Here is a 143048-nt window from a genome sequence, read left to right as displayed (position 1 = left end):
GCTAATTCTGCTTCCCATAAAAAAAACCTATCTGTTTCCACCAAAAAAGCTTTCAGGGGATCGTTTGCAACAGTTTTGCACCATTTTTGAGTGAATTGCAGAACGTCAGATTTTTGCTGAAATTGTGACCGCGCGGCTTAGGGATTTTTTCAAAAAAAGTTGTTCAGACGTCGAGGGCTAATTCTGTTTCCCATAAAAAAAACCTATCTGTTTCCACCGAAAAAGCTTTCAGGGGATCGTTTGCAACAGTTTGGGAACATTTTTGAGTGAATTGCAGAACGTCAGATTTTTGCTGAAATTGTGACCGCGCGGCTTAGGGATTTTTTCAAAAAAAGTTGTTCAGACGTCGAGGGCTAATTCTGTTTCCCATAAAAAAACCCTATCTGTTTCCACCGAAAAAGCTTTCAGGGGATCGTTTGCAACAGTTTGGGAACATTTTTGAGTGAATTGCAGAACGTCAGATTTTTGCTGAAATTGTGACCGCGCGGCTTAGGGATTTTTTTTAAAAAAGTTGTTCAGACGTCGAGGGCTAATTCTGTTTCCCATAAAAAAAACCTATCTGTTTCCACCGAAAAAGCTTTCAGGGGATCGTTTGCAACAGTTTGGGAAGATTTTTGAGTGAATTGCAGAACGTCAGATTTTTGCTGAAATTGTGACCGCGCGGCTTAGGGATTTTTTCAAAAAAAGTTGTTCAGACGTCGAGGGCTAATTCTGCTTCCCATGATACAAACCCATCTCTTTCCACCGAAAAAGCTTTCAGGGGATCTTTTTCAACAGTTTGGGAACATTTTTGAGTGAATTAAAGAACGTCAGATTTTTGCTGAAATTCTGACCGCGCGGCTTAGGGATTTTTTCAAAAAAAGTTGTTCAGACGTCGAGGGCTAATTCTGTTTCCCATAAAAAAAACCTATCTGTTTCCACTGAAAAAGCTTTCAGGGGATCGTTTGAAACAGTTTGGGAACATTTTTGAGTGAATTGCAGAACGTCAGATTTTTGCTGAAATTGTGACCGCGCGGCTTAGGGATTTTTTCAAAAAAAGTTGTTCAGACGTCGAGGGTTAATTCTGTTTCCCATGATTCAATCCCATCTGTTTCCACCGAAAAAGCTTTCAGGGGATCGTTTGCAACAGTTTGGGAACATTTTTGAGTGAATTGCAGAACGTCAGATTTTTGCTGAAATTGTGACCGCGCGGCTTAGGGATTTTTTCAAAAAAAGTTGTTCAGACGTCGAGGGCTAATTCTGTTTCCCATGATTCAATCCCATCTGTTTCCACCGAAAAAGTTTTCAGGGGATCGTTTGCAACAGTTTGGGAACATTTTTGAGTGAATTGCAGAACCTCAGATATTTGCTGAAATTGTGACCGCGCGGCTTAGGGATTTTTTTCAAAAAAAGTTGTTCAGACGTTGAGGGCTTATTCTGCTTCCCATGATACAAACCCATCTGTTTCCACCGAAAAAGCTTTCAGGGGATCGTTTTCAACAGTTTGGGAACATTTTTGTATGAATTGCAGAACGTCAGATTTTTGCTGAAATTGTGACCGCGCGGTTTAGGGATTTTTTCAAAAAAAGATTTTTCAGACGTCGAGGGCTAATTCTGTTTCCCATAAAAAAAACCTATCTGTTTCCACCGAAAAAGCTTTCAGGGGATCGTTTGCAACAGTTTGGGAACATTTTTGAGTGAATTGCAGAACGTCAGATTTTTGCTGAAATTGTGACCGGGCGGTTTAGGGATTTTTTCAAAAAAAGTTGTTCAGACGTCGAGGGCTAATTCTGCTTCCCATGATACAAACCCATCTGTTTCCACCGAAAAAGCTTTCAGGGGATCGTTTTCAACAGTTTGGGAACATTTTTGAGTGAATTGCAGAACGTCAGATTTTTGCTGAAATTGTGACCGCGCGGCTTAGGGATTTTTTCAAAAAAAGTTGTTCAGACGTCGAGGGCTAATTCTGTTTCCCATAAAAAAAACCTATCTGTTTCCACCGAAAAAGCTTTCAGGGGATCGTTTGCAACAGTTTGGGAACATTTTTGAGTGAATTGCAGAACGTCAGATTTTTGCTGAAATTGTGACCGGGCGGTTTAGGGATTTTTTCAAAAAAAGTTGTTCAGACGTCGAGGGCTAATTCTGCTTCCCATGATACAAACCCATCTGTTTCCACCGAAAAAGCTTTCAGGGGATCGTTTTCAACAGTTTGGGAACATTTTTGAGTGAATTGCAGAACGTCAGATTTTTGCTGAAATTGTGACCGCGCGGCTTAGGGATTTTTTCAAAAAAAGTTGTTCAGACGTCGAGGGCTAATTCTGTTTCCCATAAAAAAAACCTATCTGTTTCCACCGAAAAAGCTTTCAGGGGATCGTTTGCAACAGTTTGGGAACATTTTTGAGTGAATTGCAGAACGTCAGATTTTTGCTGAAATTGTGACCGGGCGGTTTAGGGATTTTTTCAAAAAAAGTTGTTCAGACGTCGAGGGCTAATTCTGCTTCCCATGATACAAACCCATCTGTTTCCACCGAAAAAGCTTTCAGGGGATCGTTTTCAACAGTTTGGGAACATTTTTGAGTGAATTGCAGAACGTCAGATTTTTGCTGAAATTGTGACCGCGCGGCTTAGGGATTTTTTCAAAAAAAGTTGTTCAGACGTCGAGGGCTAATTCTGCTTCCCATGATACAAACCCATCTGTTTCCACCGAAAAAGCTTTCAGGGGATCGTTTGCAACAGTTTGGGAAAATTTTTTAGTGAATTGCTGAACGTCAGATTTTTGCTGAAATTGTGACCGCACGGCTTAGGGATTTTTTCAAAAAAAGTTTTTCAGACGTCGAGGGCTAATTCTGTTTCCCATAAAAAAAACCTATCTGTTTCCACCGAAAAAGCTTTCAGGGGATCGTTTGCAACAGTTTGGGAACATTTTTGAGTGAATTGCAGAACGTCAGATTTTTGCTGAAATTGTGACCGCGCGGCTTAGGGATTTTTTCAAAAAAAGTTGTTCAGACGTTGAGGGCTTATTCTGCTTCCCATGATACAAACCCATCTGTTTCCACCGAAAAAGCTTTCAGGGGATCGTTTGCAACAGTTTGGGAACATTTTTGAGTGAATTGCAGAACGTCAGATTTTTGCTGAAATTGTGACCGCGCGGCTTAGGGATTTTTTCAAAAAAAGTTGTTCAGACGTCGAGGGCTAATTCTGTTTCCCATGATTCAATCCCATCTGTTTCCACCGAAAAAGTTTTCAGGGGATCGTTTGCAACAGTTTGGGAACATTTTTGAGTGAATTGCAGAACCTCAGATATTTGCTGAAATTGTGACCGCGCGGCTTAGGGATTTTTTTCAAAAAAAGTTGTTCAGACGTTGAGGGCTTATTCTGCTTCCCATGATACAAACCCATCTGTTTCCACCGAAAAAGCTTTCAGGGGATCGTTTTCAACAGTTTGGGAACATTTTTGAGTGAATTGCAGAACGTCAGATTTTTGCTGAAATTGTGACCGCGCGGTTTAGGGAATTTTTCAAAAAAAGTTGTTCAGACGTCGAGGGCTAATTCTGCTTCCCATGATACAAACCCATCTGTTTCCACCGAAAAAGCTTTCAGGGGATCGTTTTCAACAGTTTGGGAACATTTTTGAGTGAATTGCAGAACGTCAGATTTTTGCTGAAATTGTGACCGCGCGGTTTAGGGAATTTTTCAAAAAAAGTTGTTCAGACGTCGAGGGCTAATTCTGCTTCCCATGATACAAACCCATCTGTTTCCACCGAAAAAGCTTTCAGGGGATCGTTTGCAACAGTTTGGGAACATTTTTGAGTGAATTGCAGAACGTCAGATTTTTGCTGAAATTGTGACCGCGCGGCTTAGGGATTTTTTCAAAAAAAGTTGTTCAGACGTCGAGGGCTAATTCTGTTTCCCATAAAAAAAACCTATCTGTTTCCACCGAAAAAGCTTTCAGGGGATCGTTTGCAACAGTTTGGGAAAATTTTTGAGTGAATTGCAGAACGTCAGATTTTTGCTGAAATTGTGACCGCGCGGCTTTGGGATTTTTTCAAAAAAAGTTGTTCAGACGTCGAGGGCTAATTCTGTTTCCCATAAAAAAATCCTATCTGTTTCCACCGAAAAAGCTTTCAGGGGATCGTTTGAAACAGTTTGGGAACATTTTTGAGTGAATTGCAGAACGTCAGATTTTTGCTGAAATTGTGACCGCGCGGCTTAGGGATTTTTTCAAAAAAAGTTGTTCAGACGTTGAGGACTTATTCTGCTTCCCATGATACAAACCCATCTGTTTCCACCGAAAAAGCTTTCAGGGGATCGTTTGCAACAGGTTGGGAACATTTTTGAGTGAATTGCAGAACGTCAGAATTTTGCTGAAATTGTGACCGCGCGGCTTAGGGATTTTTTCAAAAAAAGTTGTTCAGACGTCGAGGGTTAATTCTGTTTCCCATGATTCAATCCTATCTGTTTCCACCGAAAAAGCTTTCAGGGGATCGTTTGCAACAGTTTGGGAACATTTTTGAGTGAATTGCAGAACGTCACATTTTTGCTGAAATTGTGACCGCGCGGCTTAGGGATTTTTTCAAAAAAAGTTGTTCAGACGTCGAGGGCTAATTCTGTTTCCCATGATTCAATCCCATCTGTTTCCACCGAAAAAGCTTTCAGGGGATCGTTTGCAACAGTTTGGGAACATTTTTGAGTGAATTGCAAAACGTCAGATATTTGCTGAAATTGTGACCGCGCGGCTTAGGGATTTTTTTCAAAAAACGTTGTTCAGACGTCGAGGGCTAATTCTGTTTCCCATGATTCAATCACATCTGTTTCCACCGAAAAAGCTTTCAGGGGATCGTTTGCAACAGTTTGGGAACATTTTTGAGTGAATTGCAGAATGTCAGATTTTTGCTGAAATTGTGACCGCGCGGATTAGGGATTTTTTCAAAAAAAGTTGTTCAGACGTCGAGGGCTAATTCTGTTTCCCATTTAAAAAACCTATCTGTTTCCACCGAAAAAGCTTTCAGGGGATCGTTTGCAACAGTTTGGGAACATTTTTGAGTGAATTGCAGAACGTCAGATTTTTGCTGAAATTGTGACCGCGCGGCTTAGAGATTTTTTCAAAAAAAGTTGTTCAGACGTTGAGGGCTTATTCTGCTTCCCATGATACAAACCCATCTGTTTCCACCGAAAAAGCTTTCAGGGAATCGTTTGCAACAGTTTGGGAACATTTTTGAGTGAATTGCAGAACATCAGAATTTTGCTGAAATTGTGACCGCGCGGCTTAGGGATTTTTTCAAAAAAAGTTGTTCAGACGTCGAGGGCTAATTCTGTTTCCCATAAAAAAAACCTATCTGTTTCCACCGAAAAAGCTTTCAGGGGATCGTTTGCAACAGTTTGGGAACATTTTTGAGTGAATTGCAGAACGTCAGATTTTTGCTGAAATTGTAACCGCGTGGCTTAGGGATTTCTTCAAAAAAAGTTGTTCAGACGTCGAGGGCTAATTTTGTTTCCCATAAAAAAAACCTATCTGTTTCCACCAAAAAAGCTTTCAGGGGATCGTTTGCAACAGTTTTGCACCATTTCTGAGTGAATTGCGGAACGTCAGATTTTTGCTGAAATTGTGAACGCGCGGCTTAGGGATTTTTTCAAAAAAAGTTGTTCAGACGTCGAGGGCTAATTCTGCTTCCCATGATACAAACCCATCTGTTTCCACCGAAAAAGCTTTCAGGGGATCGTTTGCAACAGTTTGGGAACATTTTTGAGTGAATTGCAGAACGTCAGATTTTTGCTGAAATTGTGACCGCGCGGCTTAGGGATTTTTTCAAAAAAAGTTGTTCAGACGTTGAGGGCTTATTCTGCTTCCCATGATACAAACCCATCTGTTTCCACCGAAAAAGCTTTCAGGGGATCGTTTGCAACAGTTTGGGAACATTTTAGAGTGAATTGCAGAACGTCAGATTTTTGCTGAAATTGTGACCGCGCGGCTTAGGGATTTTTTCAAAAAAAGTTGTTCAGACGTCGAGGGCTAATTCTGTTTCCCATAAAAAAAAGCTATCTGTTTCCACCGAAAAAGCTTTCAGGGGATCGTTTGCAACAGTTTGGGAACATTTTTGAGTGAATTGCAGAACGTCACATTTTTGCTGAAATTGTGACCGCGCGGCTTAGGGATTTTTTCAAAAAAAGTTGTTCAGACGTCGAGGGCTAATTCTGTTTCCCATAAAAAAAAGCTATCTGTTTCCACCGAAAAAGCTTTCAGGGGATCGTTTGCAACAGTTTGGGAAAATTTTTGAGTGAATTGCAGAACGTCAGATTTTTGCTGAAATTGTGACCGCGCGGCTTTGGGATTTTTTCAAAAAAAGTTGTTCAGACGTCGAGGGCTAATTCTGTTTCCCATAAAAAAATCCTATCTGTTTCCACCGAAAAAGCTTTCAGGGGATCGTTTGCAACAGTTTGGGAACATTTTTGAGTGAATTGCAGAACGTCAGATTTTTGCTGAAATTGTGACCGCGCGGCTTAGGGATTTTTTCAAAAAAAGTTGTTCAGACGTTGAGGACTTATTCTGCTTCCCATGATACAAACCCATCTGTTTCCACCGAAAAAGCTTTCAGGGGATCGTTTGCAACAGGTTGGGAACATTTTTGAGTGAATTGCAGAACGTCAGAATTTTGCTGAAATTGTGACCGCGCGGCTTAGGGATTTTTTCAAAAAAAGTTGTTCAGACGTCGAGGGTTAATTCTGTTTCCCATGATTCAATCCTATCTGTTTCCACCGAAAAAGCTTTCAGGGGATCGTTTGCAACAGTTTGGGAACATTTTTGAGTGAATTGCAGAACGTCACATTTTTGCTGAAATTGTGACCGCGCGGCTTAGGGATTTTTTCAAAAAAAGTTGTTCAGACGTCGAGGGCTAATTCTGTTTCCCATGATTCAATCCCATCTGTTTCCACCGAAAAAGCTTTCAGGGGATCGTTTGCAACAGTTTGGGAACATTTTTGAGTGAATTGCAAAACGTCAGATATTTGCTGAAATTGTGACCGCGCGGCTTAGGGATTTTTTTCAAAAAACGTTGTTCAGACGTCGAGGGCTAATTCTGTTTCCCATGATTCAATCACATCTGTTTCCACCGAAAAAGCTTTCAGGGGATCGTTTGCAACAGTTTGGGAACATTTTTGAGTGAATTGCAGAATGTCAGATTTTTGCTGAAATTGTGACCGCGCGGATTAGGGATTTTTTCAAAAAAAGTTGTTCAGACGTCGAGGGCTAATTCTGTTTCCCATTTAAAAAACCTATCTGTTTCCACCGAAAAAGCTTTCAGGGGATCGTTTGCAACAGTTTGGGAACATTTTTGAGTGAATTGCAGAACGTCAGATTTTTGCTGAAATTGTGACCGCGCGGCTTAGAGATTTTTTCAAAAAAAGTTGTTCAGACGTTGAGGGCTTATTCTGCTTCCCATGATACAAACCCATCTGTTTCCACCGAAAAAGCTTTCAGGGAATCGTTTGCAACAGTTTGGGAACATTTTTGAGTGAATTGCAGAACATCAGAATTTTGCTGAAATTGTGACCGCGCGGCTTAGGGATTTTTTCAAAAAAAGTTGTTCAGACGTCGAGGGCTAATTCTGTTTCCCATAAAAAAAACCTATCTGTTTCCACCGAAAAAGCTTTCAGGGGATCGTTTGCAACAGTTTGGGAACATTTTTGAGTGAATTGCAGAACGTCAGATTTTTGCTGAAATTGTAACCGCGTGGCTTAGGGATTTCTTCAAAAAAAGTTGTTCAGACGTCGAGGGCTAATTTTGTTTCCCATAAAAAAAACCTATCTGTTTCCACCAAAAAAGCTTTCAGGGGATCGTTTGCAACAGTTTTGCACCATTTCTGAGTGAATTGCGGAACGTCAGATTTTTGCTGAAATTGTGAACGCGCGGCTTAGGGATTTTTTCAAAAAAAGTTGTTCAGACGTCGAGGGCTAATTCTGCTTCCCATGATACAAACCCATCTGTTTCCACCGAAAAAGCTTTCAGGGGATCGTTTGCAACAGTTTGGGAACATTTTTGAGTGAATTGCAGAACGTCAGATTTTTGCTGAAATTGTGACCGTGTGGTTTAGGGATTTTTTCAAATAAAGTTTTTCAGACGTCGAGGGCTAATTCTGTTTCCCATAAAAAAAACCTATCTGTTTCCACCGAAAAAGCTTTCAGGGGATCGTTTTCAACAGTTTGGGAACATTTTTGAGTGAATTGCAGAACGTCAGATTTTTGCTGAAATTGTGACCGCGCGGTTTAGGGATTTTTTCAAAAAAAGTTGTTCAGACGTCGAGGGCTAATTCTGCTTCCCATAAAAAAAACCTATCTGTTTCCACCAAAAAAGCTTTCAGGGGATCGTTTGCAACAGTTTTGCACCATTTTTGAGTGAATTGCAGAACGTCAGATTTTTGCTGAAATTGTGACCGCGCGGCTTAGGGATTTTTTCAAAAAAAGTTGTTCAGACGTCGAGGGCTAATTCTGTTTCCCATAAAAAAAACCTATCTGTTTCCACCGAAAAAGCTTTCAGGGGATCGTTTGCAACAGTTTGGGAACATTTTTGAGTGAATTGCAGAACGTCAGATTTTTGCTGAAATTGTAACCGCGTGGCTTAGGGATTTCTTCAAAAAAAGTTGTTCAGACGTCGAGGGCTAATTTTGTTTCCCATAAAAAAAACCTATCTGTTTCCACCAAAAAAGCTTTCAGGGGATCGTTTGCAACAGTTTTGCACCATTTCTGAGTGAATTGCGGAACGTCAGATTTTTGCTGAAATTGTGAACGCGCGGCTTAGGGATTTTTTCAAAAAAAGTTGTTCAGACGTCGAGGGCTAATTCTGCTTCCCATGATACAAACCCATCTGTTTCCACCGAAAAAGCTTTCAGGGGATCGTTTGCAACAGTTTGGGAACATTTTTGAGTGAATTGCAGAACGTCAGATTTTTGCTGAAATTGTGACCGCGCGGCTTAGGGATTTTTTCAAAAAAAGTTGTTCAGACGTTGAGGGCTTATTCTGCTTCCCATGATACAAACCCATCTGTTTCCACCGAAAAAGCTTTCAGGGGATCGTTTGCAACAGTTTGGGAACATTTTAGAGTGAATTGCAGAACGTCAGATTTTTGCTGAAATTGTGACCGCGCGGCTTAGGGATTTTTTCAAAAAAAGTTGTTCAGACGTCGAGGGCTAATTCTGTTTCCCATAAAAAAAAGCTATCTGTTTCCACCGAAAAAGCTTTCAGGGGATCGTTTGCAACAGTTTGGGAACATTTTTGAGTGAATTGCAGAACGTCACATTTTTGCTGAAATTGTGACCGCGCGGCTTAGGGATTTTTTCAAAAAAAGTTGTTCAGACGTCGAGGGCTAATTCTGTTTCCCATAAAAAAAAGCTATCTGTTTCCACCGAAAAAGCTTTCAGGGGATCGTTTGCAACAGTTTGGGAAAATTTTTGAGTGAATTGCAGAACGTCAGATTTTTGCTGAAATTGTGACCGCGCGGCTTTGGGATTTTTTCAAAAAAAGTTGTTCAGACGTCGAGGGCTAATTCTGTTTCCCATAAAAAAATCCTATCTGTTTCCACCGAAAAAGCTTTCAGGGGATCGTTTGCAACAGTTTGGGAACATTTTTGAGTGAATTGCAGAACGTCAGATTTTTGCTGAAATTGTGACCGCGCGGCTTAGGGATTTTTTCAAAAAAAGTTGTTCAGACGTTGAGGACTTATTCTGCTTCCCATGATACAAACCCATCTGTTTCCACCGAAAAAGCTTTCAGGGGATCGTTTGCAACAGGTTGGGAACATTTTTGAGTGAATTGCAGAACGTCAGAATTTTGCTGAAATTGTGACCGCGCGGCTTAGGGATTTTTTCAAAAAAAGTTGTTCAGACGTCGAGGGTTAATTCTGTTTCCCATGATTCAATCCTATCTGTTTCCACCGAAAAAGCTTTCAGGGGATCGTTTGCAACAGTTTGGGAACATTTTTGAGTGAATTGCAGAACGTCACATTTTTGCTGAAATTGTGACCGCGCGGCTTAGGGATTTTTTCAAAAAAAGTTGTTCAGACGTCGAGGGCTAATTCTGTTTCCCATGATTCAATCCCATCTGTTTCCACCGAAAAAGCTTTCAGGGGATCGTTTGCAACAGTTTGGGAACATTTTTGAGTGAATTGCAAAACGTCAGATATTTGCTGAAATTGTGACCGCGCGGCTTAGGGATTTTTTTCAAAAAACGTTGTTCAGACGTCGAGGGCTAATTCTGTTTCCCATGATTCAATCACATCTGTTTCCACCGAAAAAGCTTTCAGGGGATCGTTTGCAACAGTTTGGGAACATTTTTGAGTGAATTGCAGAATGTCAGATTTTTGCTGAAATTGTGACCGCGCGGATTAGGGATTTTTTCAAAAAAAGTTGTTCAGACGTCGAGGGCTAATTCTGTTTCCCATTTAAAAAACCTATCTGTTTCCACCGAAAAAGCTTTCAGGGGATCGTTTGCAACAGTTTGGGAACATTTTTGAGTGAATTGCAGAACGTCAGATTTTTGCTGAAATTGTGACCGCGCGGCTTAGAGATTTTTTCAAAAAAAGTTGTTCAGACGTTGAGGGCTTATTCTGCTTCCCATGATACAAACCCATCTGTTTCCACCGAAAAAGCTTTCAGGGAATCGTTTGCAACAGTTTGGGAACATTTTTGAGTGAATTGCAGAACATCAGAATTTTGCTGAAATTGTGACCGCGCGGCTTAGGGATTTTTTCAAAAAAAGTTGTTCAGACGTCGAGGGCTAATTCTGTTTCCCATAAAAAAAACCTATCTGTTTCCACCGAAAAAGCTTTCAGGGGATCGTTTGCAACAGTTTGGGAACATTTTTGAGTGAATTGCAGAACGTCAGATTTTTGCTGAAATTGTAACCGCGTGGCTTAGGGATTTCTTCAAAAAAAGTTGTTCAGACGTCGAGGGCTAATTTTGTTTCCCATAAAAAAAACCTATCTGTTTCCACCAAAAAAGCTTTCAGGGGATCGTTTGCAACAGTTTTGCACCATTTCTGAGTGAATTGCGGAACGTCAGATTTTTGCTGAAATTGTGAACGCGCGGCTTAGGGATTTTTTCAAAAAAAGTTGTTCAGACGTCGAGGGCTAATTCTGCTTCCCATGATACAAACCCATCTGTTTCCACCGAAAAAGCTTTCAGGGGATCGTTTGCAACAGTTTGGGAACATTTTTGAGTGAATTGCAGAACGTCAGATTTTTGCTGAAATTGTGACCGTGTGGTTTAGGGATTTTTTCAAATAAAGTTTTTCAGACGTCGAGGGCTAATTCTGTTTCCCATAAAAAAAACCTATCTGTTTCCACCGAAAAAGCTTTCAGGGGATCGTTTTCAACAGTTTGGGAACATTTTTGAGTGAATTGCAGAACGTCAGATTTTTGCTGAAATTGTGACCGCGCGGTTTAGGGATTTTTTCAAAAAAAGTTGTTCAGACGTCGAGGGCTAATTCTGCTTCCCATAAAAAAAACCTATCTGTTTCCACCAAAAAAGCTTTCAGGGGATCGTTTGCAACAGTTTTGCACCATTTTTGAGTGAATTGCAGAACGTCAGATTTTTGCTGAAATTGTGACCGCGCGGCTTAGGGATTTTTTCAAAAAAAGTTGTTCAGACGTCGAGGGCTAATTCTGTTTCCCATAAAAAAAACCTATCTGTTTCCACCGAAAAAGCTTTCAGGGGATCGTTTGCAACAGTTTGGGAACATTTTTGAGTGAATTGCAGAACGTCAGATTTTTGCTGAAATTGTGACCGCGCGGCTTAGGGATTTTTTCAAAAAAAGTTGTTCAGACGTCGAGGGCTAATTCTGTTTCCCATAAAAAAACCCTATCTGTTTCCACCGAAAAAGCTTTCAGGGGATCGTTTGCAACAGTTTGGGAACATTTTTGAGTGAATTGCAGAACGTCAGATTTTTGCTGAAATTGTGACCGCGCGGCTTAGGGATTTTTTTTAAAAAAGTTGTTCAGACGTCGAGGGCTAATTCTGTTTCCCATAAAAAAAACCTATCTGTTTCCACCGAAAAAGCTTTCAGGGGATCGTTTGCAACAGTTTGGGAAGATTTTTGAGTGAATTGCAGAACGTCAGATTTTTGCTGAAATTGTGACCGCGCGGCTTAGGGATTTTTTCAAAAAAAGTTGTTCAGACGTCGAGGGTTAATTCTGTTTCCCATGATTCAATCCCATCTGTTTCCACCGAAAAAGCTTTCAGGGGATCGTTTGCAACAGTTTGGGAACATTTTTGAGTGAATTGCAGAACGTCAGATTTTTGCTGAAATTGTGACCGCGCGGCTTAGGGATTTTTTCAAAAAAAGTTGTTCAGACGTCGAGGGCTAATTCTGTTTCCCATGATTCAATCCCATCTGTTTCCACCGAAAAAGTTTTCAGGGGATCGTTTGCAACAGTTTGGGAACATTTTTGAGTGAATTGCAGAACCTCAGATATTTGCTGAAATTGTGACCGCGCGGCTTAGGGATTTTTTTCAAAAAAAGTTGTTCAGACGTTGAGGGCTTATTCTGCTTCCCATGATACAAACCCATCTGTTTCCACCGAAAAAGCTTTCAGGGGATCGTTTTCAACAGTTTGGGAACATTTTTGTATGAATTGCAGAACGTCAGATTTTTGCTGAAATTGTGACCGCGCGGTTTAGGGATTTTTTCAAAAAAAGATTTTTCAGACGTCGAGGGCTAATTCTGTTTCCCATAAAAAAAACCTATCTGTTTCCACCGAAAAAGCTTTCAGGGGATCGTTTGCAACAGTTTGGGAACATTTTTGAGTGAATTGCAGAACGTCAGATTTTTGCTGAAATTGTGACCGGGCGGTTTAGGGATTTTTTCAAAAAAAGTTGTTCAGACGTCGAGGGCTAATTCTGCTTCCCATGATACAAACCCATCTGTTTCCACCGAAAAAGCTTTCAGGGGATCGTTTTCAACAGTTTGGGAACATTTTTGAGTGAATTGCAGAACGTCAGATTTTTGCTGAAATTGTGACCGCGCGGCTTAGGGATTTTTTCAAAAAAAGTTGTTCAGACGTCGAGGGCTAATTCTGTTTCCCATAAAAAAAACCTATCTGTTTCCACCGAAAAAGCTTTCAGGGGATCGTTTGCAACAGTTTGGGAACATTTTTGAGTGAATTGCAGAACGTCAGATTTTTGCTGAAATTGTGACCGGGCGGTTTAGGGATTTTTTCAAAAAAAGTTGTTCAGACGTCGAGGGCTAATTCTGCTTCCCATGATACAAACCCATCTGTTTCCACCGAAAAAGCTTTCAGGGGATCGTTTTCAACAGTTTGGGAACATTTTTGAGTGAATTGCAGAACGTCAGATTTTTGCTGAAATTGTGACCGCGCGGCTTAGGGATTTTTTCAAAAAAAGTTGTTCAGACGTCGAGGGCTAATTCTGTTTCCCATAAAAAAAACCTATCTGTTTCCACCGAAAAAGCTTTCAGGGGATCGTTTGCAACAGTTTGGGAACATTTTTGAGTGAATTGCAGAACGTCAGATTTTTGCTGAAATTGTGACCGGGCGGTTTAGGGATTTTTTCAAAAAAAGTTGTTCAGACGTCGAGGGCTAATTCTGCTTCCCATGATACAAACCCATCTGTTTCCACCGAAAAAGCTTTCAGGGGATCGTTTTCAACAGTTTGGGAACATTTTTGAGTGAATTGCAGAACGTCAGATTTTTGCTGAAATTGTGACCGCGCGGCTTAGGGATTTTTTCAAAAAAAGTTGTTCAGACGTCGAGGGCTAATTCTGCTTCCCATGATACAAACCCATCTGTTTCCACCGAAAAAGCTTTCAGGGGATCGTTTGCAACAGTTTGGGAAAATTTTTTAGTGAATTGCTGAACGTCAGATTTTTGCTGAAATTGTGACCGCACGGCTTAGGGATTTTTTCAAAAAAAGTTTTTCAGACGTCGAGGGCTAATTCTGTTTCCCATAAAAAAAACCTATCTGTTTCCACCGAAAAAGCTTTCAGGGGATCGTTTGCAACAGTTTGGGAACATTTTTGAGTGAATTGCAGAACGTCAGATTTTTGCTGAAATTGTGACCGCGCGGCTTAGGGATTTTTTCAAAAAAAGTTGTTCAGACGTTGAGGGCTTATTCTGCTTCCCATGATACAAACCCATCTGTTTCCACCGAAAAAGCTTTCAGGGGATCGTTTGCAACAGTTTGGGAACATTTTTGAGTGAATTGCAGAACGTCAGATTTTTGCTGAAATTGTGACCGCGCGGCTTAGGGATTTTTTCAAAAAAAGTTGTTCAGACGTCGAGGGCTAATTCTGTTTCCCATGATTCAATCCCATCTGTTTCCACCGAAAAAGTTTTCAGGGGATCGTTTGCAACAGTTTGGGAACATTTTTGAGTGAATTGCAGAACCTCAGATATTTGCTGAAATTGTGACCGCGCGGCTTAGGGATTTTTTTCAAAAAAAGTTGTTCAGACGTTGAGGGCTTATTCTGCTTCCCATGATACAAACCCATCTGTTTCCACCGAAAAAGCTTTCAGGGGATCGTTTTCAACAGTTTGGGAACATTTTTGTATGAATTGCAGAACGTCAGATTTTTGCTGAAATTGTGACCGCGCGGTTTAGGGATTTTTTCAAAAAAAGATTTTTCAGACGTCGAGGGCTAATTCTGTTTCCCATAAAAAAAACCTATCTGTTTCCACCGAAAAAGCTTTCAGGGGATCGTTTGCAACAGTTTGGGAACATTTTTGAGTGAATTGCAGAACGTCAGATTTTTGCTGAAATTGTGACCGGGCGGTTTAGGGATTTTTTCAAAAAAAGTTGTTCAGACGTCGAGGGCTAATTCTGCTTCCCATGATACAAACCCATCTGTTTCCACCGAAAAAGCTTTCAGGGGATCGTTTTCAACAGTTTGGGAACATTTTTGAGTGAATTGCAGAACGTCAGATTTTTGCTGAAATTGTGACCGCGCGGCTTAGGGATTTTTTCAAAAAAAGTTGTTCAGACGTCGAGGGCTAATTCTGTTTCCCATAAAAAAAACCTATCTGTTTCCACCGAAAAAGCTTTCAGGGGATCGTTTGCAACAGTTTGGGAACATTTTTGAGTGAATTGCAGAACGTCAGATTTTTGCTGAAATTGTGACCGCGCGGTTTAGGGATTTTTTCAAAAAAAGTTGTTCAGACGTCGAGGGCTAATTCTGCTTCCCATGATACAAACCCATCTGTTTCCACCGAAAAAGCTTTCAGGGGATCGTTTTCAACAGTTTGGGAACATTTTTGAGTGAATTGCAGAACGTCAGATTTTTGCTGAAATTGTGACCGCGCGGCTTAGGGATTTTTTCAAAAAAAGTTGTTCAGACGTCGAGGGCTAATTCTGCTTCCCATGATACAAACCCATCTGTTTCCACCGAAAAAGCTTTCAGGGGATCGTTTGCAACAGTTTGGGAAAATTTTTTAGTGAATTGCTGAACGTCAGATTTTTGCTGAAATTGTGACCGCGCGGCTTAGGGATTTTTTCAAAAAAAGTTTTTCAGACGTCGAGGGCTAATTCTGTTTCCCATAAAAAAAACCTATCTGTTTCCACCGAAAAAGCTTTCAGGGGATCGTTTGCAACAGTTTGGGAACATTTTTGAGTGAATTGCAGAACGTCAGATTTTTGCTGAAATTGTGACCGCGCGGCTTAGGGATTTTTTCAAAAAAAGTTGTTCAGACGTTGAGGGCTTATTCTGCTTCCCATGATACAAACCCATCTGTTTCCACCGAAAAAGCTTTCCGGGGATCGTTTGCAACAGTTTGGGAACATTTTAGAGTGAATTGCAGAACGTCAGAATTTTGCTGAAATTGTGACCGCGCGGCTTAGGGATTTTTTCAAAAAAAGTTGTTCAGACGTCGAGGGCTAATTCTGTTTCCCATAAAAAAAACCTATCTGTTTCCACCGAAAAAGCTTTCAGGGGATCGTTTGCAACAGTTTGGGAACATTTTTGAGTGAATTGCAGAACGTCAGATTTTTGCTGAAATTGTGACCGCGCGGTTTAGGGATTTTTTCAAAAAAAGTTGTTCAGACGTCGAGGGCTAATTCTGCTTCCCATGATACAAACCCATCTGTTTCCACCGAAAAAGCTTTCAGGGGATCGTTTGCAACAGTTTGGGAACATTTTTGAGTGAAGTAAAGAACGTCAGATTTTTGCTGAAATTCTGACCGCGCGGCTTAGGGATTTTTTCAAAAAAAGTTGTTCAGACGTCGAGGGCTAATTCTGTTTCCCATAAAAAAAACCTATCTGTTTCCACCGAAAAAGCTTTCAGGGGATCGTTTGCAACAGTTTGGGAAAAATTTTGAGTGAATTGCAGAACGTCAGATTTTTGCTGAAATTGTGACCGCGTGGCTTAGGGATTTTTTCAAAAAAAGTTGTTCAGACGTCGAGGGTTAATTCTGTTTCCCATGATTCAATCCCATCTGTTTCCACCGAAAAAGCTTTCAGGGGATCGTTTGCAACAGTTTGGGAACATTTTTGAGTGAATTGCAGAACGTCAGATTTTTGCTGAAATTGTGACCGCGCGGCTTAGGGATTTTTTCAAAAAAAGTTGTTCAGACGTCGAGGGCTAATTCTGTTTCCCATGATTCAATCCCATCTGTTTCCACCGAAAAAGCTTTCAGGGGATCGTTTGCAACAGTTTGGGAACATTTTTGAGTGAATTGCAGAACGTCAGATATTTGCTGAAATTGTGACCGCGCGGCTTAGGGATTTTTTTCAAAAAAAGTTGTTCAGACGTCGAGGGCTAATTCTGTTTCCCATGATTCAATCCCATCTGCTTCCACCGAAAAAGCTTTCAGGGGATCGTTTGCAACAGTTTGGGAACATTTTTGAGTGAATTGCAGAACGTCAGATTTTTGCTGAAATTGTGACCGCGCCGCTTAGGGATTTTTTCAAAAAAAGTTGTTCAGACGTCGAGGGCTAATTCTGCTTCCCATGATACAAACCCATCTGTTTCCACCGAAAAAGCTTTCAGGGGATCGTTTGCAACAGTTTGGGAACATTTTTGAGTGAATTGCAGAACGTCAGATTTTTGCTGAAATTGTGACCGCGCGGCTTAGAGATTTTTTCAAAAAAAGTTGTTCAGACGTCGAGGGCTAATTCTGCTTCCAATGATACAAACCCATCTGTTTCCACCGAAAAAGCTTTCAGGGGATCGTTTTCAACAGTTTGGGAACATTTTTGAGTGAATTGCAGAACGTCAGATTTTTGCTGAAATTGTGACCGCGCGGCTTTGGGATTTTTTCAAAAAAAGTTGTTCAGACGTCGAGGGCTAATTCTGTTTCCCATAAAAAAAACCTATCTGTTTCCACCGAAAAAGCTTTCAGGGGATCGTTTGCAACAGTTTGGGAACATTTTTGAGTGAATTGCAGAACGTCAGATTTTTGCTGAAATTGTGACCGCGCGGTTTAGGGATTTTTTCAAAAAAAGTTGTTCAGACGTCGAGGGCTAATTCTGCTTCCCATGATACAAACCCATCTGTTTCCACCGAAAAAGCTTTCAGGGGATCGTTTGCAACAGTTTGGGAACATTTTTGAGTGAATTGCAGAACGTCAGATTTTTGCTGAAATTGTGACCGCGCGGCTTAGGGATTTTTTCAAAAAAAGTTGTTCAGACGTCGAGGCCTAATTCTGTTTCCCATAAAAAAAACCTATCTGTTTCCACCGAAAAAGCTTTCAGGGGATCGTTTGCAACAGTTTGGGAACATTTTTGAGTGAATTGCAGAACGTCAGATTTTTGCTGAAATTGTGACCGCGCGGCTTAGGGATTTTTTTTAAAAAAGTTGTTCAGACGTCGAGGGCTAATTCTGTTTCCCATAAAAAAAACCTATCTGTTTCCACCGAAAAAGCTTTCAGGGGATCGTTTGCAACAGTTTGGGAACATTTTTGAGTGAATTGCAGAACGTCAGATTTTTGCTGAAATTGTGACCGCGCGGCTTAGGGATTTTTTCAAAAAAAGTTGTTCAGACGTCGAGGGCTAATTCTGCTTCCCATGATACAAACCCATCTCTTTCCACCGAAAAAGCTTTCAGGGGATCTTTTTCAACAGTTTGGGAACATTTTTGAGTGAATTAAAGAACGTCAGATTTTTGCTGAAATTCTGACCGCGCGGCTTACGGATTTTTTCAAAAAAAGTTGTTCAGACGTCGAGGGCTAATTCTGTTTCCCATAAAAAAAACCTATCTGTTTCCACTGAAAAAGCTTTCAGGGGATCGTTTGAAACAGTTTGGGAACATTTTTGAGTGAATTGCAGAACGTCAGATTTTTGCTGAAATTGTGACCGCGCGGCTTAGGGATTTTTTCAAAAAAAGTTGTTCAGACGTCGAGGGTTAATTCTGTTTCCCATGATTCAATCCCATCTGTTTCCACCGAAAAAGCTTTCAGTGGATCGTTTGCAACAGTTTGGGAACATTTTTGAGTGAATTGCAGAACGTCAGATTTTTGCTGAAATTGTGACCGCGCGGCTTAGGGATTTTTTCAAAAAAAGTTGTTCAGACGTCGAGGGCTAATTCTGTTTCCCATGATTCAATCCCATCTGTTTCCACCGAAAAAGCTTTCAGGGGATCGTTTGCAACAGTTTGGGAACATTTTTGAGTGAATTGCAGAACGTCAGATTTTTGCTGAAATTGTGACCGCGCGGTTTAGGGATTTTTTCAAAAAAAGTTGTTCAGACGTCGAGGGCTAATTCTGCTTCCCATGATACAAACCCATCTGTTTCCACCGAAAAAGCTTTCAGGGGATCGTTTGCAACAGTTTGGGAACATTTTTGAGTGAAGTAAAGAACGTCAGATTTTTGCTGAAATTCTGACCGCGCGGCTTAGGGATTTTTTCAAAAAAAGTTGTTCAGACGTCGAGGGCTAATTCTGTTTCCCATAAAAAAAACCTATCTGTTTCCACCGAAAAAGCTTTCAGGGGATCGTTTGCAACAGTTTGGGAAAAATTTTGAGTGAATTGCAGAACGTCAGATTTTTGCTGAAATTGTGACCGCGTGGCTTAGGGATTTTTTCAAAAAAAGTTGTTCAGACGTCGAGGGTTAATTCTGTTTCCCATGATTCAATCCCATCTGTTTCCACCGAAAAAGCTTTCAGGGGATCGTTTGCAACAGTTTGGGAACATTTTTGAGTGAATTGCAGAACGTCAGATTTTTGCTGAAATTGTGACCGCGCGGCTTAGGGATTTTTTCAAAAAAAGTTGTTCAGACGTCGAGGGCTAATTCTGTTTCCCATGATTCAATCCCATCTGTTTCCACCGAAAAAGCTTTCAGGGGATCGTTTGCAACAGTTTGGGAACATTTTTGAGTGAATTGCAGAACGTCAGATATTTGCTGAAATTGTGACCGCGCGGCTTAGGGATTTTTTTCAAAAAAAGTTGTTCAGACGTCGAGGGCTAATTCTGTTTCCCATGATTCAATCCCATCTGCTTCCACCGAAAAAGCTTTCAGGGGATCGTTTGCAACAGTTTGGGAACATTTTTGAGTGAATTGCAGAACGTCAGATTTTTGCTGAAATTGTGACCGCGCCGCTTAGGGATTTTTTCAAAAAAAGTTGTTCAGACGTCGAGGGCTAATTCTGCTTCCCATGATACAAACCCATCTGTTTCCACCGAAAAAGCTTTCAGGGGATCGTTTGCAACAGTTTGGGAACATTTTTGAGTGAATTGCAGAACGTCAGAATTTTGCTGAAATTGTGACCGCGCGGCTTAGAGATTTTTTCAAAAAAAGTTGTTCAGACGTCGAGGGCTAATTCTGCTTCCAATGATACAAACCCATCTGTTTCCACCGAAAAAGCTTTCAGGGGATCGTTTTCAACAGTTTGGGAACATTTTTGAGTGAATTGCAGAACGTCAGATTTTTGCTGAAATTGTGACCGCGCGGCTTTGGGATTTTTTCAAAAAAAGTTTTTCAGACGTCGAGGGCTAATTCTGTTTCCCATAAAAAAAACCTATCTGTTTCCACCGAAAAAGCTTTCAGGGGATCGTTTGCAACAGTTTGGGAACATTTTTGAGTGAATTGCAGAACGTCAGATTTTTGCTGAAATTGTGACCGCGCGGTTTAGGGATTTTTTCAAAAAAAGTTGTTCAGACGTCGAGGGCTAATTCTGCTTCCCATGATACAAACCCATCTGTTTCCACCGAAAAAGCTTTCAGGGGATCGTTTGCAACAGTTTGGGAACATTTTTGAGTGAATTGCAGAACGTCAGATTTTTGCTGAAATTGTGACCGCGCGGCTTAGGGATTTTTTCAAAAAAAGTTGTTCAGACGTCGAGGCCTAATTCTGTTTCCCATAAAAAAAACCTATCTGTTTCCACCGAAAAAGCTTTCAGGGGATCGTTTGCAACAGTTTGGGAACATTTTTGAGTGAATTGCAGAACGTCAGATTTTTGCTGAAATTGTGACCGCGCGGCTTAGGGATTTTTTTTAAAAAAGTTGTTCAGACGTCGAGGGCTAATTCTGTTTCCCATAAAAAAAACCTATCTGTTTCCACCGAAAAAGCTTTCAGGGGATCGTTTGCAACAGTTTGGGAACATTTTTGAGTGAATTGCAGAACGTCAGATTTTTGCTGAAATTGTGACCGCGCGGCTTAGGGATTTTTTCAAAAAAAGTTGTTCAGACGTCGAGGGCTAATTCTGCTTCCCATGATACAAACCCATCTCTTTCCACCGAAAAAGCTTTCAGGGGATCTTTTTCAACAGTTTGGGAACATTTTTGAGTGAATTAAAGAACGTCAGATTTTTGCTGAAATTCTGACCGCGCGGCTTAGGGATTTTTTCAAAAAAAGTTGTTCAGACGTCGAGGGCTAATTCTGTTTCCCATTAAAAAAACCTATCTGTTTCCACTGAAAAAGCTTTCAGGGGATCGTTTGAAACAGTTTGGGAACATTTTTGAGTGAATTGCAGAACGTCAGATTTTTGCTGAAATTGTGACCGCGCGGCTTAGGGATTTTTTCAAAAAAAGTTGTTCAGACGTCGAGGGTTAATTCTGTTTCCCATGATTCAATCCCATCTGTTTCCACCGAAAAAGCTTTCAGGGGATCGTTTACAACAGTTTGGGAACATTTTTGAGTGAATTGCAGAACGTCAGATTTTTGCTGAAATTGTGACCGCGCGGCTTAGGGATTTTTTCAAAAAAAGTTGTTCAGACGTCGAGGGCTAATTCTGTTTCCCATGATTCAATCCCATCTGTTTCCACCGAAAAAGCTTTCAGGGGATCGTTTGCAACAGTTTGGGAACATTTTTGAGTGAATTGCAGAACGTCAGATATTTGCTGAAATTGTGACCGCGCGGCTTAGGGATTTTTTTCAAAAAAAGTTGTTCAGACGTTGAGGGCTTATTCTGCTTCCCATGATACAAACCCATCTGTTTCCACCGAAAAAGCTTTCAGGGGATCGTTTTCAACAGTTTGGGAACATTTTTGAATGAATTGCAGAACGTCAGATTTTTGCTGAAATTGTGACCGCGCGGTTTAGGGATTTTTTCAAAAAAGGTTTTTCAGACGTCGAGGGCTAATTCTGTTTCCCATAAAAAAAACCTATCTGTTTCCACCGAAAAAGCTTTCAGGGGATCGTTTGCAACAGTTTGGGAACATTTTTGAGTGAATTGCAGAACGTCAGATTTTTGCTGAAATTGTGACCGGGCGGTTTAGGGATTTTTTCAAAAAAAGTTGTTCAGACGTCGAGGGCTAATTCTGCTTCCCATGATACAAACCCATCTGTTTCCACCGAAAAAGCTTTCAGGGGATCGTTTGCAACAGTTTGGGAAAATTTTTGAGTGAATTGCAGAACGTCAGATTTTTGCTGAAATTGTGACAGCGCGGCTTAGGGATTTTTTCAAAAAAAGTTGTTCAGACGTCGAGGGCTAATTCTGTTACCCATAAAAAAAACCTATCTGTTTCCACCGAAAAAGCTTTCAGGGGATCGTTTGCAACAGTTTGGGAAAATTTTTTAGTGAATTGCTGAACGTCAGATTTTTGCTGAAATTGTGACCGCGCGGCTTAGGGATTTTTTCAAAAAAAGTTGTTCAGACGTCGAGGGCTAATTCTGTTTCCCATGATACAAACCCATCTGTTTCCACCGAAAAAGCTTTCAGGGGATCGTTTGCAACAGTTTGGGAACATTTTTGAGTGAATTGCAGAAAGTCAGAATTTTGCTGAAATTGTGACCGCGCGGCTTAGGGATTTTTTCAAAAAAAGTTGTTCAGACGTCGAGGGCTAATTCTGTTTCCCATAAAAAAAAACTATCTGTTTCCACCGAAAAAGCTTTCAGGGGATCGTTTGCAACAGTTTGGGAACATTTTTGAATGAATTACAGAACGTCAGATTTTTGCTGAAATTGTGACCGCGCGGCTTTGGGATTTTTTCAAAAAAAGTTGCTCAGACGTCGAGGGCTAATTCTGCTTCCCATGATACAAACCCATCTGTTTCCACCGAAAAAGCTTTCAGGGGATCGTTTGCAACAGTTTGGGAACATTTTTGAGTGAATTGCAGAACGTCAGATTTTTGCTGAAATTGTGACCGCGCGGCTTAGGGATTTTTTTAAAAAAAGTTGTTCAGACGTCGAGGGCTAATTCTGTTTCCCATAAAAAAAACCTATCTGTTTCCACCGAAAAAGCTTTCAGGGGATCGTTTGCAACAGTTTGGGAACATTTTTGAGTGAATTGCAGAACGTCAGATTTTTGCTGAAATTGTGACCGCGCGGCTTAGGGATTTTTTCAAAAAAAGGTGTTCAGACGTCGAGGGCTAATTCTGCTTCCCATGATACAAACCCAGCTGTTTCCACCGAAAAAGCTTTCAGGGGATCTTTTTCAACAGTTTGGGAACATTTTTGAGTGAATTAAAGAACGTCAGATTTTTGCTGAAATTCTGACCGCGCGGCTTAGGGATTTTTTCAAAAAAATTTGTTCAGACGTCGAGGCTAATTCTGTTTCCCATAAAAAAAACCTATCTGTTTCCACCGAAAAAGCTTTCAGGGGATCGTTTGCAACAGTTTGGGAACATTTTTGAGTGAATTGCAGAACGTCAGATTTTTGCTGAAATTGTGACCGCGCGGCTTAGGGATTTTTTCAAAAAAAGTTGTTCAGACGTCGAGGGCTAATTCTGTTTCCCATGATTCAATCCCATCTGTTTCCACCGAAAAAGCTTTCAGGGGATCGTTTGCAACAGTTTGGGAACATTTTTGAGTGAATTGCAGAACGTCAGATTTTTGCTGAAATTGTGACCGCGCGGTTTAGGGATTTTTTCAAAAAAAGTTGTTCAGACGTCGAGGGCTAATTCTGCTTCCCATGATACAAACCCATCTGTTTCCACCGAAAAAGCTTTCAGGGGATCGTTTGCAACAGTTTGGGAACATTTTTGAGTGAAGTAAAGAACGTCAGATTTTTGCTGAAATTCTGACCGCGCGGCTTAGGGATTTTTTCAAAAAAAGTTGTTCAGACGTCGAGGGCTAATTCTGTTTCCCATAAAAAAAACCTATCTGTTTCCACCGAAAAAGCTTTCAGGGGATCGTTTGCAACAGTTTGGGAAAAATTTTGAGTGAATTGCAGAACGTCAGATTTTTGCTGAAATTGTGACCGCGTGGCTTAGGGATTTTTTCAAAAAAAGTTGTTCAGACGTCGAGGGTTAATTCTGTTTCCCATGATTCAATCCCATCTGTTTCCACCGAAAAAGCTTTCAGGGGATCGTTTGCAACAGTTTGGGAACATTTTTGAGTGAATTGCAGAACGTCAGATTTTTGCTGAAATTGTGACCGCGCGGCTTAGGGATTTTTTCAAAAAAAGTTGTTCAGACGTCGAGGGCTAATTCTGTTTCCCATGATTCAATCCCATCTGTTTCCACCGAAAAAGCTTTCAGGGGATCGTTTGCAACAGTTTGGGAACATTTTTGAGTGAATTGCAGAACGTCAGATATTTGCTGAAATTGTGACCGCGCGGCTTAGGGATTTTTTTCAAAAAAAGTTGTTCAGACGTCGAGGGCTAATTCTGTTTCCCATGATTCAATCCCATCTGCTTCCACCGAAAAAGCTTTCAGGGGATCGTTTGCAACAGTTTGGGAACATTTTTGAGTGAATTGCAGAACGTCAGATTTTTGCTGAAATTGTGACCGCGCCGCTTAGGGATTTTTTCAAAAAAAGTTGTTCAGACGTCGAGGGCTAATTCTGCTTCCCATGATACAAACCCATCTGTTTCCACCGAAAAAGCTTTCAGGGGATCGTTTGCAACAGTTTGGGAACATTTTTGAGTGAATTGCAGAACGTCAGAATTTTGCTGAAATTGTGACCGCGCGGCTTAGAGATTTTTTCAAAAAAAGTTGTTCAGACGTCGAGGGCTAATTCTGCTTCCAATGATACAAACCCATCTGTTTCCACCGAAAAAGCTTTCAGGGGATCGTTTTCAACAGTTTGGGAACATTTTTGAGTGAATTGCAGAACGTCAGATTTTTGCTGAAATTGTGACCGCGCGGCTTTGGGATTTTTTCAAAAAAAGTTGTTCAGACGTCGAGGGCTAATTCTGTTTCCCATAAAAAAAACCTATCTGTTTCCACCGAAAAAGCTTTCAGGGGATCGTTTGCAACAGTTTGGGAACATTTTTGAGTGAATTGCAGAACGTCAGATTTTTGCTGAAATTGTGACCGCGCGGTTTAGGGATTTTTTCAAAAAAAGTTGTTCAGACGTCGAGGGCTAATTCTGCTTCCCATGATACAAACCCATCTGTTTCCACCGAAAAAGCTTTCAGGGGATCGTTTGCAACAGTTTGGGAACATTTTTGAGTGAATTGCAGAACGTCAGATTTTTGCTGAAATTGTGACCGCGCGGCTTAGGGATTTTTTTTAAAAAAGTTGTTCAGACGTCGAGGGCTAATTCTGTTTCCCATAAAAAAAACCTATATGTTTCCACCGAAAAAGCTTTCAGGGGATCGTTTGCAACAGTTTGGGAACATTTTTGAGTGAATTGCAGAACGTCAGATTTTTGCTGAAATTGTGACCGCGCGGCTTAGGGATTTTTTCAAAAAAAGTTGTTCAGACGTCGAGGGCTAATTCTGCTTCCCATGATACAAACCCATCTCTTTCCACCGAAAAAGCTTTCAGGGGATCTTTTTCAACAGTTTGGGAACATTTTTGAGTGAATTAAAGAACGTCAGATTTTTGCTGAAATTCTGACCGCGCGGCTTAGGGATTTTTTCAAAAAAAGTTGTTCAGACGTCGAGGGCTAATTCTGTTTCCCATAAAAAAAACCTATCTGTTTCCACTGAAAAAGCTTTCAGGGGATCGTTTGAAACAGTTTGGGAACATTTTTGAGTGAATTGCAGAACGTCAGATTTTTGCTGAAATTGTGACCGCGCGGCTTAGGGATTTTTTCAAAAAAAGTTGTTCAGACGTCGAGGGTTAATTCTGTTTCCCATGATTCAATCCCATCTGTTTCCACCGAAAAAGCTTTCAGGGGATCGTTTGCAACAGTTTGGGAACATTTTTGAGTGAATTGCAGAACGTCAGATTTTTGCTGAAATTCTGACCGCGCGGCTTAGGGATTTTTTCAAAAAAAGTTGTTCAGACGTCGAGGGCTAATTCTGTTTCCCATGATTCAATCCCATCTGTTTCCACCGAAAAAGCTTTCAGGGGATCGTTTGCAACAGTTTGGGAACATTTTTGAGTGAATTGCAGAACGTCAGATATTTGCTGAAATTGTGACCGCGCGGCTTAGGGATTTTTTTCAAAAAAAGTTGTTCAGACGTTGAGGGCTTATTCTGCTTCCCATGATACAAACCCATCTGTTTCCACCGAAAAAGCTTTCAGGGGATCGTTTTCAACAGTTTGGGAACATTTTTGAATGAATTGCAGAACGTCAGATTTTTGCTGAAATTGTGACCGCGCGGTTTAGGGATTTTTTCAAAAAAGGTTTTTCAGACGTCGAGGGCTAATTCTGTTTCCCATAAAAAAAACCTATCTGTTTCCACCGAAAAAGCTTTCAGGGGATCGTTTGCAACAGTTTGGGAACATTTTTGAGTGAATTGCAGAACGTCAGATTTTTGCTGAAATTGTGACCGGGCGGTTTAGGGATTTTTTCAAAAAAAGTTGTTCAGACGTCGAGGGCTAATTCTGCTTCCCATGATACAAACCCATCTGTTTCCACCGAAAAAGCTTTCAGGGGATCGTTTGCAACAGTTTGGGAAAATTTTTGAGTGAATTGCAGAACGTCAGATTTTTGCTGAAATTGTGACAGCGCGGCTTAGGGATTTTTTCAAAAAAAGTTGTTCAGACGTCGAGGGCTAATTCTGTTTCCCATGATACAAACCCATCTGTTTCCACCGAAAAAGCTTTCAGGGGATCGTTTGCAACAGTTTGGGAACATTTTTGAGTGAATTGCAGAAAGTCAGAATTTTGCTGAAATTGTGACCGCGCGGCTTAGGGATTTTTTCAAAAAAAGTTGTTCAGACGTCGAGGGCTAATTCTGTTTCCCATAAAAAAAACCTATCTGTTTCCACCGAAAAAGCTTTCAGGGGATCGTTTGCAACAGTTTGGGAACATTTTTGAGTGAATTGCAGAACGTCAGATTTTTGCTGAAATTGTGACCGCGCGGCTTAGGGATTTTTTCAAAAAAAGGTGTTCAGACGTCGAGGGCTAATTCTGTTTCCCATGATTCAATCCCATCTGTTTCCACCGAAAAAGCTTTCAGGGGATCGTTTGCAACTGTTTGGGAACATTTTTGAGTGAATTGCAGAACGTCAGATATTTGCTGAAATTGTGACCGCGCGGCTTAGGGATTTTTTTCAAAAAAAGTTGTTCAGACGTCGAGGGCTAATTCTGTTTCCCATGATTCAATCCCATCTGTTTCCACCGAAAAAGCTTTCAGGGGATCGTTTGCAACAGTTTGGGAACATTTTTGAGTGAATTGCAGAACGTCAGATTTTTGCTGAAATTGTGACCGCGCGGCTTAGGGATTTTTTCAAAAAAAGTTGTTCAGACGTCGAGGGCTAATTCTGCTTTCCATGATTCAATCCCATCTGTTTCCACCGAAAAAGCTTTCAGGGGATCGTTTGCAACAGTTTGGGAACATTTTTGAGTGAATTGCAGAACGTCAGATTTTTGCTGAAATTGTGACCGCGCGGCTTAGAGATTTTTTCAAAAAAAGTTGTTCAGACGTTGAGGGCTTATTCTGCTTCCCATGATACAAACCCATCTGTTTCCACCGAAAAAGCTTTCAGGGGATCGTTTAAAACAGTTTGGGAACATTTTTGAGTGAATTGCAGAACGTCAGATTTTTGCTGAAATTGTGACCGCGCGGCTTAGGGATTTTTTCAAAAAAAGTTGTTCAGACGTCGAGGGCTAATTCTGCTTCCCATGATACAAACCCAGCTGTTTCCACCGAAAAAGCTTTCAGGGGATCTTTTTCAACAGTTTGGGAACATTTTTGAGTGAATTAAAGAACGTCAGATTTTTGCTGAAATTCTGACCGCGCGGCTTAGGGATTTTTTCAAAAAAAGTTGTTCAGACGTCGAGGGCTAATTCTGTTTCCCATAAAAAAAACCTTTCTGTTTCCACCGAAAAAGCTTTCAGGGGATCGTTTGAAACAGTTTGGGAACATTTTTGAGTGAATTGCAGAACGTCAGATTTTTGCTGAAATTGTGACCGCGCGGCTTAGGGATTTTTTCAAAAAAAGGTGTTCAGACGTCGAGGGCTAATTCTGTTTCCCATGATTCAATCCCATCTGTTTCCACCGAAAAAGCTTTCAGGGGATCGTTTGCAACTGTTTGGGAACATTTTTGAGTGAATTGCAGAACGTCAGATATTTGCTGAAATTGTGACCGCGCGGCTTAGGGATTTTTTTCAAAAAAAGTTGTTCAGACGTCGAGGGCTAATTCTGTTTCCCATGATTCAATCCCATCTGTTTCCACCGAAAAAGCTTTCAGGGGATCGTTTGCAACAGTTTGGGAACATTTTTGAGTGAATTGCAGAACGTCAGATTTTTGCTGAAATTGTGACCGCGCGGCTTAGGGATTTTTTCAAAAAAAGTTGTTCAGACGTCGAGGGCTAATTCTGCTTTCCATGATTCAATCCCATCTGTTTCCACCGAAAAAGCTTTCAGGGGATCGTTTGCAACAGTTTGGGAACATTTTTGAGTGAATTGCAGAACGTCAGATTTTTGCTGAAATTGTGACCGCGCGGCTTAGAGATTTTTTCAAAAAAAGTTGTTCAGACGTTGAGGGCTTATTCTGCTTCCCATGATACAAACCCATCTGTTTCCACCGAAAAAGCTTTCAGGGGATCGTTTAAAACAGTTTGGGAACATTTTTGAGTGAATTGCAGAACGTCAGATTTTTGCTGAAATTGTGACCGCGCGGCTTAGGGATTTTTTCAAAAAAAGTTGTTCAGACGTCGAGGGCTAATTCTGCTTCCCATGATACAAACCCAGCTGTTTCCACCGAAAAAGCTTTCAGGGGATCTTTTTCAACAGTTTGGGAACATTTTTGAGTGAATTAAAGAACGTCAGATTTTTGCTGAAATTCTGACCGCGCGGCTTAGGGATTTTTTCAAAAAAAGTTGTTCAGACGTCGAGGGCTAATTCTGTTTCCCATAAAAAAAACCTTTCTGTTTCCACCGAAAAAGCTTTCAGGGGATCGTTTGAAACAGTTTGGGAACATTTTTGAGTGAATTGCAGAACGTCAGATTTTTGCTGAAATTGTGACCGCGCGGCTTAGGGATTTTTTCAAAAAAAGTTGTTCAGACGTCGAGGGTTAATTCTGTTTCCCATGATTCAATCCCATCTGTTTCCACCGAAAAAGCTTTCAGGGGGTCGTTTGCAACAGTTTGGGAACATTTTTGAGTGAATTGCAGAATGTCAGATTTTTGCTGAAATTGTGACCGCGCGGCTTAGGGATTTTTTCAAAAAAAGTTGTTCAGACGTCGAGGGCTAATTCTGTTTCCCATGATTCAATCCCATCTGTTTCCACCGAAAAAGCTTTCAGGGGATCGTTTGCAACAGTTTGGGAACATTTTTGAGTGAATTGCAGAACGGCCGATTTTTGCTGAAATTGTGACCGCGCGGCTTAGGGATTTTTTCAAAAAAAGTTGTTCAGACGTTGAGGGCTTATTCTGCTTCCCATGATACAAACCCATCTGTTTCCACCGAAAAAGCTTTCAGGGGATCGTTTGCAACAGTTTGGGAACATTTTTGAGTGAATTGCAGAACGTCAGAATTTGGCTGAAATTGTGACCGCGCGGCTTAGGGATTTTTTCAAAAAAAGTTGTTCAGACGTCGAGGGCTAATTCTGTTTCCCATAAAAAAAACCTATCTGTTTCCACCGAAAAAGCTTTCAGGGGATCGTTTGCAACAGTTTGGGAACATTTTTGAGTGAATTGCAGAACGTCAGATTTTTGCTGAAATTGTGACCGCGCGGCTTAGGGATTTTTTCAAAAAAAGTTGTTCAGACGTCGAGGGCTAATTCTGCTTCCCATGATACAAACCCAGCTGTTTCCACCGAAAAAGCTTTCAGGGGATCTTTTTCAACAGTTTGGGAACATTTTTGAGTGAATTAAAGAACGTCAGATTTTTGCTGAAATTGTGACCGCGCGGCTTAGGGATTTTTTCAAAAAAAGTTGTTCAGACGTCGAGGGCTAATTCTGTTTCCCATAAAAAAAACCTATCTGTTTCCACCGAAAAAGCTTTCAGGGGATCGTTTGAAACAGTTTGGGAACATTTTTGAGTGAATTGCAGAACGTCAGATTTTTGCTGAAATTGTGACCAGGCGGCTTAGGGATTTTTTCAAAAAAAGTTGTTCAGACGTCGAGGGCTAATTCTGTTTCCCATGATTCAATCCCATCTGTTTCCACCGAAAAAGCTTTCAGGGGATCGTTTGCAACAGTTTGGGAACATTTTTGAGTGAATTGCAGAACGTCAGATTTTTGCTGAAATTGTGACCGCGCGGCTTAGGGATTTTTTCAAAAAAAGTTATTCAGACGTTGAGGGCTTATTCTGCATCCCATGATACAAACCCATCTGTTTCCACCGAAAAAGCTTTCAGGGGATCGTTTGCAACAGTTTGGGAAAATTTTTGAGTGAATTGCAGAACGTCAGAGTTTTGCTGAAATTGTGACCGCGCGGCTTAGGGATTTTTTCAAAAAAAGTTGTTCAGACGTCGAGGGCTAATTCTGTTTCCCATAAAAAAAACCTATCTGTTTCCACCGAAAAAGCTTTCAGGGGATCGTTTGAAACAGTTTGGGAACATTTTTGAGTGAATTGCAGAACGTCAGATTTTTGCTGAAATTGTGACCAGGCGGCTTAGGGATTTTTTCAAAAAAAGTTGTTCAGACGTCGAGGGTTAATTCTGTTTCCCATGATTCAATCCCATCTGTTTCCACCGAAAAAGCTTTCAGGGGGTCGTTTGCAACAGTTTGGGAACATTTTTGAGTGAATTGCAGAACGTCAGATTTTTGCTGAAATTGTGACCGCTCGGTTTAGGGAATTTTTCAAAAAAAGTTGTTCAGACGTCGAGGGCTAATTCTGTTTCCCATGATTCAATCCCATCTGTTTCCACCGAAAAAGCTTTCAGGGGATCGTTTGCAACAGTTTGGGAACATTTTTGAGTGAATTGCAGAACGTCAGATATTTGCTGAAATTGTGACCGCGCGGCTTAGGGATTTTTTTCAAAAAAAGTTGTTCAGACGTCGAGGGCTAATTCTGTTTCCCATGATTCAATCCCATCTGTTTCCACCGAAAAAGCTTTCAGGGGATCGTTTGCAACAGTTTGGGAACATTTTTGAGTGAATTGCAGAACGTCAGATTTTTGCTGAAATTGTGACCGCGCGGCTTAGGGATTTTTTCAAAAAAAGTTGTTCAGACGTTGAGGGCTTATTCTGCTTCCCATGATACAAACCCATCTGTTTCCACCGAAAAAGCTTTCAGGGGATCGTTTGCAACAGTCCGGGAACATTTTTGAGTGAATTGCAGAACGTCAGATTTTTGCTGAAATTGTTACCGCGCGGCTTTGGGATTTTTTCAAAAAAAGTTTTTCAGACGTCGAGGGCTAATTCTGTTTCCCATAAAAAAAACCTATCTGTTTCCACCGAAAAAGCCTTCAGGGGATCGTTTGCAATAGTTTGGGAACATTTTTGAGTGAATTGCAGAACGTCAGATTTTTGCTGAAATTGTGACCGCCTTAGGGATTTTTTCAAAAAAAGTTGTTCAGACGTCGAGGGCTAATTCTGCTTCCCATGATACAAACCCATCTGTTTCCACCGAAAAAGCTTTCAGGGGATCGTTTGCAACAGTTTGGGAACATTTTTGAGTGAATTGCAGAACGTCAGATTTTTGCTGAAATTGTGACCGCGCGGCTTAGGGATTTTTTCAAAAAAAGTTGTTCAGACGTCGAGGGCTAATTCTGTTTCCCATGATTCAATCCCATCTGTTTCCACCGAAAAAGCTTTCAGGGGATCGTTTGCAACAGTTTGGGAACATTTTTGAGTGAATTGCAGAACGTCAGATATTTGCTGAAATTGTGACCGCGCGGCTTAGGGATTTTTTTTAAAAAAGTTGTTCAGACGTCGAGGGCTAATTCTGTTTCCCATAAAAAAAACCTATATGTTTCCACCGAAAAAGCTTTCAGGGGATCGTTTGCAACAGTTTGGGAACATTTTTGAGTGAATTGCAGAACGTCAGATTTTTGCTGAAATTGTGACCGCGCGGCTTAGGGATTTTTTCAAAAAAAGTTGTTCAGACGTCGAGGGCTAATTCTGCTTCCCATGATACAAACCCATCTCTTTCCACCGAAAAAGCTTTCAGGGGATCTTTTTCAACAGTTTGGGAACATTTTTGAGTGAATTAAAGAACGTCAGATTTTTGCTGAAATTCTGACCGCGCGGCTTAGGGATTTTTTCAAAAAAAGTTGTTCAGACGTCGAGGGCTAATTCTGTTTCCCATAAAAAAAACCTATCTGTTTCCACTGAAAAAGCTTTCAGGGGATCGTTTGAAACAGTTTGGGAACATTTTTGAGTGAATTGCAGAACGTCAGATTTTTGCTGAAATTGTGACCGCGCGGCTTAGGGATTTTTTCAAAAAAAGTTGTTCAGACGTCGAGGGTTAATTCTGTTTCCCATGATTCAATCCCATCTGTTTCCACCGAAAAAGCTTTCAGGGGATCGTTTGCAACAGTTTGGGAACATTTTTGAGTGAATTGCAGAACGTCAGATTTTTGCTGAAATTCTGACCGCGCGGCTTAGGGATTTTTTCAAAAAAAGTTGTTCAGACGTCGAGGGCTAATTCTGTTTCCCATGATTCAATCCCATCTGTTTCCACCGAAAAAGCTTTCAGGGGATCGTTTGCAACAGTTTGGGAACATTTTTGAGTGAATTGCAGAACGTCAGATATTTGCTGAAATTGTGACCGCGCGGCTTAGGGATTTTTTTCAAAAAAAGTTGTTCAGACGTTGAGGGCTTATTCTGCTTCCCATGATACAAACCCATCTGTTTCCACCGAAAAAGCTTTCAGGGGATCGTTTTCAACAGTTTGGGAACATTTTTGAATGAATTGCAGAACGTCAGATTTTTGCTGAAATTGTGACCGCGCGGTTTAGGGATTTTTTCAAAAAAGGTTTTTCAGACGTCGAGGGCTAATTCTGTTTCCCATAAAAAAAACCTATCTGTTTCCACCGAAAAAGCTTTCAGGGGATCGTTTGCAACAGTTTGGGAACATTTTTGAGTGAATTGCAGAACGTCAGATTTTTGCTGAAATTGTGACCGGGCGGTTTAGGGATTTTTTCAAAAAAAGTTGTTCAGACGTCGAGGGCTAATTCTGCTTCCCATGATACAAACCCATCTGTTTCCACCGAAAAAGCTTTCAGGGGATCGTTTGCAACAGTTTGGGAAAATTTTTGAGTGAATTGCAGAACGTCAGATTTTTGCTGAAATTGTGACAGCGCGGCTTAGGGATTTTTTCAAAAAAAGTTGTTCAGACGTCGAGGGCTAATTCTGTTTCCCATGATACAAACCCATCTGTTTCCACCGAAAAAGCTTTCAGGGGATCGTTTGCAACAGTTTGGGAACATTTTTGAGTGAATTGCAGAAAGTCAGAATTTTGCTGAAATTGTGACCGCGCGGCTTAGGGATTTTTTCAAAAAAAGTTGTTCAGACGTCGAGGGCTAATTCTGTTTCCCATAAAAAAAACCTATCTGTTTCCACCGAAAAAGCTTTCAGGGGATCGTTTGCAACAGTTTGGGAACATTTTTGAGTGAATTGCAGAACGTCAGATTTTTGCTGAAATTGTGACCGCGCGGCTTTGGGATTTTTTCAAAAAAAGTTGTTCAGACGTCGAGGGCTAATTCTGCTTCCCATGATACAAACCCATCTGTTTCCACCGAAAAAGCTTTCAGGGGATCGTTTGCAACAGTTTGGGAACATTTTTGAGTGAATTGCAGAACGTCAGATTTTTGCTGAAATTGTGACCGCGCGGCTTAGGGATTTTTTTAAAAAAAGTTGTTCAGACGTCGAGGGCTAATTCTGTTTCCCATAAAAAAAACCTATCTGTTTCCACCGAAAAAGCTTTCAGGGGATCGTTTGCAACAGTTTGGAAACATTTTTGAGTGAATTGCAGAACGTCAGATTTTTGCTGAAATTGTGACCGCGCGGCTTAGGGATTTTTTCAAAAAAAGGTGTTCAGACGTCGAGGGCTAATTCTGTTTCCCATGATTCAATCCCATCTGTTTCCACCGAAAAAGCTTTCAGGGGATCGTTTGCAACTGTTTGGGAACATTTTTGAGTGAATTGCAGAACGTCAGATATTTGCTGAAATTGTGACCGCGCGGCTTAGGGATTTTTTTCAAAAAAAGTTGTTCAGACGTCGAGGGCTAATTCTGTTTCCCATGATTCAATCCCATCTGTTTCCACCGAAAAAGCTTTCAGGGGATCGTTTGCAACAGTTTGGGAACATTTTTGAGTGAATTGCAGAACGTCAGATTTTTGCTGAAATTGTGACCGCGCGGCTTAGGGATTTTTTCAAAAAAAGTTGTTCAGACGTCGAGGGCTAATTCTGCTTTCCATGATTCAATCCCATCTGTTTCCACCGAAAAAGCTTTCAGGGGATCGTTTGCAACAGTTTGGGAACATTTTTGAGTGAATTGCAGAACGTCAGATTTTTGCTGAAATTGTGACCGCGCGGCTTAGAGATTTTTTCAAAAAAAGTTGTTCAGACGTTGAGGGCTTATTCTGCTTCCCATGATACAAACCCATCTGTTTCCACCGAAAAAGCTTTCAGGGGATCGTTTAAAACAGTTTGGGAACATTTTTGAGTGAATTGCAGAACGTCAGATTTTTGCTGAAATTGTGACCGCGCGGCTTAGGGATTTTTTCAAAAAAAGTTGTTCAGACGTCGAGGGCTAATTCTGCTTCCCATGATACAAACCCAGCTGTTTCCACCGAAAAAGCTTTCAGGGGATCTTTTTCAACAGTTTGGGAACATTTTTGAGTGAATTAAAGAACGTCAGATTTTTGCTGAAATTCTGACCGCGCGGCTTAGGGATTTTTTCAAAAAAAGTTGTTCAGACGTCGAGGGCTAATTCTGTTTCCCATAAAAAAAACCTTTCTGTTTCCACCGAAAAAGCTTTCAGGGGATCGTTTGAAACAGTTTGGGAACATTTTTGAGTGAATTGCAGAACGTCAGATTTTTGCTGAAATTGTGACCGCGCGGCTTAGGGATTTTTTCAAAAAAAGGTGTTCAGACGTCGAGGGCTAATTCTGTTTCCCATGATTCAATCCCATCTGTTTCCACCGAAAAAGCTTTCAGGGGATCGTTTGCAACTGTTTGGGAACATTTTTGAGTGAATTGCAGAACGTCAGATATTTGCTGAAATTGTGACCGCGCGGCTTAGGGATTTTTTTCAAAAAAAGTTGTTCAGACGTCGAGGGCTAATTCTGTTTCCCATGATTCAATCCCATCTGTTTCCACCGAAAAAGCTTTCAGGGGATCGTTTGCAACAGTTTGGGAACATTTTTGAGTGAATTGCAGAACGTCAGATTTTTGCTGAAATTGTGACCGCGCGGCTTAGGGATTTTTTCAAAAAAAGTTGTTCAGACGTCGAGGGCTAATTCTGCTTTCCATGATTCAATCCCATCTGTTTCCACCGAAAAAGCTTTCAGGGGATCGTTTGCAACAGTTTGGGAACATTTTTGAGTGAATTGCAGAACGTCAGATTTTTGCTGAAATTGTGACCGCGCGGCTTAGAGATTTTTTCAAAAAAAGTTGTTCAGACGTTGAGGGCTTATTCTGCTTCCCATGATACAAACCCATCTGTTTCCACCGAAAAAGCTTTCAGGGGATCGTTTAAAACAGTTTGGGAACATTTTTGAGTGAATTGCAGAACGTCAGATTTTTGCTGAAATTGTGACCGCGCGGCTTAGGGATTTTTTCAAAAAAAGTTGTTCAGACGTCGAGGGCTAATTCTGCTTCCCATGATACAAACCCAGCTGTTTCCACCGAAAAAGCTTTCAGGGGATCTTTTTCAACAGTTTGGGAACATTTTTGAGTGAATTAAAGAACGTCAGATTTTTGCTGAAATTCTGACCGCGCGGCTTAGGGATTTTTTCAAAAAAAGTTGTTCAGACGTCGAGGGCTAATTCTGTTTCCCATAAAAAAAACCTTTCTGTTTCCACCGAAAAAGCTTTCAGGGGATCGTTTGAAACAGTTTGGGAACATTTTTGAGTGAATTGCAGAACGTCAGATTTTTGCTGAAATTGTGACCGCGCGGCTTAGGGATTTTTTCAAAAAAAGTTGTTCAGACGTCGAGGGTTAATTCTGTTTCCCATGATTCAATCCCATCTGTTTCCACCGAAAAAGCTTTCAGGGGGTCGTTTGCAACAGTTTGGGAACATTTTTGAGTGAATTGCAGAACGTCAGATTTTTGCTGAAATTGTGACCGCGCGGCTTAGGGATTTTTTCAAAAAAAGTTGTTCAGACGTCGAGGGCTAATTCTGTTTCCCATGATTCAATCCCATCTGTTTCCACCGAAAAAGCTTTCAGGGGATCGTTTGCAACAGTTTGGGAACATTTTTGAGTGAATTGCAGAACGGCCGATTTTTGCTGAAATTGTGACCGCGCGGCTTAGGGATTTTTTCAAAAAAAGTTGTTCAGACGTTGAGGGCTTATTCTGCTTCCCATGATACAAACCCATCTGTTTCCACCGAAAAAGCTTTCAGGGGATCGTTTGCAACAGTTTGGGAACATTTTTGAGTGAATTGCAGAACGTCAGAATTTGGCTGAAATTGTGACCGCGCGGCTTAGGGATTTTTTCAAAAAAAGTTGTTCAGACGTCGAGGGCTAATTCTGTTTCCCATAAAAAAAACCTATCTGTTTCCACCGAAAAAGCTTTCAGGGGATCGTTTGCAACAGTTTGGGAACATTTTTGAGTGAATTGCAGAACGTCAGATTTTTGCTGAAATTGTGACCGCGCGGCTTAGGGATTTTTTCAAAAAAAGTTGTTCAGACGTCGAGGGCTAATTCTGCTTCCCATGATACAAACCCAGCTGTTTCCACCGAAAAAGCTTTCAGGGGATCTTTTTCAACAGTTTGGGAACATTTTTGAGTGAATTAAAGAACGTCAGATTTTTGCTGAAATTGTGACCGCGCGGCTTAGGGATTTTTTCAAAAAAAGTTGTTCAGACGTCGAGGGCTAATTCTGTTTCCCATAAAAAAAACCTATCTGTTTCCACCGAAAAAGCTTTCAGGGGATCGTTTGAAACAGTTTGGGAACATTTTTGAGTGAATTGCAGAACGTCAGATTTTTGCTGAAATTGTGACCAGGCGGCTTAGGGATTTTTTCAAAAAAAGTTGTTCAGACGTCGAGGGCTAATTCTGTTTCCCATGATTCAATCCCATCTGTTTCCACCGAAAAAGCTTTCAGGGGATCGTTTGCAACAGTTTGGGAACATTTTTGAGTGAATTGCAGAACGTCAGATTTTTGCTGAAATTGTGACCGCGCGGCTTAGGGATTTTTTCAAAAAAAGTTGTTCAGACGTCGAGGGCTAATTCTGTTTCCCATGATTCAATCCCATCTGTTTCCACCGAAAAAGCTTTCAGGGGATCGTTTGCAACAGTTTGGGAAAATTTTTGAGTGAATTGCAGAACGTCAGAGTTTTGCTGAAATTGTGACCGCGCGGCTTAGGGATTTTTTCAAAAAAAGTTGTTCAGACGTCGAGGGCTAATTCTGTTTCCCATAAAAAAAACCTATCTGTTTCCACCGAAAAAGCTTTCAGGGGATCGTTTGAAACAGTTTGGGAACATTTTTGAGTGAATTGCAGAACGTCAGATTTTTGCTGAAATTGTGACCAGGCGGCTTAGGGATTTTTTCAAAAAAAGTTGTTCAGACGTCGAGGGTTAATTCTGTTTCCCATGATTCAATCCCATCTGTTTCCACCGAAAAAGCTTTCAGGGGGTCGTTTGCAACAGTTTGGGAACATTTTTGAGTGAATTGCAGAACGTCAGATTTTTGCTGAAATTGTGACCGCTCGGTTTAGGGAATTTTTCAAAAAAAGTTGTTCAGACGTCGAGGGCTAATTCTGTTTCCCATGATTCAATCCCATCTGTTTCCACCGAAAAAGCTTTCAGGGGATCGTTTGCAACAGTTTGGGAACATTTTTGAGTGAATTGCAGAACGTCAGATTTTTGCTGAAATTGTGACCGCGCGGCTTAGGGAATTTTTCAAAAAAAGTTGTTCAGACGTCGAGGGCTAATTCTGTTTCCCATGATTCAATCCCATCTGTTTCCACCGAAAAAGCTTTCAGGGGATCGTTTGCAACAGTTTGGGAACATTTTTGAGTGAATTGCAGAACGTCAGATATTTGCTGAAATTGTGACCGCGCGGCTTAGGGATTTTTTTCAAAAAAAGTTGTTCAGACGTCGAGGGCTAATTCTGTTTCCCATGATTCAATCCCATCTGTTTCCACCGAAAAAGCTTTCAGGGGATCGTTTGCAACAGTTTGGGAACATTTTTGAGTGAATTGCAGAACGTCAGATTTTTGCTGAAATTGTGACCGCGCGGCTTAGGGATTTTTTCAAAAAAAGTTGTTCAGACGTCGAGGGCTAATTCTGCTTCCCATGATACAAACCCAGCTGTTTCCACCGAAAAAGCTTTCAGGGGATCTTTTTCAACAGTTTGGGAACATTTTTGAGTGAATTAAAGAACGTCAGATTTTTGCTGAAATTGTGACCGCGCGGCTTAGGGATTTTTTCAAAAAAAGTTGTTCAGACGTCGAGGGCTAATTCTGTTTCCCATAAAAAAAACCTATCTGTTTCCACCGAAAAAGCTTTCAGGGGATCGTTTGAAACAGTTTGGGAACATTTTTGAGTGAATTGCAGAACGTCAGATTTTTGCTGAAATTGTGACCAGGCGGCTTAGGGATTTTTTCAAAAAAAGTTGTTCAGACGTCGAGGGCTAATTCTGTTTCCCATGATTCAATCCCATCTGTTTCCACCGAAAAAGCTTTCAGGGGATCGTTTGCAACAGTTTGGGAACATTTTTGAGTGAATTGCAGAACGTCAGATTTTTGCTGAAATTGTGACCGCGCGGCTTAGGGATTTTTTCAAAAAAAGTTGTTCAGACGTCGAGGGCTAATTCTGTTTCCCATGATTCAATCCCATCTGTTTCCACCGAAAAAGCTTTCAGGGGATCGTTTGCAACAGTTTGGGAAAATTTTTGAGTGAATTGCAGAACGTCAGAGTTTTGCTGAAATTGTGACCGCGCGGCTTAGGGATTTTTTCAAAAAAAGTTGTTCAGACGTCGAGGGCTAATTCTGTTTCCCATAAAAAAAACCTATCTGTTTCCACCGAAAAAGCTTTCAGGGGATCGTTTGAAACAGTTTGGGAACATTTTTGAGTGAATTGCAGAACGTCAGATTTTTGCTGAAATTGTGACCAGGCGGCTTAGGGATTTTTTCAAAAAAAGTTGTTCAGACGTCGAGGGTTAATTCTGTTTCCCATGATTCAATCCCATCTGTTTCCACCGAAAAAGCTTTCAGGGGGTCGTTTGCAACAGTTTGGGAACATTTTTGAGTGAATTGCAGAACGTCAGATTTTTGCTGAAATTGTGACCGCTCGGTTTAGGGAATTTTTCAAAAAAAGTTGTTCAGACGTCGAGGGCTAATTCTGTTTCCCATGATTCAATCCCATCTGTTTCCACCGAAAAAGCTTTCAGGGGATCGTTTGCAACAGTTTGGGAACATTTTTGAGTGAATTGCAGAACGTCAGATATTTGCTGAAATTGTGACCGCGCGGCTTAGGGATTTTTTTCAAAAAAAGTTGTTCAGACGTCGAGGGCTAATTCTGTTTCCCATGATTCAATCCCATCTGTTTCCACCGAAAAAGCTTTCAGGGGATCGTTTGCAACAGTTTGGGAACATTTTTGAGTGAATTGCAGAACGTCAGATTTTTGCTGAAATTGTGACCGTGCGGCTTAGGGATTTTTTCAAAAAAAGTTGTTCAGACGTTGAGGGCTTATTCTGCTTCCCATGATACAAACCCATCTGTTTCCACCGAAAAAGCTTTCAGGGGATCGTTTGCAACAGTCCGGGAACATTTTTGAGTGAATTGCAGAACGTCAGATTTTTGCTGAAATTGTTACCGCGCGGCTTTGGGATTTTTTCAAAAAAAGTTTTTCAGACGTCGAGGGCTAATTCTGTTTCCCATAAAAAAAACCTATCTGTTTCCACCGAAAAAGCTTTCAGGGGATCGTTTGCAATAGTTTGGGAACATTTTTGAGTGAATTGCAGAACGTCAGATTTTTGCTGAAATTGTGACCGCCTTAGGGATTTTTTCAAAAAAAGTTGTTCAGACGTCGAGGGCTAATTCTGCTTCCCATGATACAAACCCATCTGTTTCCACCGAAAAAGCTTTCAGGGGATCGTTTGCAACAGTTTGGGAACATTTTTGAGTGAATTGCAGAACGTCAGATTTTTGCTGAAATTGTGACCGCGCGGCTTAGGGATTTTTTCAAAAAAAGTTGTTCAGACGTCGAGGGCTAATTCTGTTTCCCATGATTCAATCCCATCTGTTTCCACCGAAAAAGCTTTCAGGGGATCGTATGCAACAGTTTGGGAACATTTTTGAGTGAATTGCAGAACGTCAGATATTTGCTGAAATTGTGACCGCGCGGCTTAGGGATTTTTTTCAAAAAAAGTTGTTCAGACGTCGAGGGCTAATTCTGTTTCCCATGATTCAATCCCATCTGTTTCCACCGAAAAAGCTTTCAGGGGATCGTTTGCAACAGTTTGGGAACATTTTTGAGTGAATTGCAGAACGTCAGATATTTGCTGAAATTGTGACCGCGCGGCTTAGGGATTTTTTTCAAAAAAAGTTGTTCAGACGTCGAGGGCTAATTCTGTTTCCCATGATTCAATCCCATCTGTTTCCACCGAAAAAGCTTTCAGGGGATCGTTTGCAACAGTTTGGGAACATTTTTGAGTGAATTGCAGAACGTCAGATTTTTGCTGAAATTGTGACCGCGCGGCTTAGGGATTTTTTCAAAAAAAGTTGTTCAGACGTTGAGGGCTTATTCTGCTTCCCATGATACAAACCCATCTGTTTCCACCGAAAAAGCTTTCAGGGGATCGTTTGCAACAGTCCGGGAACATTTTTGAGTGAATTGCAGAACGTCAGATTTTTGCTGAAATGGTTACCGCGCGGCTTTGGGATTTTTTCAAAAAAAGTTTTTCAGACGTCGAGGGCTAATTCTGTTTCCCATAAAAAAAACCTATCTGTTTCCACCGAAAAAGCTTTCAGGGGATCGTTTGCAATAGTTTGGGAACATTTTTGAGTGAATTGCAGAACGTCAGATTTTTGCTGAAATTGTGACCGCCTTAGGGATTTTTTCAAAAAAAGTTGTTCAGACGTCGAGGGCTAATTCTGCTTCCCATGATACAAACCCATCTGTTTCCACCGAAAAAGCTTTCAGGGGATCGTTTGCAACAGTTTGGGAACATTTTTGAGTGAATTGCAGAACGTCAGATTTTTGCTGAAATTGTGACCGCGCGGCTTAGGGATGTTTTCAAAAAAAGTTGTTCAGACGTCGAGGGCTAATTCTGTTTCCCATAAAAAAAACCTATCTGTTTCCACCGAAAAAGCTTTCAGGGGATCGTTTGCAACAGTTTGGGAACATTTTTGAGTGAATTGCAGAACGTCAGATTTTTGCTGAAATTGTGACCGCGCGGCTTAGGGATTTTTTCAAAAAAAATTGTTCAGACGTCGAGGGCTAATTCTGCTTCCCATGATACAAACCCAGCTGTTTCCACCGAAAAAGCTTTCAGGGGATCTTTTTCAACAGTTTGGGAACATTTTTGAGTGAATTAAAGAACGTCAGATTTTTGCTGAAATTCTAACCGCGCGGCTTAGGGATTTTTTCAAAAAAAGTTGTTCAGACGTCGAGGGCTAATTCTGCTTCCCATGATACAAACCCAGCTGTTTCCACCGAAAAAGCTTTCAGGGGATCTTTTTCAACAGTTTGGGAACATTTTTGAGTGAATTAAAGAACGTCAGATTTTTGCTGAAATTCTGACCGCGCGGCTTAGGGATTTTTTCAAAAAAAGTTGTTCAGACGTCGAGGGCTAATTCTGTTTCCCATAAAAAAAACCTATCTGTTTCCACCGAAAAAGCTTTCAGGGGATCGTTTGAAACAGTTTGGGAACATTTTTGAGTGAATTGCAGAACGTCAGATTTTTGCTGAAATTGTGACCAGGCGGCTTAGGGATTTTTTCAAAAAAAGTTGTTCAGACGTCGAGGGCTAATTCTGTTTCCCATAAAAAAAACCTATCTGTTTTCACCGAAAAAGCTTTCAGGGGATCGTTTGCAACAGTTTGGGAACATTTTTGAGTGAATTGCAGAACGTCAGATATTTGCTGAAATTGTGACCGCGCGGCTTAGGGATTTTTTTCAAAAAAAGTTGTTCAGACGTCGAGGGCTAATTCTGTTTCCCATGATTCAATCCCATCTGTTTCCACCGAAAAAGCTTTCAGGGGATCGTTTGCAACAGTTTGGGAACATTTTTGAGTGAATTGCAGAACGTCAGATTTTTGCTGAAATTGTGACCGCGCGGCTTAGGGATTTTTTCAAAAAAAGTTGTTCAGACGTCGAGGGCTAATTCTGTTTCCCATAAAAAAAACCTATCTGTTTCCACCGAAAAAGCTTTCAGGGGATCGTTTGCAACAGTTTGGGAACATTTTTGAGTGAATTGCAGAACGTCAGATTTTTGCTGAAATTGTGACCGCGCGGCTTAGGGATTTTTTCAAAAAAAGTTGTTCAGACGTCGAGGGCTAATTCTGCTTCCCATGATACAAACCCAGCTGTTTCCACCGAAAAAGCTTTCAGGGGATCTTTTTCAACAGTTTGGGAACATTTTTGAGTGAATTAAAGAACGTCAGATTTTTGCTGAAATTCTGACCGCGCGGCTTAGGGATTTTTTCAAAAAAAGTTGTTCAGACGTCGAGGGCTAATTCTGTTTCCCATAAAAAAAACCTATCTGTTTCCACCGAAAAAGCTTTCAGGGGATCGTTTGAAACAGTTTGGGAACATTTTTGAGTGAATTGCAGAACGTCAGATTTTTGCTGAAATTGTGACCAGGCGGCTTAGGGATTTTTTCAAAAAAAGTTGTTCAGACGTCGAGGGCTAATTCTGTTTCCCATGATTCAATCCCATCTGTTTCCACCGAAAAAGCTTTCAGGGGATCGTTTGCAACAGTTTGGGAACATTTTTGAGTGAATTGCAGAACGTCAGATTTTTGCTGAAATTGTGACCGCGCGGCTTAGGGATTTTTTCAAAAAAAGTTATTCAGACGTTGAGGGCTTATTCTGCATCCCATGATACAAACCCATCTGTTTCCACCGAAAAAGCTTTCAGGGGATCGTTTGCAACAGTTTGGGAAAATTTTTGAGTGAATTGCAGAACGTCAGAGTTTTGCTGAAATTGTGACCGCGCGGCTTAGGGATTTTTTCAAAAAAAGTTGTTCAGACGTCGAGGGCTAATTCTGTTTCCCATAAAAAAAACCTATCTGTTTCCACCGAAAAAGCTTTCAGGGGATCGTTTGAAACAGTTTGGGAACATTTTTGAGTGAATTGCAGAACGTCAGATTTTTGCTGAAATTGTGACCAGGCGGCTTAGGGATTTTTTCAAAAAAAGTTGTTCAGACGTCGAGGGTTAATTCTGTTTCCCATGATTCAATCCCATCTGTTTCCACCGAAAAAGCTTTCAGGGGGTCGTTTGCAACAGTTTGGGAACATTTTTGAGTGAATTGCAGAACGTCAGATTTTTGCTGAAATTGTGACCGCTCGGTTTAGGGATTTTTTCAAAAAAAATTGTTCAGACGTCGAGGGCTAATTCTGTTTCCCATGATTCAATCCCATCTGTTTCCACCGAAAAAGCTTTCAGGGGATCGTTTGCAACAGTTTGGGAACATTTTTGAGTGAATTGCAGAACGTCAGATATTTGCTGAAATTGTGACCGCGCGGCTTAGGGATTTTTTTCAAAAAAAGTTGTTCAGACGTCGAGGGCTAATTCTGTTTCCCATGATTCAATCCCATCTGTTTCCACCGAAAAAGCTTTCAGGGGATCGTTTGCAACAGTTTGGGAACATTTTTGAGTGAATTGCAGAACGTCAGATTTTTGCTGAAATTGTGACCGCGCGGCTTAGGGATTTTTTCAAAAAAAGTTGTTCAGACGTTGAGGGCTTATTCTGCTTCCCATGATACAAACCCATCTGTTTCCACCGAAAAAGCTTTCAGGGGATCGTTTGCAACAGTCTGGGAACATTTTTGAGTGAATTGCAGAACGTCAGATTTTTGCTGAAATTGTTACCGCGCGGCTTTGGGATTTTTTCAAAAAAAGTTTTTCAGACGTCGAGGGCTAATTCTGTTTCCCATAAAAAAAACCTATCTGTTTCCACCGAAAAAGCTTTCAGGGGATCGTTTGCAATAGTTTGGGAACATTTTTGAGTGAATTGCAGAACGTCAGATTTTTGCTGAAATTGTGACCGCCTTAGGGATTTTTTCAAAAAAAGTTGTTCAGACGTCGAGGGCTAATTCTGCTTCCCATGATACAAACCCATCTGTTTCCACCGAAAAAGCTTTCAGGGGATCGTTTGCAATAGTTTGGGAACATTTTTGAGTGAATTGCAGAACGTCAGATTTTTGCTGAAATTGTGACCGCGCGGCTTAGGGATTTTTTCAAAAAAAGTTGTTCAGATGTCGAGGGCTAATTCTGCTTCCCATGATACAAACCCAGCTGTTTCCACCGAAAAAGCTTTCAGGGGATCTTTTTCAACAGTTTGGGAACATTTTTGAGTGAATTAAAGAACGTCAGATTTTTGCTGAAATTCTGACCGCGCGGCTTAGGGATTTTTTCAAAAAAAGTTGTTCAGACGTCGAGGGCTAATTCTGCTTCCCATGATACAAACCCAGCTGTTTCCACCGAAAAAGCTTTCAGGGGATCTTTTTCAACAGTTTGGGAACATTTTTGAGTGAATTGCAGAACGTCAGATTTTTGCTGAAATTGTGACCGCGCGGCTTAGGGATTTTTTCAAAAAAAGTTATTCAGACGTTGAGGGCTTATTCTGCATCCCATGATACAAACCCATCTGTTTCCACCGAAAAAGCTTTCAGGGGATCGTTTGCAACAGTTTGGGAAAATTTTTGAGTGAATTGCAGAACGTCAGAGTTTTGCTGAAATTGTGACCGCGCGGCTTTGGGATTTTTTCAAAAAAAGTTTTTCAGACGTCGAGGGCTAATTCTGTTTCCCATAAAAAAAACCTATCTGTTTTCACCGAAAAAGCTTTCAGGGGATCGTTTGCAACAGTTTGGGAACATTTTTGAGTGAATTGCAGAACGTCAGATTTTTGCTGAAATTGTGACCGCGCGGCTTAGGGATTTTTTTCAAAAAAAGTTGTTCAGACGTCGAGGGCTAATTCTGTTTCCCATGATTCAATCCCATCTGTTTCCACCGAAAAAGCTTTCAGGGGATCGTTTGCAACAGTTTGGGAACATTTTTGAGTGAATTGCAGAACGTCAGATTTTTGCTGAAATTGTGACCGCGCGGCTTAGGGATTTTTTCAAAAAAAGTTGTTCAGACGTCGAGGGCTAATTCTGCTTCCCATGATACAAACCCAGCTGTTTCCACCGAAAAAGCTTTCAGGGGATCTTTTTCAACAGTTTGGGAACATTTTTGAGTGAATTAAAGAACGTCAGATTTTTGCTGAAATTCTGACCGCGCGGCTTAGGGATTTTTTCAAAAAAAGTTGTTCAGACGTCGAGGGCTAATTCTGTTTCCCATAAAAAAAACCTATCTGTTTCCACCGAAAAAGCTTTCAGGGGATCGTTTGAAACAGTTTGGGAACATTTTTGAGTGAATTGCAGAACGTCAGATTTTTGCTGAAATTGTGACCAGGCGGCTTAGGGATTTTTTCAAAAAAAGTTGTTCAGACGTCGAGGGCTAATTCTGTTTCCCATGATTCAATCCCATCTGTTTCCACCGAAAAAGCTTTCAGGGGATCGTTTGCAACAGTTTGGGAACATTTTTGAGTGAATTGCAGAACGTCAGATTTTTGCTGAAATTGTGACCGCGCGGCTTAGGGATTTTTCCAAAAAAAGTTGTTCAGACGTCGAGGGCTAATTCTGTTTCCCATAAAAAAAACCTATCTGTTTCCACCGAAAAAGCTTTCAGGGGATCGTTTGCAACAGTTTGGGAACATTTTTGAGTGAATTGCAGAATGTCAGATTTTTGCTGAAATTGTGACCGCGCGGCTTAGGGATTTTTTCAAAAAAAGTTGTTCAGACGTCGAGGGCTAATTCTGCTTCCCATGATACAAACCCAGCTGTTTCCACCGAAAAAGCTTTCAGGGGATCTTTTTCAACAGTTTGGGAACATTTTTGAGTGAATTAAAGAACGTCAGATTTTTGCTGAAATTCTGACCGCGCGGCTTAGGGATTTTTTCAAAAAAAGTTGTTCAGACGTCGAGGGCTAATTCTGTTTCCCATAAAAAAAACCTATCTGTTTCCACCGAAAAAGCTTTCAGGGGATCGTTTGAAACAGTTTGGGAACATTTTTGAGTGAATTGCAGAACGTCAGATTTTTGCTGAAATTGTGACCAGGCGGCTTAGGGATTTTTTCAAAAAAAGTTGTTCAGACGTCGAGGGCTAATTCTGTTTCCCATGATTCAATCCCATCTGTTTCCACCGAAAAAGCTTTCAGGGGATCGTTTGCAACAGTTTGGGAACATTTTTGAGTGAATTGCAGAACGTCAGATTTTTGCTGAAATTGTGACCGCGCGGCTTAGGGATTTTTTCAAAAAAAGTTGTTCAGACGTCGAGGGCTAATTCTGTTTCCCATAAAAAAAACCTATCTGTTTCCACCGAAAAAGCTTTCAGGGGATCGTTTGCAACAGTTTGGGAACATTTTTGAGTGAATTGCAGAATGTCAGATTTTTGCTGAAATTGTGACCGCGCGGCTTAGGGATTTTTTCAAAAAAAGTTGTTCAGACGTCGAGGGCTAATTCTGCTTCCCATGATACAAACCCAGCTGTTTCCACCGAAAAAGCTTTCAGGGGATCTTTTTCAACAGTTTGGGAACATTTTTGAGTGAATTAAAGAACGTCAGATTTTTGCTGAAATTCTGACCGCGCGGCTTAGGGATTTTTTCAAAAAAAGTTGTTCAGACGTCGAGGGCTAATTCTGTTTCCCATAAAAAAAACCTATCTGTTTCCACCGAAAAAGCTTTCAGGGGATCGTTTGAAACAGTTTGGGAACATTTTTGAGTGAATTGCAGAACGTCAGATTTTTGCTGAAATTGTGACCAGGCGGCTTAGGGATTTTTTCAAAAAAAGTTGTTCAGACGTCGAGGGCTAATTCTGTTTCCCATGATTCAATCCCATCTGTTTCCACCGAAAAAGCTTTCAGGGGATCGTTTGCAACAGTTTGGGAACATTTTTGAGTGAATTGCAGAACGTCAGATTTTTGCTGAAATTGTGACCGCGCGGCTTAGGGATTTTTTCAAAAAAAGTTATTCAGACGTTGAGGGCTTATTCTGCATCCCATGATACAAACCCATCTGTTTCCACCGAAAAAGCTTTCAGGGGATCGTTTGCAACAGTTTGGGAACATTTTTGAGTGAATTGCAGAACGTCAGATTTTTGCTGAAATTGTGACCGCGCGGCTTAGGGATTTTTTCAAAAAAAGTTGTTCAGACGTCGAGGGCTAATTCTGCTTCCCATGATACAAACCCATCTGTTTCCACCGAAAAAGCTTTCAGGGGATCTTTTTCAACAGTTTGGGAACATTTTTGAGTGAATTAAAGAACGTCAGATTTTTGCTGAAATTGTGACCGCGCGGCTTAGGGATTTTTTCAAAAAAAGTTGTTCAGACGTCGAGGGCTAATTCTGTTTCCCATAAAAAAAACCTATCTGTTTCCACCGAAAAAGCTTTCAGGGGATCGTTTGAAACAGTTTGGGAACATTTTTGAGTGAATTGCAGAACGTCAGATTCTTGCTGAAATTGTGACCGCGCGGCTTAGGGATTTTTTCAAAAAAAGTTGTTCAGACGTCGAGGGTTAATTCTGTTTCCCATGATTCAATCCCATCTGTTTCCACCGAAAAAGCTTTCAGGGGATCGTTTGCAACAGTTTGGGAACATTTTTGAGTGAATTGCAGAACGTCAGATTTTTGCTGAAATTTGACCGCGCGGCTTAGGGATTTTTTCAAAAAAAGTTGTTCAGACGTCGAGGGCTAATTCTGTTTCCCATGATTCAATCCCATCTGTTTCCACCGAAAAAGCTTTCAGGGGATCGTTTGCAACAGTTTGGGAACATTTTTGAGTGAGTTGCAGAACGTCAGATTTTTGCTGAAATTGTGACCGCGCGGCTTAGGGATTTTTTCAAAAAAAGTTTTTCAGACGTCGAGGGCTAATTCTGTTTCCCATAAAAAAAACCTATCTGTTTCCACCGAAAAAGCTTTCAGGGGATCGTTTGAAACAGTTTGGGAACATTTTTGAGTGAATTGCAGAACGTCAGATTTTTGCTGAAATTGTGACCGCGCGGCTTAGGGATTTTTTCAAAAAAAGTTGTTCAGACGTCGAGGGCTAATTCTGTTTCCCATAAAAAAAACCTATCTGTTTCCACCGAAAAAGCTTTCAGGGGATCGTTTGAAACAGTTTGGGAACATTTTTGAGTGAATTGCAGAACGTCAGATTTTTGCTGAAATTGCGACCGCGCGGCTTAGGGATTTTTTTCAAAAAAAGTTGTTCAGACGTCGAGGGCTAATTCTGTTTCCCATGATTCAATCCCATCTGTTTCCACCGAAAAAGCTTTCAGGGGATCGTTTGCAACAGTTTGGGAACATTTTTGAGTGAATTGCAGAACGTCAGAGTTTTGCTGAAATTGTGACCGCGCGGCTTAGGGATTTTTTCAAAAAAAGTTGTTCAGACGTCGAGGGCTAATTCTGTTTCCCATAAAAAAAACCTATCTGTTTCCACCGAAAAAGCTTTCAGGGGATCGTTTGAAACAGTTTGGGAACATTTTTGAGTGAATTGCAGAACGTCAGATTTTTGCTGAAATTGTGACCAGGCGGCTTAGGGATTTTTTCAAAAAAAGTTGTTCAGACGTCGAGGGTTAATTCTGTTTCCCATGATTCAATCCCATCTGTTTCCACCGAAAAAGCTTTCAGGGGGTCGTTTGCAACAGTTTGGGAACATTTTTGAGTGAATTGCAGAACGTCAGATTTTTGCTGAAATTGTGACCGCGCGGTTTAGGGATTTTTTCAAAAAAAGTTGTTCAGACGTCGAGGGCTAATTCTGTTTCCCATGATTCAATCCCATCTGTTTCCACCGAAAAAGCTTTCAGGGGATCGTTTGCAACAGTTTGGGAACATTTTTGAGTGAATTGCAGAACGTCAGATATTTGCTGAAATTGTGACCGCGCGGCTTAGGGATTTTTTTCAAAAAAAGTTGTTCAGACGTCGAGGGCTAATTCTGTTTCCCATGATTCAATCCCATCTGTTTCCACCGAAAAAGCTTTCAGGGGATCGTTTGCAACAGTTTGGGAACATTTTTGAGTGAATTGCAGAACGTCAGATTTTTGCTGAAATTGTGACCGCGCGGCTTAGGGATTTTTTCAAAAAAAGTTGTTCAGACGTTGAGGGCTTATTCTGCTTCCCATGATACAAACCCATCTGTTTCCACCGAAAAAGCTTTCAGGGGATCGTTTGCAACAGTCTGGGAACATTTTTGAGTGAATTGCAGAACGTCAGATTTTTGCTGAAATTGTGACCGCGCGGCTTTGGGATTTTTTCAAAAAAAGTTTTTCAGACGTCGAGGGCTAATTCTGTTTCCCATAAAAAAAACCTATCTGTTTCCACCGAAAAAGCTTTCAGGGGATCGTTTGCAACAGTTTGGGAACATTTTTGAGTGAATTGCAGAACGTCAGATTTTTGCTGAAATTGTTACCGCGCGGCTTTGGGATTTTTTCAAAAAAAGTTTTTCAGACGTCGAGGGCTAATTCTGCTTCCCATGATTCAATCCCATCTGTTTCCACCGAAAAAGCTTTCAGGGGATCTTTTTCAACAGTTTGGGAACATTTTTGAGTGAATTAAAGAACGTCAGATTTTTGCTGAAATTGTGACCGCGCGGCTTAGGGATTTTTTCAAAAAAAGTTGTTCAGACGTCGAGGGCTAATTCTGTTTCCCATAAAAAAAACCTATCTGTTTCCACCGAAAAAGCTTTCAGGGGATCGTTTGAAACAGTTTGGGAACATTTTTGAGTGAATTGCAGAACGTCAGATTCTTGCTGAAATTGTGACCGCGCGGCTTAGGGATTTTTTCAAAAAAAGTTGTTCAGACGTCGAGGGTTAATTCTGTTTCCCATGATTCAATCCCATCTGTTTCCACCGAAAAAGCTTTCAGGGGATCGTTTGCAACAGTTTGGGAACATTTTTGAGTGAATTGCAGAACGTCAGATTTTTGCTGAAATTTGACCGCGCGGCTTAGGGATTTTTTCAAAAAAAGTTGTTCAGACGTCGAGGGCTAATTCTGTTTCCCATGATTCAATCCCATCTGTTTCCACCGAAAAAGCTTTCAGGGGATCGTTTGCAACAGTTTGGGAACATTTTTGAGTGAGTTGCAGAACGTCAGATTTTTGCTGAAATTGTGACCGCGCGGCTTAGGGATTTTTTCAAAAAAAGTTTTTCAGACGTCGAGGGCTAATTCTGTTTCCCATAAAAAAAACCTATCTGTTTCCACCGAAAAAGCTTTCAGGGGATCGTTTGAAACAGTTTGGGAACATTTTTGAGTGAATTGCAGAACGTCAGATTTTTGCTGAAATTGTGACCGCGCGGCTTAGGGATTTTTTCAAAAAAAGTTGTTCAGACGTCGAGGGCTAATTCTGTTTCCCATAAAAAAAACCTATCTGTTTCCACCGAAAAAGCTTTCAGGGGATCGTTTGAAACAGTTTGGGAACATTTTTGAGTGAATTGCAGAACGTCAGATTTTTGCTGAAATTGCGACCGCGCGGCTTAGGGATTTTTTTCAAAAAAAGTTGTTCAGACGTCGAGGGCTAATTCTGTTTCCCATGATTCAATCCCATCTGTTTCCACCGAAAAAGCTTTCAGGGGATCGTTTGCAACAGTTTGGGAACATTTTTGAGTGAATTGCAGAACGTCAGATTTTTGCTGAAATTGTGACCGCGCGGCTTAGGGATTTTTTCAAAAAAAGTTGTTCAGACGTCGAGGGCTAATTCTGTTTCCCATAAAAAAAACCTATCTGTTTCCACCGAAAAAGCTTTCAGGGGATCGTTTGAAACAGTTTGGGAACATTTTTGAGTGAATTGCAGAACGTCAGATTTTTGCTGAAATTGTGACCAGGCGGCTTAGGGATTTTTTCAAAAAAAGTTGTTCAGACGTCGAGGGTTAATTCTGTTTCCCATGATTCAATCCCATCTGTTTCCACCGAAAAAGCTTTCAGGGGGTCGTTTGCAACAGTTTGGGAACATTTTTGAGTGAATTGCAGAACGTCAGATTTTTGCTGAAATTGTGACCGCGCGGTTTAGGGATTTTTTCAAAAAAAGTTGTTCAGACGTCGAGGGCTAATTCTGTTTCCCATGATTCAATCCCATCTGTTTCCACCGAAAAAGCTTTCAGGGGATCGTTTGCAACAGTTTGGGAACATTTTTGAGTGAATTGCAGAACGTCAGATATTTGCTGAAATTGTGACCGCGCGGCTTAGGGATTTTTTTCAAAAAAAGTTGTTCAGACGTCGAGGGCTAATTCTGTTTCCCATGATTCAATCCCATCTGTTTCCACCGAAAAAGCTTTCAGGGGATCGTTTGCAACAGTTTGGGAACATTTTTGAGTGAATTGCAGAACGTCAGATTTTTGCTGAAATTGTGACCGCGCGGCTTAGGGATTTTTTCAAAAAAAGTTGTTCAGACGTTGAGGGCTTATTCTGCTTCCCATGATACAAACCCATCTGTTTCCACCGAAAAAGCTTTCAGGGGATCGTTTGCAACAGTCTGGGAACATTTTTGAGTGAATTGCAGAACGTCAGATTTTTGCTGAAATTGTGACCGCGCGGCTTTGGGATTTTTTCAAAAAAAGTTTTTCAGACGTCGAGGGCTAATTCTGTTTCCCATAAAAAAAACCTATCTGTTTCCACCGAAAAAGCTTTCAGGGGATCGTTTGCAACAGTTTGGGAACATTTTTGAGTGAATTGCAGAACGTCAGATTTTTGCTGAAATTGTTACCGCGCGGCTTTGGGATTTTTTCAAAAAAAGTTTTTCAGACGTCGAGGGCTAATTCTGCTTCCCATGATTCAATCCCATCTGTTTCCACCGAAAAAGCTTTCAGGGGATCGTTTGCAACAGTTTGGGAAAATTTTTGAGTGAATTGCAGAACGTCAGATTTTTGCTGAAATTGTGACCGCGCGGCTTAGGGATTTTTTCAAAAAAAGTTGTTCAGACGTCGAGGGCTAATTCTGTTTCCCATAAAAAAAACCTATCTGTTTCCACCGAAAAAGCTTTCAGGGGATCGTTTGCAACAGTTTGGGAACATTTTTGAGTGAATTGCAGAACGTCAGAGTTTTGCTGAAATTGTGACCGCGCGGCTTTGGGATTTTTTCAAAAAAAGTTTTTCAGACGTCGAGGGCTAATTCTGTTTCCCATAAAAAAAACCTATCTGTTTTCACCGAAAAAGCTTTCAGGGGATCGTTTGCAACAGTTTGGGAACATTTTTGAGTGAATTGCAGAACGTCAGATTTTTGCTGAAATTGTGACCGGGCGGTTTAGGGATTTTTTCAAAAAAAGTTGTTCAGACGTCGAGGGCTAATTCTGCTTCCCATGATACAAACCCATCTGTTTCCACCGAAAAAGCTTTCAGGGGATCGTTTGCAACAGTTTGGGAAAATTTTTGAGTGAATTGCAGAACGTCAGATTTTTGCTGAAATTGTGACCGCGCGGCTTAGGGATTTTTTCAAAAAAAGTTGTTCAGACGTCGAGGGCTAATTCTGTTTCCCATAAAAAAAACCTATCTGTTTCCACCGAAAAAGCTTTCAGGGGATCGTTTGCAACAGTTTGGGAACATTTTTGAGTGAATTGCAGAACGTCAGATTTTTGCTGAAATTGTGACCGCGCGGCTTAGGGATTTTTTCAAAAAAAGTTGTTCAGACGTCGAGGGCTAATTCTGCTTCCCATGATACAAACCCATCTGTTTCCACCGAAAAAGCTTTCAGGGGATCGTTTGCAACAGTTTGGGAACATTTTTGAGTGAATTAAAGAACGTCAGATTTTTGCTGAAATTCTGACCGCGCGGCTTAGGGATTTTTTCAAAAAAAGTTGTTCAGACGTCGAGGGCTAATTCTGTTTCCCATAAAAAAAACCTATCTGTTTCCACCGAAAAAGCTTTCAGGGGATCGTTTGCAACAGTTTGGGAACATTTTTGAGTGAATTGCAGAACGTCAGATTTTTGCTGAAATTGTGACCGCGCGGCTTAGGGATTTTTTCAATAAAAGTTGTTCAGACGTCGAGGGCTAATTCTGTTTCCCATGATTCAATCCCATCTGTTTCCACCGAAAAAGCTTTCAGGGGATCGTTTGCAACAGTTTGGGAAAATTATTGAGTGAATTGCAGAACGTCAGATTTTTGCTGAAATTGTGACCGCGCGGCTTAGGGATTTTTTCAAAAAAAGTTGTTCAGACGTCGAGGGCTAATTCTGTTTCCCATGATTCAATCCCATCTGTTTCCACCGAAAAAGCTTTCAGGGGATCGTTTGCAACAGTTTGGGAACATTTTTGAGTGAGTTGCAGAACGTCAGATTTTTGCTGAAATTGTGACCGCGCGGCTTAGGGATTTTTTCAAAAAAAGTTTTTCAGACGTCGAGGGCTAATTCTGTTTCCCATAAAAAAAACCTATCTGTTTCCACCGAAAAAGCTTTCAGGGGATCGTTTGAAACAGTTTGGGAACATTTTTGAGTGAATTGCAGAACGTCAGATTTTTGCTGAAATTGTGACCGCGCGGCTTAGGGATTTTTTCAAAAAAAGTTGTTCAGACGTCGAGGGCTAATTCTGTTTCCCATAAAAAAAACCTATCTGTTTCCACCGAAAAAGCTTTCAGGGGATCGTTTGCAACAGTTTGGGAACATTTTTGAGTGAATTGCAGAACGTCAGATTTTTGCTGAAATTGCGACCGCGCGGCTTAGGGATTTTTTTCAAAAAAAGTTGTTCAGACGTCGAGGGCTAATTCTGTTTCCCATGATTCAATCCCATCTGTTTCCACCGAAAAAGCTTTCAGGGGATCGTTTGCAACAGTTTGGGAACATTTTTGAGTGAATTGCAGAACGTCAGATTTTTGCTGAAATTGTGACCGCGCGGCTTAGGGATTTTTTCAAAAAAAGTTGTTCAGACGTCGAGGGCTAATTCTGTTTCCCATAAAAAAAACCTATCTGTTTCCACCGAAAAAGCTTTCAGGGGATCGTTTGAAACAGTTTGGGAACATTTTTGAGTGAATTGCAGAACGTCAGATTTTTGCTGAAATTGTGACCGCGCGGCTTAGGGATTTTTTCAAAAAAAGTTGTTCAGACGTCGAGGGTTAATTCTGTTTCCCATGATTCAATCCCATCTGTTTCCACCGAAAAAGCTTTCAGGGGGTCGTTTGCAACAGTTTGGGAACATTTTTGAGTGAATTGCAGAACGTCAGATTTTTGCTGAAATTGTGACCGCGCGGTTTAGGGATTTTTTCAAAAAAAGTTGTTCAGACGTCGAGGGCTAATTCTGTTTCCCATGATTCAATCCCATCTGTTTCCACCGAAAAAGCTTTCAGGGGATCGTTTGCAACAGTCTGGGAACATTTTTGAGTGAATTGCAGAACGTCAGATTTTTGCTGAAATTGTGACCGCGCGGCTTTGGGATTTTTTCAAAAAAAGTTTTTCAGACGTCGAGGGCTAATTCTGTTTCCCATAAAAAAAACCTATCTGTTTCCACCGAAAAAGCTTTCAGGGGATCGTTTGCAACAGTTTGGGAACATTTTTGAGTGAATTGCAGAACGTCAGATTTTTGCTGAAATTGTGACCGCGCGGCTTAGGGATTTTTTCAAAAAAAGTTGTTCAGACGTCGAGGGCTAATTCTGTTTCCCATAAAAAAAACCTATCTGTTTCCACCGAAAAAGCTTTCAGGGGATCGTTTGAAACAGTTTGGGAACATTTTTGAGTGAATTGCAGAACGTCAGATTTTTGCTGAAATTGTGACCGCGCGGCTTAGGGATTTTTTCAAAAAAAGTTGTTCAGACGTCGAGGGTTAATTCTGTTTCCCATGATTCAATCCCATCTGTTTCCACCGAAAAAGCTTTCAGGGGGTCGTTTGCAACAGTTTGGGAACATTTTTGAGTGAATTGCAGAACGTCAGATTTTTGCTGAAATTGTGACCGCGCGGTTTAGGGATTTTTTCAAAAAAAGTTGTTCAGACGTCGAGGGCTAATTCTGTTTCCCATGATTCAATCCCATCTGTTTCCACCGAAAAAGCTTTCAGGGGATCGTTTGCAACAGTCTGGGAACATTTTTGAGTGAATTGCAGAACGTCAGATTTTTGCTGAAATTGTGACCGCGCGGCTTTGGGATTTTTTCAAAAAAAGTTTTTCAGACGTCGAGGGCTAATTCTGTTTCCCATAAAAAAAACCTATCTGTTTCCACCGAAAAAGCTTTCAGGGGATCGTTTGCAACAGTTTGGGAACATTTTTGAGTGAATTGCAGAACGTCAGATTTTTGCTGAAATTGTGACCGCGCGGCTTAGGGATTTTTTCAAAAAAAGTTGTTCAGACGTCGAGGGCTAATTCTGCTTCCCATGATACAAACCCATCTGTTTCCACCGAAAAAGCTTTCAGGGGATCGTTTGCAACAGTTTGGGAAAATTTTTGAGTGAATTGCAGAACGTCAGATTTTTGCTGAAATTGTGACCGCGCGGCTTAGGGATTTTTTCAAAAAAAGTTGTTCAGACGTCGAGGGCTAATTCTGTTTCCCATAAAAAAAACCTATCTGTTTCCACCGAAAAAGCTTTCAGGGGATCGTTTGCAACAGTTTGGGAACATTTTTGAGTGAATTGCAGAACGTCAGATTTTTGCTGAAATTGTGACCGCGCGGCTTAGGGATTTTTTCAAAAAAAGTTGTTCAGACGTCGAGGGCTAATTCTGTTTCCCATAAAAAAAACCTATCTGTTTCCACCGAAAAAGCTTTCAGGGGATCGTTTGCAACAGTTTGGGAACATTTTTGAGTGAATTGCAGAACGTCAGATTTTTGCTGAAATTGCGACCGCGCGGCTTAGGGATTTTTTTCAAAAAAAGTTGTTCAGACGTCGAGGGCTAATTCTGTTTCCCATGATTCAATCCCATCTGTTTCCACCGAAAAAGCTTTCAGGGGATCGTTTGCAACAGTTTGGGAACATTTTTGAGTGAATTGCAGAACGTCAGATTTTTGCTGAAATTGTGACCGCGCGGCTTAGGGATTTTTTCAAAAAAAGTTGTTCAGACGTCGAGGGCTAATTCTGTTTCCCATAAAAAAAACCTATCTGTTTCCACCGAAAAAGCTTTCAGGGGATCGTTTGAAACAGTTTGGGAACATTTTTGAGTGAATTGCAGAACGTCAGATTTTTGCTGAAATTGTGACCGCGCGGCTTAGGGATTTTTTCAAAAAAAGTTGTTCAGACGTCGAGGGTTAATTCTGTTTCCCATGATTCAATCCCATCTGTTTCCACCGAAAAAGCTTTCAGGGGGTCGTTTGCAACAGTTTGGGAACATTTTTGAGTGAATTGCAGAACGTCAGATTTTTGCTGAAATTGTGACCGCGCGGTTTAGGGATTTTTTCAAAAAAAGTTGTTCAGACGTCGAGGGCTAATTCTGTTTCCCATGATTCAATCCCATCTGTTTCCACCGAAAAAGCTTTCAGGGGATCGTTTGCAACAGTCTGGGAACATTTTTGAGTGAATTGCAGAACGTCAGATTTTTGCTGAAATTGTGACCGCGCGGCTTTGGGATTTTTTCAAAAAAAGTTTTTCAGACGTCGAGGGCTAATTCTGTTTCCCATAAAAAAAACCTATCTGTTTCCACCGAAAAAGCTTTCAGGGGATCGTTTGCAACAGTTTGGGAACATTTTTGAGTGAATTGCAGAACGTCAGATTTTTGCTGAAATTGTGACCGCGCGGCTTAGGGATTTTTTCAAAAAAAGTTGTTCAGACGTCGAGGGCTAATTCTGTTTCCCATAAAAAAAACCTATCTGTTTCCACCGAAAAAGCTTTCAGGGGATCGTTTGAAACAGTTTGGGAACATTTTTGAGTGAATTGCAGAACGTCAGATTTTTGCTGAAATTGTGACCGCGCGGCTTAGGGATTTTTTCAAAAAAAGTTGTTCAGACGTCGAGGGTTAATTCTGTTTCCCATGATTCAATCCCATCTGTTTCCACCGAAAAAGCTTTCAGGGGGTCGTTTGCAACAGTTTGGGAACATTTTTGAGTGAATTGCAGAACGTCAGATTTTTGCTGAAATTGTGACCGCGCGGTTTAGGGATTTTTTCAAAAAAAGTTGTTCAGACGTCGAGGGCTAATTCTGTTTCCCATGATTCAATCCCATCTGTTTCCACCGAAAAAGCTTTCAGGGGATCGTTTGCAACAGTCTGGGAACATTTTTGAGTGAATTGCAGAACGTCAGATTTTTGCTGAAATTGTGACCGCGCGGCTTTGGGATTTTTTCAAAAAAAGTTTTTCAGACGTCGAGGGCTAATTCTGTTTCCCATAAAAAAAACCTATCTGTTTCCACCGAAAAAGCTTTCAGGGGATCGTTTGCAACAGTTTGGGAACATTTTTGAGTGAATTGCAGAACGTCAGATTTTTGCTGAAATTGTGACCGCGCGGCTTAGGGATTTTTTCAAAAAAAGTTGTTCAGACGTCGAGGGCTAATTCTGCTTCCCATGATACAAACCCATCTGTTTCCACCGAAAAAGCTTTCAGGGGATCGTTTGCAACAGTTTGGGAAAATTTTTGAGTGAATTGCAGAACGTCAGATTTTTGCTGAAATTGTGACCGCGCGGCTTAGGGATTTTTTCAAAAAAAGTTGTTCAGACGTCGAGGGCTAATTCTGTTTCCCATAAAAAAAACCTATCTGTTTCCACCGAAAAAGCTTTCAGGGGATCGTTTGCAACAGTTTGGGAACATTTTTGAGTGAATTGCAGAACGTCAGATTTTTGCTGAAATTGTGACCGCGCGGCTTAGGGATTTTTTCAAAAAAAGTTGTTTAGACGTCGAGGGCTAATTCTGTTTCCCATGATTCAATCCCATCTGTTTCCACCGAAAAAGCTTTCAGGGGATCGTTTGCAACAGTTTGGGAAAATTATTGAGTGAATTGCAGAACGTCAGATTTTTGCTGAAATTGTGACCGCGCGGCTTAGGGATTTTTTCAAAAAAAGTTGTTCAGACGTCGAGGGCTAATTCTGTTTCCCATAAAAAAAACCTATCTGTTTCCACCGAAAAAGCTTTCAGGGGATCGTTTGCAACAGTTTGGGAACATTTTTGAGTGAATTGCAGAACGTCAGATTTTTGCTGAAATTGTGACCGCGCGGCTTAGGGATTTTTTCAATAAAAGTTGTTCAGACGTCGAGGGCTAATTCTGTTTCCCATGATTCAATCCCATCTGTTTCCACCGAAAAAGCTTTCAGGGGATCGTTTGCAACAGTTTGGGAAAATTATTGAGTGAATTGCAGAACGTCAGATTTTTGCTGAAATTGTGACCGCGCGGCTTAGGGATTTTTTCAAAAAAAGTTGTTCAGACGTCGAGGGCTAATTCTGTTTCCCATAAAAAAAACCTATCTGTTTCCACCGAAAAAGCTTTCAGGGGATCGTTTGCAACAGTTTGGGAACATTTTTGAGTGAATTGCAGAACGTCAGATTTTTGCTGAAATTGCGACCGCGCGGCTTAGGGATTTTTTTCAAAAAAAGTTGTTCAGACGTCGAGGGCTAATTCTGTTTCCCATGATTCAATCCCATCTGTTTCCACCGAAAAAGCTTTCAGGGGATCGTTTGCAACAGTTTGGGAACATTTTTGAGTGAATTGCAGAACGTCAGATTTTTGCTGAAATTGTGACCGCGCGGCTTAGGGATTTTTTCAAAAAAAGTTGTTCAGACGTCGAGGGCTAATTCTGTTTCCCATAAAAAAAACCTATCTGTTTCCACCGAAAAAGCTTTCAGGGGATCGTTTGAAACAGTTTGGGAACATTTTTGAGTGAATTGCAGAACGTCAGATTTTTGCTGAAATTGTGACCGCGCGGCTTAGGGATTTTTTCAAAAAAAGTTGTTCAGACGTCGAGGGTTAATTCTGTTTCCCATGATTCAATCCCATCTGTTTCCACCGAAAAAGCTTTCAGGGGGTCGTTTGCAACAGTTTGGGAACATTTTTGAGTGAATTGCAGAACGTCAGATTTTTGCTGAAATTGTGACCGCGCGGTTTAGGGATTTTTTCAAAAAAAGTTGTTCAGACGTCGAGGGCTAATTCTGTTTCCCATGATTCAATCCCATCTGTTTCCACCGAAAAAGCTTTCAGGGGATCGTTTGCAACAGTCTGGGAACATTTTTGAGTGAATTGCAGAACGTCAGATTTTTGCTGAAATTGTGACCGCGCGGCTTTGGGATTTTTTCAAAAAAAGTTTTTCAGACGTCGAGGGCTAATTCTGTTTCCCATAAAAAAAACCTATCTGTTTCCACCGAAAAAGCTTTCAGGGGATCGTTTGCAACAGTTTGGGAACATTTTTGAGTGAATTGCAGAACGTCAGATTTTTGCTGAAATTGTGACCGCGCGGCTTAGGGATTTTTTCAAAAAAAGTTGTTCAGACGTCGAGGGCTAATTCTGTTTCCCATAAAAAAAACCTATCTGTTTCCACCGAAAAAGCTTTCAGGGGATCGTTTGAAACAGTTTGGGTACATTTTTGAGTGAATTGCAGAACGTCAGATTTTTGCTGAAATTGTGACCGCGCGGCTTAGGGATTTTTTCAAAAAAAGTTGTTCAGACGTCGAGGGTTAATTCTGTTTCCCATGATTCAATCCCATCTGTTTCCACCGAAAAAGCTTTCAGGGGGTCGTTTGCAACAGTTTGGGAACATTTTTGAGTGAATTGCAGAACGTCAGATTTTTGCTGAAATTGTGACCGCGCGGTTTAGGGATTTTTTCAAAAAAAGTTGTTCAGACGTCGAGGGCTAATTCTGTTTCCCATGATTCAATCCCATCTGTTTCCACCGAAAAAGCTTTCAGGGGATCGTTTGCAACAGTCTGGGAACATTTTTGAGTGAATTGCAGAACGTCAGATTTTTGCTGAAATTGTGACCGCGCGGCTTTGGGATTTTTTCAAAAAAAGTTTTTCAGACGTCGAGGGCTAATTCTGTTTCCCATAAAAAAAACCTATCTGTTTCCACCGAAAAAGCTTTCAGGGGATCGTTTGCAACAGTTTGGGAACATTTTTGAGTGAATTGCAGAACGTCAGATTTTTGCTGAAATTGTGACCGCGCGGCTTAGGGATTTTTTCAAAAAAAGTTGTTCAGACGTCGAGGGCTAATTCTGCTTCCCATGATACAAACCCATCTGTTTCCACCGAAAAAGCTTTCAGGGGATCGTTTGCAACAGTTTGGGAACATTTTTGAGTGAATTGCAGAACGTCAGATTTTTGCTGAAATTGTGACCGCGCGGCTTAGGGATTTTTTCAAAAAAAGTTGTTTAGACGTCGAGGGCTAATTCTGTTTCCCATGATTCAATCCCATCTGTTTCCACCGAAAAAGCTTTCAGGGGATCGTTTGCAACAGTTTGGGAAAATTATTGAGTGAATTGCAGAACGTCAGATTTTTGCTGAAATTGTGACCGCGCGGCTTAGGGATTTTTTCAAAAAAAGTTGTTCAGACGTCGAGGGCTAATTCTGTTTCCCATAAAAAAAACCTATCTGTTTCCACCGAAAAAGCTTTCAGGGGATCGTTTGCAACAGTTTGGGAACATTTTTGAGTGAATTGCAGAACGTCAGATTTTTGCTGAAATTGTGACCGCGCGGCTTAGGGATTTTTTCAATAAAAGTTGTTCAGACGTCGAGGGCTAATTCTGTTTCCCATGATTCAATCCCATCTGTTTCCACCGAAAAAGCTTTCAGGGGATCGTTTGCAACAGTTTGGGAAAATTATTGAGTGAATTGCAGAACGTCAGATTTTTGCTGAAATTGTGACCGCGCGGCTTAGGGATTTTTTCAAAAAAAGTTGTTCAGACGTCGAGGGCTAATTCTGTTTCCCATAAAAAAAACCTATCTGTTTCCACCGAAAAAGCTTTCAGGGGATCGTTTGCAACAGTTTGGGAACATTTTTGAGTGAATTGCAGAACGTCAGATTTTTGCTGAAATTGCGACCGCGCGGCTTAGGGATTTTTTTCAAAAAAAGTTGTTCAGACGTCGAGGGCTAATTCTGTTTCCCATGATTCAATCCCATCTGTTTCCACCGAAAAAGCTTTCAGGGGATCGTTTGCAACAGTTTGGGAACATTTTTGAGTGAATTGCAGAACGTCAGATTTTTGCTGAAATTGTGACCGCGCGGCTTAGGGATTTTTTCAAAAAAAGTTGTTCAGACGTCGAGGGCTAATTCTGTTTCCCATAAAAAAAACCTATCTGTTTCCACCGAAAAAGCTTTCAGGGGATCGTTTGAAACAGTTTGGGAACATTTTTGAGTGAATTGCAGAACGTCAGATTTTTGCTGAAATTGTGACCGCGCGGCTTAGGGATTTTTTCAAAAAAAGTTGTTCAGACGTCGAGGGTTAATTCTGTTTCCCATGATTCAATCCCATCTGTTTCCACCGAAAAAGCTTTCAGGGGGTCGTTTGCAACAGTTTGGGAACATTTTTGAGTGAATTGCAGAACGTCAGATTTTTGCTGAAATTGTGACCGCGCGGTTTAGGGATTTTTTCAAAAAAAGTTGTTCAGACGTCGAGGGCTAATTCTGTTTCCCATGATTCAATCCCATCTGTTTCCACCGAAAAAGCTTTCAGGGGATCGTTTGCAACAGTCTGGGAACATTTTTGAGTGAATTGCAGAACGTCAGATTTTTGCTGAAATTGTGACCGCGCGGCTTTGGGATTTTTTCAAAAAAAGTTTTTCAGACGTCGAGGGCTAATTCTGTTTCCCATAAAAAAAACCTATCTGTTTCCACCGAAAAAGCTTTCAGGGGATCGTTTGCAACAGTTTGGGAACATTTTTGAGTGAATTGCAGAACGTCAGATTTTTGCTGAAATTGTGACCGCGCGGCTTAGGGATTTTTTCAAAAAAAGTTGTTCAGACGTCGAGGGCTAATTCTGTTTCCCATAAAAAAAACCTATCTGTTTCCACCGAAAAAGCTTTCAGGGGATCGTTTGAAACAGTTTGGGTACATTTTTGAGTGAATTGCAGAACGTCAGATTTTTGCTGAAATTGTGACCGCGCGGCTTAGGGATTTTTTCAAAAAAAGTTGTTCAGACGTCGAGGGTTAATTCTGTTTCCCATGATTCAATCCCATCTGTTTCCACCGAAAAAGCTTTCAGGGGGTCGTTTGCAACAGTTTGGGAACATTTTTGAGTGAATTGCAGAACGTCAGATTTTTGCTGAAATTGTGACCGCGCGGTTTAGGGATTTTTTCAAAAAAAGTTGTTCAGACGTCGAGGGCTAATTCTGTTTCCCATGATTCAATCCCATCTGTTTCCACCGAAAAAGCTTTCAGGGGATCGTTTGCAACAGTCTGGGAACATTTTTGAGTGAATTGCAGAACGTCAGATTTTTGCTGAAATTGTGACCGCGCGGCTTTGGGATTTTTTCAAAAAAAGTTTTTCAGACGTCGAGGGCTAATTCTGTTTCCCATAAAAAAAACCTATCTGTTTCCACCGAAAAAGCTTTCAGGGGATCGTTTGCAACAGTTTGGGAACATTTTTGAGTGAATTGCAGAACGTCAGATTTTTGCTGAAATTGTGACCGCGCGGCTTAGGGATTTTTTCAAAAAAAGTTGTTCAGACGTCGAGGGCTAATTCTGCTTCCCATGATACAAACCCATCTGTTTCCACCGAAAAAGCTTTCAGGGGATCGTTTGCAACAGTTTGGGAAAATTTTTGAGTGAATTGCAGAACGTCAGATTTTTGCTGAAATTGTGACCGCGCGGCTTAGGGATTTTTTCAAAAAAAGTTGTTCAGACGTCGAGGGCTAATTCTGTTTCCCATAAAAAAAACCTATCTGTTTCCACCGAAAAAGCTTTCAGGGGATCGTTTGCAACAGTTTGGGAACATTTTTGAGTGAATTGCAGAACGTCAGATTTTTGCTGAAATTGTGACCGCGCGGCTTAGGGATTTTTTCAATAAAAGTTGTTTAGACGTCGAGGGCTAATTCTGTTTCCCATGATTCAATCCCATCTGTTTCCACCGAAAAAGCTTTCAGGGGATCGTTTGCAACAGTTTGGGAAAATTATTGAGTGAATTGCAGAACGTCAGATTTTTGCTGAAATTGTGACCGCGCGGCTTAGGGATTTTTTCAAAAAAAGTTGTTCAGACGTCGAGGGCTAATTCTGTTTCCCATGATTCAATCCCATCTGGTTCCACCGAAAAAGCTTTCAGGGGATCGTTTGCAACAGTTTGGGAACATTTTTGAGTGAATTGCAGAACGTCAGATATTTGCTGAAATTGTGACCGCGCGGCTTAGGGATTTTTTTCAAAAAAAGTTGTTCAGACGTCGAGGGCTAATTCTGTTTCCCATGATTCAATCCCATCTGTTTCCACCGAAAAAGCTTTCAGGGGATCGTTTGCAACAGTTTGGCACCATTTTTGAGTGAATTGCAGAACGTCAGATTTTTGCTGAAATTGTGACCGCGCGGCTTAGGGATTTTTTCAAAAAAAGTTGTTCAGACGTTGAGGGCTTATTCTGCTTCCCATGATACAAACCCATCTGTTTCCACCGAAAAAGCTTTCAGGGGATCGTTTGCAACTGTCTGGGAACATTTTTGAGTGAATTGCAGAATGTCAGATTTTTGCTGAAATTGTGACCGCGCGGCTTTGGGATTTTTTCAAAAAAAGTTTTTCAGACGTCGAGGGCTAATTCTGTTTCCCATGATTCAATCCCATCTGTTTCCACCGAAAAAGCTTTCAGGGGGTCGTTTGCAACAGTTTGGGAACATTTTTGAGTGAATTGCAGAACGTCAGATTTTTGCTGAAATTGTGACCGCGCGGCTTAGGGATTTTTTCAAAAAAAGTTGTTCAGACGTCGAGGGCTAATTCTGCTTCCCATGATACAAACCCATCTGTTTCCACCGAAAAAGCTTTCAGGGGATCGTTTGCAACAGTTTGGGGAAATTTTTGAGTGAATTGCAGAACGTCAGATTTTTGCTGAAATTGTGACCGCGCGGCTTAGGGATTTTTTCAAAAAAAGTTGTTCAGACGTCGAGGGCTAATTCTGTTTCCCATAAAAAAAACCTATCTGTTTCCACCGAAAAAGCTTTCAGGGGATCGTTTGCAACAGTTTGGGAACATTTTTGAGTGAATTGCAGAACGTCAGATTTTTGCTGAAATTGTGACCGCGCGGCTTAGGGATTTTTTCAAAAAAAGTTGTTCAGACGTCGAGGGCTAATTCTGTTTCCCATGATTCAATCCCATCTGTTTCCACCGAAAAAGCTTTCAGGGGATCGTTTGCAACAGTTTGGGAAAATTATTGAGTGAATTGCAGAACGTCAGATTTTTGCTGAAATTGTGACCGCGCGGCTTAGGGATTTTTTCAAAAAAAGTTGTTCAGACGTCGAGGGCTAATTCTGTTTCCCATGATTCAATCCCATCTGTTTCCACCGAAAAAGCTTTCAGGGGATCGTTTGCAACAGTTTGGGAACATTTTTGAGTGAGTTGCAGAACGTCAGATTTTTGCTGAAATTGTGACCGCGCGGCTTAGGGATTTTTTCAAAAAAAGTTTTTCAGACGTCGAGGGCTAATTCTGTTTCCCATAAAAAAAACCTATCTGTTTCCACCGAAAAAGCTTTCAGGGGATCGTTTGAAACAGTTTGGGAACATTTTTGAGTGAATTGCAGAACGTCAGATTTTTGCTGAAATTGTGACCGCGCGGCTTAGGGATTTTTTCAAAAAAAGTTGTTCAGACGTCGAGGGCTAATTCTGTTTCCCATAAAAAAAACCTATCTGTTTCCACCGAAAAAGCTTTCAGGGGATCGTTTGAAACAGTTTGGGAACATTTTTGAGTGAATTGCAGAACGTCAGATTTTTGCTGAAATTGCGACCGCGCGGCTTAGGGATTTTTTTCAAAAAAAGTTGTTCAGACGTCGAGGGCTAATTCTGTTTCCCATGATTCAATCCCATCTGTTTCCACCGAAAAAGCTTTCAGGGGATCGTTTGCAACAGTTTGGGAACATTTTTGAGTGAATTGCAGAACGTCAGATTTTTGCTGAAATTGTGACCGCGCGGCTTAGGGATTTTTTCAAAAAAAGTTGTTCAGACGTCGAGGGCTAATTCTGTTTCCCATAAAAAAAACCTATCTGTTTCCACCGAAAAAGCTTTCAGGGGATCGTTTGAAACAGTTTGGGAACATTTTTGAGTGAATTGCAGAACGTCAGATTTTTGCTGAAATTGTGACCAGGCGGCTTAGGGATTTTTTCAAAAAAAGTTGTTCAGACGTCGAGGGTTAATTCTGTTTCCCATGATTCAATCCCATCTGTTTCCACCGAAAAAGCTTTCAGGGGGTCGTTTGCAACAGTTTGGGAACATTTTTGAGTGAATTGCAGAACGTCAGATTTTTGCTGAAATTGTGACCGCGCGGTTTAGGGATTTTTTCAAAAAAAGTTGTTCAGACGTCGAGGGCTAATTCTGTTTCCCATGATTCAATCCCATCTGTTTCCACCGAAAAAGCTTTCAGGGGATCGTTTGAAACAGTTTGGGAACATTTTTGAGTGAATTGCAGAACGTCAGATTTTTGCTGAAATTGTGACCGCGCGGCTTAGGGAGTTTTTCAAAAAAAGTTGTTCAGACGTCGAGGGCTAATTCTGTTTCCCATAAAAAAAACCTATCTGTTTCCACCGAAAAAGCTTTCAGGGGATCGTTTGAAACAGTTTGGGAACATTTTTGAGTGAATTGCAGAACGTCAGATTTTTGCTGAAATTGCGACCGCGCGGCTTAGGGATTTTTTTCAAAAAAAGTTGTTCAGACGTCGAGGGCTAATTCTGTTTCCCATGATTCAATCCCATCTGTTTCCACCGAAAAAGCTTTCAGGGGATCGTTTGCAACAGTTTGGGAACATTTTTGAGTGAATTGCAGAACGTCAGATTTTTGCTGAAATTGTGACCGCGCGGCTTAGGGATTTTTTCAAAAAAAGTTGTTCAGACGTCGAGGGCTAATTCTGTTTCCCATAAAAAAAACCTATCTGTTTCCACCGAAAAAGCTTTCAGGGGATCGTTTGAAACAGTTTGGGAACATTTTTGAGTGAATTGCAGAACGTCAGATTTTTGCTGAAATTGTGACCAGGCGGCTTAGGGATTTTTTCAAAAAAAGTTGTTCAGACGTCGAGGGTTAATTCTGTTTCCCATGATTCAATCCCATCTGTTTCCACCGAAAAAGCTTTCAGGGGGTCGTTTGCAACAGTTTGGGAACATTTTTGAGTGAATTGCAGAACGTCAGATTTTTGCTGAAATTGTGACCGCGCGGTTTAGGGATTTTTTCAAAAAAAGTTGTTCAGACGTCGAGGGCTAATTCTGTTTCCCATGATTCAATCCCATCTGTTTCCACCGAAAAAGCTTTCAGGGGATCGTTTGCAACAGTTTGGGAACATTTTTGAGTGAATTGCAGAACGTCAGATTTTTGCTGAAATTGTAACCGCGCGGCTTAGGGATTTTTTCAAAAAAAGTTGTTCAGACGTTGAGGGCTTATTCTGCTTCCCATGATACAAACCCATCTGTTTCCACCGAAAAAGCTTTCAGGGGATCGTTTGCAACAGTCTGGGAACATTTTTGAGTGAATTGCAGAACGTCAGATTTTTGCTGAAATTGTGACCGCGCGGCTTTGGGATTTTTTCAAAAAAAGTTTTTCAGACGTCGAGGGCTAATTCTGTTTCCCATAAAAAAAACCTATCTGTTTCCACCGAAAAAGCTTTCAGGGGATCGTTTGCAACAGTTTGGGAACATTTTTGAGTGAATTGCAGAACGTCAGATTTTTGCTGAAATTGTGACCGCGCGGCTTAGGGATTTTTTCAAAAAAAGTTGTTCAGACGTCGAGGGCTAATTCTGCTTCCCATGATACAAACCCATCTGCTTCCACCGAAAAAGCTTTCAGGGGATCGTTTGCAACAGTTTGGGAAAATTTTTGAGTGAATTGCAGAACGTCAGATTTTTGCTGAAATTGTGACCGCGCGGCTTAGGGATTTTTTCAAAAAAAGTTGTTCAGACGTCGAGGGCTAATTCTGTTTCCCATAAAAAAAACCTATCTGTTTCCACCGAAAAAGCTTTCAGGGGATCGTTTGCAACAGTTTGGGAACATTTTTGAGTGAATTGCAGAACGTCAGATTTTTGCTGAAATTGTGACCGCGCGGTTTAGGGATTTTTTCAAAAAAAGTTGTTCAGACGTCGAGGGCTAATTCTGCTTCCCATGATACAAACCCATCTGTTTCCACCGAAAAAGCTTTCAGGGGATCGTTTGCAACAGTTTGGGAACATTTTTGAGTGAATTGCAGAACGTCAGATTTTTGCTGAAATTGTGACCGCGCGGCTTAGGGATTTTTTCAAAAAAAGTTGTTCAGACGTCGAGGGCTAATTCTGCTTCCCATGATACAATCCCATCTGTTTCCACCGAAAAAGCTTTCAGGGGATCGTTTGCAACAGTTTGGGAACATTTTTGAGTGAATTGCAGAACGTCAGATTTTTGCTGAAATTGTGACCGCGCGGCTTAGGGATTTTTTCAAAAAAAGTTGTTCAGACGTCGAGGGCTAATTCTGTTTCCCATAAAAAAAACCTATCTGTTTCCACCGAAAAAGCTTTCAGGGGATCGTTTGCAACAGTTTGGGAACATTTTTGAGTGAATTGCAGAACGTCAGATTTTTGCTGAAATTGTGACCGCGCGGCTTAGGGATTTTTTCAAAAAAAGTTGTTCAGACGTCGAGGGCTAATTCTGCTTCCCATGATACAAACCCATCTGTTTCCACCGAAAAAGCTTTCAGGGGATCGTTTGCAACAGTTTGGGAACATTTTTGAGTGAATTGCAGAACGTCAGATTTTTGCTGAAATTGTGACCGCGCGGCTTAGGGATTTTTTCAAAAAAAGTTGTTCAGACGTCGAGGGCTAATTCTGCTTCCCATGATACAAACCCAGCTGTTTCCACCGAAAAAGCTTTCAGGGGATCTTTTTCAACAGTTTGGGAACATTTTTGAGTGAATTAAAGAACGTCAGATTTTTGCTGAAATTCTGACCGCGCGGCTTAGGGATTTTTTCAAAAAAAGTTGTTCAGACGTCGAGGGCTAATTCTGTTTCCCATAAAAAAAACCTATCTGTTTCCACCGAAAAAGCTTTCAGGGGATCGTTTGAAACAGTTTGGGAACATTTTTGAGTGAATTGCAGAACGTCAGATTTTTGCTGAAATTGTGACCGCGCGGCTTAGGGATTTTTTCAAAAAAAGTTGTTCAGACGTCGAGGGTTAATTCTGTTTCCCATGATTCAATCCCTTCTGTTTCCACCGAAAAAGCTTTCAGGGGGTCGTTTGCAACAGTTTGGGAACATTTTTGAGTGAATTGCAGAACATCAGATTTTTGCTGAAATTGTGACCGCGCGGCTTAGGGATTTTTTCAAAAAAAGTTGTTCAGACGTCGAGGGCTAATTCTGTTTCCCATGATTCAATCCCATCTGTTTCCACCGAAAAAGCTTTCAGGGGATCGTTTGCAACTGTTTGGGAACATTTTTGAGTGAATTGCAGAACGTCAGATATTTGCTGAAATTGTGACCGCGCGGCTTAGGGATTTTTTTCAAAAAAAGTTGTTCAGACGTCGAGGGTTAATTCTGTTTCCCATGATTCAATCCCATCTGTTTCCACCGAAAAAGCTTTCAGGGGATCGTTTGCAACAGTTTGGGAACATTTTTGAGTGAATTGCAGAACGTCAGATTTTTGCTGAAATTGTGACCGCGCGGTTTAGGGATTTTTTCAAAAAAAGTTGTTCAGACGTCGAGGGCTAATTCTGTTTCCCATGATTCAATCCCATCTGTTTCCACCGAAAAAGCTTTCAGGGGATCGTTTGCAACAGTTTGGGAACATTTTTGAGTGAATTGCAGAACGTCAGATTTTTGCTGAAATTGTAACCGCGCGGCTTAGGGATTTTTTCAAAAAAAGTTGTTCAGACGTTGAGGGCTTATTCTGCTTCCCATGATACAAACCCATCTGTTTCCACCGAAAAAGCTTTCAGGGGATCGTTTGCAACAGTCTGGGAACATTTTTGAGTGAATTGCAGAACGTCAGATTTTTGCTGAAATTGTGACCGCGCGGCTTTGGGATTTTTTCAAAAAAAGTTTTTCAGACGTCGAGGGCTAATTCTGTTTCCCATAAAAAAAACCTATCTGTTTCCACCGAAAAAGCTTTCAGGGGATCGTTTGCAACAGTTTGGGAACATTTTTGAGTGAATTGCAGAACGTCAGATTTTTGCTGAAATTGTGACCGCGCGGCTTAGGGATTTTTTCAAAAAAAGTTGTTCAGACGTCGAGGGCTAATTCTGCTTCCCATGATACAAACCCATCTGCTTCCACCGAAAAAGCTTTCAGGGGATCGTTTGCAACAGTTTGGGAAAATTTTTGAGTGAATTGCAGAACGTCAGATTTTTGCTGAAATTGTGACCGCGCGGCTTAGGGATTTTTTCAAAAAAAGTTGTTCAGACGTCGAGGGCTAATTCTGTTTCCCATAAAAAAAACCTATCTGTTTCCACCGAAAAAGCTTTCAGGGGATCGTTTGCAACAGTTTGGGAACATTTTTGAGTGAATTGCAGAACGTCAGATTTTTGCTGAAATTGTGACCGCGCGGTTTAGGGATTTTTTCAAAAAAAGTTGTTCAGACGTCGAGGGCTAATTCTGCTTCCCATGATACAAACCCATCTGTTTCCACCGAAAAAGCTTTCAGGGGATCGTTTGCAACAGTTTGGGAACATTTTTGAGTGAATTGCAGAACGTCAGATTTTTGCTGAAATTGTGACCGCGCGGCTTAGGGATTTATTCAAAAAAAGTTGTTCAGACGTCGAGGGCTAATTCTGCTTCCCATGATACAATCCCATCTGTTTCCACCGAAAAAGCTTTCAGGGGATCGTTTGCAACAGTTTGGGAACATTTTTGAGTGAATTGCAGAACGTCAGATTTTTGCTGAAATTGTGACCGCGCGGCTTAGGGATTTTTTCAAAAAAAGTTGTTCAGACGTCGAGGGCTAATTCTGTTTCCCATAAAAAAAACCTATCTGTTTCCACCGAAAAAGCTTTCAGGGGATCGTTTGCAACAGTTTGGGAACATTTTTGAGTGAATTGCAGAACGTCAGATTTTTGCTGAAATTGTGACCGCGCGGCTTAGGGATTTTTTCAAAAAAAGTTGTTCAGACGTCGAGGGCTAATTCTGCTTCCCATGATACAAACCCATCTGTTTCCACCGAAAAAGCTTTCAGGGGATCGTTTGCAACAGTTTGGGAACATTTTTGAGTGAATTGCAGAACGTCAGATTTTTGCTGAAATTGTGACCGCGCGGCTTAGGGATTTTTTCAAAAAAAGTTGTTCAGACGTCGAGGGCTAATTCTGCTTCCCATGATACAAACCCAGCTGTTTCCACCGAAAAAGCTTTCAGGGGATCTTTTTCAACAGTTTGGGAACATTTTTGAGTGAATTAAAGAACGTCAGATTTTTGCTGAAATTCTGACCGCGCGGCTTAGGGATTTTTTCAAAAAAAGTTGTTCAGACGTCGAGGGCTAATTCTGTTTCCCATAAAAAAAACCTATCTGTTTCCACCGAAAAAGCTTTCAGGGGATCGTTTGAAACAGTTTGGGAACATTTTTGAGTGAATTGCAGAACGTCAGATTTTTGCTGAAATTGTGACCGCGCGGCTTAGGGATTTTTTCAAAAAAAGTTGTTCAGACGTCGAGGGTTAATTCTGTTTCCCATGATTCAATCCCTTCTGTTTCCACCGAAAAAGCTTTCAGGGGGTCGTTTGCAACAGTTTGGGAACATTTTTGAGTGAATTGCAGAACATCAGATTTTTGCTGAAATTGTGACCGCGCGGCTTAGGGATTTTTTCAAAAAAAGTTGTTCAGACGTCGAGGGCTAATTCTGTTTCCCATGATTCAATCCCATCTGTTTCCACCGAAAAAGCTTTCAGGGGATCGTTTGCAACTGTTTGGGAACATTTTTGAGTGAATTGCAGAACGTCAGATATTTGCTGAAATTGTGACCGCGCGGCTTAGGGATTTTTTTCAAAAAAAGTTGTTCAGACGTCGAGGGCTAATTCTGTTTCCCATGATTCAATCCCATCTGTTTCCACCGAAAAAGCTTTCAGGGGATCGTTTGCAACAGTTTGGGAACATTTTTGAGTGAATTGCAGAACGTCAGATTTTTGCTGAAATTGTGACCGCGCGGCTTAGGGATTTTTTCAAAAAAAGTTGTTCAGACGTCGAGGGCTAATTCTGCTTCCCATGATTCAATCCCATCTGTTTCCACCGAAAAAGCTTTCAGGGGATCGTTTGCAACAGTTTGGGAACATTTTTGAGTGAATTGCAGAACGTCAGATTTTTGCTGAAATTGTGACCGCGCGGCTTAGAGATTTTTTCAAAAAAAGTTGTTCAGACGTTGAGGGCTTATTCTGCTTCCCATGATACAAACCCATCTGTTTCCACCGAAAAAGCTTTCAGGGGATCGTTTGCAACAGTTTGGGAACATTTTTGAGTGAATTGCAGAACGTCAGATTTTTGCTGAAATTGTGACCGCGCGGCTTAGGGATTTTTTCAAAAAAAGTTGTTCAGACGTCGAGGGCTAATTCTGTTTCCCATAAAAAAAACCTATCTGTTTCCACCGAAAAAGCTTTCAGGGGATCGTTTGCAACAGTTTGGGAACATTTTTGAGTGAATTGCAGAACGTCAGATTTTTGCTGAAATTGTGACCGCGCGGCTTAGGGATTTTTTCAAAAAAAGTTGTTCAGACGTCGAGGGCTAATTCTGCTTCCCATGATACAAACCCAGCTGTTTCCACCGAAAAAGCTTTCAGGGGATCTTTTTCAACAGTTTGGGAACATTTTTGAGTGAATTGCAGAACGTCAGATTTTTGCTGAAATTGTGACCGCGCGGCTTAGGGATTTTTTCAAAAAAAGTTGTTCAGACGTTGAGGGCTTATTCTGCATCCCATGATACAAACCCATCTGTTTCCACCGAAAAAGCTTTCAGGGGATCGTTTGCAACAGTTTGGGAAAATTTTTGAGTGAATTGCAGAACGTCAGAGTTTTGCTGAAATTGTGACCGCGCGGCTTAGGGATTTTTTCAAAAAAAGTTGTTCAGACGTCGAGGGCTAATTCTGTTTCCCATAAAAAAAACCTATCTGTTTCCACCGAAAAAGCTTTCAGGGGATCGTTTGAAACAGTTTGGGAACATTTTTGAGTGAATTGCAGAACGTCAGATTTTTGCTGAAATTGTGACCAGGCGGCTTAGGGATTTTTTCAAAAAAAGTTGTTCAGACGTCGAGGGTTAATTCTGTTTCCCATGATTCAATCCCATCTGTTTCCACCGAAAAAGCTTTCAGGGGGTCGTTTGCAACAGTTTGGGAACATTTTTGAGTGAATTGCAGAACGTCAGATTTTTGCTGAAATTGTGACCGCGCGGTTTAGGGATTTTTTCAAAAAAAGTTGTTCAGACGTCGAGGGCTAATTCTGTTTCCCATGATTCAATCCCATCTGTTTCCACCGAAAAAGCTTTCAGGGGATCGTTTGCAACAGTTTGGGAACATTTTTGAGTGAATTGCAGAACGTCAGATATTTGCTGAAATTGTGACCGCGCGGCTTAGGGATTTTTTTCAAAAAAAGTTGTTCAGACGTCGAGGGCTAATTCTGTTTCCCATGATTCAATCCCATCTGTTTCCACCGAAAAAGCTTTCAGGGGATCGTTTGCAACAGTTTGGGAACATTTTTGAGTGAATTGCAGAACGTCAGATTTTTGCTGAAATTGTGACCTCGCGGCTTAGGGATTTTTTCAAAAAAAGTTGTTCAGACGTTGAGGGCTTATTCTGCTTCCCATGATACAAACCCATCTGTTTCCACCGAAAAAGCTTTCAGGGGATCGTTTGCAACAGTCTGGGAACATTTTTGAGTGAATTGCAGAACGTCAGATTTTTGCTGAAATTGTGACCGCGCGGCTTTGGGATTTTTTCAAAAAAAGTTTTTCAGACGTCGAGGGCTAATTCTGTTTCCCATAAAAAAAACCTATCTGTTTCCACCGAAAAAGCTTTCAGGGGATCGTTTGCAACAGTTTGGGAACATTTTTGAGTGAATTGCAGAACGTCAGATTTTTGCTGAAATTGTGACCGGGCGGTTTAGGGATTTTTTCAAAAAAAGTTGTTCAGACGTCGAGGGCTAATTCTGCTTCCCATGATACAAACCCATCTGTTTCCACCGAAAAAGCTTTCAGGGGATCGTTTGCAACAGTTTGGGAAAATTTTTGAGTGAATTGCAGAACGTCAGATTTTTGCTGAAATTGTGACCGCGCGGCTTAGGGATTTTTTCAAAAAAAGTTGTTCAGACGTCGAGGGCTAATTCTGTTTCCCATAAAAAAAACCTATCTGTTTCCACCGAAAAAGCTTTCAGGGGATCGTTTGCAACAGTTTGGGAACATTTTTGAGTGAATTGCAGAACGTCAGATTTTTGCTGAAATTGTGACCGCGCGGCTTAGGGATTTTTTTAAAAAAAGTTGTTCAGACGTCGAGGGCTAATTCTGCTTCCCATGATACAAACCCATCTGTTTCCACCGAAAAAGCTTTCAGGGGATCTTTTTCAACAGTTTGGGAACATTTTTGAGTGAATTGCAGAACGTCAGATTTTTGCTGAAATTCTGACCGCGCGGCTTAGGGATTTTTTCAAAAAAAGTTGTTCAGACGTCGAGGGCTAATTCTGTTTCCCATAAAAAAAACCTATCTGTTTCCACCGAAAAAGCTTTCAGGGGATCGTTTGAAACAGTTTGGGAACATTTTTGAGTGAATTGCAGAACGTCAGATTCTTGCTGAAATTGTGACCGCGCGGCTTAGGGATTTTTTCAAAAAAAGTTGTTCAGACGTCGAGGGTTAATTCTGTTTCCCATGATTCAATCCCATCTGTTTCCACCGAAAAAGCTTTCAGGGGATCGTTTGCAACAGTTTGGGAACATTTTTGAGTGAATTGCAGAACGTCAGATTTTTGCTGAAATTGTGACCGCGCGGCTTAGGGATTTTTTCAAAAAAAGTTGTTCAGACGTCGAGGGCTAATTCTGTTTCCCATAAAAAAAACCTATCTGTTTCCACCGAAAAAGCTTTCAGGGGATCGTTTGAAACAGTTTGGGAACATTTTTGAGTGAATTGCAGAACGTCAGATTTTTGCTGAAATTGCGACCGCGCGGGTTAGGGATTTTTTCAAAAAAAGTTGTTCAGACGTCGAGGGCTAATTCTACTTCCCATGATTCAATCCCATCTGTTTCCACCGAAAAAGCTTTCAGGGGATCGTTTGCAACAGTTTGGGAACATTTTTGAGTGAATTGCAGAACGTCAGATTTTTGCTGAAATTGTGACCGCGCGGCTTAGGGATTTTTTCAAAAAAAGTTGTTCAGACGTCGAGGGCTAATTCTGTTTCCCATGATTCAATCCCATCTGTTTCCACCGAAAAAGCTTTCAGGGGATCGTTTGCAACAGTTTGGGAACATTTTTGAGTGAATTGCAGAACGTCAGATTTTTGCTGAAATTGTGACCGCGCGGCTTAGGGATTTCTTCAAAAAAAGTTGTTCAGATGTCGAGGGCTAATTCTGCTTCCCATGATACAAACCCATCTGTTTCCACCGAAAAAGCTTTCAGGGGATCTTTTTCAACAGTTTGGGAACATTTTTGAGTGAATTGCAGAACGTCAGATTTTTGCTGAAATTGTGACCGCGCGGCTTAGGGATTTTTTCAAAAAAAGTTGTTCAGTCGTCGAGGGCTAATTCTGTTTCCCATAAAAAAAACCTATCTGTTTCCACCGAAAAAGCTTTCAGGGGATCGTTTGAAACAGTTTGGGAACATTTTTGAGTGAATTGCAGAACGTCAGATTTTTGCTGAAATTGTGACCGCGCGGCTTAGGGATTTTTTCAAAAAAAGTTGTTCAGACGTCGAGGGCTAATTCTGCTTCCCATGATTCAATCCCATCTGTTTCCACCGAAAAAGCTTTCAGGGGATCGTTTGCAACAGTTTGGGAACATTTTTGAGTGAATTGCAGAACGTCAGATTTTTGCTGAAATTGTGACCGCGCGGCTTAGGGATTTTTTCAAAAAAAGTTGTTCAGACGTCGAGGGCTAATTCTGTTTCCCATGATTCAATCCCATCTGTTTCCACCGAAAAAGCTTTCAGGGGATCGTTTGCAACAGTTTGGGAACATTTTTGAGTGAATTGCAGAACGTCAGATTTTTGCTGAAATTGTGACCGCGCGGCTTAGGGATTTCTTCAAAAAAAGTTGTTCAGACGTCGAGGGCTAATTCTGCTTCCCATGATACAAACCCATCTGTTTCCACCGAAAAAGCTTTCAGGGGATCTTTTTCAACAGTTTGGGAACATTTTTGAGTGAATTGCAGAACGTCAGATTTTTGCTGAAATTGTGACCGCGCGGCTTAGGGATTTTTTCAAAAAAAGTTGTTCAGACTTCGAGGGCTAATTCTGTTTCCCATAAAAAAAACCTATCTGTTTCCACCGAAAAAGCTTTCAGGGGATCGTTTGAAACAGTTTGGGAACATTTTTGAGTGAATTGCAGAACGTCAGATTTTTGCTGAAATTGTGACCGCGCGGCTTAGGGATTTTTTCAAAAAAAGTTGTTCAGACGTCGAGGGCTAATTCTGTTTCCCATAAAAAAAACCTATCTGTTTCCACCGAAAAAGCTTTCAGGGGATCGTTTGAAACAGTTTGGGAACATTTTTGAGTGAATTGCAGAACGTCAGATTTTTGCTGAAATTGCGACCGCGCGGCTTAGGGATTTTTTTCAAAAAAAGTTGTTCAGATGTCGAGGGCTAATTCTGTTTCCCATGATTCAATCCCATCTGTTTCCACCGAAAAAGCTTTCAGGGGATCGTTTGCAACAGTTTGGGAACATTTTTGAGTGAATTGCAGAACGTCAGATTTTTGCTGAAATTGTGACCGCGCGGCTTTGGGATTTTTTCAAAAAAAGTTGTTCAGACGTCGAGGGCTAATTCTGTTTCCCATAAAAAAAACCTATCTGTTTCCACCGAAAAAGCTTTCAGGGGATCGTTTGAAACAGTTTGGGAACATTTTTGAGTGAATTGCAGAACGTCAGATTTTTGCTGAAATTGTGACCAGGCGGCTTAGGGATTTTTTCAAAAAAAGTTGTTCAGACGTCGAGGGTTAATTCTGTTTCCCATGATTCAATCCCATCTGTTTCCACCGAAAAAGCTTTCAGGGGGTCGTTTGCAACAGTTTGGGAACATTTTTGAGTGAATTGCAGAACGTCAGATTTTTGCTGAAAATGTGACCGCGCGGCTTAGGGATTTTTTCAAAAAAAGTTGTTCAGACGTCGAGGGCTAATTCTGTTTCCCATGATTCAATCCCATCTGTTTCCACCGAAAAAGCTTTCAGGGGATCGTTTGCAACAGTTTGGGAACATTTTTGAGTGAATTGCAGAACGTCAGATTTTTGCTGAAATTGTGACCGCGCGGCTTAGGGATTTCTTCAAAAAAAGTTGTTCAGACGTCGAGGGCTAATTCTGCTTCCCATGATACAAACCCATCTGTTTCCACCGAAAAAGCTTTCAGGGGATCTTTTTCAACAGTTTGGGAACATTTTTGAGTGAATTGCAGAACGTCAGATTTTTGCTGAAATTGTGACCGCGCGGCTTAGGGATTTTTTCAAAAAAAGTTGTTCAGACTTCGAGGGCTAATTCTGTTTCCCATAAAAAAAACCTATCTGTTTCCACCGAAAAAGCTTTCAGGGGATCGTTTGAAACAGTTTGGGAACATTTTTGAGTGAATTGCAGAACGTCAGATTTTTGCTGAAATTGTGACCGCGCGGCTTAGGGATTTTTTCAAAAAAAGTTGTTCAGACGTCGAGGGCTAATTCTGTTTCCCATAAAAAAAACCTATCTGTTTCCACCGAAAAAGCTTTCAGGGGATCGTTTGAAACAGTTTGGGAACATTTTTGAGTGAATTGCAGAACGTCAGATTTTTGCTGAAATTGCGACCGCGCGGCTTAGGGATTTTTTTCAAAAAAAGTTGTTCAGATGTCGAGGGCTAATTCTGTTTCCCATGATTCAATCCCATCTGTTTCCACCGAAAAAGCTTTCAGGGGATCGTTTGCAACAGTTTGGGAACATTTTTGAGTGAATTGCAGAACGTCAGATTTTTGCTGAAATTGTGACCGCGCGGCTTTGGGATTTTTTCAAAAAAAGTTGTTCAGACGTCGAGGGCTAATTCTGTTTCCCATAAAAAAAACCTATCTGTTTCCACCGAAAAAGCTTTCAGGGGATCGTTTGAAACAGTTTGGGAACATTTTTGAGTGAATTGCAGAACGTCAGATTTTTGCTGAAATTGTGACCAGGCGGCTTAGGGATTTTTTCAAAAAAAGTTGTTCAGACGTCGAGGGTTAATTCTGTTTCCCATGATTCAATCCCATCTGTTTCCACCGAAAAAGCTTTCAGGGGGTCGTTTGCAACAGTTTGGGAACATTTTTGAGTGAATTGCAGAACGTCAGATTTTTGCTGAAAATGTGACCGCGCGGTTTAGGGATTTTTTCAAAAAAAGTTGTTCAGACGTCGAGGGCTAATTCTGTTTCCCATGATTCAATCCCATCTGTTTCCACCGAAAAAGCTTTCAGGGGATCGTTTGCAACAGTTTGGGAACATTTTTGAGTGAATTGCAGAACGTCAGATATTTGCTGAAATTGTGACCGCGCGGCTTAGGGATTTTTTTCAAAAAAAGTTGTTCAGACGTCGAGGGCTAATTCTGTTTCCCATGATTCAATCCCATCTGTTTCCACCGAAAAAGCTTTCAGGGGATCGTTTGCAACAGTTTGGGAACATTTTTGAGTGAATTGCAGAACGTCAGATTTTTGCTGAAATTGTGACCGCGCGGCTTAGGGATTTTTTCAAAAAAAGTTGTTCAGACGTTGAGGGCTTATTCTGCTTCCCATGATACAAACCCATCTGTTTCCACCGAAAAAGCTTTCAGGGGATCGTTTGCAACAGTCTGGGAACATTTTTGAGTGAATTGCAGAACGTCAGATTTTTGCTGAAATTGTGACCGCGCGGCTTTGGGATTTTTTCAAAAAAAGTTTTTCAGACGTCGAGGGCTAATTCTGTTTCCCATAAAAAAAACCTATCTGTTTCCACCGAAAAAGCTTTCAGGGGATCGTTTGCAACAGTTTGGGAACATTTTTGAGTGAATTGCAGAACGTCAGATTTTTGCTGAAATTGTGACCGCGCGGCTTAGGGATTTTTTCAAAAAAAGTTGTTCAGACGTCGAGGGCTAATTCTGTTTCCCATAAAAAAAACCTATCTGTTTCCACCGAAAAAGCTTTCAGGGGATCGTTTGAAACAGTTTGGGAACATTTTTGAGTGAATTGCAGAACGTCAGATTTTTGCTGAAATTGCGACCGCGCGGCTTAGGGATTTTTTTCAAAAAAAGTTGTTCAGACGTCGAGGGCTAATTCTGTTTCCCATGATTCAATCCCATCTGTTTCCACCGAAAAAGCTTTCAGGGGATCGTTTGCAACAGTTTGGGAACATTTTTGAGTGAATTGCAGAACGTCAGATTTTTGCTGAAATTGTGACCGCGCGGCTTAGGGATTTTTTCAAAAAAAGTTGTTCAGACGTCGAGGGCTAATTCTGTTTCCCATAAAAAAAACCTATCTGTTTCCACCGAAAAAGCTTTCAGGGGATCGTTTGAAACAGTTTGGGAACATTTTTGAGTGAATTGCAGAACGTCAGATTTTTGCTGAAATTGTGACCAGGCGGCTTAGGGATTTTTTCAAAAAAAGTTGTTCAGACGTCGAGGGTTAATTCTGTTTCCCATGATTCAATCCCATCTGTGTCCACCGAAAAAGCTTTCAGGGGGTCGTTTGCAACAGTTTGGGAACATTTTTGAGTGAATTGCAGAACGTCAGATTTTTGCTGAAATTGTGACCGCGCGGTTTAGGGATTTTTTCAAAAAAAGTTGTTCAGACGTCGAGGGCTAATTCTGTTTCCCATGATTCAATCCCATCTGTTTCCACCGAAAAAGCTTTCAGGGGATCGTTTGCAACAGTTTGGGAACATTTTTGAGTGAATTGCAGAACGTCAGATATTTGCTGAAATTGTGACCGCGCGGCTTAGGGATTTTTTTCAAAAAAAGTTGTTCAGACGTCGAGGGCTAATTCTGTTTCCCATGATTCAATCCCATCTGTTTCCACCGAAAAAGCTTTCAGGGGATCGTTTGCAACAGTTTGGGAACATTTTTGAGTGAATTGCAGAACGTCAGATTTTTGCTGAAATTGTGACCGCGCGGCTTAGGGATTTTTTCAAAAAAAGTTGTTCAGACGTTGAGGGCTTATTCTGCTTCCCATGATACAAACCCATCTGTTTCCACCGAAAAAGCTTTCAGGGGATCGTTTGCAACAGTTTGGGAACATTTTTGAGTGAATTGCAGAACGTCAGATTTTTGCTGAAATTGTGACCGCGCGGCTTTGGGATTTTTTCAAAAAAAGTTGTTCAGACGTCGAGGGCTAATTCTGTTTCCCATAAAAAAAACCTATCTGTTTCCACCGAAAAAGCTTTCAGGGGATCGTTTGAAACAGTTTGGGAACATTTTTGAGTGAATTGCAGAACGTCAGATTTTTGCTGAAATTGTGACCGCGCGGCTTAGGGATTTTTTCAAAAAAAGTTGTTCAGACGTCGAGGGCTAATTCTGTTTCCCATGATTCAATCCCATCTGTTTCCACCGAAAAAGCTTTCAGGGGATCGTTTGCAACAGTTTGGGAACATTTTTGAGTGAATTGCAGAACGTCAGATTTTTGCTGAAATTGTGACCGCGCGGCTTAGGGATTTTTTCAAAAAAAGTTGTTCAGACGTCGAGGGCTAATTTTGTTTCCCATAAAAAAACCCTATCTGTTTCCACCGAAAAAGCTTTCAGGGGATCGTTTGAAACAGTTTGGGAACATTTTTGAGTGAATTGCAGAACGTCAGATTTTTGCTGAAATTGTGACCGCGCGGCTTAGGGATTTTTTCAAAAAAAGTTGTTCAGACGTCGAGGGCTAATTCTGTTTCCCATGATTCAATCCCATCTGTTTCCACCGAAAAAGCTTTCAGGGGATCGTTTGCAACAGTTTGGGAACATTTTTGAGTGAATTGCAGAACGTCAGATTTTTGCTGAAATTGTGACCGCGCGGCTTAGGGATTTTTTCAAAAAAAGTTGTTCAGACGTCGAGGGCTAATTCTGTTTCCCATAAAAAAAACCTATCTGTTTCCACCGAAAAAGCTTTCAGGGGATCGTTTGCAACAGTTTGGGAACATTTTTGAGTGAATTGCAGAACGTCAGATTTTTGCTGAAATTGTGACCGCGCGGCTTAGGGATTTTTTCAAAAAAAGTTGTTCAGACGTCGAGGGCTAATTCTGCTTCCCATGATTCAATCCCATCTGTTTCCACCGAAAAAGCTTTCAGGGGATCGTTTGCAACAGTTTGGGAACATTTTTGAGTGAATTGCAGAACGTCAGATTTTTGCTGAAATTGTGACCGCGCGGCTTAGGGATTTTTTCAAAAAAAGTTGTTCAGACGTCGAGGGCTAATTCTGTTTCCCATGATTCAATCCCATCTGTTTCCACCGAAAAAGCTTTCAGGGGATCGTTTGCAAAAGTTTGGGAACATTTTTGAGTGAATTGCAGAACGTCAGATTTTTGCTGAAATTGTGACCGCGCGGCTTAGGGATTTTTTCAAAAAAAGTTGTTCAGACGTCGAGGGCTAATTCTGCTTCCCATGATACATACCCATCTGTTTCCACCGAAAAAGCTTTCAGGGGATCTTTTTCAACAGTTTGGGAACATTTTTGAGTGAATTGCAGAACGTCAGATTTTTGCTGAAATTGTGACCGCGCGGCTTAGGGATTTTTTCAAAAAAAGTTGTTCAGTCGTCAAGGGCTAATTCTGCTTCCCATGATACAAACCCATCTGTTTCCACCGAAAAAGCTTTCAGGGGATCTTTTTCAAAAGTTTGGGAACATTTTTGAGTGAATTGCAGAACGTCAGATTTTTGCTGAAATTGTGACCGCGCGGCTTAGGGATTTTTTCAAAAAAAGTTGTTCAGACGTCGAGGGCTAATTCTGTTTCCCATAAAAAAAACCTATCTGTTTCCACCGAAAAAGCTTTCAGGGGATCGTTTGAAACAGTTTGGGAACATTTTTGAGTGAATTGCAGAACGTCAGATTTTTGCTGAAATTGTGACCGCGCGGCTTAGGGATTTTTTCAAAAAAAGTTGTTCAGACGTCGAGGGCTAATTCTGTTTCCCATAAAAAAAACCTATCTGTTTCCACCGAAAAAGCTTTCAGGGGATCGTTTGCAACAGTTTGGGAACATTTTTGAGTGAATTGCAGAACGTCAGATTTTTGCTGAAATTGTGACCGCGCGGCTTAGGGATTTTTTCAAAAAAAGTTGTTCAGACGTCGAGGGCTAATTCTGTTTCCCATGATTCAATCCCATCTGTTTCCACCGAAAAAGCTTTCAGGGGATCGTTTGCAACAGTTTGGGAACATTTTTGAGTGAATTGCAGAACGTCAGATTTTTGCTGAAATTGTGACCGCGCGGCTTAGGGATTTTTTCAAAAAAAGTTGTTCAGACGTCGAGGGCTAATTCTGTTTCCCATAAAAAAAACCTATCTGTTTCCACCGAAAAAGCTTTCAGGGGATCGTTTGAAACAGTTTGGGAACATTTTTGAGTGAATTGCAGAACGTCAGATTTTTGCTGAAATTGTGACCGCGCGGCTTAGGGATTTTTTCAAAAAAAGTTGTTCAGACGTCGAGGGCTAATTCTGCTTCCCATGATTCAATCCCATCTGTTTCCACCGAAAAAGCTTTCAGGGGATCGTTTGCAACAGTTTGGGAACATTTTTGAGTGAATTGCAGAACGTCAGATTTTTGCTGAAATTGTGACCGCGCGGCTTAGGGATTTTTTCAAAAAAAGTTGTTCAGACGTCGAGGGCTTATTCTGTTTCCCATGATTCAATCCCATCTGTTTCCACCGAAAAAGCTTTCAGGGGATCGTTTGCAACAGTTTGGGAACATTTTTGAGTGAATTGCAGAACGTCAGATTTTTGCTGAAATTGTGACCGCGCGGCTTAGGGATTTTTTCAAAAAAAGTTGTTCAGTCGTCGAGGGCTAATTCTGTTTCCCATAAAAAAAACCTATCTGTTTCCACCGAAAAAGCTTTCAGGGGATCGTTTGAAACAGTTTGGGAACATTTTTGAGTGAATTGCAGAACGTCAGATTTTTGCTGAAATTGTGACCGCGCGGCTTAGGGATTTTTTCAAAAAAAGTTGTTCAGACGTCGAGGGCTAATTCTGTTTCCCATGATTCAATCCCATCTGTTTCCACCGAAAAAGCTTTCAGGGGATCGTTTGCAACAGTTTGGGAACATTTTTGAGTGAATTGCAGAACGTCAGATTTTTGCTGAAATTGTGACCGCGCGGCTTAGGGATTTCTTCAAAAAAAGTTGTTCAGACGTCGAGGGCTAATTCTGCTTCCCATGATACAAACCCATCTGTTTCCACCGAAAAAGCTTTCAGGGGATCTTTTTCAACAGTTTGGGAACATTTTTGAGTGAATTGCAGAACGTCAGATTTTTGCTGAAATTGTGACCGCGCGGCTTAGGGATTTTTTCAAAAAAAGTTGTTCAGTCGTCGAGGGCTAATTCTGTTTCCCATAAAAAAAACCTATCTGTTTCCACCGATAAAGCTTTCAGGGGATCGTTTGAAACAGTTTGGGAACATTTTTGAGTGAATTGCAGAACGTCAGATTTTTGCTGAAATTGTGACCGCGCGGCTTAGGGATTTTTTCAAAAAAAGTTGTTCAGACGTCGAGGGCTAATTCTGTTTCCCATAAAAAAAACCTATCTGTTTCCACCGAAAAAGCTTTCAGGGGATCGTTTGCAACAGTTTGGGAACATTTTTGAGTGAATTGCAGAACGTCAGATTTTTGCTGAAATTGTGACCGCGCGGCTTAGGGATTTTTTCAAAAAAAGTTGTTCAGACGTCGAGGGCTAATTCTGTTTCCCATGATTCAATCCCATCTGTTTCCACCGAAAAAGCTTTCAGGGGATCGTTTGCAACAGTTTGGGAACATTTTTGAGTGAATTGCAGAACGTCAGATTTTTGCTGAAATTGTGACCGCGCGGCTTAGGGATTTTTTCAAAAAAAGTTGTTCAGACGTCGAGGGCTAATTCTGTTTCCCATAAAAAAAACCTATCTGTTTCCACCGAAAAAGCTTTCAGGGGATCGTTTGAAACAGTTTGGGAACATTTTTGAGTGAATTGCAGAACGTCAGATTTTTGCTGAAATTGTGACCGCGCGGCTTAGGGATTTTTTCAAAAAAAGTTGTTCAGACGTCGAGGGCTTATTCTGTTTCCCATGATTCAATCCCATCTGTTTCCACCGAAAAAGCTTTCAGGGGATCGTTTGCAACAGTTTGGGAACATTTTTGAGTGAATTGCAGAACGTCAGATTTTTGCTGAAATTGTGACCGCGCGGCTTAGGGATTTCTACAAAAAAAGTTGTTCAGACGTCGAGGGCTAATTCTGCTTCCCATGATACAAACCCATCTGTTTCCACCGAAAAAGCTTTCAGGGGATCTTTTTCAACAGTTTGGGAACATTTTTGAGTGAATTGCAGAACGTCAGATTTTTGCTGAAATTGTGACCGCGCGGCTTAGGGATTTTTTCAAAAAAAGTTGTTCAGTCGTCGAGGGCTAATTCTGTTTCCCATAAAAAAAACCTATCTGTTTCCACCGAAAAAGCTTTCAGGGGATCGTTTGAAACAGTTTGGGAACATTTTTGAGTGAATTGCAGAACGTCAGATTTTTGCTGAAATTGTGACCGCGCGGCTTAGGGATTTTTTCAAAAAAAGTTGTTCAGACGTCGAAGGCTAATTCTGTTTCCCATGATTCAAACCCATCTGTTTCCACCGAAAAAGCTTTCAGGGGATCGTTTGCAACAGTTTGGGAACATTTTTGAGTGAATTGCAGAACGTCAGATTTTTGCTGAAATTGTGACCGCGCGGCTTAGGGATTTTTTCAAAAAAAGTTGTTCAGACGTCGAGGGCTAATTCTGTTTCCCATAAAAAAAACCTATCTGTTTCCACCGAAAAAGCTTTCAGGGGATCGTTTGAAACAGTTTGGGAACATTTTTGAGTGAATTGCAGAACGTCAGATTTTTGCTGAAATTGTGACCGCGCGGCTTAGGGATTTTTTCAAAAAAAGTTGTTCAGACGTCGAGGGCTAATTCTGTTTCCCATAAAAAAAACCTATCTGTTTCCACCGAAAAAGCTTTCAGGGGATCGTTTGCAACAGTTTGGGAACATTTTTGAGTGAATTGCAGAACGTCAGATTTTTGCTGAAATTGTGACCGCGCGGTTTAGGGATTTTTTCAAAAAAAGTTGTTCAGACGTCGAGGGCTAATTCTGTTTCCCATGATTCAATCCCATCTGTTTCCACCGAAAAAGCTTTCAGGGGATCGTTTGCAACAGTTTGGGAACATTTTTGAGTGAATTGCAGAACGTCAGATATTTGCTGAAATTGTGACCGCGCGGCTTAGGGATTTTTTTCAAAAAAAGTTGTTCAGACGTCGAGGGCTAATTCTGTTTCCCATGATTCAATCCCATCTGTTTCCACCGAAAAAGCTTTCAGGGGATCGTTTGCAACAGTTTGGGAACATTTTTGAGTGAATTGCAGAACGTCAGATTTTTGCTGAAATTGTGACCGCGCGGCTTAGGGATTTTTTCAAAAAAAGTTGTTCAGACGTTGAGGGCTTATTCTGCTTCCCATGATACAAACCCATCTGTTTCCACCGAAAAAGCTTTCAGGGGATCGTTTGCAACAGTCTGGGAACATTTTTGAGTGAATTGCAGAACGTCAGATTTTTGCTGAAATTGTGACCGCGCGGCTTTGGGATTTTTTCAAAAAAAGTTGTTCAGACGTTGAGGTCTTATTCTGCTTCCCATGATACAAACCCATCTGTTTCCACCGAAAAAGCTTTCAGGGGATCGTTTGCAACAGTTTGGGAACATTTTTGAGTGAATTGCAGAACGTCAGATTTTTGCTGAAATTGTGACCGCGCGGCTTAGGGATTTTTTCAAAAAAAGTTGTTCAGACGTCGAGGGCTAATTCTGTTTCCCATAAAAAAAACCTATCTGTTTCCACCGAAAAAGCTTTCAGGGGATCGTTTGAAACAGTTTGGGAACATTTTTGAGTGAATTGCAGAACGTCAGATTTTTGCTGAAATTGTGACCGCGCGGCTTAGGGATTTTTTCAAAAAAAGTTGTTCAGACGTCGAGGGCTAATTCTGTTTCCCATGATTCAATCCCATCTGTTTCCACCGAAAAAGCTTTCAGGGGATCGTTTGCAACAGTTTGGGAACATTTTTGAGTGAATTGCAGAACGTCAGATTTTTGCTGAAATTGTGACCGCGCGGCTTAGGGATTTTTTCAAAAAAAGTTGTTCAGACGTCGAGGGCTAATTCTGTTTCCCATAAAAAAAACCTATCTGTTTCCACCGAAAAAGCTTTCAGGGGATCGTTTGCAACAGTTTGGGAACATTTTTGAGTGAATTGCAGAACGTCAGATTTTTGCTGAAATTGTGACCGCGCGGCTTAGGGATTTTTTCAAAAAAAGTTGTTCAGACGTCGAGGGCTAATTCTGTTTCCCATGATTCAATCCCATCTGTTTCCACCGAAAAAGCTTTCAGGGGATCGTTTGCAACAGTTTGGGAACATTTTTGAGTGAATTGCAGAACGTCAGATTTTTGCTGAAATTGTGACCGCGCGGCTTAGGGATTTTTTCAAAAAAAGTTGTTCAGACGTCGAGGGCTAATTCTGTTTCCCATAAAAAAAACCTATCTGTTTCCACCGAAAAAGCTTTCAGGGGATCGTTTGCAACAGTTTGGGAACATTTTTGAGTGAATTGCAGAACGTCAGATTTTTGCTGAAATTGTGACCGCGCGGCTTAGGGATTTTTTCAAAAAAAGTTGTTCAGACGTCGAGGGCTAATTCTGCTTCCCATGATTCAATCCCATCTGTTTCCACCGAAAAAGCTTTCAGGGGATCGTTTGCAACAGTTTGGGAACATTTTTGAGTGAATTGCAGAACGTCAGATTTTTGCTGAAATTGTGACCGCGCGGCTTAGGGATTTTTTCAAAAAAAGTTGTTCAGACGTCGAGGGCTAATTCTGTTTCCCATGATTCAATCCCATCTGTTTCCACCGAAAAAGCTTTCAGGGGATCGTTTGCAACAGTTTGGGAACATTTTTGAGTGAATTGCAGAACGTCAGATTTTTGCTGAAATTGTGACCGCGCGGCTTAGGGATTTCTTCAAAAAAAGTTGTTCAGACGTCGAGGGCTAATTCTGCTTCCCATGATACAAACCCATCTGTTTCCACCGAAAAAGCTTTCAGGGGATCTTTTTCAACAGTTTGGGAACATTTTTGAGTGAATTGCAGAACGTCAGATTTTTGCTGAAATTGTGACCGCGCGGCTTAGGGATTTTTTCAAAAAAAGTTGTTCAGTCGTCGAGGGCTAATTCTGTTTCCCATAAAAAAAACCTATCTGTTTCCACCGAAAAAGCTTTCAGGGGATCGTTTGCAACAGTTTGGGAACATTTTTGAGTGAATTGCAGAACGTCAGATTTTTGCTGAAATTGTGACCGCGCGGCTTAGGGATTTCTTCAAAAAAAGTTGTTCAGACGTCGAGGGCTAATTCTGTTTCCCATGATTCAATCCCATCTGTTTCCACCGAAAAAGCTTTCAGGGGATCGTTTGCAACAGTTTGGGAACATTTTTGAGTGAATTGCAGAACGTCAGATTTTTGCTGAAATTGTGACCGCGCGGCTTAGGGATTTTTTCAAAAAAAGTTGTTCAGACGTCGAGGGCTAATTCTGTTTCCCATAAAAAAAACCTATCTGTTTCCACCGAAAAAGCTTTCAGGGGATCGTTTGAAACAGTTTGGGAACATTTTTGAGTGAATTGCAGAACGTCAGATTTTTGCTGAAATTGTGACCGCGCGGCTTAGGGATTTTTTCAAAAAAAGTTGTTCAGACGTCGAGGGCTAATTCTGTTTCCCATAAAAAAAACCTATCTGTTTCCACCGAAAAAGCTTTCAGGGGATCGTTTGCAACAGTTTGGGAACATTTTTGAGTGAATTGCAGAACGTCAGATTTTTGCTGAAATTGTGACCGCGCGGCTTAGGGATTTTTTCAAAAAAAGTTGTTCAGACGTCGAGGGCTAATTCTGTTTCCCATGATTCAATCCCATCTGTTTCCACCGAAAAAGCTTTCAGGGGATCGTTTGCAACAGTTTGGGAACATTTTTGAGTGAATTGCAGAACGTCAGATTTTTGCTGAAATTGTGACCGCGCGGCTTAGGGATTTTTTCAAAAAAAGTTGTTCAGACGTCGAGGGCTAATTCTGTTTCCCATAAAAAAAACCTATCTGTTTCCACCGAAAAAGCTTTCAGGGGATCGTTTGAAACAGTTTGGGAACATTTTTGAGTGAATTGCAGAACGTCAGATTTTTGCTGAAATTGTGACCGCGCGGCTTAGGGATTTTTTCAAAAAAAGTTGTTCAGACGTCGAGGGCTAATTCTGCTTCCCATGATTCAATCCCATCTGTTTCCACCGAAAAAGCTTTCAGGGGATCGTTTGCAACAGTTTGGGAACATTTTTGAGTGAATTGCAGAACGTCAGATTTTTGCTGAAATTGTGACCGCGCGGCTTAGGGATTTTTTCAAAAAAAGTTGTTCAGACGTCGAGGGCTTATTCTGTTTCCCATGATTCAATCCCATCTGTTTCCACCGAAAAAGCTTTCAGGGGATCGTTTGCAACAGTTTGGGAACATTTTTGAGTGAATTGCAGAACGTCAGATTTTTGCTGAAATTGTGACCGCGCGGCTTAGGGATTTTTTCAAAAAAAGTTGTTCAGTCGTCGAGGGCTAATTCTGTTTCCCATAAAAAAAACCTATCTGTTTCCACCGAAAAAGCTTTCAGGGGATCGTTTGAAACAGTTTGGGAACATTTTTGAGTGAATTGCAGAACGTCAGATTTTTGCTGAAATTGTGACCGCGCGGCTTAGGGATTTTTTCAAAAAAAGTTGTTCAGACGTCGAGGGCTAATTCTGTTTCCCATGATTCAATCCCATCTGTTTCCACCGAAAAAGCTTTCAGGGGATCGTTTGCAACAGTTTGGGAACATTTTTGAGTGAATTGCAGAACGTCAGATTTTTGCTGAAATTGTGACCGCGCGGCTTAGGGATTTCTTCAAAAAAAGTTGTTCAGACGTCGAGGGCTAATTCTGCTTCCCATGATACAAACCCATCTGTTTCCACCGAAAAAGCTTTCAGGGGATCTTTTTCAACAGTTTGGGAACATTTTTGAGTGAATTGCAGAACGTCAGATTTTTGCTGAAATTGTGACCGCGCGGCTTAGGGATTTTTTCAAAAAAAGTTGTTCAGTCGTCGAGGGCTAATTCTGTTTCCCATAAAAAAAACCTATCTGTTTCCACCGAAAAAGCTTTCAGGGGATCGTTTGCAACAGTTTGGGAACATTTTTGAGTGAATTGCAGAACGTCAGATTTTTGCTGAAATTGTGACCGCGCGGCTTAGGGATTTTTTCAAAAAAAGTTGTTCAGACGTCGAAGGCTAATTCTGTTTCCCATGATTCAAACCCATCTGTTTCCACCGAAAAAGCTTTCAGGGGATCGTTTGCAACAGTTTGGGAACATTTTTGAGTGAATTGCAGAACGTCAGATTTTTGCTGAAATTGTGACCGCGCGGCTTAGGGATTTTTTCAAAAAAAGTTGTTCAGACGTCGAGGGCTAATTCTGTTTCCCATAAAAAAAACCTATCTGTTTCCACCGAAAAAGCTTTCAGGGGATCGTTTGAAACAGTTTGGGAACATTTTTGAGTGAATTGCAGAACGTCAGATTTTTGCTGAAATTGTGACCGCGCGGCTTAGGGATTTTTTCAAAAAAAGTTGTTCAGACGTCGAGGGCTAATTCTGTTTCCCATGATTCAATCCCATCTGTTTCCACCGAAAAAGCTTTCAGGGGATCGTTTGCAACAGTTTGGGAACATTTTTGAGTGAATTGCAGAACGTCAGATTTTTGCTGAAATTGTGACCGCGCGGCTTAGGGATTTCTTCAAAAAAAGTTGTTCAGACGTCGAGGGCTAATTCTGTTTCCCATGATTCAATCCCATCTGTTTCCACCGAAAAAGCTTTCAGGGGATCGTTTGCAACAGTTTGGGAACATTTTTGAGTGAATTGCAGAACGTCAGATTTTTGCTGAAATTGTGACCGCGCGGCTTAGGGATTTTTTCAAAAAAAGTTGTTCAGACGTCGAGGGCTAATTCTGTTTCCCATAAAAAAAACCTATCTGTTTCCACCGAAAAAGCTTTCAGGGGATCGTTTGAAACAGTTTGGGAACATTTTTGAGTGAATTGCAGAACGTCAGATTTTTGCTGAAATTGTGACCGCGCGGCTTAGGGATTTTTTCAAAAAAAGTTGTTCAGACGTCGAGGGCTAATTCTGTTTCCCATAAAAAAAACCTATCTGTTTCCACCGAAAAAGCTTTCAGGGGATCGTTTGAAACAGTTTGGGAACATTTTTGAGTGAATTGCAGAACGTCAGATTTTTGCTGAAATTGTGACCGCGCGGCTTAGGGATTTTTTCAAAAAAAGTTGTTCAGACGTCGAGGGCTTATTCTGTTTCCCATGATTCAATCCCATCTGTTTCCACCGAAAAAGCTTTCAGGGGATCGTTTGCAACAGTTTGGGAACATTTTTGAGTGAATTGCAGAACGTCAGATTTTTGCTGAAATTGTGACCGCGCGGCTTAGGGATTTCTACAAAAAAAGTTGTTCAGACGTCGAGGGCTAATTCTGCTTCCCATGATACAAACCCATCTGTTTCCACCGAAAAAGCTTTCAGGGGATCTTTTTCAACAGTTTGGGAACATTTTTGAGTGAATTGCAGAACGTCAGATTTTTGCTGAAATTGTGACCGCGCGGCTTAGGGATTTTTTCAAAAAAAGTTGTTCAGTCGTCGAGGGCTAATTCTGTTTCCCATAAAAAAAACCTATCTGTTTCCACCGAAAAAGCTTTCAGGGGATCGTTTGAAACAGTTTGGGAACATTTTTGAGTGAATTGCAGAACGTCAGATTTTTGCTGAAATTGTGACCGCGCGGCTTAGGGATTTTTTCAAAAAAAGTTGTTCAGACGTCGAAGGCTAATTCTGTTTCCCATGATTCAAACCCATCTGTTTCCACCGAAAAAGCTTTCAGGGGATCGTTTGCAACAGTTTGGGAACATTTTTGAGTGAATTGCAGAACGTCAGATTTTTGCTGAAATTGTGACCGCGCGGCTTAGGGATTTTTTCAAAAAAAGTTGTTCAGACGTCGAGGGCTAATTCTGTTTCCCATAAAAAAAACCTATCTGTTTCCACCGAAAAAGCTTTCAGGGGATCGTTTGAAACAGTTTGGGAACATTTTTGAGTGAATTGCAGAACGTCAGATTTTTGCTGAAATTGTGACCGCGCGGCTTAGGGATTTTTTCAAAAAAAGTTGTTCAGACGTCGAGGGCTAATTCTGTTTCCCATAAAAAAAACCTATCTGTTTCCACCGAAAAAGCTTTCAGGGGATCGTTTGCAACAGTTTGGGAACATTTTTGAGTGAATTGCAGAACGTCAGATTTTTGCTGAAATTGTGACCGCGCGGCTTAGGGATTTTTTCAAAAAAAGTTGTTCAGACGTTGAGGGCTTATTCTGCTTCCCATGATACAAACCCATCTGTTTCCATCGAAAAAGCTTTCAGGGGATCGTTTGCAACAGTTTGGGAACATTTTTGAGTGAATTGCAGAACGTCAGAATTTTGCTGAAATTGTGACCGCGCGGCTTAGGGATTTTTTCAAAAAAAGTTGTTCAGACGTCGAGGGCTAATTCTGTTTCCCATAAAAAAAACCTATCTGTTTCCACCGAAAAAGCTTTCAGGGGATCGTTTGCAACAGTTTGGGAACATTTTTGAGTGAATTGCAGAACGTCAGATTTTTGCTGAAATTGTGACCGCGCGGCTTAGGGATTTTTTCAAAAAAAGTTGTTCAGACGTCGAGGGCTAATTCTGTTTCCCATGATTCAATCCCATCTGTTTCCACCGAAAAAGCTTTCAGGGGATCGTTTGCAACAGTTTGGGAACATTTTTGAGTGAATTGCAGAACGTCAGATTTTTGCTGAAATTGTGACCGCGCGGCTTAGGGATTTTTTCAAAAAAAGTTGTTCAGACGTCGAGGGCTAATTCTGTTTCCCATGATTCAATCCCATCTGTTTCCACCGAAAAAGCTTTCAGGGGATCGTTTGCAACAGTTTGGGAACATTTTTGAGTGAATTGCAGAACGTCAGATTTTTGCTGAAATTGTGACCGCGCGGCTTAGGGATTTTTTCAAAAAAAGTTGTTCAGTCGTCGAGGGCTAATTCTGTTTCCCATAAAAAAAACCTATCTGTTTCCACCGAAAAAGCTTTCAGGGGATCGTTTGAAACAGTTTGGGAACATTTTTGAGTGAATTGCAGAACGTCAGATTTTTGCTGAAATTGTGACCGCGCGGCTTAGGGATTTTTTCAAAAAAAGTTGTTCAGACGTCGAGGGCTAATTCTGTTTCCCATGATTCAATCCCATCTGTTTCCACCGAAAAAGCTTTCAGGGGATCGTTTGCAACAGTTTGGGAACATTTTTGAGTGAATTGCAGAACGTCAGATTTTTGCTGAAATTGTGACCGCGCGGCTTAGGGATTTCTTCAAAAAAAGTTGTTCAGACGTCGAGGGCTAATTCTGCTTCCCATGATACAAACCCATCTGTTTCCACCGAAAAAGCTTTCAGGGGATCTTTTTCAACAGTTTGGGAACATTTTTGAGTGAATTGCAGAACGTCAGATTTTTGCTGAAATTGTGACCGCGCGGCTTAGGGATTTTTTCAAAAAAAGTTGTTCAGTCGTCGAGGGCTAATTCTGTTTCCCATAAAAAAAACCTATCTGTTTCCACCGAAAAAGCTTTCAGGGGATCGTTTGAAACAGTTTGGGAACATTTTTGAGTGAATTGCAGAACGTCAGATTTTTGCTGAAATTGTGACCGCGCGGCTTAGGGATTTTTTCAAAAAAAGTTGTTCAGACGTCGAGGGCTAATTCTGTTTCCCATAAAAAAAACCTATCTGTTTCCACCGAAAACGCTTTCAGGGGATCGTTTGCAACAGTTTGGGAACATTTTTGAGTGAATTGCAGAACGTCAGATTTTTGCTGAAATTGTGACCGCGCGGCTTAGGGATTTTTTCAAAAAAAGTTGTTCAGACGTCGAGGGCTAATTCTGTTTCCCATGATTCAATCCCATCTGTTTCCACCGAAAAAGCTTTCAGGGGATCGTTTGCAACAGTTTGGGAATATTTTTGAGTGAATTGCAGAACGTCAGATTTTTGCTGAAATTGTGACCGCGCGGCTTAGGGATTTTTTCAAAAAAAGTTGTTCAGACGTCGAGGGCTAATTCTGTTTCCCATAAAAAAAACCTATCTGTTTCCACCGAAAAAGCTTTCAGGGGATCGTTTGAAACAGTTTGGGAACATTTTTGAGTGAATTGCAGAACGTCAGATTTTTGCTGAAATTGTGACCGCGCGGCTTAGGGATTTTTTCAAAAAAAGTTGTTCAGACGTCGAGGGCTAATTCTGCTTCCCATGATTCAATCCCATCTGTTTCCACCGAAAAAGCTTTCAGGGGATCGTTTGCAACAGTTTGGGAACATTTTTGAGTGAATTGCAGAACGTCAGATTTTTGCTGAAATTGTGACCGCGCGGCTTAGGGATTTTTTCAAAAAAAGTTGTTCAGACGTCGAGGGCTTATTCTGTTTCCCATGATTCAATCCCATCTGTTTCCACCGAAAAAGCTTTCAGGGGATCGTTTGCAACAGTTTGGGAACATTTTTGAGTGAATTGCAGAACGTCAGATTTTTGCTGAAATTGTGACCGCGCGGCTTAGGGATTTCTACAAAAAAAGTTGTTCAGACGTCGAGGGCTAATTCTGCTTCCCATGATACAAACCCATCTGTTTCCACCGAAAAAGCTTTCAGGGGATCTTTTTCAACAGTTTGGGAACATTTTTGAGTGAATTGCAGAACGTCAGATTTTTGCTGAAATTGTGACCGCGCGGCTTAGGGATTTTTTCAAAAAAAGTTGTTCAGTCGTCGAGGGCTAATTCTGTTTCCCATAAAAAGAACCTATCTGTTTCCACCGAAAAAGCTTTCAGGGGATCGTTTGAAACAGTTTGGGAACATTTTTGAGTGAATTGCAGAACGTCAGATTTTTGCTGAAATTGTGACCGCGCGGCTTAGGGATTTTTTCAAAAAAAGTTGTTCAGACGTCGAAGGCTAATTCTGTTTCCCATGATTCAAACCCATCTGTTTCCACCGAAAAAGCTTTCAGGGGATCGTTTGCAACAGTTTGGGAACATTTTTGAGTGAATTGCAGAACGTCAGATTTTTGCTGAAATTGTGACCGCGCGGCTTAGGGATTTTTTCAAAAAAAGTTGTTCAGACGTCGAGGGCTAATTCTGTTTCCCATAAAAAAAACCTATCTGTTTCCACCGAAAAAGCTTTCAGGGGATCGTTTGAAACAGTTTGGGAACATTTTTGAGTGAATTGCAGAACGTCAGATTTTTGCTGTAAATTGTGACCGCGCGGCTTAGGGATTTTTTCAAAAAAAGTTGTTCAGACGTCGAGGGCTAATTCTGTTTCCCATAAAAAAAACCTATCTGTTTCCACCGAAAAAGCTTTCAGGGGATCGTTTGCAACAGTTTGGGAACATTTTTGAGTGAATTGCAGAACGTCAGATTTTTGCTGAAATTGTGACCGCGCGGCTTAGGGATTTTTTCAAAAAAAGTTGTTCAGACGTCGAGGGCTAATTCTGTTTCCCATAAAAAAAACCTATCTGTTTCCACCGAAAAAGCTTTCAGGGGATCGTTTGAAACAGTTTGGGAACATTTTTGAGTGAATTGCAGAACGTCAGATTTTTGCTGAAATTGTGACCGCGCGGCTTAGGGATTTTTTCAAAAAAAGTTGTTCAGACGTCGAGGGCTTATTCTGTTTCCCATGATTCAATCCCATCTGTTTCCACCGAAAAAGCTTTCAGGGGATCGTTTGCAACAGTTTGGGAACATTTTTGAGTGAATTGCAGAACGTCAGATTTTTGCTGAAATTGTGACCGCGCGGCTTAGGGATTTTTTCAAAAAAAGTTGTTCAGACGTCGAAGGCTAATTCTGTTTCCCATGATTCAAACCCATCTGTTTCCACCGAAAAAGCTTTCAGGGGATCGTTTGCAACAGTTTGGGAACATTTTTGAGTGAATTGCAGAACGTCAGATTTTTGCTGAAATTGTGACCGCGCGGCTTAGGGATTTTTTCAAAAAAAGTTGTTCAGACGTCGAGGGCTAATTCTGTTTCCCATAAAAAAAACCTATCTGTTTCCACCGAAAAAGCTTTCAGGGGATCGTTTGAAACAGTTTGGGAACATTTTTGAGTGAATTGCAGAACGTCAGATTTTTGCTGAAATTGTGACCGCGCGGCTTAGGGATTTTTTCAAAAAAAGTTGTTCAGACGTCGAGGGCTAATTCTGTTTCCCATAAAAAAAACCTATCTGTTTCCACCGAAAAAGCTTTCAGGGGATCGTTTGCAACAGTTTGGGAACATTTTTGAGTGAATTGCAGAACGTCAGATTTTTGCTGAAATTGTGACCGCGCGGCTTAGGGATTTTTTCAAAAAAAGTTGTTCAGACGTTGAGGGCTTATTCTGCTTCCCATGATACAAACCCATCTGTTTCCATCGAAAAAGCTTTCAGGGGATCGTTTGCAACAGTTTGGGAACATTTTTGAGTGAATTGCAGAACGTCAGAATTTTGCTGAAATTGTGACCGCGCGGCTTAGGGATTTTTTCAAAAAAAGTTGTTCAGACGTCGAGGGCTAATTCTGTTTCCCATAAAAAAAACCTATCTGTTTCCACCGAAAAAGCTTTCAGGGGATCGTTTGCAACAGTTTGGGAACATTTTTGAGTGAATTGCAGAACGTCAGATTTTTGCTGAAATTGTGACCGCGCGGCTTAGGGATTTTTTCAAAAAAAGTTGTTCAGACGTCGAGGGCTAATTCTGTTTCCCATGATTCAATCCCATCTGTTTCCACCGAAAAAGCTTTCAGGGGATCGTTTGCAACAGTTTGGGAACATTTTTGAGTGAATTGCAGAACGTCAGATTTTTGCTGAAATTGTGACCGCGCGGCTTAGGGATTTTTTCAAAAAAAGTTGTTCAGACGTCGAGGGCTAATTCTGTTTCCCATGATTCAATCCCATCTGTTTCCACCGAAAAAGCTTTCAGGGGATCGTTTGCAACAGTTTGGGAACATTTTTGAGTGAATTGCAGAACGTCAGATTTTTGCTGAAATTGTGACCGCGCGGCTTAGGGATTTTTTCAAAAAAAGTTGTTCAGTCGTCGAGGGCTAATTCTGTTTCCCATAAAAAAAACCTATCTGTTTCCACCGAAAAAGCTTTCAGGGGATCGTTTGAAACAGTTTGGGAACATTTTTGAGTGAATTGCAGAACGTCAGATTTTTGCTGAAATTGTGACCGCGCGGCTTAGGGATTTTTTCAAAAAAAGTTGTTCAGACGTCGAGGGCTAATTCTGTTTCCCATGATTCAATCCCATCTGTTTCCACCGAAAAAGCTTTCAGGGGATCGTTTGCAACAGTTTGGGAACATTTTTGAGTGAATTGCAGAACGTCAGATTTTTGCTGAAATTGTGACCGCGCGGCTTAGGGATTTCTTCAAAAAAAGTTGTTCAGACGTCGAGGGCTAATTCTGCTTCCCATGATACAAACCCATCTGTTTCCACCGAAAAAGCTTTCAGGGGATCTTTTTCAACAGTTTGGGAACATTTTTGAGTGAATTGCAGAACGTCAGATTTTTGCTGAAATTGTGACCGCGCGGCTTAGGGATTTTTTCAAAAAAAGTTGTTCAGTCGTCGAGGGCTAATTCTGTTTCCCATAAAAAAAACCTATCTGTTTCCACCGAAAAAGCTTTCAGGGGATCGTTTGAAACAGTTTGGGAACATTTTTGAGTGAATTGCAGAACGTCAGATTTTTGCTGAAATTGTGACCGCGCGGCTTAGGGATTTTTTCAAAAAAAGTTGTTCAGACGTCGAGGGCTAATTCTGTTTCCCATAAAAAAAACCTATCTGTTTCCACCGAAAACGCTTTCAGGGGATCGTTTGCAACAGTTTGGGAACATTTTTGAGTGAATTGCAGAACGTCAGATTTTTGCTGAAATTGTGACCGCGCGGCTTAGGGATTTTTTCAAAAAAAGTTGTTCAGACGTCGAGGGCTAATTCTGTTTCCCATGATTCAATCCCATCTGTTTCCACCGAAAAAGCTTTCAGGGGATCGTTTGCAACAGTTTGGGAATATTTTTGAGTGAATTGCAGAACGTCAGATTTTTGCTGAAATTGTGACCGCGCGGCTTAGGGATTTTTTCAAAAAAAGTTGTTCAGACGTCGAGGGCTAATTCTGTTTCCCATAAAAAAAACCTATCTGTTTCCACCGAAAAAGCTTTCAGGGGATCGTTTGAAACAGTTTGGGAACATTTTTGAGTGAATTGCAGAACGTCAGATTTTTGCTGAAATTGTGACCGCGCGGCTTAGGGATTTTTTCAAAAAAAGTTGTTCAGACGTCGAGGGCTAATTCTGCTTCCCATGATTCAATCCCATCTGTTTCCACCGAAAAAGCTTTCAGGGGATCGTTTGCAACAGTTTGGGAACATTTTTGAGTGAATTGCAGAACGTCAGATTTTTGCTGAAATTGTGACCGCGCGGCTTAGGGATTTTTTCAAAAAAAGTTGTTCAGACGTCGAGGGCTTATTCTGTTTCCCATGATTCAATCCCATCTGTTTCCACCGAAAAAGCTTTCAGGGGATCGTTTGCAACAGTTTGGGAACATTTTTGAGTGAATTGCAGAACGTCAGATTTTTGCTGAAATTGTGACCGCGCGGCTTAGGGATTTCTACAAAAAAAGTTGTTCAGACGTCGAGGGCTAATTCTGCTTCCCATGATACAAACCCATCTGTTTCCACCGAAAAAGCTTTCAGGGGATCTTTTTCAACAGTTTGGGAACATTTTTGAGTGAATTGCAGAACGTCAGATTTTTGCTGAAATTGTGACCGCGCGGCTTAGGGATTTTTTCAAAAAAAGTTGTTCAGTCGTCGAGGGCTAATTCTGTTTCCCATAAAAAGAACCTATCTGTTTCCACCGAAAAAGCTTTCAGGGGATCGTTTGAAACAGTTTGGGAACATTTTTGAGTGAATTGCAGAACGTCAGATTTTTGCTGAAATTGTGACCGCGCGGCTTAGGGATTTTTTCAAAAAAAGTTGTTCAGACGTCGAAGGCTAATTCTGTTTCCCATGATTCAAACCCATCTGTTTCCACCGAAAAAGCTTTCAGGGGATCGTTTGCAACAGTTTGGGAACATTTTTGAGTGAATTGCAGAACGTCAGATTTTTGCTGAAATTGTGACCGCGCGGCTTAGGGATTTTTTCAAAAAAAGTTGTTCAGACGTCGAGGGCTAATTCTGTTTCCCATAAAAAAAACCTATCTGTTTCCACCGAAAAAGCTTTCAGGGGATCGTTTGAAACAGTTTGGGAACATTTTTGAGTGAATTGCAGAACATCAGATTTTTGCTGAAATTGTGACCGCGCGGCTTAGGGATTTTTTCAAAAAAAGTTGTTCAGACGTCGAGGGCTAATTCTGTTTCCCATAAAAAAAACCTATCTGTTTCCACCGAAAAAGCTTTCAGGGGATCGTTTGCAACAGTTTGGGAACATTTTTGAGTGAATTGCAGAACGTCAGATTTTTGCTGAAATTGTGACCGCGCGGCTTAGGGATTTTTTCAAAAAAAGTTGTTCAGACGTTGAGGGCTTATTCTGCTTCCCATGATACAAACCCATCTGTTTCCATCGAAAAAGCTTTCAGGGGATCGTTTGCAACAGTTTGGGAACATTTTTGAGTGAATTGCAGAACGTCAGATTTTTGCTGAAATTGTGACCGCGCGGTTTAGGGATTTTTTCAAAAAAAGTTGTTCAGACGTCGAGGGCTAATTCTGCTTCCCATGATACAAACCCATCTGTTTCCACCGAAAAAGCTTTCAGGGGATCGTTTGCAACAGTTTGGGAACATTTTTGAGTGAATTGCAGAACGTCAGATTTTTGCTGAAATTGTGACCGCGCGGCTTAGGGATTTTTTCAAAAAAAGTTGTTCAGACGTTGAGGGCTTATTCTGCTTCCCATGATACAAACCCATCTGTTTCCACCGAAAAAGCTTTCAGGGGATCGTTTGCAACAGTTTGGGAACATTTTTGAGTGAATTGCAGAACGTCAGATTTTTGCTGAAATTGTGACCGCGCGGCTTAGGGATTTTTTCAAAAAAAGTTGTTCAGACGTCGAGGGCTAATTCTGTTTCCCATAAAAAAAACCTTTCTGTTTCCACCGAAAAAGCTTTCAGGGGATCGTTTGCAACAGTTTGGGAACATTTTTGAGTGAATTGCAGAACATCAGATTTTTGCTGAAATTGTGACCGCGCGGCTTAGGGATTTTTTCAAAAAAAGTTGTTCAGACGTCGAGGGCTAATTCTGTTTCCCATAAAAAAAACCTATCTGTATCCACCGAAAAAGCTTTCAGGGGATCGTTTGCAACAGTTTGGGAACATTTTTGAGTGAATTGCAGAACGTCAGATTTTTGCTGAAATTGTGACCGCGCGGTTTAGGGATTTTTTCAAAAAAAGTTGTTCAGACGTCGAGGGCTAATTCTGCTTCCCATGATACAAACCCATCTGTTTCCACCGAAAAAGCTTTCAGGGGATCGTTTGCAACAGTTTGGGAACATTTTTGAGTGAATTGCAGAACATCAGATTTTTGCTGAAATTGTGACTGGGATTTTTTCAAAAAAAGTTGTTCAGACGTCGAGGGCTAATTCTGTTTCCATAAAAAAAACCTATCTGTTTCCACCGAAAAAGCTTTCAGGGGATCGTTTGAAACAGTTTGGGAACATTTTTGAGTGAATTGCAGAACGTCAGATTTTTGCTGAAATTGTGACCGCGCGGCTTAGGGATTTTTTCAAAAAAAGTTGTTCAGACGTCGAGGGCTAATTCTGCTTCCCATGATTCAATCCCATCTGTTTCCACCAAAAAAGCTTTCAGGGGACCGTTTGCAACAGTTTGGGAACATTTTTGAGTGAATTGCAGAACGTCAGATTTTTGCTGAAATTGTGACCGCGCGGCTTAGGGATTTTTTCAAAAAAAGTTGTTCAGACGTCGAGGGCTAATCCTGCTTCCCATGATACAAACCCATCTGTTTCCACCGAAAAAGCTTTCAGGGGATCTTTTTCAACAGTTTGGGAACATTTTTGAGTGAATTGCAGAACGTCAGATTTTTGCTGTAAATTGTGACCGCGCGGCTTAGGGATTTTTTCAAAAAAAGTTGTTCAGACGTCGAGGGCTAATTCTGTTTCCCATAAAAAAAACCTATCTGTTTCCACCGAAAAAGCTTTCAGGGGATCGTTTGCAACAGTTTGGGAACATTTTTGAGTGAATTGCAAAACGTCAGATTTTTGCTGAAATTGTGACCGCGCGGCTTAGGGATTTTTTCAAAAAAAGTTGTTCAGACGTCGAGGGCTAATTCTGTTTCCCATGATTCAATCCCATCTGTTTCCACCGAAAAAGCTTTCAGGGGATCGTTTGCAACAGTTTGGGAACATTTTTGAGTGAATTGCAGAACGTCAGATTTTTGCTGAAATTGTGACCGCGCGGCTTAGGGATTTTTTCAAAAAAAGTTGTTCAGATGTCGAGGGCTAATTCTGCTTCCCATGATACAAACCCATCTGTTTCCACCGAAAAAGCTTTCAGGGGATCTTTTTCAACAGTTTGGGAACATTTTTGAGTGAATTGCAGAACGTCAGATTTTTGCTGAAATTGTGACCGCGCGGCTTAGGGATTTTTTCAAAAAAAGTTGTTCAGACGTCGAGGGCTAATTCTGTTTCCCATAAAAAAAACCTATCTGTTTCCACCGAAAAAGCTTTCAGGGGATCGTTTGAAACAGTTTGGGAACATTTTTGAGTGAATTGCAGAACGTCAGATTTTTGCTGAAATTGTGACCGCGCGGCTTAGGGATTTTTTCAAAAAAAGTTGTTCAGACGTCGAGGGCTAATTCTGTTTCCCATGATTCAATTCCATCTGTTTCCACCAAAAAAGCTTTCAGGGGACCGTTTGCAACAGTTTGGGAACATTTTTGAGTGAATTGCAGAACGTCAGATTTTTGCTGAAATTGTGACCGCGCGGCTTAGGGATTTTTTCAAAAAAAGTTGTTCAGACGTCGAGGGCTAATTCTGTTTCCCATAAAAAAAACCTATCTGTTTCCACCGAAAAAGCTTTCAGGGGATCGTTTGCAACAGTTTGGGAACATTTTTGAGTGAATTGCAGAACGTCAGATTTTTGCTGAAATTGTGACCGCGCGGCTTAGGGATTTTTTCAAAAAAAGTTGTTCAGACGTCGAGGGCTAATTCTGTTTCCCATAAAAAAAACCTATCTGTTTCCACCGAAAAAGCTTTCAGGGGATCGTTTGCAACAGTTTGGGAACATTTTTGAGTGAATTGCAGAACGTCAGATTTTTGCTGAAATTGTGACCGCGCGGCTTAGGGATTTTTTCAAAAAAAGTTGTTCAGACGTCGAGGGCTAATTCTGTTTCCCATGATTCAATCCCATCTGTTTCCACCAAAAAAGCTTTCAGGGGACCGTTTGCAACAGTTTGGGAACATTTTTGAGTGAATTGCAGAACGTCAGATTTTTGCTGAAATTGTGACCGCGCGGCTTAGGGATTTTTTCAAAAAAAGTTGTTCAGACGTCGAGGGCTAATTCTGCTTCCCATGATTCAATCCCATCTGTTTCCACCGAAAAAGCTTTCAGGGGATCGTTTGCAACAGTTTGGGAACATTTTTGAGTGAATTGCAGAAAGTCAGATTTTTGCTGAAATTGTGACCGCGCGGCTTAGGGATTTTTTCAAAAAAAGTTGTTCAGACGTCGAGGGCTAATTCTGTTTCCCATAAAAAAAACCTATCTGTTTCCACCGAAAAAGCTTTCAGGGGATCGTTTGAAACAGTTTGGGAACATTTTTGAGTGAATTGCAGAACGTCAGATTTTTGCTGAAATTGTGACCGCGCGGCTTAGGGATTTTTTCAAAAAAAATTGTTCAGACGTCGAGGGTTAATTCTGTTTCCCATGATTCAATCCCATCTGTTTCCACCGAAAAGGCATTCAGGGGATCGTTTGCAACAGTTTGGGAACATTTTTGAGTGAATTGCAGAACGTCAGATTTTTGCTGAAATTGTGACCGCGCGGCTTAGGGATTTTTTCAAAAAAAGTTCTTCAGACGTCAAGGGCTAATTCTGTTTCCCATGATTCAATCCCATCTGTTTCCACCGAAAAAGCTTTCAGGGGATCGTTTGCAACAGTTTGGGAACATTTTTGAGTGAATTGCAGAACGTCAGATTTTTGCTGAAATTGTGACCGCGCGGCTTAGGGATTTTTTCAAAAAAAGTTGTTCAGACGTCGAGGGCTAATTCTGTTTCCCATAAAAAAACCCTATCTGTTTCCACCGAAAAAGCTTTCAGGGGATCGTTTGCAACAGTTTGGGAACATTTTTGAGTGAATTGCAGAACGTCAGATTTTTGCTGAAATTGTGACCGCGCGGCTTAGGGATTTTTTCAAAAAAAGTTGTTCAGACGTCGAGGGCTAATTCTGTTTCCCATGATTCAATCCCATCTGTTTCCACCGAAAAAGCTTTCAGGGGATCGTTTGCAACAGTTTGGGAACATTTTTGAGTGAATTGCAGAACGTCAGATTTTTGCTGAAATTGTGACCGCGCGGCTTAGGGATTTTTTCAAAAAAAGTTGTTCAGACGTCGAGGGCTAATTCTGCTTCCCATGATACAAACCCATCTGTTTCCACCGAAAAAGCTTTCAGGGGATCTTTTTCAACAGTTTGGGAACATTTTTGAGTGAATTGCAGAACGTCAGATTTTTGCTGAAATTGTGACCGCGCGGCTTAGGGATTTTTTCAAAAAAATTTGTTCAGACGTCGAGGGCTAATTCTGTTTCCCATAAAAAAAACCTATCTGTTTCCACCGAAAAAGCTTTCAGGGGATCGTTTGCAACAGTTTGGGAACATTTTTGAGTGAATTGCAGAAAGTCAGATTTTTGCTGAAATTGTGACCGCGCGGCTTAGGGATTTTTTCAAAAAAAGTTGTTCAGACGTCGAGGGCTAATTCTGTTTCCCATAAAAAAAACCTATCTGTTTCCACCGAAAAAGCTTTCAGGGGATCGTTTGAAACAGTTTGGGAACATTTTTGAGTGAATTGCAGAACGTCAGATTTTTGCTGAAATTGTGACCGCGCGGCTTAGGGATTTTTTCAAAAAAAGTTGTTCAGACGTCGAGGGCTAATTCTGTTTCCCATGATTCAATCCCATCTGTTTCCACCAAAAAAGCTTTCAGGGGACCGTTTGCAACAGTTTGGGAACATTTTTGAGTGAATTGCAGAACGTCAGATTTTTGCTGAAATTGTGACCGCGCGGCTTAGGGATTTTTTCAAAAAAAGTTGTTCAGACGTCGAGGGCTAAACCTGCTTCCCATGATACAAACCCATCTGTTTCCACCGAAAAAGCTTTCAGGGGATCTTTTTCAACAGTTTGGGAACATTTTTGAGTGAATTGCAGAACGTCAGATTTTTGCTGAAATTGTGACCGCGCGGCTTAGGGATTTTTTCAAAAAAAGTTGTTCAGACGTCGAGGGCTAATTCTGTTTCCCATGAAAAAAACCTATCTGTTTCCACCGAAAAAGCTTTCAGGGGATCGTTTGCAACAGTTTGGGAACATTTTTGAGTGAATTGCAGAACGTCAGATTTTTGCTGAAATTGTGACCGCGCGGCTTAGGGATTTTTTCAAAAAAAGTTCTTCAGACGTCGAGGGCTAATTCTGTTTCCCATGATTCAATCCCATCTGTTTCCACCGAAAAAGCTTTCAGGGGATCGTTTGCAACAGTTTGGGAACATTTTTGAGTGAATTGCAGAACGTCAGATTTTTGCTGAAATTGTCACCGCGCGGCTTAGGGATTTTTTCAAAAAAAGTTGTTCAGACGTCGAGGGCTAATTCTGTTTCCCATAAAAAAACCTATCTGTTTCCACCGAAAAAGCTTTCAGGGGATCGTTTGAAACAGTTTGGGAACATTTTTGAGTGAATTGCAGAACGTCAGATTTTTGCTGAAATTGTGACCGCGCGGCTTAGGGATTTTTTCAAAAAAAGTTGTTCAGACGTCGAGGGCTAATTCTGTTTCCCATGATTCAATCCCATCTGTTTCCACCAAAAAAGCTTTCAGGGGATCGTTTGCAACAGTTTGGGAACATTTTTGAGTGAATTGCAGAACGTCAGATTTTTGCTGAAATTGTGACCGCGCGGCTTAGGGATTTTTTCAAAAAAAGTTGTTCAGACTTCGAGGGCTAATCCTGCTTCCCATGATACAAACCCATCTGTTTCCACCGAAAAAGCTTTCAGGGGATCTTTTTCAACAGTTTGGGAACATTTTTGAGTGAATTGCAGAACGTCAGATTTTTGCTGAAATTGTGACCGCGCGGCTTAGGGATTTTTTCAAAAAAAGTTGTTCAGACGTCGAGGGCTAATTCTGTTTCCCATAAAAAAAACCTATCTGTTTCCACCGAAAAAGCTTTCAGGGGATCGTTTGCAACAGTTTGGGAACATTTTGGAGTGAATTGCAGAACGTCAGATTTTTGCTGAAATTGTGACCGCGCGGCTTAGGGATTTTTTCAAAAAAAGTTGTTCAGACGTCGAGGGCTAATTCTGTTTCCCATGATTCAATCCCATCTGTTTCCACCGAAAAAGCTTTCAGGGGATCGTTTGCAACAGTTTGGGAACATTTTTGAGTGAATTGCAGAACGTCAGATTTTTGCTGAAATTGTGACCGCGCGGCTTAGGGATTTTTTCAAAAAAAGTTGTTCAGACGTCAAGGGCTAATTCTGCTTCCCATGATACAAACCCATCTGTTTCCACCGAAAAAGCTTTCAGGGGATCTTTTTCAACAGTTTGGGAACATTTTTGAGTGAATTGCAGAACGTCAGATTTTTGCTGAAATTGTGACCGTGCGGCTTAGGGATTTTTTCAAAAAAAGTTGTTCAGACGTCGAGGGCTAATTCTGTTTCCCATAAAAAAAACCTATCTGTTTCCACCGAAAAAGCTTTCAGGGGATCGTTTGAAACAGTTTGGGAACATTTTTGAGTGAATTGCAGAACGTCAGATTTTTGCTGAAATTGTGACCGCGCGGCTTAGGGATTTTTTCAAAAAAAGTTGTTCAGACGTCGAGGGCTAATTCTGTTTCCCATGATTCAATCCCATCTGTTTCCACCAAAAAAGCTTTCAGGGGACCGTTTGCAACAGTTTGGGAAAATTTTTGAGTGAATTGCAGAACGTCAGATTTTTGCTGAAATTGTGACCGCGCGTCTTAGGGATTTTTTCAAAAAAAGTTGTTCAGACGTCGAGGGCTAATTCTGTTTCCCATAAAAAAACCCTATCTGTTTCCACCGAAAAAGCTTTCAGGGGATCGTTTGCAACAGTTTGGGAACATTTTTGAGTGAATTGCAGAACGTCAGATTTTTGCTGAAATTGTGACCGCGCGGCTTAGGGATTTTTTCAAAAAAAGTTGTTCAGACGTCGAGGGCTAATTCTGTTTCCCATAAAAAAACCCTATCTGTTTCCACCGAAAAAGCTTTCAGGGGATCGTTTGCAACAGTTTGGGAACATTTTTGAGTGAATTGCAGAACGTCAGATTTTTGCTGAAATTGTGACCGCGCGGCTTAGGGATTTTTTCAAAAAAAGTTGTTCAGACGTCGAGGGCTAATTCTGTTTCCCATGATTCAATCCCATCTGTTTCCACCGAAAAAGCTTTCAGGGGATCGTTTGCAACAGTTTGGGAACATTTTTGAGTGAATTGCAGAACGTCAGATTTTTGCTGAAATTGTGACCGCGCGGCTTAGGGATTTTTTCAAAAAAAGTTGTTCAGACGTCGAGGGCTAATTCTGCTTCCCATGATACAAACCCATCTGTTTCCACCGAAAAAGCTTTCAGGGGATCTTTTTCAACAGTTTGGGAACATTTTTGAGTGAATTGCAGAACGTCAGATTTTTGCTGAAATTGTGACCGCGCGGCTTAGGGATTTTTTCAAAAAAAGTTGTTCAGACGTCGAGGGCTAATTCTGTTTCCCATAAAAAAAACCTATCTGTTTCCACCGAAAAAGCTTTCAGGGGATCGTTTGCAACAGTTTGGGAACATTTTTGAGTGAATTGCAGAACGTCAGATTTTTGCTGAAATTGTGACCGCGCGGCTTAGGGATTTTTTCAAAAAAAGTTGTTCAGACGTCGAGGGCTAATTCTGCTTCCCATGATTCAATCCCATCTGTTTCCACCGAAAAAGCTTTCAGGGGATCGTTTGCAACAGTTTGGGAACATTTTTGAGTGAATTGCAGAAAGTCAGATTTTTGCTGAAATTGTGACCGCGCGGCTTAGGGATTTTTTCAAAAAAAGTTGTTCAGACGTCGAGGGCTAATTCTGTTTCCCATGATTCAATCCCATCTGTTTCCACCGAAAAGGCATTCAGGGAATCGTTTGCAACAGTTTGGGAACATTTTTGAGTGAATTGCAGAACGTCAGATTTTTGCTGAAATTGTGACCGCGCGGCTTAGGGATTTTTTCAAAAAAAGTTGTTCAGACGTCGAGGGCTAATTCTGTTTCCCATGATTCAATCCCATCTGTTTCCACCGAAAAAGCTTTCAGGGGATCGTTTGCAACAGTTTGGGAACATTTTTGAGTGAATTGCAGAACGTCAGATTTTTGCTGAAATTGTGACCGCGCGGCTTAGGGATTTTTTCAAAAAAAGTTGTTCAGACGTCGAGGGCTAATTCTGTTTCCCATAAAAAAAACCTATCTGTTTCCACCGAAAAAGCTTTCAGGGGATCGTTTGAAACAGTTTGGGAACATTTTTGAGTGAATTGCAGAACGTCAGATTTTTGCTGAAATTGTGACCGCGCGGCTTAGGGATTTTTTCAAAAAAAGTTGTTCAGACGTCGAGGGCTAATTCTGTTTCCCATAAAAAAAACCTATCTGTTTCCACCGAAAAAGCTTTCAGGGGATCGTTTGAAACAGTTTGGGAACATTTTTGAGTGAATTGCAGAACGTCAGATTTTTGCTGAAATTGTGACCGCGCGGCTTAGGGATTTTTTCAAAAAAAGTTGTTCAGACGTCGAGGGCTAATTCTGTTTCCCATGATTCAATCCCATCTGTTTCCACCGAAAAAGCTTTCAGGGGATCGTTTGCAACAGTTTGGGAACATTTTTGAGTGAATTGCAGAACGTCAGATTTTTGCTGAAATTGTGACCGCGCGGCTTAGGGATTTTTTCAAAAAAAGTTGTTCAGACGTCGAGGGCTAATTCTGCTTCCCATGATACAAACCCATCTGTTTCCACCGAAAAAGCTTTCAGGGGATCTTTTTCAACAGTTTGGGAACATTTTTGAGTGAATTGCAGAACGTCAGATTTTTGCTGAAATTGTGACCGCGCGGCTTAGGGATTTTTTCAAAAAAAGTTGTTCAGACGTCGAGGGCTAATTCTGTTTCCCATAAAAAAAACCTATCTGTTTCCACCGAAAAAGCTTTCAGGGGATCGTTTGCAACAGTTTGGGAACATTTTTGAGTGAATTGCAGAACGTCAGAGTTTTGCTGAAATTGTGACCGCGCGGCTTAGGGATTTTTTCAAAAAAAGTTGTTCAGACGTCGAGGGCTAATTCTGCTTCCCATGATTCAATCCCATCTGTTTCCACCGAAAAAGCTTTCAGGGGATCGTTTGCAACAGTTTGGGAACATTTTTGAGTGAATTGCAGAAAGTCAGATTTTTGCTGAAATTGTGACCGCGCGGCTTAGGGATTTTTTCAAAAAAAGTTGTTCAGACGTCGAGGGCTAATTCTGTTTCCCATAAAAAAAACCTATCTGTTTCCACCGAAAAAGCTTTCAGGGGATCGTTTGCAACAGTTTGGGAACATTTTTGAGTGAATTGCAGAACGTCAGATTTTTGCTGAAATTGTGACCGCGCGGCTTAGGGATTTTTTCAAAAAAAGTTGTTCAGACGTCGAGGGCTAATTCTGTTTCCCATGATTCAATCCCATCTGTTTCCACCGAAAAAGCTTTCAGGGGATCGTTTGCAACAGTTTGGGAACATTTTTGAGTGAATTGCAGAACGTCAGATTTTTGCTGAAATTGTGACCGCGCGGCTTAGGGATTTTTTCAAAAAAAGTTGTTCAGACGTCGAGGGCTAATTCTGTTTCCCATAAAAAAACCCTATCTGTTTCCACCGAAAAAGCTTTCAGGGGATCGTTTGCAACAGTTTGGGAACATTTTTGAGTGAATTGCAGAACGTCAGATTTTTGCTGAAATTGTGACCGCGCGGCTTAGGGATTTTTTTCAAAAAAAGTTGTTCAGACGTCGAGGGCTAATTCTGTTTCCCATAAAAAAAACCTATCTGTTTCCACCGAAAAAGCTTTCAGGGGATCGTTTGCAACAGTTTGGGAACATTTTTGAGTGAATTGCAGAACGTCAGATTTTTGCTGAAATTGTGACCGCGCGGCTTAGGGATTTTTTCAAAAAAAGTTGTTCAGACGTCGAGGGCTAATTCTGCTTCCCATGATTCAATCCCATCTGTTTCCACCGAAAAAGCTTTCAGGGGATCGTTTGCAACAGTTTGGGAACATTTTTGAGTGAATTGCAGAAAGTCAGATTTTTGCTGAAATTGTGACCGCGCGGCTTAGGGATTTTTTCAAAAAAAGTTGTTCAGACGTCGAGGGCTAATTCTGTTTCCCATAAAAAAAACCTATCTGTTTCCACCGAAAAAGCTTTCAGGGGATCGTTTGAAACAGTTTGGGAACATTTTTGAGTGAATTGCAGAACGTCAGATTTTTGCTGAAATTGTGACCGCGCGGCTTAGGGATTTTTTCAAAAAAAGTTGTTCAGACGTCGAGGGCTAATTCTGTTTCCCATAAAAAAAACCTATCTGTTTCCACCGAAAAAGCTTTCAGGGGATCGTTTGAAACAGTTTGGGAACATTTTTGAGTGAATTGCAGAACGTCAGATTTTTGCTGAAATTGTGACCGCGCGGCTTAGGGATTTTTTCAAAAAAAGTTGTTCAGACGTCGAGGGCTAAACCTGCTTCCCATGATACAAACCCATCTGTTTCCACCGAAAAAGCTTTCAGGGGATCTTTTTCAACAGTTTGGGAACATTTTTGAGTGAATTGCAGAACGTCAGATTTTTGCTGAAATTGTGACCGCGCGGCTTAGGGATTTTTTCAAAAAAAGTTGTTCAGACGTCGAGGGCTAATTCTGTTTCCCATAAAAAAAACCTATCTGTTTCCACCGAAAAAGCTTTCAGGGGATCGTTTGAAACAGTTTGGGAACATTTTTGAGTGAATTGCAGAACGTCAGATTTTTGCTGAAATTGTGACCGCGCGGCTTAGGGATTTTTTCAAAAAAAATTGTTCAGACGTCGAGGGTTAATTCTGTTTCCCATGATTCAATCCCATCTGTTTCCACCGAAAAGGCATTCAGGGGATCGTTTGCAACAGTTTGGGAACATTTTTGAGTGAATTGCAGAAAGTCAGATTTTTGCTGAAATTGTGACCGCGCGGCTTAGGGATTTTTTCAAAAAAAGTTGTTCAGACGTCGAGGGCTAATTCTGTTTCCCATAAAAAAAACCTATCTGTTTCCACCGAAAAAGCTTTCAGGGGATCGTTTGAAACAGTTTGGGAACATTTTTGAGTGAATTGCAGAACGTCAGATTTTTGCTGAAATTGTGACCGCGCGGCTTAGGGATTTTTTCAAAAAAAGTTGTTCAGACGTCGAGGGCTAATTCTGTTTCCCATGATTCAATCCCATCTGTTTCCACCAAAAAAGCTTTCAGGGGATCGTTTGCAACAGTTTGGGAACATTTTTGAGTGAATTGCAGAACGTCAGATTTTTGCTGAAATTGTGACCGCGCGGCTTAGGGATTTTTTCAAAAAAAGTTGTTCAGACGTCGAGGGCTAATCCTGCTTCCCATGATACAAACCCATCTGTTTCCACCGAAAAAGCTTTCAGGCGATCTTTTTCAACAGTTTGGGAACATTTTTGAGTGAATTGCAGAACGTCAGATTTTTGCTGAAATTGTGACCGCGCGGCTTAGGGATTTTTTCAAAAAAAATTGTTCAGACGTCGAGGGTTAATTCTGTTTCCCATGATTCAATCCCATCTGTTTCCACCGAAAAGGCATTCAGGGGATCGTTTGCAACAGTTTGGGAACATTTTTGAGTGAATTGCAGAAAGTCAGATTTTTGCTGAAATTGTGACCGCGCGGCTTAGGGATTTTTTCAAAAAAAGTTGTTCAGACGTCGAGGGCTAATTCTGTTTCCCATAAAAAAAACCTATCTGTTTCCACCGAAAAAGCTTTCAGGGGATCGTTTGAAACAGTTTGGGAACATTTTTGAGTGAATTGCAGAACGTCAGATTTTTGCTGAAATTGTGACCGCGCGGCTTAGGGATTTTTTCAAAAAAAGTTGTTCAGACGTCGAGGGCTAATTCTGTTTCCCATGATTCAATCCCATCTGTTTCCACCGAAAAAGCTTTCAGGGGATCTTTTTCAACAGTTTGGGAACATTTTTGAGTGAATTGCAGAACGTCAGATTTTTGCTGAAATTGTGACCGCGCGGCTTAGGGATTTTTTCAAAAAAAATTGTTCAGACGTCGAGGGTTAATTCTGTTTCCCATGATTCAATCCCATCTGTTTCCACCGAAAAGGCATTCAGGGGATCGTTTGCAACAGTTTGGGAACATTTTTGAGTGAATTGCAGAAAGTCAGATTTTTGCTGAAATTGTGACCGCGCGGCTTAGGGATTTTTTCAAAAAAAGTTGTTCAGACGTCGAGGGCTAATTCTGTTTCCCATGATTCAATCCCATCTGTTTCCACCGAAAAAGCTTTCAGGGGATCGTTTGCAACAGTTTGGGAACATTTTTGAGTGAATTGCAGAACGTCAGATTTTTGCTGAAATTGTGACCGCGCGGCTTAGGGATTTTTTCAAAAAAAGTTGTTCAGACGTCGAGGGCTAATTCTGTTTCCCATAAAAAAACCCTATCTGTTTCCACCGAAAAAGCTTTCAGGGGATCGTTTGCAACAGTTTGGGAACATTTTTGAGTGAATTGCAGAACGTCAGATTTTTGCTGAAATTGTGACCGCGCGGCTTAGGGATTTTTTTCAAAAAAAGTTGTTCAGACGTCGAGGGCTAATTCTGTTTCCCATAAAAAAAACCTATCTGTTTCCACCGAAAAAGCTTTCAGGGGATCGTTTGCAACAGTTTGGGAACATTTTTGAGTGAATTGCAGAACGTCAGATTTTTGCTGAAATTGTGACCGCGCGGCTTAGGGATTTTTTCAAAAAAAGTTGTTCAGACGTCGAGGGCTAATTCTGCTTCCCATGATTCAATCCCATCTGTTTCCACCGAAAAAGCTTTCAGGGGATCGTTTGCAACAGTTTGGGAACATTTTTGAGTGAATTGCAGAAAGTCAGATTTTTGCTGAAATTGTGACCGCGCGGCTTAGGGATTTTTTCAAAAAAAGTTGTTCAGACGTCGAGGGCTAATTCTGTTTCCCATAAAAAAAACCTATCTGTTTCCACCGAAAAAGCTTTCAGGGGATCGTTTGAAACAGTTTGGGAACATTTTTGAGTGAATTGCAGAACGTCAGATTTTTGCTGAAATTGTGACCGCGCGGCTTAGGGATTTTTTCAAAAAAAGTTGTTCAGACGTCGAGGGCTAATTCTGTTTCCCATAAAAAAAACCTATCTGTTTCCACCGAAAAAGCTTTCAGGGGATCGTTTGAAACAGTTTGGGAACATTTTTGAGTGAATTGCAGAACGTCAGATTTTTGCTGAAATTGTGACCGCGCGGCTTAGGGATTTTTTCAAAAAAAGTTGTTCAGACGTCGAGGGCTAAACCTGCTTCCCATGATACAAACCCATCTGTTTCCACCGAAAAAGCTTTCAGGGGATCTTTTTCAACAGTTTGGGAACATTTTTGAGTGAATTGCAGAACGTCAGATTTTTGCTGAAATTGTGACCGCGCGGCTTAGGGATTTTTTCAAAAAAAGTTGTTCAGACGTCGAGGGCTAATTCTGTTTCCCATAAAAAAAACCTATCTGTTTCCACCGAAAAAGCTTTCAGGGGATCGTTTGAAACAGTTTGGGAACATTTTTGAGTGAATTGCAGAACGTCAGATTTTTGCTGAAATTGTGACCGCGCGGCTTAGGGATTTTTTCAAAAAAAATTGTTCAGACGTCGAGGGTTAATTCTGTTTCCCATGATTCAATCCCATCTGTTTCCACCGAAAAGGCATTCAGGGGATCGTTTGCAACAGTTTGGGAACATTTTTGAGTGAATTGCAGAAAGTCAGATTTTTGCTGAAATTGTGACCGCGCGGCTTAGGGATTTTTTCAAAAAAAGTTGTTCAGACGTCGAGGGCTAATTCTGTTTCCCATAAAAAAAACCTATCTGTTTCCACCGAAAAAGCTTTCAGGGGATCGTTTGAAACAGTTTGGGAACATTTTTGAGTGAATTGCAGAACGTCAGATTTTTGCTGAAATTGTGACCGCGCGGCTTAGGGATTTTTTCAAAAAAAGTTGTTCAGACGTCGAGGGCTAATTCTGTTTCCCATGATTCAATCCCATCTGTTTCCACCAAAAAAGCTTTCAGGGGATCGTTTGCAACAGTTTGGGAACATTTTTGAGTGAATTGCAGAACGTCAGATTTTTGCTGAAATTGTGACCGCGCGGCTTAGGGATTTTTTCAAAAAAAATTGTTCAGACGTCGAGGGTTAATTCTGTTTCCCATGATTCAATCCCATCTGTTTCCACCGAAAAGGCATTCAGGGGATCGTTTGCAACAGTTTGGGAACATTTTTGAGTGAATTGCAGAAAGTCAGATTTTTGCTGAAATTGTGACCGCGCGGCTTAGGGATTTTTTCAAAAAAAGTTGTTCAGACGTCGAGGGCTAATTCTGTTTCCCATAAAAAAAACCTATCTGTTTCCACCGAAAAAGCTTTCAGGGGATCGTTTGAAACAGTTTGGGAACATTTTTGAGTGAATTGCAGAACGTCAGATTTTTGCTGAAATTGTGACCGCGCGGCTTAGGGATTTTTTCAAAAAAAGTTGTTCAGACGTCGAGGGCTAATTCTGTTTCCCATGATTCAATCCCATCTGTTTCCACCGAAAAAGCTTTCAGGGGATCTTTTTCAACAGTTTGGGAACATTTTTGAGTGAATTGCAGAACGTCAGATTTTTGCTGAAATTGTGACCGCGCGGCTTAGGGATTTTTTCAAAAAAAATTGTTCAGACGTCGAGGGTTAATTCTGTTTCCCATGATTCAATCCCATCTGTTTCCACCGAAAAGGCATTCAGGGGATCGTTTGCAACAGTTTGGGAACATTTTTGAGTGAATTGCAGAAAGTCAGATTTTTGCTGAAATTGTGACCGCGCGGCTTAGGGATTTTTTCAAAAAAAGTTGTTCAGACGTCGAGGGCTAATTCTGTTTCCCATAAAAAAAACCTATCTGTTTCCACCGAAAAAGCTTTCAGGGGATCGTTTGAAACAGTTTGGGAACATTTTTGAGTGAATTGCAGAACGTCAGATTTTTGCTGAAATTGTGACCGCGCGGCTTAGGGATTTTTTCAAAAAAAGTTGTTCAGACGTCGAGGGCTAATTCTGTTTCCCATGATTCAATCCCATCTGTTTCCACCGAAAAAGCTTTCAGGGGATCTTTTTCAACAGTTTGGGAACATTTTTGAGTGAATTGCAGAACGTCAGATTTTTGCTGAAATTGTGACCGCGCGGCTTAGGGATTTTTTCAAAAAAAGTTGTTCAGACGTCGAGGGCTAATCCTGCTTCCCATGATACAAACCCATCTGTTTCCACCGAAAAAGCTTTCAGGCGATCTTTTTCAACAGTTTGGGAACATTTTTGAGTGAATTGCAGAACGTCAGATTTTTGCTGAAATTGTGACCGCGCGGCTTAGGGATTTTTTCAAAAAAAGTTGTTCAGACGTCGAGGGCTAATTCTGTTTCCCATAAAAAAAACCTATCTGTTTCCACCGAAAAAGCTTTCAGGGGATCGTTTGCAACAGTTTGGGAACATTTTTGAGTGAATTGCAGAACGTCAGATTTTTGCTGAAATTGTGACCGCGCGGCTTAGGGATTTCTTCAAAAAAAGTTGTTCAGACTTCGAGGGTTAATTCTGTTTCCCATGATTCAATCCCATCTGTTTCCACCGAAAAGGCTTTCAGGGGATCGTTTGCAACAGTTTGGGAACATTTTTGAGTGAATTGCAGAACGTCAGATTTTTGCTGAAATTGTGACCGCGCGGCATAGGGATTTTTTCAAAAAAAGTTGTTCAGACGTCGAGGGCTAATTCTGTTTCCCATGATTCAATCCCATCTGTTTCCACCGAAAAAGCTTTCAGGGGATCGTTTGCAACAGTTTGGGAACATTTTTGAGTGAATTGCAGAACGTCATATTTTTGCTGAAATTGTGACCGCGCGGCTTAGGGATTTATTCAAAAAAAGTTGCTGAGTCGTTGAGGTCTTATTCTGCTTGCCATGATACAAACCCATCTGTTTCCACCGAAAAAGCTTTCAGGGGATCGTTTGCAACAGTTTGGGAACATTTTTGAGTGAATTGCAGAACGTCAGATTTTTGCTGAAATTGTGACCGCGCGGCTTAGGGATTTTTTCAAAAAAAGTTGTTCAGATGTCGAGGGCTAATTCTGCTTCCCATGATACAAACCCATCTGTTTCCACCGAAAAAGCTTTCAGGGGATCTTTTTCAACAGTTTGGGAACATTTTTGAGTGAATTGCAGAACGTCAGATTTTTGCTGAAATTGTGACCGCGCGGCTTAGGGATTTTTTCAAAAAAAGTTGTTCAGACGTCGAGGGCTAATTCTGTTTCCCATAAAAAAAACCTATCTGTTTCCACCGAAAAAGCTTTCAGGGGATCGTTTGAAACAGTTTGGGAACATTTTTGAGTGAATTGCAGAACGTCAGATTTTTGCTGAAATTGTGACCGCGCGGCTTAGGGATTTTTTCAAAAAAAGTTGTTCAGACGTCGAGGGCTAATTCTGTTTCCCATAAAAAAAACCTATCTGTTTCCACCGAAAAAGCTTTCAGGGGATCGTTTGAAACAGTTTGGGAACATTTTTGAGTGAATTGCAGAACGTCAGATTTTTGCTGAAATTGTGACCGCGCGGCTTAGGGATTTTTTCAAAAAAAGTTGTTCAGACGTCGAGGGCTAATTCTGTTTCCCATGATTCAATTCCATCTGTTTCCACCAAAAAAGCTTTCAGGGGACCGTTTGCAACAGTTTGGGAACATTTTTGAGTGAATTGCAGAACGTCAGATTTTTGCTGAAATTGTGACCGCGCGGCTTAGGGATTTTTTCAAAAAAAGTTGTTCAGACGTCGAGGGCTAATTCTGTTTCCCATAAAAAAAACCTATCTGTTTCCACCGAAAAAGCTTTCAGGGGATCGTTTGCAACAGTTTGGGAACATTTTTGAGTGAATTGCAGAACGTCAGATTTTTGCTGAAATTGTGACCGCGCGGCTTAGGGATTTTTTCAAAAAAAGTTGTTCAGACGTCGAGGGCTAATTCTGTTTCCCATAAAAAAAACCTATCTGTTTCCACCGAAAAAGCTTTCAGGGGATCGTTTGCAACAGTTTGGGAACATTTTTGAGTGAATTGCAGAACGTCAGATTTTTGCTGAAATTGTGACCGCGCGGCTTAGGGATTTTTTCAAAAAAAGTTGTTCAGACGTCGAGGGCTAATTCTGTTTCCCATGATTCAATCCCATCTGTTTCCACCGAAAAAGCTTTCAGGGGATCGTTTGCAACAGTTTGGGAACATTTTTGAGTGAATTGCAGAACGTCAGATTTTTGCTGAAATTGTGACCGCGCGGCTTAGGGATTTTTTCAAAAAAAGTTGTTCAGACGTCGAGGGCTAATTCTGCTTCCCATGATACAAACCCATCTGTTTCCACCGAAAAAGCTTTCAGGGGATCTTTTTCAACAGTTTGGGAACATTTTTGAGTGAATTGCAGAACGTCAGATTTTTGCTGAAATTGTGACCGCGCGGCTTAGGGATTTTTTCAAAAAAAGTTGTTCAGACGTCGAGGGCTAATTCTGTTTCCCATAAAAAAAACCTATCTGTTTCCACCGAAAAAGCTTTCAGGGGATCGTTTGCAACAGTTTGGGAACATTTTTGAGTGAATTGCAGAACGTCAGATTTTTGCTGAAATTGTGACCGCGCGGCTTAGGGATTTTTTCAAAAAAAGTTGTTCAGACGTCGAGGGCTAATTCTGCTTCCCATGATTCAATCCCATCTGTTTCCACCGAAAAAGCTTTCAGGGGATCGTTTGCAACAGTTTGGGAACATTTTTGAGTGAATTGCAGAAAGTCAGATTTTTGCTGAAATTGTGACCGCGCGGCTTAGGGATTTTTTCAAAAAAAGTTGTTCAGACGTCGAGGGCTAATTCTGTTTCCCATAAAAAAAACCTATCTGTTTCCACCGAAAAAGCTTTCAGGGGATCGTTTGAAACAGTTTGGGAACATTTTTGAGTGAATTGCAGAACGTCAGATTTTTGCTGAAATTGTGACCGCGCGGCTTAGGGATTTTTTCAAAAAAAATTGTTCAGACGTCGAGGGTTAATTCTGTTTCCCATGATTCAATCCCATCTGTTTCCACCGAAAAGGCATTCAGGGGATCGTTTGCAACAGTTTGGGAACATTTTTGAGTGAATTGCAGAACGTCAGATTTTTGCTGAAATTGTGACCGCGCGGCTTAGGGATTTTTTCAAAAAAAGTTCTTCAGACGTCGAGGGCTAATTCTGTTTCCCATGATTCAATCCCATCTGTTTCCACCGAAAAAGCTTTCAGGGGATCGTTTGCAACAGTTTGGGAACATTTTTGAGTGAATTGCAGAACGTCAGATTTTTGCTGAAATTGTGACCGCGCGGCTTAGGGATTTTTTCAAAAAAAGTTGTTCAGACGTCGAGGTCTTATTCTGCTTGCCATGATACAAACCCATCTGTTTCCACCGAAAAAGCTTTCAGGGGATCGTTTGCAACAGTTTGGGAACATTTTTGAGTGAATTGCAGAACGTCAGATTTTTGCTGAAATTGTGACCGCGCGGCTTAGGGATTTTTTCAAAAAAAGTTGTTCAGACGTCGAGGGCTAATTCTGTTTCCCATAAAAAAAACCTATCTGGTTCCACCGAAAAAGCTTTCAGGGGATCGTTTGCAACAGTTTGGGAACATTTTTGAGTGAATTGCAGAACGTCAGATTTTTGCTGAAATTGTGACCGCGCGGCTTAGGGATTTATTCAAAAAAAGTTGCTGAGTCGTTGAGGTCTTATTCTGCTTGCCATGATACAAACCCATCTGTTTCCACCGAAAAAGCTTTCAGGGGATCGTTTGCAACAGTTTGGGAACATTTTTGAGTGAATTGCAGAACGTCAGAATTTTGCTGAAATTGTGACCGCGCGGCTTAGGGATTTTTTCAAAAAAAGTTGTTCAGACGTCGAGGGCTAATTCTGTTTCCCATGATTCAATCCCATCAGTTTCCACCGAAAAAGCTTTCAGGGGATCGTTTGCAACAGTTTGGGAACATTTTTGAGTGAATTGCAGAACGTCAGAATTTTGCTGAAATTGTGACCGCGCGGCTTAGGGATTTTTTCAAAAAAAGTTGTTCAGACGTCGAGGGCTAATTCTGTTTCCCATGATACAAACCCATCTGTTTCCACCGAAAAGCTTTCAGGGGATCTTTTTCAACAGTTTGGGAACATTTTTGAGTGAATTGCAGAACGTCAGATTTTTGCTGAAATTCTGACCGCGCGGCTTAGGGATTTTTTCAAAAAAAGTTGTTCAGACGTCGAGGGCTAATTCTGCTTCCCATGATACAAACCCATCTGTTTCCACCGAAAAGCTTTCAGGGGATCTTTTTCAACAGTTTGGGAACATGAATTGCAGAACGTCAGAATTTTGCTGAAATTGTGACCGCGCGGCTTAGGGATTTTTTCAAAAAAAGTTGTTCAGACGTCGAGGGCTAATTCTGTTTCCCATGAAAAAAACCTATCTGTTTCCACCGAAAAAGCTTTCAGGGGATCGTTTGCAACAGTTTGGGAACATTTTTGAGTGAATTGCAGAACGTCAGATTTTTGCTGAAATTGTGACCGCGCAGCTTAGGGATTTTTTCAAAAAAAGTTGTTCAGACGTTGAGGGCTAATTCTGTTTCCCATGATTCAATCCCATCTGTTTCCACCGAAAAAGCTTTCAGGGGATCGTTTGCAACAGTTTGGGAACATTTTTGAGTGAATTGCAGAACGTCAGATTTTTGCTGAAATTGTGACCGCGCGGCTTAGGGATTTTTTCAAAAAAAGTTGTTCAGACGTCGAGGGCTAATTCTGCTTCCCATGATACAAACCCATCTGTTTCCACCGAAAAGCTTTCAGGGGATCTTTTTCAACAGTTTGGGAACATTTTTGAGTGAATTGCAGAACGTCAGATTTTTGCTGAAATTCTGACCGCGCGGCTTAGGGATTTTTTCAAAAAAAGTTGTTCAGACGTCGAGGGCTAATTCTGCTTCCCATGATACAAACCCATCTGTTTCCACCAAAAAGCTTTCAGGGGATCTTTTTCAACAGTTTGGGAACATTTTTGAGTGAATTGCAGAACGTCAGATTTTTGCTGAAATTGTGACCGCGCGGCTTAGGGATTTTTTCAAAAAAAGTTGTTCAGATGTCGAGGGCTAATTCTGCTTCCCATGATACAAACCCATCTGTTTCCACCGAAAAAGCTTTCAGGGGATCTTTTTCAACAGTTTGGGAACATTTTTGAGTGAATTGCAGAACGTCAGATTTTTGCTGAAATTGTGACCGCGCGGCTTAGGGATTTTTTCAAAAAAAGTTGTTCAGACGTTGAGGTCTTATTCTGCTTCCCATGATACAAACCCATCTGTTTCATTGTTCAGACGTCGAGGGCTAATTCTGTTTCCCATGATTCAATCCCATCTGTTTCCACCGAAAAAGCTTTCAGGGGATCGTTTGCAACAGTTTGGGAACATTTTTGAGTGAATTGCAGAACGTCAGATCTTTGCTGAAATTGAGACCGCGCGGCTTAGGGATTTTTTCAAAAAAAGTTGTTCAGACGTCGAGGGCTAATTCTGTTTCCCATGATTCAATCCCATCTGTTTCCACCGAAAAAGCTTTCAGGGGATCGTTTGCAACAGTTTGGGATCATTTTTGAGTGAATTGCAGAACGTCAGATTTTTGCTGAAATTGTGACCGCGCGGCTTAGGGATTTTTTCAAAAAAAGTTGTTCAGACGTCGAGGGCTAATTCTGCTTCCCATGATACAAACCCATCTGTTTCCACCGAAAAGCTTTCAGGGGATCTTTTTCAACAGTTTGGGAACATTTTTGAGTGAATTGCAGAACGTCAGATTTTTGCTGAAATTCTGACCGCGCGGCTTAGGGATTTTTTCAAAAAAAGTTGTTCAGACGTCGAGGGCTAATTCTGCTTCCCATGATACAAACCCATCTGTTTCCACCGAAAAGCTTTCAGGGGATCTTTTTCAACAGTTTGGGAACATTTTTGAGTGAATTGCAGAACGTCAGATTTTTGCTGAAATTGTGACCGCGCGGCTTAGGGATTTTTTCAAAAAAAGTTGTTCAGACGTCGAGGGCTAATTCTGCTTCCCATGATACAAACCCATCTGTTTCCACCGAAAAAGCTTTCAGGGGATCTTTTTCAACAGTTTGGGAACATTTTTGAGTGAATTGCAGAACGTCAGATTTTTGCTGAAATTCTGACCGCGCGGCTTAGGGATTTTTTCAAAAAAAGTTGTTCAGACGTCGAGGGCTAATTCTGCTTCCCATGATACAAACCCATCTGTTTCCACCGAAAAGCTTTCAGGGGATCTTTTTCAACAGTTTGGGAACATTTTTGAGTGAATTGCAGAACGTCAGATTTTTGCTGAAATTGTGACCGCGCGGCTTAGGGATTTTTTCAAAAAAAGTTGTTCAGACGTCGAGGGCTAATTCTGCTTCCCATGATACAAACCCATCTGTTTCCACCGAAAAAGCTTTCAGGGGATCTTTTTCAACAGTTTGGGAACATTTTTGAGTGAATTGCAGAACGTCAGATTTTTGCTGAAATTGTGACCGCGCGGCTTAGGGATTTTTTCAAAAAAAGTTGTTCAGACGTCGAGGGCTAATTCTGCTTCCCATGATACAAACCCATCTGTTTCCACCGAAAAAGCTTTCAGGGGATCGTTTGCAACAGTTTGGGAACATTTTTGAGTGAATTGCAGAACGTCAGATTTTTGCTGAAATTCTGACCGCGCGGCTTAGGGATTTTTTCAAAAAAAGGTTGTTCAGACGTCGAGGGCTAATTCTGCTTCCCATGATACAAACCCATCTGTTTCCACCGAAAAGCTTTCAGGGGATCTTTTTCAACAGTTTGGGAACATTTTTGAGTGAATTGCAGAACGTCAGATTTTTGCTGAAATTGTGACCGCGCGGCTTAGGGATTTTTTCAAAAAAAGTTGTTCAGACGTCGAGGGCTAATTCTGTTTCCCATAAAAAAAACCTATCTGTTTCCACCGAAAAAGCTTTCAGGGGATCTTTTTCAACAGTTTGGGAACATTTTTGAGTGAATTGCAGAACGTCAGATTTTTGCTGAAATTGTGACCGCGCGGCTTAGGGATTTTTTCAAAAAAAGTTGTTCAGACGTCGAGGGCTAATTCTGTTTCCCATGATTCAATCCCATCTGTTTCCACCGAAAAAGCTTTCAGGGGATCGTTTGCAACAGTTTGGGAACATTTTTGAGTGAATTGCAGAACGTCAGAATTTTGCTGAAATTGTGACCGCGCGGCTTAGGGATTTTTTCAAAAAAAGTTGTTCAGACGTCGAGGGCTAATTCTGTTTCCCATAAAAAAAACCTATCTATTTCCACCAAAAAAGCTTTCAGGGGATCGTTTGCAACAGTTTGGGAACATTTTTGAGTGAATTGCGGAACGTCAGATTTTTGCTGAAATTGTGACCGCGCGGCTTAGGGATTTTTTCAAAAAAAGTTGTTCAGACGTCGAGGGCTAATTCTGCTTCCCATGATACAAACCCATCTGTTTCCACCGAAAAAGCTTTCAGGGGATCGTTTGCAACAGTTTGGGAACATTTTTGAGTGAATTGCAGAACGTCAGATTTTTGCTGAAATTGTGACCGCGCCGCTTAGGGATTTTTTCAAAAAAAGTTGTTCAGACGTCGAGGGCTAATTCTGCTTCCCATGATACAAACCCATCTGTTTCCACCGAAAAAGCTTTCAGGGGATCGTTTCCAACAGTTTGGGAACATTTTTGAGTGAATTGCAGAACGTCAGATTTTTGCTGAAATTGTGACCGCGCGGCTTAGGGATTTTTTCAAAAAAAGTTGTTCAGACGTCGAGGGCTAATTCTGTTTCCCATAAAAAAAACCTATCTGTTTCCACCGAAAAAGCTTTCAGGGGATCGTTTGCAACAGTTTGGGAACATTTTTGAGTGAATTGCAGAACGTCAGATTTTTGCTGAAATTGTAACCGCGCGGCTTAGGGATTTTTTCAAAAAAAGTTGTTCAGACGTCGAGGGCTAATTCTGCTTCCCATGATACAAACCCATCTGTTTCCACCGAAAAAGCTTTCAGGGGATCTTTTTCAACAGTTTGGGAACATTTTTGAGTGAATTGCAGAACGTCAGATTTTTGCTGAAATTGTGACCGCGCGGCTTAGGGATTTTTTCAAAAAAAGTTGTTCAGACGTCGAGGGCTAATTCTGTTTCCCATGATTCAATCCCATCTGTTTCCACCGAAAAAGCTTTCAGGGGATCGTTTGCAACAGTTTGTGATCATTTTTGAGTGAATTGCAGAACGTCAGATTTTTGCTGAAATTGTGACCGCGCGGCTTAGGGATTTTTTCAAAAAAAGTTGTTCAGACGTCGAGGGCTAATTCTGCTTCCCATGATACAAACCCATCTGTTTCCACCGAAAAGCTTTCAGGGGATCTTTTTCAACAGTTTGGGAACATTTTTGAGTGAATTGCAGAACGTCAGATTTTTGCTGAAATTCTGACCGCGCGGCTTAGGGATTTTTTCAAAAAAAGTTGTTCAGACGTCGAGGGCTAATTCTGCTTCCCATGATACAAACCCATCTGTTTCCACCGAAAAAGCTTTCAGGGGATCTTTTTCAACAGTTTGGGAACATTTTTGAGTGAATTGCAGAACGTCAGATTTTTGCTGAAATTCTGACCGCGCGGCTTAGGGATTTTTTCAAAAAAAGTTCTTCAGACGTCGAGGGCTAATTCTGTTTCCCATAAAAAAAACCTATCTGTTTCCACCGAAAAAGCTTTCAGGGGATCGTTTGCAACAGTTTGGGAACATTTTTGAGTGAATTGCAGAACGTCAGATTTTTGCTGAAATTGTGACCGCGCGGCTTAGGGATTTTTTCAAAAAAAGTTGTTCAGACGTCGAGGGCTAATTCTGTTTCCCATGATTCAATCCCATCTGTTTCCACCGAAAAAGCTTTCAGGGGATCGTTTGCAACAGTTTGGGAACATTTTTGAGTGAATTGCAGAACGTCAGATTTTTGCTGAAATTGTGACCGCGCGGCTTAGGGATTTTTTCAAAAAAATTTGTTCAGACGTCGAGGGCTAATTCTGCTTCCCATGATACAAACCCCTCTGTTTCCACTGAAAAAGCTTTCAGGGGATCGTTTGCAACAGTTTGGGAACATTTTTGAGTGAATTGCAGAACGTCAGATTTTTGCTGAAATTCTGACCGCGCGGTTTAGGGATTTTTTCAAAAAAAGTTGTTCAGACGTCGAGGGCTAATTCTGCTTCCCATGATACAAACCCATCTGTTTCCACCGAAAAAGCTTTCAGGGGATCTTTTTCAACAGTTTGGGAACATTTTTGAGTGAATTGCAGAACGTCAGATTTTTGCTGAAATTCTGACCGCGCGGCTTAGGGATTTTTTCAAAAAAAGTTCTTCAGACGTCGAGGGCTAATTCTGTTTCCCATAAAAAAAACCTATCTGTTTCCACCGAAAAAGCTTTCAGGGGATCGTTTGCAACAGTTTGGGAACATTTTTGAGTGAATTGCAGAACGTCAGATTTTTGCTGAAATTGTGACCGCGCGGCTTAGGGATTTTTTCAAAAAAAGTTGTTCAGACGTCGAGGGCTAATTCTGTTTCCCATGATTCAATCCCATCTGTTTCCACCGAAAAAGCTTTCAGGGGATCGTTTGCAACAGTTTGGGAACATTTTTGAGTGAATTGCAGAACGTCCGATTTTTGCTGAAATTGTGACCGCGCGGCTTAGGGATTTTTTCAAAAAAATTTGTTCAGACGTCGAGGGCTAATTCTGCTTCCCATGATACAAACCCCTCTGTTTCCACTGAAAAAGCTTTCAGGGGATCGTTTGCAACAGTTTGGGAACATTTTTGAGTGAATTGCAGAACGTCAGATTTTTGCTGAAATTGTGACCGCGCGGTTTAGGGATTTTTTCAAAAAAAGTTGTTCAGACGTCGAGGGCTAATTCTGCTTCCCATGATACAAACCCATCTGTTTCCACCGAAAAAGCTTTCAGGGGATCGTTTGCAACAGTTTGGGAACATTTTTGAGTGAATTGCAGAACGTCAGATTTTTGCTGAAATTGTGACCGCGCGGCTTAGGGATTTTTTCAAAAAAAGTTGTTCAGACGTCGAGGGCTAATTCTGTTTCCCATGATTCAATCCCATCTGTTTCCACCGAAAAAGCTTTCAGGGGATCGTTTGCAACAGTTTGGGAACATTTTTGAGTGAATTGCAGAACGTCAGAATTTTGCTGAAATTGTGACCGCGCGGCTTAGGGATTTTTTCAAAAAAAGTTGTTCAGACGTCGAGGGCTAATTCTGCTTCCCATGATACAAACCCATCTGTTTCCACCGAAAAAGCTTTCAGGGGATCGTTTGCAACAGTTTGGGAACATTTTTGAGTGAATTGCAGAACGTCAGATTTTTGCTGAAATTGTGACCGCGCGGCTTAGGGATTTTTTCAAAAAAAGTTGTTCAGACGTCGAGGGCTAATTCTGCTTCCCATGATACAAACCCATCTGTTTCCACCGAAAAAGCTTTCAGGGGATCGTTTCCAACAGTTTGGGAACATTTTTGAGTGAATTGCAGAACGTCAGATTTTTGCTGAAATTGTGACCGCGCGGCTTAGGGATTTTTTCAAAAAAAGTTGTTCAGACGTCGAGGGCTAATTCTGTTTCCCATAAAAAAAACCTATCTGTTTCCACCGAAAAAGCTTTCAGGGGATCGTTTGCAACAGTTTGGGAACATTTTTGAGTGAATTGCAGAACGTCAGATTTTTGCTGAAATTGTAACCGCGCGGCTTAGGGATTTTTTCAAAAAAAGTTGTTCAGACGTCGAGGGCTAATTCTGCTTCCCATGATACAAACCCATCTGTTTCCACCGAAAAAGCTTTCAGGGGATCTTTTTCAACAGTTTGGGAACATTTTTGAGTGAATTGCAGAACGTCAGATTTTTGCTGAAATTGTGACCGCGGGGCTTAGGGATTTTTTCAAAAAAAGTTGTTCAGACGTCGAGGGCTAATTCTGTTTCCCATGATTCAATCCCATCTGTTTCCACCGAAAAAGCTTTCAGGGGATCGTTTGCAACAGTTTGGGATCATTTTTGAGTGAATTGCAGAACGTCAGATTTTTGCTGAAATTGTGACCGCGCGGCTTAGGGATTTTTTCAAAAAAAGTTGTTCAGACGTCGAGGGCTAATTCTGCTTCCCATGATACAAACCCATCTGTTTCCACCGAAAAGCTTTCAGGGGATCTTTTTCAACAGTTTGGGAACATTTTTGAGTGAATTGCAGAACGTCAGATTTTTGCTGAAATTCTGACCGCGCGGCTTAGGGATTTTTTCAAAAAAAGTTGTTCAGACGTCGAGGGCTAATTCTGCTTCCCATGATACAAACCCATCTGTTTCCACCGAAAAAGCTTTCAGGGGATCTTTTTCAACAGTTTGGGAACATTTTTGAGTGAATTGCAGAACGTCAGATTTTTGCTGAAATTCTGACCGCGCGGCTTAGGGATTTTTTCAAAAAAAGTTCTTCAGACGTCGAGGGCTAATTCTGTTTCCCATAAAAAAAACCTATCTGTTTCCACCGAAAAAGCTTTCAGGGGATCGTTTGCAACAGTTTGGGAACATTTTTGAGTGAATTGCAGAACGTCAGATTTTTGCTGAAATTGTGACCGCGCGGCTTAGGGATTTTTTCAAAAAAAGTTGTTCAGACGTCGAGGGCTAATTCTGTTTCCCATGATTCAATCACATCTGTTTCCACCGAAAAAGCTTTCAGGGGATCGTTTGCAACAGTTTGGGAACATTTTTGAGTGAATTGCAGAACGTCAGATTTTTGCTGAAATTGTGACCGCGCGGCTTAGGGATTTTTTCAAAAAAATTTGTTCAGACGTCGAGGGCTAATTCTGCTTCCCATGATACAAACCCCTCTGTTTCCACTGAAAAAGCTTTCAGGGGATCGTTTGCAACAGTTTGGGAACATTTTTGAGTGAATTGCAGAACGTCAGATTTTTGCTGAAATTGTGACCGCGCGGTTTAGGGATTTTTTCAAAAAAAGTTGTTCAGACGTCGAGGGCTAATTCTGCTTCCCATGATACAAACCCATCTGTTTCCACCGAAAAAGCTTTCAGGGGATCGTTTGCAACAGTTTGGGAACATTTTTGAGTGAATTGCAGAACGTCAGATTTTTGCTGAAATTGTGACCGCGCGGCTTAGGGATTTTTTCAAAAAAAGTTGTTCAGACGTCGAGGGCTAATTCTGTTTCCCATAAAAAAAACCTATCTGTTTCCACCGAAAAAGCTTTCAGGGGATCGTTTGCAACAGTTTGGGAACATTTTTGAGTGAATTGCAGAACGTCAGATTTTTGCTGAAATTCTGACCGCGCGGCTTAGGGATTTTTTCAAAAAAAGTTGTTCAGACGTCGAGGGCTAATTCTGTTTCCCATGATTCAATCCCATCTGTTTCCACCGAAAAAGCTTTCAGGGGATCGTTTGCAACAGTTTGGGAACATTTTTGAGTGAATTGCAGAACATCAGATTTTTGCTGAAATTGTGACCGCGCGGCTTAGGGATTTTTTCAAAAAAAGTTGTTCAGACGTCGAGGGCTAATTCTGCTTCCCATGATACAAACCCATCTGTTTCCACCGAAAAAGCTTTCAGGGGATCTTTTTCAACAGTTTGGGAACATTTTTGAGTGAATTGAAGTACGTCAGATTTTTGCTGAAATTGTGACCGCGCGGCTTAGGGATTTTTTCAAAAAAAGTTGTTCAGACGTCGAGGGCTAATTCTGTTTCCCATGATTCAATCCCATCTGTTTCCACCGAAAAAGCTTTCAGGGGATCGTTTGCAACAGTTTGGGATCATTTTTGAGTGAATTGCAGAACGTCAGATTTTTGCTGAAATTGTGACCGCGCGGCTTAGGGATTTTTTCAAAAAAAGTTGTTCAGACGTCGAGGGCTAATTCTGCTTCCCATGATACAAACCCATCTGTTTCCACCGAAAAGCTTTCAGGGGATCTTTTTCAACAGTTTGGGAACATTTTTGAGTGAATTGCAGAACGTCAGATTTTTGCTGAAATTGTGACCGCGCGGCTTAGGGATTTTTTCAAAAAAAGTTGTTCAGACGTCGAGGGCTAATTCTGTTTCCCATGATTCAATCACATCTGTTTCCACCGAAAAAGCTTTCAGGGGATCGTTTGCAACAGTTTGGGAACATTTTTGAGTGAATTGCAGAACGTCAGATTTTTGCTGAAATTGTGACCGCGCGGCTTAGGGATTTTTTCAAAAAAATTTGTTCAGACGTCGAGGGCTAATTCTGTTTCCCATAAAAAAAACCTATCTGTTTCCACCGAAAAAGCTTTCAGGGGATCGTTTGCAACAGTTTGGGAACATTTTTGAGTGAATTGCAGAACGTCAGATTTTTGCTGAAATTCTGACCGCGCGGCTTAGGGATTTTTTCAAAAAAAGTTGTTCAGACGTCGAGGGCTAATTCTGTTTCCCATGATTCAATCCCATCTGTTTCCACCGAAAAAGCTTTCAGGGGATCGTTTGCAACAGTTTGGGAACATTTTTGAGTGAATTGCAGAACATCAGATTTTTGCTGAAATTGTGACCGCGCGGCTTAGGGATTTTTTCAAAAAAAGTTGTTCAGACGTCGAGGGCTAATTCTGCTTCCCATGATACAAACCCATCTGTTTCCACCGAAAAAGCTTTCAGGGGATCTTTTTCAACAGTTTGGGAACATTTTTGAGTGAATTGAAGAACGTCAGATTTTTGCTGAAATTGTGACCGCGCGGCTTAGGGATTTTTTCAAAAAAAGTTGTTCAGACCTCGAGGGCTAATTCTGCTTCCCATGATACAAACCCATCTGTTTCCACCGAAAAAGCTTTCAGGGGATCTTTTTCAACAGTTTGGGAACATTTTTGAGTGAATTGCAGAACGTCAGATTTTTGCTGAAATTGTGACCGCGCGGTTTAGGGATTTTTTCAAAAAAAGTTGTTCAGACATCGAGGGCTAATTCTGCTTCCCATGATACAAACCCATTTGTTTCCACCGAAAAAGCTTTCAGTGGATCGTTTGCAACAGTTTGGGAACATTTTTGAGTGAATTGCAGAACGTCAGATTTTTGCTGAAATTGTGACGGCGCGGCTTAGGGATTTTTTCAAAAAAAGTTGTTCAGACGTCGAGGGCTAATTCTATTTCCCATAAAAAAAACCTATCTGTTTCCACCGAAAAAGCTTTCAGGGGATCGTTTGCAACAGTTTGGGAACATTTTTGAGTGAATTGCAGAACGTCAGATTTTTGCTGAAATTGTGACCTCGCGGCTTAGGGATTTTTTCAAAAAAAGTTGTTCAGACGTCGAGGGCTAATTCTGCTTCCCATGATACAAACCCATCTGTTTCCACCGAAAAAGCTTTCAGGGGATCTTTTTCAACAGTTTGGGAACATTTTTGAGTGAATTGCAGAACGTCAGATTTTTGCTGAAATTGTGACCGCGCGGCTTAGGGATTTTTTCAAAAAAAGTTGTTCAGACGTCGAGGGCTAATTCTGCTTCCCATGATACAAACCCATCTGTTTCCACCGAAAAGCTTTCAGGGGATCTTTTTCAACAGTTTGGGAACATTTTTGAGTGAATTGCAGAACGTCAGATTTTTGCTGAAATTCTGACCGCGCGGCTTAGGGATTTTTTCAAAAAAAGTTGTTCAGACGTCGAGGGCTAATTCTGCTTCCCATGATACAAACCCATCTGTTTCCACCGAAAAGCTTTCAGGGGATCTTTTTCAACAGTTTGGGAACATTTTTGAGTGAATTGCAGAACGTCAGATTTTTGCTGAAATTCTGACCGCGCGGCTTAGGGATTTTTTCAAAAAAAGTTGTTCAGACGTCGAGGGCTAATTCTGCTTCCCATGATACAAACCCCTCTGTTTCCACCGAAAAAGCTTTCAGGGGATCTTTTTCAACAGTTTGGGAACATTTTTGAGTGAATTGCAGAACGTCAGATTTTTGCTGAAATTGTGACCGCGCGGTTTAGGGATTTTTTCAAAAAAAGTTGTTCAGACGTCGAGGGCTAATTCTGCTTCCTATGATACAAACCCATCTGTTTCCACCGAAAAAGCTTTCAGGGGATCGTTTGCAACAGTTTGGGAACATTTTTGAGTGAATTGCAGAACGTCAGATTTTTGCTGAAATTGTGACCGCGCGGTTTAGGGATTTTTTCAAAAAAAGTTGTTCAGACGTCGAGGGCTAATTCTGTTTCCCATAAAAAAAACCTATCTGTTTCCACCGAAAAAGCTTTCAGGGGATCGTTTGCAACAGTTTGGGAACATTTTTGAGTGAATTGCAGAACGTCAGATTTTTGCTGAAATTCTGACCGCGCGGCTTAGGGATTTTTTCAAAAAAAGTTGTTCAGACGTCGAGGGCTAATTCTGTTTCCCATGATTCAATCCCATCTGTTTCCACCGAAAAAGCTTTCAGGGGATCGTTTGCAACAGTTTGGGAACATTTTTGAGTGAATTGCAGAACATCAGATTTTTGCTGAAATTGTGACCGCGCGGCTTAGGGATTTTTTCAAAAAAAGTTGTTCAGACGTCGAGGGCTAATTCTGCTTCCCATGATACAAACCCATCTGTTTCCACCGAAAAAGCTTTCAGGGGATCTTTTTCAACAGTTTGGGAACATTTTTGAGTGAATTGAAGTACGTCAGATTTTTGCTGAAATTGTGACCGCGCGGCTTAGGGATTTTTTCAAAAAAAGTTGTTCAGACGTCGAGGGCTAATTCTGTTTCCCATGATTCAATCCCATCTGTTTCCACCGAAAAAGCTTTCAGGGGATCGTTTGCAACAGTTTGGGATCATTTTTGAGTGAATTGCAGAACGTCAGATTTTTGCTGAAATTGTGACCGCGCGGCTTAGGGATTTTTTCAAAAAAAGTTGTTCAGACGTCGAGGGCTAATTCTGCTTCCCATGATACAAACCCATCTGTTTCCACCGAAAAGCTTTCAGGGGATCTTTTTCAACAGTTTGGGAACATTTTTGAGTGAATTGCAGAACGTCAGATTTTTGCTGAAATTGTGACCGCGCGGCTTAGGGATTTTTTCAAAAAAAGTTGTTCAGACGTCGAGGGCTAATTCTGTTTCCCATGATTCAATCACATCTGTTTCCACCGAAAAAGCTTTCAGGGGATCGTTTGCAACAGTTTGGGAACATTTTTGAGTGAATTGCAGAACGTCAGATTTTTGCTGAAATTGTGACCGCGCGGCTTAGGGATTTTTTCAAAAAAATTTGTTCAGACGTCGAGGGCTAATTCTGCTTCCCATGATACAAACCCCTCTGTTTCCACTGAAAAAGCTTTCAGGGGATCGTTTGCAACAGTTTGGGAACATTTTTGAGTGAATTGCAGAACGTCAGATTTTTGCTGAAATTGTGACCGCGCGGTTTAGGGATTTTTTCAAAAAAAGTTGTTCAGACGTCGAGGGCTAATTCTGCTTCCCATGATACAAACCCATCTGTTTCCACCGAAAAAGCTTTCAGGGGATCGTTTGCAACAGTTTGGGAACATTTTTGAGTGAATTGCAGAACGTCAGATTTTTGCTGAAATTGTGACCGCGCGGCTTAGGGATTTTTTCAAAAAAAGTTGTTCAGACGTCGAGGGCTAATTCTGTTTCCCATAAAAAAAACCTATCTGTTTCCACCGAAAAAGCTTTCAGGGGATCGTTTGCAACAGTTTGGGAACATTTTTGAGTGAATTGCAGAACGTCAGATTTTTGCTGAAATTCTGACCGCGCGGCTTAGGGATTTTTTCAAAAAAAGTTGTTCAGACGTCGAGGGCTAATTCTGTTTCCCATGATTCAATCCCATCTGTTTCCACCGAAAAAGCTTTCAGGGGATCGTTTGCAACAGTTTGGGAACATTTTTGAGTGAATTGCAGAACATCAGATTTTTGCTGAAATTGTGACCGCGCGGCTTAGGGATTTTTTCAAAAAAAGTTGTTCAGACGTCGAGGGCTAATTCTGCTTCCCATGATACAAACCCATCTGTTTCCACCGAAAAAGCTTTCAGGGGATCTTTTTCAACAGTTTGGGAACATTTTTGAGTGAATTGAAGAACGTCAGATTTTTGCTGAAATTGTGACCGCGCGGCTTAGGGATTTTTTCAAAAAAAGTTGTTCAGACCTCGAGGGCTAATTCTGCTTCCCATGATACAAACCCATCTGTTTCCACCGAAAAAGCTTTCAGGGGATCTTTTTCAACAGTTTGGGAACATTTTTGAGTGAATTGCAGAACGTCAGATTTTTGCTGAAATTGTGACCGCGCGGTTTAGGGATTTTTTCAAAAAAAGTTGTTCAGACATCGAGGGCTAATTCTGCTTCCCATGATACAAACCCATTTGTTTCCACCGAAAAAGCTTTCAGTGGATCGTTTGCAACAGTTTGGGAACATTTTTGAGTGAATTGCAGAACGTCAGATTTTTGCTGAAATTGTGACGGCGCGGCTTAGGGATTTTTTCAAAAAAAGTTGTTCAGACGTCGAGGGCTAATTCTATTTCCCATAAAAAAAACCTATCTGTTTCCACCGAAAAAGCTTTCAGGGGATCGTTTGCAACAGTTTGGGAACATTTTTGAGTGAATTGCAGAACGTCAGATTTTTGCTGAAATTGTGACCTCGCGGCTTAGGGATTTTTTCAAAAAAAGTTGTTCAGACGTCGAGGGCTAATTCTGCTTCCCATGATACAAACCCATCTGTTTCCACCGAAAAAGCTTTCAGGGGATCTTTTTCAACAGTTTGGGAACATTTTTGAGTGAATTGCAGAACGTCAGATTTTTGCTGAAATTGTGACCGCGCGGCTTAGGGATTTTTTCAAAAAAAGTTGTTCAGACGTCGAGGGCTAATTCTGCTTCCCATGATACAAACCCATCTGTTTCCACCGAAAAGCTTTCAGGGGATCTTTTTCAACAGTTTGGGAACATTTTTGAGTGAATTGCAGAACGTCAGATTTTTGCTGAAATTCTGACCGCGCGGCTTAGGGATTTTTTCAAAAAAAGTTGTTCAGACGTCGAGGGCTAATTCTGCTTCCCATGATACAAACCCATCTGTTTCCACCGAAAAGCTTTCAGGGGATCTTTTTCAACAGTTTGGGAACATTTTTGAGTGAATTGCAGAACGTCAGATTTTTGCTGAAATTCTGACCGCGCGGCTTAGGGATTTTTTCAAAAAAAGTTGTTCAGACGTCGAGGGCTAATTCTGCTTCCCATGATACAAACCCCTCTGTTTCCACCGAAAAAGCTTTCAGGGGATCTTTTTCAACAGTTTGGGAACATTTTTGAGTGAATTGCAGAACGTCAGATTTTTGCTGAAATTGTGACCGCGCGGTTTAGGGATTTTTTCAAAAAAAGTTGTTCAGACGTCGAGGGCTAATTCTGCTTCCTATGATACAAACCCATCTGTTTCCACCGAAAAAGCTTTCAGGGGATCGTTTGCAACAGTTTGGGAACATTTTTGAGTGAATTGCAGAACGTCAGATTTTTGCTGAAATTCTGACCGCGCGGCTTAGGGATTTTTTCAAAAAAAGTTGTTCAGACGTCGAGGGCTAATTCTGTTTCCCATGATTCAATCCCATCTGTTTCCACCGAAAAAGCTTTCAGGGGATCGTTTGCAACAGTTTGGGAACATTTTTGAGTGAATTGCAGAACATCAGATTTTTGCTGAAATTGTGACCGCGCGGCTTAGGGATTTTTTCAAAAAAAGTTGTTCAGACGTCGAGGGCTAATTCTGCTTCCCATGATACAAACCCATCTGTTTCCACCGAAAAAGCTTTCAGGGGATCTTTTTCAACAGTTTGGGAACATTTTTGAGTGAATTGCAGAACGTCAGATTTTTGCTGAAATTGTGACCGCGCGGCTTAGGGATTTTTTCAAAAAAAGTTGTTCAGACGTCGAGGGCTAATTCTGTTTCCCATAAAAAAAACCTATCTGTTTCCACCGAAAAAGCTTTCAGGGGATCGTTTGCAACAGTTTGGGAACATTTTTGAGTGAATTGCAGAACGTCAGATTTTTGCTGAAATTGTGACCGCGCGGCTTAGGGATTTTTTCAAAAAAAGTTGTTCAGACGTCGAGGGCTAATTCTGTTTCCCATGATTCAATCCCATCTGTTTCCACCGAAAAAGCTTTCAGGGGATCGTTTGCAACAGTTTGGGAACATTTTTGAGTGAATTGCAGAACGTCAGATTTTTGCTGAAATTGTGACCGCGCGGCTTAGGGATTTTTTCAAAAAAAGGTGTTCAGACGTCGAGGGCTAATTCTGTTTCCCATAAAAAAAAACCTATCTGTTTCCACCGAAAAAGCTTTCAGGGGATCGTTTGCAACAGTTTGGGAACATTTCTGAGTGAATTGCAGAACGTCAGATTTTTGCTGAAATTGTGACCGCGCGGCTTAGGGATTTTTTTAAAAAAAGTTGTTCAGACGTCGAGGGCTAATTCTGCTTCCCATGATACAAACCCATCTGTTTCCACCGAAAAAGCTTTCAGGGGATCTTTTTCAACAGTTTGGGAACATTTTTGAGTGAATTGCAGAACGTCAGATTTTTGCTGAAATTGTGACCGCGCGGCTTAGGGATTTTTTCAAAAAAAGTTGTTCAGACCTCGAGGGCTAATTCTGCTTCCCATGATACAAACCCATCTGTTTCCACCGAAAAAGCTTTCAGGGGATCTTTTTCAACAGTTTGGGAACATTTTTGAGTGAATTGCAGAACGTCAGATTTTTGCTGAAATTGTGACCGCGCGGTTTAGGGATTTTTTCAAAAAAAGTTGTTCAGACATCGAGGGCTAATTCTGCTTCCCATGATACAAACCCATTTGTTTCCACCGAAAAAGCTTTCAGTGGATCGTTTGCAACAGTTTGGGAACATTTTTGAGTGAATTGCAGAACGTCAGATTTTTGCTGAAATTGTGACCGCGCGGCTTAGGGATTTTTTCAAAAAAAGTTGTTCAGACGTCGAGGGCTAATTCTGTTTCCCATGATTCAATCCCATCTGTTTCCACCGAAAAAGCTTTCAGGGGATCGTTTGCAACAGTTTGGGAACATTTTTGAGTGAATTGCAGAACGTCAGAATTTTGCTGAAATTGTGACCGCGCGGCTTAGGGATTTTTTCAAAAAAAGCTGTTCAGACGTCGAGGGCTAATTCTGCTTCCCATGATACAAACCCATCTGTTTCCACCGAAAAGCTTTCAGGGGATCTTTTTCAACAGTTTGGGAACATTTTTGAGTGAATTGCAGAACGTCAGATTTTTGCTGAAATTCTGACCGCGCGGCTTAGGGATTTTTTCAAAAAAAGTTGTTCAGACATTGAGGGCTAATTCTGCTTCCCATGATACAAACCCATCTGTTTCCACCGAAAAGCTTTCAGGGGATCTTTTTCAACAGTTTGGGAACATTTTTGAGTGAATTGCAGAACGTCAGATTTTTGCTGAAATTGTGACCGCGCGGCATAGGGATTTTTTCAAAAAAAGTTGTTCAGACGTCGAGGGCTAATTCTGCTTCCCATGATACAAACCCATCTGTTTCCACCGAAAAGCTTTCAGGGGATCTTTTTCAACAGTTTGGGAACATTTTTGAGTGAATTGCAGAACGTCAGATTTTTGCTGAAATTCTGACCGCGCGGCTTAGGGATTTTTTCAAAAAAAGTTGTTCAGACGTCGAGGGCTAATTCTGCTTCCCATGATACAAACCCATCTGTTTCCACCGAAAAGCTTTCAGGGGATCTTTTTCAACAGTTTGGGAACATTTTTGAGTGAATTGCAGAACGTCAGATTTTTGCTGAAATTCTGACCGCGCGGCTTAGGGATTTTTTCAAAAAAAGTTGTTCAGACGTCGAGGGCTAATTCTGCTTCCCATGATACAAACCCCTCTGTTTCCACCGAAAAAGCTTTCAGGGGATCGTTTGCAACAGTTTGGGAACATTTTTGAGTGAATTGCAGAACGTCAGATTTTTGCTGAAATTGTGACCGCGCGGTTTAGGGATTTTTTCAAAAAAAGTTGTTCAGACGTCGAGGGCTAATTCTGCTTCCCATGATACAAACCCATCTGTTTCCACCGAAAAAGCTTTCAGGGGATCGTTTGCAACAGTTTGGGAACATTTTTGAGTGAATTGCAGAACGTCAGATTTTTGCTGAAATTGTGACCGCGCGGCTTAGGGATTTTTTCAAAAAAAGTTGTTCAGACGTCGAGGGCTAATTCTGTTTCCCATGATTCAATCCCATCTGTTTCCACCGAAAAAGCTTTCAGGGGATCGTTTGCAACAGTTTGGGAACATTTTTGAGTGAATTGCAGAACATCAGATTTTTGCTGAAATTGTGACCGCGCGGCTTAGGGATTTTTTCAAAAAAAGTTGTTCAGACGTCGAGGGCTAATTCTGCTTCCCATGATACAAACCCATCTGTTTCCACCGAAAAAGCTTTCAGGGGATCTTTTTCAACAGTTTGGGAACATTTTTGAGTGAATTGCAGAACGTCAGATTTTTGCTGAAATTGTGACCGCGCGGCTTAGGGATTTTTTCAAAAAAAGTTGTTCAGACGTCGAGGGCTAATTCTGTTTCCCATAAAAAAAACCTATCTGTTTCCACCGAAAAAGCTTTCAGGGGATCGTTTGCAACAGTTTGGGAACATTTTTGAGTGAATTGCAGAACGTCAGATTTTTGCTGAAATTGTGACCGCGCGGCTTAGGGATTTTTTCAAAAAAAGTTGTTCAGACGTCGAGGGCTAATTCTGTTTCCCATGATTCAATCCCATCTGTTTCCACCGAAAAAGCTTTCAGGGGATCGTTTGCAACAGTTTGGGAACATTTTTGAGTGAATTGCAGAACGTCAGATTTTTGCTGAAATTGTGACCGCGCGGCTTAGGGATTTTTTCAAAAAAAGTTGTTCAGACGTCGAGGGCTAATTCTGTTTCCCATAAAAAAAAACCTATCTGTTTCCACCGAAAAAGCTTTCAGGGGATCGTTTGCAACAGTTTGGGAACATTTTTGAGTGAATTGCAGAACGTCAGATTTTTGCTGAAATTGTGACCGCGCGGCTTAGGGATTTTTTTAAAAAAAGTTGTTCAGACGTCGAGGGCTAATTCTGCTTCCCATGATACAAACCCATCTGTTTCCACCGAAAAAGCTTTCAGGGGATCTTTTTCAACAGTTTGGGAACATTTTTGAGTGAATTGCAGAACGTCAGATTTTTGCTGAAATTGTGACCGCGCGGCTTAGGGATTTTTTCAAAAAAAGTTGTTCAGACCTCGAGGGCTAATTCTGCTTCCCATGATACAAACCCATCTGTTTCCACCGAAAAAGCTTTCAGGGGATCTTTTTCAACAGTTTGGGAACATTTTTGAGTGAATTGCAGAACGTCAGATTTTTGCTGAAATTGTGACCGCGCGGCTTAGGGATTTTTTCAAAAAAAGTTGTTCAGACGTCGAGGGCTAATTCTGCTTCCCATGATACAAACCCATCTGTTTCCACCGAAAAAGCTTTCAGGGGATCGTTTGCAACAGTTTGGGAACATTTTTGAGTGAATTGCAGAACGTCAGATTTTTGCTGAAATTGTGACCGCGCGGCTTAGGGATTTTTTCAAAAAAAGTTGTTCAGACGTCGAGGGCTAATTTTGTTTCCCATAAAAAAAACCTATCTGTTTCCACCAAAAAAGCTTTCAAGGGATCGTTTGCAACAGTTTTGCACCATTTCTGAGTGAATTGCGGAACGTCAGATTTTTGCTGAAATTGTGACCGCGCGGCTTAGGGATTTTTTCAAAAAAAGTTGTTCAGTCGTCGAGGGCTAATTCTGCTTCCCATGAGACAAACCCATCTGTTTCCACCGAAAAAGCTTTCAGGGGATCTTTTTCAACAGTTTGGGAACATTTTTGAGTGAATTGCAGAACGTCAGTTTTTTACTGAAATTGTGACCGCGCGGCTTAGGGATTTCTTCAAAAAAAGTTGTTCAGACGTCGAGGGCTAATTCTGTTTCCCATGATTCAATCCCATCTGTTTCCACCGAAAAAGCTTTCAGGGGATCGTTTGCAACAGTTTGGGAACATTTTTGAGTGAATTGCAGAACGTCAGATTTTTGCTGAAATTGTGACCGCGCGGCTTAGGGATTTTTTCAAAAAAAGTTGTTCAGACGTCGAGGGCTAATTCTGTTTCCCATAAAAAAAAACCTATCTGTTTCCACCGAAAAAGCTTTCAGGGGATCGTTTGCAACAGTTTGGGAACATTTTTGAGTGAATTGCAGAACGTCAGATTTTTGCTGAAATTGTGACCGCGCGGCTTAGGGATTTTTTTAAAAAAAGTTGTTCAGACGTCGAGGGCTAATTCTGCTTCCCATGATACAAACCCATCTGTTTCCACCGAAAAAGCTTTCAGGGGATCTTTTTCAACAGTTTGGGAACATTTTTGAGTGAATTGCAGAACGTCAGATTTTTGCTGAAATTGTGACCGCGCGGCTTAGGGATTTTTTCAAAAAAAGTTGTTCAGACCTCGAGGGCTAATTCTGCTTCCCATGATACAAACCCATCTGTTTCCACCGAAAAAGCTTTCAGGGGATCTTTTTCAACAGTTTGGGAACATTTTTGAGTGAATTGCAGAACGTCAGATTTTTGCTGAAATTCTGACCGCGCGGCTTAGGGATTTTTTCAAAAAAAGTTGTTCAGACGTCGAGGGCTAATTCTGCTTCCCATGATACAAACCCCTCTGTTTCCACCGAAAAAGCTTTCAGGGGATCGTTTGCAACAGTTTGGGAACATTTTTGAGTGAATTGCAGAACGTCAGATTTTTGCTGAAATTGTGACCGCGCGGTTTAGGGATTTTTTCAAAAAAAGTTGTTCAGACGTCGAGGGCTAATTCTGCTTCCCATGATACAAACCCATCTGTTTCCACCGAAAAAGCTTTCAGGGGATCGTTTGCAACAGTTTGGGAACATTTTTGAGTGAATTGCAGAACGTCAGATTTTTGCTGAAATTCTGACCGCGCGGCTTAGGGATTTTTTCAAAAAAAGTTGTTCAGACGTCGAGGGCTAATTCTGTTTCCCATGATTCAATCCCATCTGTTTCCACCGAAAAAGCTTTCAGGGGATCGTTTGCAACAGTTTGGGAACATTTTTGAGTGAATTGCAGAACACCAGATTTTTGCTGAAATTGTGACCGCGCGGCTTAGGGATTTTTTCAAAAAAAGTTGTTCAGACGTCGAGGGCTAATTCTGCTTCCCATGATACAAACCCATCTGTTTCCACCGAAAAAGCTTTCAGGGGATCTTTTTCAACAGTTTGGGAACATTTTTGAGTGAATTGCAGAACGTCAGATTTTTGCTGAAATTGTGACCGCGCGGCTTAGGGATTTTTTCAAAAAAAGTTGTTCAGACGTCGAGGGCTAATTCTGTTTCCCATAAAAAAAACCTATCTGTTTCCACCGAAAAAGCTTTCAGGGGATCGTTTGCAACAGTTTGGGAACATTTTTGAGTGAATTGCAGAACATCAGATTTTTGCTGAAATTGTGACCGCGCGGCTTAGGGATTTTTTCAAAAAAAGTTGTTCAGACGTCGAGGGCTAATTCTGTTTCCCATGATTCAATCCCATCTGTTTCCACCGAAAAAGCTTTCAGGGGATCGTTTGCAACAGTTTGGGAACATTTTTGAGTGAATTGCAGAACGTCAGATTTTTGCTGAAATTGTGACCGCGCGGCTTAGGGATTTTTTCAAAAAAAGTTGTTCAGACGTCGAGGGCTAATTCTGTTTCCCATAAAAAAAAACCTATCTGTTTCCACCGAAAAAGCTTTCAGGGGATCGTTTGCAACAGTTTGGGAACATTTTTGAGTGAATTGCAGAACGTCAAATTTTTGCTGAAATTGTGACCGCGCGGCTTAGGGATTTTTTTAAAAAAAGTTGTTCAGACGTCGAGGGCTAATTCTGCTTCCCATGATACAAACCCATCTGTTTCCACCGAAAAAGCTTTCAGGGGATCTTTTTCAACAGTTTGGGGACATTTTTGAGTGAATTGCAGAACGTCAGATTTTTGCTGAAATTGTGACCGCGCGGGTTAGGGATTTTTTCAAAAAAAGTTGTTCAGACCTCGAGGGCTAATTCTGCTTCCCATGATACAAACCCATCTGTTTCCACCGAAAAAGCTTTCAGGGGATCTTTTTCAACAGTTTGGGAACATTTTTGAGTGAATTGCAGAACGTCAGATTTTTGCTGAAATTGTGACCGCGCGGCTTAGGGATTTTTTCAAAAAAAGTTGTTCAGACGTCGAGGGCTAATTCTGCTTCCCATGATACAAACCCATCTGTTTCCACCGAAAAAGCTTTCAGGGGATCGTTTGCAACAGTTTGGGAACATTTTTGAGTGAATTGCAGAACGTCAGATTTTTGCTGAAATTGTGACCGCGCGGCTTAGGGATTTTTTCAAAAAAAGTTGTTCAGACGTCGAGGGCTAATTTTGTTTCCCATAAAAAAAACCTATCTGTTTCCACCAAAAAAGCTTTCAAGGGATCGTTTGCAACAGTTTTGCACCATTTCTGAGTGAATTGCGGAACGTCAGATTTTTGCTGAAATTGTGACCGCGCGGCTTAGGGATTTTTTCAAAAAAAGTTGTTCAGACGTCGAGGGCTAATTCTGCTTCCCATGAGACAAACCCATCTGTTTCCACCGAAAAAGCTTTCAGGGGATCTTTTTCAACAGTTTGGGAACATTTTTGAGTGAATTGCAGAACGTCAGATTTTTGCTGAAATTGTGACCGCGCGGCTTAGGGATTTTTTCAAAAAAAGTTGTTCAGACGTCGAGGGCTAATTCTGCTTCCCATGATACAAACCCATCTGTTTCCACCGAAAAAGCTTTCAGGGGATCGTTTGCAACAGTTTGGGAAAATATTTGAGTGAATTGCAGAACGTCAGATTTTTGCTGAAATTGTGACCGCGCGGCTTAGGGATTTTTTCAAAAAAAGTTGTTCAGACGTCGAGGGCTAATTCTGTTTCCCATAAAAAAAACCTATCTGTTTCCACCGAAAAAGCTTTCAGGGGATCGTTTGCAAAAGTTTGGGAACATTTTTGAGTGAATTGCAGAACGTCAGATTTTTGCTGAAATTGTGACCGCGCGGCTTAGGGATTTTTTCAAAAAACGTTGTTCAGACGTCGAGGGCTAATTCTGTTTCCCATGATTCAATCCCATCTGTTTCCACCGAAAAAGCTTTCAGGGGATCGTTTGCAACAGTTTGGGAACATTTTTGAGTGAATTGCAGAACGTCAGATTTTTGCTGAAATTGTGACCGCGCGGCTTAGGGATTTTTTCAAAAAAAGTTGTTCAGACGTCGAGGGCTAATTCTGTTTCCCATAAAAAAAAACCTATCTGTTTCCACCGAAAAAGCTTTCAGGGGATCGTTTGCAACAGTTTGGGAACATTTTTGAGTGAATTGCAGAACGTCAGATTTTTGCTGAAATTGTGACCGCGCGGCTTAGGGATTTTTTTAAAAAAAGTTGTTCAGACGTCGAGGGCTAATTCTGTTTCCCATGATTCAATCCCATCTGTTTCCACCGAAAAAGCTTTCAGGGGATCTTTTTCAACAGTTTGGGAACATTTTTGAGTGAATTGCAGAACGTCAGATTTTTGCTGAAATTGTGACCGCGCGGCTTAGGGATTTTTTCAAAAAAAGTTGTTCAGACGTCGAGGGCTAATTCTGTTTCCCATGATTCAATCCCATCTGTTTCCACCGAAAAAGCTTTCAGGGGATCGTTTGCAACAGTTTGGGAACATTTTTGAGTGAATTGCAGAACGTCAGATTTTTGCTGAAATTGTGACCGCGCGGCTTAGGGATTTTTTCAAAAAAAGTTGTTCAGACGTCGAGGGCTAATTCTGTTTCCCATGATTCAATCCCATCTGTTTCCACCGAAAAAGCTTTCAGGGGATCGTTTGCAACAGTTTGGGAACATTTTTGAGTGAATTGCAGAACGTCAGATTTTTGCTGAAATTGTGACCGCGCGGCTTAGGGATTTTTTCAAAAAAAGTTGTTTAGACGTCGAGGGCTAATTCTGTTTCCCATGATTCTATCCCATCTGTTTCCACCGAAAAAGCTTTCAGGGGATCGTTTGCAAAAGTTTGGGAACATTTTTGAGTGAATTGCAGAACGTCAGAATTTTGCTGAAATTGGACCGCGCGGCTTAGGGATTTTTTCAAAAAAAGTTGTTCAGACGTCGAGGGCTAATTCTGTTTCCCATAAAAAAAACCTATCTGTTTCCACCGAAAAAGCTTTCAGGGGATCGTTTGCAACAGTTTGGGAACATTTTTGATTGAATTGCAGAACGTCAGATATTTGCTGAAATTGTGACCGGGCAGCTTAGGGATTTTTTTCAAAAAAAGTTGTTCAGACGTCGAGGGCTAATTCTGTTTCCCATGATTCAATCCCATCTGTTTCCACCGAAAAAGCTTTCAGGGGATCTTTTTCAACAGTTTGGGAACATTTTTGAGTGAATTGCAGAACGTCAGATTTTTGCTGAAATTGTGACCGCGCGGCTTAGGGATTTTTTCAAAAAAAGTTGTTCAGACGTCGAGGGCTAATTCTGTTTCCCATGATTCAATCCCATCTGTTTCCACCGAAAAAGCTTTCAGGGGATCGTTTGCAACAGTTTGGGAACATTTTTGAGTGAATTGCAGAACGTCAGAATTTTGCTGAAATTGTGACCGCGCGGCTTAGGGATTTTTTTAAAAAAAGTTGTTCAGACGTCGAGGGCTAATTCTGTTTCCCATAAAAAAAACCTATCTGTTTCCACCGAAAAAGCTTTCAGGGGATCGTTTGCAACAGTTTGGGAACATTTTTGAGTGAATTGCAGAACGTCAGATTTTTGCTGAAATTGTGACCGCGCGGCTTAGGGATTTTTTCAAAAAAAGTTGTTCAGACGTCGAGGGCTAATTCTGTTTCCCATGATTCAATCCCATCTGTTTCCACCGAAAAAGCTTTCAGGGGATCGTTTGCAACAGTTTGGGAACATTTTTGAGTGAATTGCAGAACGTCAGAATTTTGCTGAAATTGGACCGCGCGGCTTAGGGATTTTTTCAAAAAAAGTTGTTCAGACGTCGAGGGCTAATTCTGTTTCCCATAAAAAAAACCTATCTGTTTCCACCGAAAAAGCTTTCAGGGGATCGTTTGCAACAGTTTGGGAACATTTTTGAGTGAATTGCAGAACGTCAGATATTTGCTGAAATTGTGACCGGGCAGCTTAGGGATTTTTTTCAAAAAAAGTTGTTCAGACGTCGAGGGCTAATTCTGCTTCCCATGATACAAACCCATCTGTTTCCACCGAAAAAGCTTTCAGGGGATCTTTTTCAACAGTTTGGGAACATTTTTGAGTGAATTGCAGAACGTCAGATTTTTGCTGAAATTGTGACCGCGCGGCTTAGGGATTTTTTCAAAAAAAGTTGTTCAGACGTCGAGGGCTAATTCTGTTTCCCATGATTCAATCCCATCTGTTTCCACCGAAAAAGCTTTCAGGGGATCGTTTGCAACAGTTTGGGAACATTTTTGAGTGAATTGCAGAACGTCAGAATTTTGCTGAAATTATGACCGCGCGGCTTAGGGATTTTTTCAAAAAACGTTGTTCAGACGTCGAGGGCTAATTCTGTTTCCCATGATTCAATCCCATCTGTTTCCACCGAAAAAGCTTTCAGGGGATCGTTTGCAACAGTTTGGGAACATTTTTGAGTGAATTGCAGAACGTCTGAATTTTGCTGAAATTGTGACCGCGCGGCTTAGGGATTTTTTCAAAAAAAGTTGTTCAGACGTCGGGGGCTAATTCTGTTTCCCATAAAAAAAACCTATCTGTTTCCACCGAAAAAGCTTTCAGGGGATCTTTTTCAACAGTTTGGGAACATTTTTGAGTGAATTGCAGAACGTCAGATTTTTGCTGAAATTGTGACCGCGCGGCTTAGGGATTTTTTCAAAAAAAGTTGTTCAGACGTCGAGGGCTAATTCTGTTTCCCATGATTCAATCCCATCTGTTTCCACCGAAAAAGCTTTCAGGGGATCTTTTTCAACAGTTTGGGAACATTTTTGAGTGAATTGCAGAACGTCAGATTTTTGCTGAAATTGTGACCGCGCGGCTTAGGGATTTTTTCAAAAAAAGTTGTTCAGACGTCGAGGGCTAATTCTGTTTCCCATGATTCAATCCCATCTGTTTCCACCGAAAAAGCTTTCAGGGGATCGTTTGCAACAGTTTGGGAACATTTTTGAGTGAATTGCAGAACGTCAGAATTTTGCTGAAATTGTGACCGCGCGGCTTAGGGATTTTTTTAAAAAAAGTTGTTCAGACGTCGAGGGCTAATTCTGTTTCCCATAAAAAAAACCTATCTGTTTCCACCGAAAAGGCTTTCAGGGGATCGTTTGCAACAGTTTGGGAACATTTTTGAGTCAATTGCAGAACGTCAGATTTTTGCTGAAATTGTGACCGCGCGGTTTAGGGATTTTTTCAAAAAAAGTTGTTCAGACGTCGAGGGCTAATTCTGCTTCCCATGATACAAACCCATCTGTTTCCACCGAAAAAGCTTTCAGGGGATCGTTTGCAACAGATTGGGAACATTTTTGAGTGAATTGCAGAACGTCAGATTTTTGCTGAAATTGTAACCTTAGGGATTTTTTCAAAAAAAGTTGTTCAGACGTCGAGGGCTAATTCTGCTTCCCATGATACAAACCCATCTGTTTCCACCGAAAAAGCTTTCAGGGGATCTTTTTCAACAGTTTGGGAACATTTTTGAGTGAATTGCAGAACGTCAGATTTTTGCTGAAATTGTGACCGCGCGGCTTAGGGATTTTTTCAAAAAAAGTTGTTCAGACGTCGAGGGCTAATTCTGTTTCCCATGATTCAATCCCATCTGTTTCCAATGAAAAAGCTTTCAGGGGATTGTTTGCAACAGTTTGGGAACATTTTTGAGTGAATTGCAGAACGTCAGAATTTTGCTGAAATTGGACCGCGCGGCTTAGGGATTTTTTCAAAAAAAGTTGTTCAGACGTCGAGGGCTAATTCTGTTTCCCATAAAAAAAACCTATCTGTTTCCACCGAAAAAGCTTTCAGGGGATCGTTTGCAACAGTTTGGGAACATTTTTGAGTGAATTGCAGACCGTCAGATATTTGCTGAAATTGTGACCGCGCGGCTTAGGGATTTTTTTCAAAAAAAGTTGTTCAGACGTCGAGGGCTAATTCTGCTTCCCATGATACAAACCCATCTGTTTCCACCGAAAAAGCTTTCAGGGGATCTTTTTCAACAGTTTGGGAACATTTTT

Source organism: Podarcis tiliguerta, assembly GCF_965153285.1.
Source record: "Podarcis tiliguerta genome assembly, chromosome: 5".
NCBI classification, from domain to species: Eukaryota; Metazoa; Chordata; class Lepidosauria; order Squamata; family Lacertidae; genus Podarcis; species Podarcis tiliguerta.
This window is presented reverse-complemented; position numbering follows the sequence as displayed.